At 34.2% G+C, this 143,793-nt stretch overlaps 14 protein-coding genes, 2 long non-coding RNA genes and 2 pseudogenes across 22 annotated transcripts in view; 8 read left to right on the top strand and 10 right to left on the bottom strand.

The window, feature by feature from the left end:
• LOC109010652 (transcription repressor KAN1-like) overlaps window positions 1-6,041 on the bottom strand; it is a 7,478-nt gene extending 1,437 nt beyond the window's left edge. Inside the window, exons 1-5 of one of the 2 annotated variants that reach the window (XM_018991549.2) lie at window positions 4,421-6,041; window positions 4,197-4,273; window positions 3,635-3,680; window positions 3,150-3,312; window positions 198-294 (exon numbers count right to left, since the gene is read on the bottom strand). In XM_018991549.2, coding sequence (XP_018847094.1) covers window positions 198-294; window positions 3,150-3,312; window positions 3,635-3,680; window positions 4,197-4,273; window positions 4,421-5,276 — 1,239 coding nt within the window. In that variant the 5' untranslated portion in view covers window positions 5,277-6,041. Of the gene's footprint in view, window positions 1-197; window positions 298-3,149; window positions 3,313-3,634; window positions 3,681-4,196; window positions 4,274-4,420 lie in introns of both variants that reach the window. The other variant, XM_018991548.2, reaches the window with a different exon arrangement.
• A 23,614-nt stretch (window positions 6,042-29,655) lies between these two features.
• LOC109010655 (zinc finger protein 4-like) lies at window positions 29,656-33,353 on the bottom strand. The gene is made up of 2 exons (XM_018991551.2): window positions 33,037-33,353; window positions 29,656-30,771 (listed from the first exon to the last, which is right to left on the bottom strand). Exon 2 carries the CDS (start codon window positions 30,675-30,677, stop codon window positions 29,907-29,909), a length of 771 nt encoding a protein of 256 aa, XP_018847096.2. The 5' UTR covers window positions 30,678-30,771; window positions 33,037-33,353; the 3' UTR covers window positions 29,656-29,906.
• A 5,696-nt stretch (window positions 33,354-39,049) lies between these two features.
• LOC109010654 (U-box domain-containing protein 21-like) lies at window positions 39,050-40,691 on the top strand. The gene has a single exon (XM_018991550.2). It carries the CDS (start codon window positions 39,177-39,179, stop codon window positions 40,512-40,514), a length of 1,338 nt encoding a protein of 445 aa, XP_018847095.2. The 5' UTR covers window positions 39,050-39,176; the 3' UTR covers window positions 40,515-40,691.
• A 452-nt stretch (window positions 40,692-41,143) lies between these two features.
• Window positions 41,144-42,957, top strand: LOC109010659 (annotated as a pseudogene).
• A 926-nt stretch (window positions 42,958-43,883) lies between these two features.
• On the bottom strand, window positions 43,884-46,370 carry LOC109010660 (annotated as a pseudogene).
• Window positions 46,371-47,198: 828 nt separating this feature from the next.
• LOC109021471 lies at window positions 47,199-49,878 on the top strand. Its single transcript, XR_004802562.1, has 2 exons — window positions 47,199-47,947; window positions 48,730-49,878. It is a non-coding gene; the product is annotated as an uncharacterized LOC109021471 (long non-coding RNA).
• LOC109021470 (glutamine synthetase cytosolic isozyme 1) lies at window positions 49,683-53,432 on the bottom strand. Of its 2 annotated transcripts, XM_035694746.1 has the most exons (12): window positions 53,211-53,432; window positions 52,368-52,407; window positions 52,170-52,273; window positions 52,020-52,068; window positions 51,794-51,900; window positions 51,614-51,701; window positions 51,291-51,419; window positions 51,127-51,201; window positions 50,986-51,039; window positions 50,816-50,853; window positions 50,537-50,696; window positions 49,683-50,122 (listed from the first exon to the last, which is right to left on the bottom strand). In XM_035694746.1, exons 1-12 carry the CDS (start codon window positions 53,282-53,284, stop codon window positions 49,970-49,972), a joined length of 1,071 nt encoding a protein of 356 aa, XP_035550639.1. In that variant the 5' UTR covers window positions 53,285-53,432; the 3' UTR covers window positions 49,683-49,969. The 2 variants fall into 2 exon arrangements, with proteins under 2 accessions (XP_035550639.1, XP_035550638.1); XM_035694745.1 differs by having other exon boundaries at window positions 50,986-51,201; window positions 53,211-53,388.
• Window positions 53,433-65,709: 12,277 nt separating this feature from the next.
• On the bottom strand, window positions 65,710-67,593 carry LOC109018801. The gene is made up of 2 exons (XM_019000985.2): window positions 66,453-67,593; window positions 65,710-65,966 (listed from the first exon to the last, which is right to left on the bottom strand). Exons 1-2 carry the CDS (start codon window positions 67,591-67,593, stop codon window positions 65,710-65,712), a joined length of 1,398 nt encoding a protein of 465 aa, XP_018856530.2.
• A 5,885-nt stretch (window positions 67,594-73,478) lies between these two features.
• Window positions 73,479-76,103, top strand: LOC109018802 (nudix hydrolase 18, mitochondrial-like). The gene is made up of 5 exons (XM_019000986.2): window positions 73,479-73,792; window positions 74,767-74,878; window positions 75,012-75,095; window positions 75,420-75,548; window positions 75,674-76,103. Exons 1-5 carry the CDS (start codon window positions 73,695-73,697, stop codon window positions 75,803-75,805), a joined length of 555 nt encoding a protein of 184 aa, XP_018856531.2. The 5' UTR covers window positions 73,479-73,694; the 3' UTR covers window positions 75,806-76,103.
• Window positions 76,104-76,447: 344 nt separating this feature from the next.
• On the bottom strand, window positions 76,448-78,001 carry LOC109018803. The gene is made up of 2 exons (XR_002000661.2): window positions 77,613-78,001; window positions 76,448-76,979 (listed from the first exon to the last, which is right to left on the bottom strand). It is a non-coding gene; the product is annotated as an uncharacterized LOC109018803 (long non-coding RNA).
• A 573-nt stretch (window positions 78,002-78,574) lies between these two features.
• Window positions 78,575-80,218, top strand: LOC109018804 (15.7 kDa heat shock protein, peroxisomal-like). The gene is made up of 3 exons (XM_019000989.2): window positions 78,575-78,906; window positions 79,199-79,504; window positions 80,025-80,218. Exons 1-2 carry the CDS (start codon window positions 78,768-78,770, stop codon window positions 79,483-79,485), a joined length of 426 nt encoding a protein of 141 aa, XP_018856534.1. The 5' UTR covers window positions 78,575-78,767; the 3' UTR covers window positions 79,486-79,504; window positions 80,025-80,218.
• A 288-nt stretch (window positions 80,219-80,506) lies between these two features.
• On the bottom strand, window positions 80,507-84,477 carry LOC109019554 (ADP-ribosylation factor-like protein 8c). Of its 4 annotated transcripts, none has more exons than XM_019001857.2 (6): window positions 84,258-84,477; window positions 82,635-82,716; window positions 82,523-82,555; window positions 82,311-82,432; window positions 81,183-81,344; window positions 80,507-81,076 (listed from the first exon to the last, which is right to left on the bottom strand). In XM_019001857.2, exons 1-6 carry the CDS (start codon window positions 84,293-84,295, stop codon window positions 80,959-80,961), a joined length of 555 nt encoding a protein of 184 aa, XP_018857402.1. In that variant the 5' UTR covers window positions 84,296-84,477; the 3' UTR covers window positions 80,507-80,958. The 4 variants fall into 4 exon arrangements, with proteins under 4 accessions (XP_018857402.1, XP_018857405.1, XP_018857404.1 ...); XM_019001860.2 differs by lacking the exon at window positions 84,258-84,477 and adding an exon at window positions 84,006-84,178; XM_019001859.2 differs by lacking the exon at window positions 84,258-84,477 and adding an exon at window positions 83,915-83,953.
• A 6,804-nt stretch (window positions 84,478-91,281) lies between these two features.
• Window positions 91,282-93,606, top strand: LOC108983958 (transcription factor MYB20-like). Its single transcript, XM_018955757.2, has 3 exons — window positions 91,282-91,557; window positions 92,129-92,258; window positions 92,881-93,606. The coding sequence occupies exons 1-3, from the start codon at window positions 91,425-91,427 to the stop codon at window positions 93,524-93,526; spliced, it is 909 nt and encodes a 302-aa protein (XP_018811302.1). The 5' UTR covers window positions 91,282-91,424; the 3' UTR covers window positions 93,527-93,606.
• An 18,677-nt stretch (window positions 93,607-112,283) lies between these two features.
• Window positions 112,284-112,767, top strand: LOC108983959 (MLP-like protein 34). Its single transcript, XM_018955758.1, has 2 exons — window positions 112,284-112,470; window positions 112,646-112,767. Exons 1-2 carry the CDS (start codon window positions 112,284-112,286, stop codon window positions 112,765-112,767), a joined length of 309 nt encoding a protein of 102 aa, XP_018811303.1.
• A 3,509-nt stretch (window positions 112,768-116,276) lies between these two features.
• LOC109007801 (glucan endo-1,3-beta-glucosidase 2-like) lies at window positions 116,277-120,133 on the top strand. 2 transcript variants are annotated; one of them, XM_035694742.1, is made up of 5 exons: window positions 116,277-116,358; window positions 116,625-116,737; window positions 118,211-119,464; window positions 119,605-119,632; window positions 119,761-120,133. In XM_035694742.1, the coding sequence occupies exons 2-5, from the start codon at window positions 116,677-116,679 to the stop codon at window positions 119,909-119,911; spliced, it is 1,494 nt and encodes a 497-aa protein (XP_035550635.1). In that variant the 5' UTR covers window positions 116,277-116,358; window positions 116,625-116,676; the 3' UTR covers window positions 119,912-120,133. The 2 variants fall into 2 exon arrangements, with proteins under 2 accessions (XP_035550635.1, XP_035550636.1); XM_035694743.1 differs by lacking the exon at window positions 116,277-116,358 and having other exon boundaries at window positions 116,505-116,737.
• A 1,505-nt stretch (window positions 120,134-121,638) lies between these two features.
• On the bottom strand, window positions 121,639-128,491 carry LOC108983961 (THO complex subunit 4D-like). Its single transcript, XM_018955759.2, has 7 exons — window positions 128,223-128,491; window positions 126,055-126,294; window positions 125,038-125,181; window positions 124,882-124,950; window positions 123,415-123,602; window positions 122,820-122,870; window positions 121,639-122,174 (listed from the first exon to the last, which is right to left on the bottom strand). The coding sequence occupies exons 2-7, from the start codon at window positions 126,247-126,249 to the stop codon at window positions 121,940-121,942; spliced, it is 882 nt and encodes a 293-aa protein (XP_018811304.1). The 5' UTR covers window positions 126,250-126,294; window positions 128,223-128,491; the 3' UTR covers window positions 121,639-121,939.
• Window positions 128,492-130,767: 2,276 nt separating this feature from the next.
• On the bottom strand, window positions 130,768-132,754 carry LOC109007803 (HMG-Y-related protein A-like). The gene is made up of 2 exons (XM_018987650.2): window positions 132,546-132,754; window positions 130,768-131,466 (listed from the first exon to the last, which is right to left on the bottom strand). Exons 1-2 carry the CDS (start codon window positions 132,594-132,596, stop codon window positions 130,969-130,971), a joined length of 549 nt encoding a protein of 182 aa, XP_018843195.1. The 5' UTR covers window positions 132,597-132,754; the 3' UTR covers window positions 130,768-130,968.
• A 5,512-nt stretch (window positions 132,755-138,266) lies between these two features.
• LOC109007804 (myosin-binding protein 3-like) lies at window positions 138,267-142,149 on the bottom strand. The gene is made up of 4 exons (XM_018987652.2): window positions 140,701-142,149; window positions 140,371-140,589; window positions 138,860-140,272; window positions 138,267-138,731 (listed from the first exon to the last, which is right to left on the bottom strand). The coding sequence occupies exons 1-4, from the start codon at window positions 141,974-141,976 to the stop codon at window positions 138,715-138,717; spliced, it is 2,925 nt and encodes a 974-aa protein (XP_018843197.1). The 5' UTR covers window positions 141,977-142,149; the 3' UTR covers window positions 138,267-138,714.
• Window positions 142,150-143,793: the final 1,644 nt, after the last annotated feature.

Below are 143,793 nucleotides of genomic sequence, written 5' to 3'. Positions count from 1 at the left end.
TGCGCGTCGCGTGCTTGATCTAGCAAACTCAGAGTGGGATCAGAACGATCTTGTGTCTCCGTAGCAAATTATCACAATCTAACGTACTATATCAAGCCACGTCAATATGTATGTTTACTTTTGTGGAATTTCATTGTGATTAAAACGTACATTTCTCTTTTATGATAGGGTTCCATGCTTAAATAATCCATACGTACCTGCAAATGGTGTGGTCTTGGTCTAATTTGTTGTGACTCGAAGGATGCAGCTTTGAGCCGCTCGATGTCATTGCTGTTAGCTTGTGACCATTCCTCCCTGCTAGCAAAATTTTAAAACTTCGAGTACTCAGCCAGAATTTATACCATTTTGGTAGTGTATTATCTTATCATACACTACACACATATGTATATACTATATATATTGCATGGGAAGATCTAAAGATCATCATCAGATGAGCTAGCAATTATTTCCAAATATAATTCGATCCTCATGAACAAAAAAGAATTAATCAATACATAGAAATTAAACTTGTTGGCATCACCAATTCATTCACTTGTAAAATTTATAAGTTTCTCTAACATACTTAACTAATATTGTAGACTTATAAGATAGTTAGCTGCAGCCATTGGAACGTCATTATATTCTAGGGTACAATAATCCCCCCTTTAATGTAAGACTTAAAACCCATGTGTGACACTCACAATATATATTCAATAATCCAGAATGAGATCACCTAATGACATTAATCAAAGGTAGAGAGAGAGACCATTAATGGTTCATCGATCTATTTATCACAAATCAAATTTCCAGGCAGTACTGCTTAAAAAAAATATAATCAAGAAAAATGTTTTGAAGTATTTGAACTATACTATATATCTACGCGGTACTATATATGGTCATTCTCACAAGTGACATATAATGTTGGTAGTAGAATGATTCATTAATAGTACATAGGAAAAACTTCAGGGACGCAATAGCATCTCAAAACTGCATATATATATATATATATATATAGCTGTACGTTCATATTAACTAATGGTATTACTTTCTACAAAGCAAAATATCTTCTGATCGAGTTTGGCTATATATATGTATGTATGTATGTATATAAGCTCCTTATGATTTTGTTTTAAAGAATGTACATTTAACCATTTCTTTTTTACTAAACCCTAACTGATCATATGATCATCCTGACATGGTACTGCAACTAAGTACTATGAGATGTTTATGTTGTTCTCGATCTCTTAATTTCCACCAATGGTACTACACCGGCTAGTATCTATAATATATATATATATATATATATATGTATATGTATATATATGTGGGATATATATATCAATGCTGCGTTTGGCCGGTTTGACTGAAGCTCAACATGCATGCATACTTAATTAAGTACTAAATTTCTAGTTAACAATCTGGTGCAGTACTATATTGAACTTATTTGATCCCCTTGCCACATTTGGAGGTATTATTATAAATTAAACTGTAAAAAATCTTTTATCTCATCAAGTTTCATGTAACAAAATATATATATATATATATATTAATTTAGTGTTGAAAATTATGATCTATCATAAGCTAGGTAGGTAATTTACTTGGTAAAAAACCTAAACAAGTAATGCAAAATGCATGAGCTCAGCATTAAAAGAGTTTCAATATAGAAAAAAGTTAATTGTATTTTGATATTATTTTTCAGACCCCTATAAATAGATATCTATGCTTTGTATTTGTACATACTCAAGAATAGTAAAGATATAGCCATCAAACTCTCTATCTCCGCCAGCTTCTCTCTTGATCACCTTGATCCCCATCTCTTTTTCTCATAATTTATTTCATTTTATTTTTATTTTTATCACAGGTAATTAAATGGCGGTGGATATAATGGATGATCAAGAGCATGATGCTGGTAATTAGCAATTAATAAGATGTTCTTCCCAAAGGGCTTAAATAAGTACTAATTAATGTGCATAATAACACGGAAATCCAACGTCGTCATTAGGCCGTACATACGAATCTCTACTATATATATAGCATTTCCTGTCCCGGCCTTTGCATTGGGAATCATTGACAAAATGAAATGCAGCGAATAAGCATCCATCTCTATCATCCAATTTTGAAGTAATTACTTAATTAGTATAGCTGTTATAGAATATATATATATATATATATATATTTATATCACGCATAAAAAAAAGAAACTTATACAGATTGATCTTCTAAAGACCAAGCTACAGTACTTGATCGAATCACCCTTCTGACGGCCATTCTATTTCCAGCTAGCCGACAGGTTCCACTCTAACTACCTAGTACTACTTGTGCTAGCTACTTTTAGATTGTAATATCAAACAAAATGGAAGCTGGTACCTCGACCATGATCATGATCATATAATCTCTTAATTTGAAAGGAGGGGGAGCACTTGGGAGTCATGATGTGAATGGTCTTTTTGGCCGTCACATATATCATGCAATCTCCTCGTGGAAATCAGAATAAGAACCAGATTGATTTTAATAAAGAACAGTCATCATTATTAAACAATAACAACAATTAGAATATATAAGAGTGTGTATATATATATATATCAAGATGCGCAGTTCTAAAGAAAAAGCAAAAGCGTAGGCGCTGTCCTCAATATCGTTTGATTATATATGTCTGTCTTTTGTTTCCGATATCTATCGATCAAAGCTACAAATATGATCTTAGCAAAAATATAAAACTTATGAGATCAATGAGAGAGAGAGAGAGAGAGAAATATAGAAAGCAAAAACCAAACAGAAATAAAGCAAAAGCTGCCACAAGAACCCTTTTATTCTTCAAAAATGGTGGACGTGGGCTTGCGTTTCTAAGCTAAGATACCATGCAAAAGTAAAAGGAACGCAGTTCGCGTCAGTCCATCCCCACCTAAGATACTTGAAGTGTTAAAAATAGTATTTGTGATGGATTATTTGGGATGAACATAACTATTTACGACCACAACAGAGTAATTTTAATAAAAAATTTGACCACAAATAAATAATTTTCTTATCGTGTATATACCTTTTGGCGTAACATATGACCATAATATACTACTACAAAACTTTCTTCTTTATAAAAAAAAAAAAATTCTATGTTGCAATATTATATATGCGTCAATTAGAGAGATCAGAAAGAGATTGGTGAAGCTAGCTACCTCGAAGAGTTACTCCACAGACTGGAAGAAGGATAGTCCACATCTTGTTGTATGGGCCGTTGATCAGCCTGTCCTCTTTGATCGGCAAACGGACGTAGACCATGATCACAAGCACTTCCCATAGGGGAGATTAATTCGTCTTCCCCAGATCCATCTGATTGACCTTCAAATTGAGAACCAATACTTTCATGTGAATGTTTAATTAGGTCATGCATGCATATAGAAAATGTGTGCAAGTATATTATAGATTATGTGCATGTATGGATGCATGCATGCATGCATCAATATTATGTATATGCATATGTCATTCGCGACATGAGTAGGATTAATAGTAGAAAGGAACAGAAATGTCAAAGGGAGAATTAACCAAATATTGGAAGTCGGTGCAGTAAAATATTATGGGAAAAGAACATAACGCAGGGGGTAAGTTAAAGATAAGGCTGCAGAAAATAAAGAAAAAGTTGAAGCTAAGCAATACGAATTACCTGAGGAAGCTGCAGGCTTGTCAGTGGTCTTAACAGTCCGATACATCTGCAAAGCCATTGGGAATTCGCATTTAGAAATTAGACATTTGAACACTTATATATAATTGAATTAAGTATATATACAGCCCAAAAAAAGAATAATACGATAAAAAAGAAAAAAACAGAGATCTCTCTATCTCTCTCTTTCTTTTGTCTGTGGCCAGTGGGCTTCTTCGTTTCATCGTTAATCGGGAAGTTGATGTTTGTTAATTAGTTTGTAAAGATGGTTGTTATTGAGAAATGATGACCACTTTTGTCTGTCGTCATTCTACTTTGTTCTCTCTCTATTTGTGAAAGCAGAAGCTGTCTGTCCTGTCGCAGAAGCTATATACTCGTGCATAGCTAACTCCTCTTTAATTCACTCATTGTCTCATTCATTCAGTCATTCGCTGCGTTCATCGGCTACTGCGCCGGCGAGACAGATCAACACCGCCGCAGATGAACGAGCCACATAGATAGATAGATAGAGAGAGAGAGAGAGAGACAGAGAGAGAGAGAGAGAGTCTTATTATGTGATATTTACCTGTAAATGGCTCTTGACATGAGCTAATGTGAGATCCTTGACATCCATGAGCTCAAGAACTGATTTCGGTGTAGCTCCTGAAACTCATCATCCCCAAAAAGATTAGACTAGAAAGTCTAAAGAAAATACATGCACAAAATCTAAAACTCAATGGAAATCACAAAAATGGAAAAGGAAAAGAAAAGGGCAAGATCAGACTAGCTAGCAAAAGAAGAGCTCTTTACTTTCATGGCCACCAAGAAGCTCGACAGCGTGGACGAATCGGGCATGGAGCGTGGTCGTCCAGCGCATCCTTGGTGCTCTCATACTCCGTTTTGTTGGGAGCTTAGGCAAAAACCTCGATCTCATCATCCCATGAGACGCCTCCGACGGTCCTATCCCATACTGATTGTGGTGATCATGATGATGGTGCAATTGCTGGGATTTGAAAGCATCTGCCGAGAACCCATTAAACCTTGTTGTAGCCCCCAATCTAAAAGCCGCCGAAGAGGCATTGGGAACCGAGTTTAAGATTGACATGGGATCCAAGCCCCCTCCATAGTAAGACGAAGGTGAATGAGATACAGATGGTGTGCACAAAGAGGAGCAAGAGGAAGACAAAGAGGGATAAGAAGGATTTTGGTAGAAGCACATCTTAGGATCCTTATCTCTCGTAGGGTCCATGGGCAAGAAGGGAAATGAACGGCTATGATAGATCGGAATCCCTTTGATCGGCGTCAAACCGTCTGAGGAGACATCGAGCAGTGAAACGCCATGATTTATGTGATTTAAGTGATTGTTAGACTGGTAAAGAAGATGCCTTTGTTGTTGATAAGGCTTATGTGGTGCTTCTTCAGCTCCACATCTGGAATTCCTCCCAAGGGAGAGTTCGGTATGAGCTTGGGATTCAGTCCTCTCAGAGATATTGCTGTTGGAATTGTGGGCTTCTCGTTGGCTCAAAAGATCGAACCTGGTGTCTAGTTCATTGCTAATAGTGCAAATGGAAGAAGACGAACTGTTGGGAGGACTAATGTGCAGGGAGAGATCGGGGAGAGGGGTTGAAGAGGGTTCAATGAAAATCCCTTCCAAGGGCATTTTCATGAACCGTTTTTACCAAATAGAAGCTTGTCTTAGCACAATTCAACTTTATACCATACAGAAACAAAAGAAAGTGAAGCTATTGACAAGTGGGTCTTTAATCTTTCGATCTTGATCTTGAAGATATATGAACGATATATATTTTCTCCCTTCCAGAAACACAAGGAAAAGCTATTAAAGAACAGTTTGGTAGGCTTTTTAAGACAAAAGAGGGAAAATATGAAGTGAGTTGAACCAAAGAAAAAAAAATCCGCTATCTTCTAAAACAAATACACATGAGAGAGAGAGAGAGAGAGAGAGAGAGAGAGAGAGAGAGAGAGAGAGAGAGAGACTGTTGTTAAGCAAAAGAAGGAAGATATAAAATAAAGAAATTAACCCAGAAAGGCACGGAAAGGAAAAGGAGGAGTACTGGGGGATTTAGGTCCGGTGTGTCCTCGAGAGTATATTTAGGAAAATGACACTTGAAGAAGAAGAAGAGCACAGGCTCTTTCTTCTCTCTCTTTATCTCCCTCTCTGTGGTCAAAACCCACAAGAGATGCACCAAAAAATATAATCACTTTGGATTTCCCTTCCCCGGAGACGACGGGATAAAAAAGAAAAAGAAAGAGAGCTAGACAGAGAAAGACACCCTCATGTGTGATTCCTTTTCCCCCACCCTCCTCGCTCTCTTTGATCTCTCTCGTTAACATTACTTTTTCTCAAAATATTTTAATGGGTTCTCATTTCCTTACATAAAAGCTGGCCGGTAGGCAAGCCAAGAGATCAGCTGTAAACGCAAATAACGTCTTTTCTTTTTCTTTGTTCACAAAATCTTGGAGAAGATATTGAATAATGTTCCATATATATATATATATATAATATAGATAGATAGAAAGATAGAAAGACCCGGCCATTGACCTTAGTGAAATTAGTAAGAGACCGATGGACGAGGCCGCCATAAAGGGGCTTTTGTTTGCTTTCTTGTACATGTACGCGTCCTGAACCCTAATTCTACATTAGTTAATAGCTTCCAAATTATAATACCCCTTTCATCCTCCCAAAATACTTGCTTACCAATTATGTCCTCCTCCACATGCAGCATGAACGTCCAAAATCTTCTCGTTGACATCAGTACCCTCTGATCTGTGTGTGTCAGGCTTTTCAAAACCCTAGGTTAAATAGAAGTTATATGGTCTTTAATAAGTTGTAATATTAACCCCTTTCTTTAAACGCTGTTCCCGGAGATAACAAACTAATCTCTGGGGCACCCAATGCAACCTTTTTGTTCTTAATTAATGGAGACTTTATCTACTGTATATGCTACCCTGTCCAATTTTGCCAACGAGAGAGTAATTCAAAGGTGGTTGTTCGGACTTTAGATGGTGCATTAAATGCATATTTGGGTAAAGTAAATGCTGTTTGGTTACTTTCTAGGATGGGTTCTGTACGTATATTAGAGAAGTAGTGGAAAATTCAAAACAAAGTTAAGAGAACATCTGAAGTCATGTACATCGATCATGCGTTGCACACGTTTTTCTTTTCGACGCGCGCGTCATTGTAAGAAAATGGTCTTTGTCCAATGTACAGAATCGTAGTTAAATAATCAAGCTGATATGCCCATATTAATTAATTACATCATCCGCTATATATATACATCACTATATATATATATGTATCTTAATTATTATTATTAATCTTTTTTTTGAGAAACAATCTTCTTTTATCATACGTAATTTAGACATTTCTTTATATATATATATATAGGTGTTGCTATTCAGTTCCATGAGTTTGTTTCTTCAAAGTTATCATTAGTGCCTTTTTTTTTTTTCTTTAAAACATTTTTAAACATTAAAAAAAACACTATTTCACTAATAGTGATCACTTCCTAATTATCCATTAAAGAAAAAAATTAAAATACCGGACATTAATTTTAAGGGGCAAAATCATGGGGGCCAAGTATCATTTTCTTATATATATATATATATATATATATATATATCTCACTTATCATAGACTGAGGTGAGGTGCATTCAGAAGTCCTATGACACCATTAAATAGGAGTTCTTGGTGCTGTGTTAAACTTATAGAGTTTCCTGATTTGATCAGAAACAATGCATATCCACCACCAAGCCGTGCTGATCATCTGTTAATTTGAGTGTTGAGCTTTGTCGAGGGACCGGAGGAGATTGAGACTAGGTGATCCTATGTTACCTAGCGCCTGATCACCTTTTCTTCTGGGTGATCGAAGCCTTTTTGGGGACGATGAAAGGTATTACTTTTGACAAACTGTTTAATTAATTATTAGAGCACTAGAGATGTAGTAGTAAAGAGGAAATGTTGCACATTTGCTTTGCAGATTATCTCTTCTCTCCTCTTTTTTCCTTTTGTAAAGGAGATGAACCCTTTGCTGTACGTGTACCTTGTTAAAGATTGCCTTGATAAATTCTCAGCTATATAGCATCAATGTTTCCAAATGTCCTAGAAAAATTCATATATAGCTTTTGTGTGTGGAGTTGCCAAGCCAATCAAAAGGCTGCTCTTAACAGATTATTAAGTAAGATATTACAGTAAGGGTAAACTCGTGATGAGGCACGGCCTTGGCATGCCTCTGATACTCTCAAGGCTCCAGAAATAGGAATATATAGTACTCTGTTCATGGAAGTGTAATTAAAAGACCCACGACTTGATCAAAGCAATGAGATTCAAGGATCGGAGGGGTTTGAGTAGAAGTGGCGGGCGGCCTAAAAATTCTGAGATGTAGCGCGCGTGTGGCAAGTGATTTCAAGCCTAACACCATTCATGTAGAAGAGATAGCGTGAAGTGGCTCTCGGTGGCCAATAGAAAATTCTTCATCAAGCGTGCACTTAATACATTTTTTAGGATAGAAAAAATTTGGAGAGAAGTCACTGTAGTGGGAGCAGCCGCTGCACACCCTACGTGGCATAAGTAAAATGACAAAAAACACCTTACAATATACATTTCCCAAATTCGACTGATAGAGAGTGGATGAGAGAGAGAGAGACCGACAATGAGAGAGAGAGTGGCGATGAGAGAGATCAACGATGAGAGAGAGCGGAGATGAGAGAGAGAGACCGAGATGAGAGAGAGAGCATGAGAGATGAGAGAGAGAGTCAAGGAGAGAGAGATGATGAGGGATGAGAGAGAGAGAGAGCCGACGAGAGATCTAATGAGAGAGAGAGAGTAGAGGAGAGATAAGAGTCGGCGAGAGAGAGTCGTTGATGAGAGAGAGGGGTAGTCTGTGTGTTTTGCAAAAAAAAAAAAAAAACAAATGGACCAGAAGTAATTACGTAGTGTGTGTAATATATGTACAGCTACCGTGGCTGCTATATAACAATACTCTTTTCCACGTAGGATCGGCTAATTAAGAATGATGAGAATTATACAGCATGTTCAATGCATATTTTGTCAGGCGAGCGAAAGCCAATGATCATGTGAATCATTCATTTTTATCATGCCGCCTATGAGCAGCGAATCATCTACTTTGTTTGTGATTAGTGTAGTATACCACGAATGCACGATGGGTGTTCGAATTATCCAGCTTCCTAGGTTTTGGTTCTTATCGATGTTCTCCAAAATGTCAAATCAGAAAACTACTCTGCTTTAGAGATTTCCAGCAACGCAAGACCAGAACAATACAGTAACAAAGATCAGAGATGGAAGGGCTAAGTGTTCTGGGTTTACTTGAGCTAGCTTTTTAATGCTTCTGCACATGTTATCTTTAATTTCTGGATGGACATGTTTACTTGGCAAAGTGTAGTCTTATGATTTGCTGTGTGTGCTGTCTTGACTCGTGCTCTGCTCTGCCATATGTGTGCTGTTTGTATTCAGTAGATCGTTCCTGCGACGTTTGGAATGTGTTATTGATGCTGCATTGTGCTGTCGTTTTTGGTGTGTGGTCTGTGGTTAGAAAGTATTTGTGGGTAACTGTTAGGGTGTAATCCTAAGCAGCCCAATATGGTATATATAAGCAGATGCTACATACTATATATGTTGTGTGGGATATTGCTTGGTTATTAATTTGTATGGATTTTATCCTATTTATTGTATAGTTTCTTTGAGGAATACACCATCTTATTGAAAAATAATTTAACTACAAAATAATTTAACGAAAATAAATTTATAAACTGACGTGGTTTAATATGATATGTTATATGTATAGTTACTTTTATTGTAAACTAGATATAATAGATCACATGAATAGAATGTTTGTAAATTTATTTTTATAAAATCATTTTATAGTTATAACACTTTTCTAATCTTATTATCCAAAAATAGAACTGGGCAATAAAAACTATACATTTCATTGCAAGAGAAATTATATTTACAGTCATAGAATGCGCAAACATCGTGCACTCTTTTTGAAAAAAGTAAATAAATCTAAGATCTACATAAAAAAAATTATTCTTTTAATAATAGATTTTATTTTTTATCAAAAAAAAATGTGCAGCATTTATACAATATATAACTGTATTTAATATTATTTTTTAGTGCAATTGCTTAAATTACTTTATATATATATACATACAAATATTTATATAGAGTTGTCAGAATTTGGGCCAATATGGACCAGTTTAATTTTTTACCGAGCATGTGGAATTTAGGGCAAAACACGATCGGAGTTGGGCCACAAAACCTGAGATGGATGAGTAGAAGTTGACAACATAGAAAAAGAAATTCGGATTCATCATATGGTTATAATTACCCACACAGAAAATAGATATCACATGTGTTTCTCATTTATTGGTTCTGAGTTTGACAAGAATGTATGGCAGAGAATATGGAATAGCCTGTACCTTATATTATATTTTATTAAAAAATATTAAATACAATTGTAGAGTTCAAGCGTTTTGCTTTTATTTAAAAAGAAAAAATGAATTAATACGGAATTTATATAAAAAAAATTATTTTTTAATAGTAAATATTATTATTTTTAAAATAAAATATGCTACATTTACATATTTTATGACTATATCTAACCTTACTAATACTTACGCTAGAATTAGATATAAAAATCATTTCATCTTTTCTCATTTAATTATTATAATTTTTTTAAATTTTCATATAAATATAAGAAATAAATAAATAAATATTTTTAAATTTTAAAATAATAATAATATTAAAAATAAATATTATAATAATATATTATTTAATTTTTAATTTTCATCATAACTCACCTCAACTCATTGTCCAAATATATCCCAAATTATTGGTAGATCTATACCATAAGGGGGATGCTCATTCCGATCAGTCAGAACCATTTTTTTGATGGCCTGGCCCCACATTCCGAATTTTCATATAAATAAATGAAAAAAAATTGGAAAATTTAAATGCATATGGTCCCGTTTGTTTTATCTCATCTCATATTATTATTATAATTTTTTAAATTTTTATATAATATATAATGAACAATTCAACTCTTTCAAATATCAAAATAATAATAATATTAAAAAATAATATTCTATCAATATTTTATTCAACTTTTAACTTTCATTTAAAACTATTTAGATGCGGTTTGAATAGTAAATTGAGACGAAATAAAAATAAATTATTGAATAAAATATTATTAAAATATTATTTTTTAATATTATTATTATTTAAAAATTTTAAAAAAATTAAATTATTTATTATATTTTATATAAAAATTAAAAAAAATTATAATAATATAATAAAATAAAATAAAATGAAATATTTTTTACATCCAAACCACCTTAATCTTATCTTTTTTTTTTTTTTTTTTAATTCCAACTACCAAAAGAACTGTACTAGCAGCATTTTATATATAAAAAAATGGTTAAGCTTTTTGGGGCTAGATTTTCCATTTCCATTTGTATTTAATTTACTGGGGTCCACTGGTTTGACGGTTGGTGACAAATATATGCATATATACCAATTAATTTCTCTATGAGAAATTATAAATCGGATAATCTTTACCGGTATATCTAACTCGACATGCAATGAATCGGAGAATGGTGGAAAAATGGTGGAGATCAAGGGTGGGAAGTCGTGCTTGTATTATGTCAAATCATAAACATTCAATTATATAGATTAATTTTAATCTAATTTGTTAAGTTAAACATGTTAAATTTTTAAATCTTAATCCGACCCATTTAGTTTACAGAGTGTCGTGTCGCCTGTTTGGATCATTTTAATAATTAATTATAAATAAATCAACACAACACTACTCATTTAAATCCATTTTATATAAATAGGTTGAACTGATATGCATAATCTATTTGACCTGATTATCATTATAAAATTTTAAATCTATATTTATTAGTAACCACAATATCTTTAAATAAATAAGACTACATACTAACAAAAAATATTAATATTTCTCAAATTTTAACATAGAATAAAATAAATATCACAAATCATACAATAACAAATATGAGCATACTTCCATAATTACAATCCCAATAATAAAAACATAAACATACTGTGAAATGCCCATTTACAACTCAACAATAATAAAATTATGATTTTGAAATAAAATCTAAACGGATAAAAATAAGTTGATTTTCAGTTAAACGAGTTGACTCGTTTATAAATCGTGTCTTAACGGGTCAACTCATTAACCCGAACATGTTAACATCAAACCCAAACTCTTTAATTTTGTGATGTATTCATGCTAGATTCACAGGCTGTATCACATATTGTCACCTCTATAATCAAGTGGCCGGATTTGTGTCATGACCAAAACTCAATAATTACTTAACATTGTATTATCAAGTAGGTGTGTAGATCACACAATTCATATAACTTAAATGGATAGATTTAATTTGTAATATTCAAATATTCAAATTTATCTTTTAAATTAAATTATTTCATGTAAGCATTTTATTAAGTGTGTTACACACCAACTTATAAATAGATTTTTTTTTTTTAGTTTGAATAAATTACGGGTATAAATCAAATGGACATGCATGTCCATTCATTTATTTAACTTTTTTCGGGAACGTGGAATTATGAGTATTTCATCAAAAATAAGTAAATAGTGAATGATTAGAAACAGATGAAACTTAAAATCAAAATGGATTAATAGCTATTTGTATTCATCAGTTTGGTTATAACACTAGAAAATTAGAAGTTCTAATTTAGAACCTAGCTAAATATGGATTACATGACCCCATGCCTGCTTATATATTGCCAATAGGCCCAATAACTTTTGATACGTGTCATTTTTCATGTCATCATCTTGTGCATGCTACGTCAATTTAAAAAATAAAAACTAGAAATTATTTGAAAAAAGTATAAACAAAAATTTAATCATGTCTACCTACTTTCCAACTCGATCGACACCACCACTTATATATCATCGTGGAGGACGTGGTTATTTTGAGTCGGGCCATATATCTATACTAATATAATAAGTGTGGATAGTCATAAACATAGTCTTTCGTGTAGTTTCCTTTTTTTTTTTTTTTTTTTTTTGTGTGTGTGTGTGTTTTTTCCATTTTATTCCTATGTTGTAGTGTTTTTGTCTGTTTAACGGGAAGTATTTTGGTCTTTTGAGATATTTTAATATTGTAATATTTTCCTTTTTCGAGATATATATTTCAATTTTAACTTAAAACCTTCTCTCTCTACCTTTATTGTTTCATTTTAATTATCTATCTGCCTTTTCCCTTCCCACTTAAAACCCTCTCTCTCTCTCTGCCTTTATTGTTCCACTTTAACTCTCTCTCTCTTTTCCCCTCCCGAAAACTCTATTTTCTCTCTTCTCCTAAAGCGACGCTTTCTTTATGAATTCTCTCTCTGGTTTGTTTTTATTTTATTTTTATTTTCCTTTTAGGTGCTGTTGGTTTGAGAATTTTACAACAGTTTGCTGGGTTTTTTTTTTGGGTGCCGTTCGTTTAGGGATTTTACATGGTTTGCATGTTGGGTGTTGTTTATTTGCGATGAAATAAAATTTTCTCTTCGCATTTGCATGTTATGGGTTTAGATGTTTTGGGTTTTTTGTATTTTTTTATGAAAAGATTAACTTTTTTCTTCATATTTGCATGTTGCGGGCTTACATGTTGTGGGTTTTTGTATTTTTTTGTGAAAAAATATATTTTTTCGTGGGTTTGTTATGTTTTTTTTTTGTTGTTTGCTGTTTATTTTTTCGTATTTTTGGTTTCGTTGATTTTTTTTTTTTGTGATTTCGTTATTTACAGATTTTTTAAGAGATGGGGTTTTTTCGGTTGTTTGATTATGTTTTTCTTTTGGATTTTCATGTCGTGAGTTGTCCTGTGGGTTTGCATGTTGTTTGAGCTCGGTTTGTTTACTTCTCATTTCATTTTTTTAAAAGATATAATTTTTTTGGTTGTTTGATAGATTTTTTTTTTCTTTTTTTTGGTTATTTGCATGTTGTGAGTTCTCTGTTTTGGATTTTCTCTGTTCGGGTTTGTTATTTGTAGCATTAGGTTTGTCTTCGTTGATTTTTTTTTCTGTGGATGTGCATATTGTGAGTTATTTTTTTCTCTTTGTTAATGGTTTGTCTTCGATTTTTTTGGTTGTTTGATGCATTTTTTTTGGATTTACATGTTGTGAGTCATCTGAGTTTGGGTTTTCTCTCTTCGCATTTGTTATTTGCAGCATTTGGTTTATCTTTGTTGATTTGTTTCCCTGTAGATTTGCATGTTGTGAGTTATTCTCTATTCTTTGTTTTTGTTATTCAAATGTTTTTGAAAATATATATATATTTTTTTAATGTTTGATGGGGCTTTTTTTCCCGTAGATTTGCATGTTGGGCGTCGGAGGTTTTTTTTGGTTGTATAGTTAGATGGAAATCAGTTTATGTTTGGTTATTTGATTTCTTTTTGTATGTTATTTGCTTGCATGTTGTGATTTTTGTGACTTTTTCTGCACTGCATGTATGTTATTAATTTTCTGCACTACATGTAAATTTTTTGGGCTATTTAGTTTGAGGATTGTGTTTGTAAATTTTTTTCATTTCTGTATAAATCTTTAGTGATTTTTTGTTATAATTTTGTAACTACATTTTTAAAATTAATATATAGTATGTAATTGATTTTAATAAATGGATTTTCTGTATATAACTGTTTTATATTATTTTTGTTATATTAAATTGTTATCTTTTTCATTTGATGTTATGATGAATAACTTGTTTTGGCCTTTTAACTAACTGGTTTTAGCCTTTATTTCAGGTTGGTATCCCTTTTTTTTACAACTTTTTATAATTTGTTTGTATTATCTTATTATTTTTTATTGTGAATATATTCATTTTTTCCTGTAGATTTGCATGTTGTGCGTCGGAGTTTTTTTTGGTTGTATAGTTAAATGGAAGTCAGTTTATGTTTAGTTATTTGCTTTCCTTTTGTATGTTATTTGTTTGCATGTTGTAGTTTTTGTGACTTTTTTCTAAACTGCATGTGTGTTATTAAATTTTTATTTGCTTTCTTGTTGTATGTTATTTGCTTGCATGTTGTGGTTTTTTTGACTTTTTTAGCACTGCATGTGCATTATTAATTTTCTGCACTGCATATAAATTTCTTGGGCTATTTAGTTTGAGGATTGTGATTGTAAATTTTTCTCATTTCTATATAAATCTTTAGTGATTTTTTATTTTAATTTTACAACGGCATTTATAAAATTAATAAATAGTATGGAACTGATTTTAATAAATGGATTTCCTGTATATAAATGTTTTATATTATTTTTGTTTTATTGAATTATTGTCTTTTTCATTTGATGTTATGATGACTAACTGGTTTTGGTTTTTATTTGAGGTTGGTATCCCATTTTTTACAACTTTTTGTTATTTGTTTGCATTATTTTATTATTTTTTATTTTGAATATATTCATTGTGTGACATTAACTTTTTGTTTATTTTTTTGTAGAGAGTTTCTAACAATAGTATTCACATTGGAGTTTTACTTTAAGGTTTACTTTTCTCAATTGTTTCGTTATAACATGTGATTATTAATTTATCTATACTATATATAATAAGTGTGGATAGCCATGAACAATAATTTTTGTCGTCTGTGTAGCTGCCCATTTTTGTGTGTGTTTTCCCCTTTTTATCCTTCTGTTTTAGCATTTTTGTCTGTTTAATTGGGGGTATTTTAGTCTTTCGGGGTATTTTGGTCTTTTTTCCTTTTCATTTCCCGAGATACATGCCTTGGTTTTAACTTAAAACTGTCTCTCTCTCTGCCTTTATTCTTCGGTTTTAACTTTCTCTTTTTGCCTTTTTCCTTTCATGCATTTTTTACTTTCTGCTTCATTTATTTTTTTATTCAATTGTTCATATTTTTTTTTCCCATTTTTGAATTTATGCACTTGATTATTTAGTTCTTTGAAAGAATTTGGGTTGTGTGTGTTGTAGATTTGGATATTATGGGTTTATGTGTTTTATTTTTTATTTCATGCATTTTTTAACTTCTTCATTTTTGGAAGATTTACAAAGGATGAGAATAACGCAACAGAAAAAGTCATTGTTGGATGCTAATATGTACTATAAATATATTTTTATGTAGTAACTATAGAAAATATAATTGTTAACTATGGACCAGACAAGACATATTCTATATTTTTATTTGTTAATAAAAATACTTTTTATAAATTGTGATTCTATTGTTGGTTTTTGTTTCTCTTTGAATTTATGTATTTGATTGGTTTAATTCTTTGATGGAATTTCTTTTCAACTTTGATTCATTTTGATTCATTTTGTTTTGTGGAGTTTGAGTTCTGTGAAGTTATTTTTTTCAGGTACAATACAGTGTTGTATTTTTCTGTTTATATAGGGATAGTTTGGTCTTTTTAGAGGGGCTGTAGGTTTTTTTTTAATGGGACCCCATCGATATGACATGATAATCCTCACTTGGATGCCCATATTGCAGTTTATGGTACTTTCCGCATAAGGCAATTGGGATTTGGGTAGGGCTTTGCAGCCATTCGACACGAATGGTTCCTTGTAACTACAACATACTTTTATTTAGCATTATTGTGATTTGGATTCTATTTGCCATATTTGAAGATTTGATTTGATTTGTTTTTTGTGGTGGTTTTTTTTGGATGGCATTTTATGTTGCTTTAAGACTTGCAATTTTTTTTTTTTTGGTTAGTTTTCCGTTGTCGATGATGCACTTCGTTCTTCTTAAAAGAGGTAAATGGATTTTTGTCCGGCCGTCCCATCTTTGTGGTGTTATTTTTTTTTATAGAAGTTCTGATGAAAGATATGATTTTTTATTTTTACATAAAAGACTGTGATTTTTTATCATTTAATTGATAGTATTTGTTTGTTTGTGGAAGAAATATATGGATTATTTTTGTGTGCTATACCATGAAAGATAATTCCACTTTGTTTTTTTGAGATTTAAAGCTGTTTTTTTTCAAGGTCGGTTTAAGTGAGTGTTTTGATGCACTTCATTCGTTGCAATCAGCTGTGATGATAGCGTCATGTTTGAGACAAGGGAATTTTTTTTGTATTTCATTACTCATTATTATTATATTGGTTATTTGATGTCTTTTTTTTTCCTGTTTGTATGTTTTTTTCATTTGTGTATTTTTTGTTGCAATGTTAGGTTTTTTTTCCATGTGATTTTTTGCTATCTTTCTTTCTGAAGTTTTTTTTTGTTGTGTCATTTGTAATTGTTCTATTTTTTCATCTCTTATGTTGCAGTATTTTTTGAGTTATATTTATAAATTTGTAAGAAAATATAATATTTTTTTTATAAAGCAATTATGCTATTTTTATTTCTATCTCTCTATATATATTATCTATATATATATATAATGACCATATATATTTTGTCTCCAGTGGGCAAACGTCCCTTGGACGTTTCATCACCACTAGTATATATATATATAAAATTCTATCTATCTATACATGAATATATAATTTTTTATTTTTATTATTCTATTTAAATACACACATATTAATGTGTATATATATATATATATATTCAAATAAAAGGATAAAAATAATAGATCACATATTGATGTTTAATGGGATATCCCATGCTGGGGCGAGGGGCGGATTGACCCCTGCGGGGACCTGCCAGCCCCTCGCTCCGCACTCTTCCTATTTTTAGTGTAAACTTTTTTAATTTATAATATTTATATAAGTAATTTATATAAATATATTGTATATAAATATATACAATTTGTTAAAAACTTGAATTAATGAGATTACCTTGACCTCCTAGGCCAACCATTATATAGGAGGTCAGGCAATACAATAGTGATAGTTAAGCAAAGTGAGACTTAACAGTAAGTCTCACATTGCTTAACTATCACTATTGTATTGCATTGGTCTCTTATATAATGGTTGGCTTAAGAGGCTAAGACAATCTAAAATATAACTCTAATGAGTTTGTATTTTTTTAATGTATAAATTTCAATTTATACTTTAAATTATATTATAATTTGAGTTTAAAAATATTTTTAGACTACAAAATTTATTTTTAAAGAATAGGTTGAACGGGAGGCGAGGCAGGGTGTGGTTTCTACCCCATCCCCTGGTAGCGGGGCAGGGGGACCGGCCCCTGCCTCTCGAGAGCAGAGGGTGGGGTATGAAACTTCTCCACCCGCATGGTGCGGGGTGGGAGGCGGGGAGGGAGTGCCCCACCCCACACCATACGAGTAGCATCCCTATAGATAGGTGAGCACAGATCCACTTGAAGACCACAACAATATGTAAATCCAAAAGCCTTACAAAGAGAGTCGACGCACCTTGCAAGCTAGATAGAAGCTATCTCAAAAACCAGATCACCAAACTAAAGCGGGATGTTATATTTTTTGTTTTAGTATATTTTTTTTAATAATAAATAAAAACTGACGTCATATTATTATATCTGCCGTTTACGCCAATGGGGCGACTGTACGTAGAAGTTCTGTTGTGTTTATCAGGCTCTAGAACTCATCTTCCGTAATCATGTGAATATCCTTTTCCGATTGTCGCACGGTCAAACGAATTAATTGTTCTTCTGACACGGTATAAAAGACTTTAATTAGATGGAATTAATTAAAAGCATTCCCAAGCTGGAGGAAGACTTTTTATGGGCTGATGGATGGATCCAGGGCGTGCGATTGATGATAAGATAATTAACCAATGATTCGTGTTTCAAAAAATTAATACATCTTGATGAACGAAATTAATCTTGCTCTCAGAGATCTCTAGATCTCTCTCTCTCTCTCTCTCCTACACGTATTCCAATTTTAATAACATTAAAGCCACAAGAAAATAATTTAAATAATAACGACATTAATAATAACAATATTGGAAGATAATACAGGAAACCAAAACTTCCCATCATATAAGATTTTATTTTATTTTTGTCTTTAGTAAAATGCTAGAATGAGAAAGTCAATGTATAATTGTATATAGGTAGATCAAAACGTTAGAAACGTTACGACAGCGAAAGAACATTCTTTTACAACGAAGTATTACAAAGAAGATGCTAAAGATTGCAAGCTGTGTACGTCTATTTGATAAAAAGGTGAGTTTGTAAAGAGAGTCCAATGTGCATGAGCTACCTGCAGGCCGGTCCCCCATTGTGGGTATTTGAAATTGGAAACAATTATTGAAGCGATGATGCTCGTGAGAGTCAAGAGAAGGACAAGAAGTCTTCTAGTGTATCATTTGTATCCACTATCCGCAGAGAGAGAGAGAGAGAGATGAAATGGAATAAAGGAATGAGAGATGAAAATAGCTGAAAAGAACACTTTTTTCCTTCTAATATTGGAATTAAGGAAGAACTTGATGGCAAGATTGAGAGGCTAGATTCCCGGAGATCATGTGAGAAATATGTTAATTATCACATGACATGTTATTCTCATATCCTTATCAAGTACCTCAACAAGGATTAACAACATAATTCTCTAAAAAAATTGCACGGGGAAAATTGATATATATATATATATAATTATTCTAGAGTGTGTAGTTCTCAAAGAATATTTTGGACAACGAAAGTCTCCGACGATTCTGGATGCCCCACCCTTTTGACCCTTCTCTCCCTCGGTTCAACATTCTCGTGGGTCTAAACCAACAATTTCGGTCTCCAACAGCTGTTCAGCTCTATCTCGACGTGAATATATTAGCTTTTGGCTTTGGCCCCACTTGCATGCTACTCACAGTTAACAACTACGGAAAATGTAGAGCAGAGATCAGCCTCTCTCTCTCTCTCTCTCTCCCTCTCCTAGAGGAAGAGAGGAACCGAGCAAATCAGCTTTCGTGATTCCCAAAACAAAAGAGCGCATTATGGGAAGGTCCTTGTTCTGGTTCTGCCTGGTTTGGTGACATGTAAAATGCTTTCATTTTCATCAAAGGTCACCCGCGCGAGTGCATGAAAAAGCAAAGCTAACTCCTTTCCGAAAAGCCATTCACATCTATCTCTCCGTCCTTTTTTATTTTTCTCCCTGTCTAATCCCATGGAGCTAGCTAGAGGTATATATATTTTCAATCTGTCTTTTCTCGTGTGGTAAAGTATGTCTATCGATCTGAGATGCGTAAAACTCAACCTAATATTTGTATTTTGGGTACCCTTTGGCCCACTTCATTTAGCTGCAGTAACGTGACAAAATCTGCTAAACTGCTTCAAGGATATATAGAATTAGGTTATCTCTCACACATGCAGCTTGGAAGGATTTTCTTAGAATTGTGGCTATGTAATACGTATATCATACGAGAGAGCTAGGGTTGTTACGTACAAGTCTGACCTACATAATTTATACACGCCGAAGCTAATATTGCGCCCAACGTCGTCTCTGCTGTACCTTCACTTACTGTAGTTTGCAAATAAAGAAAACTCACACAAGCATATATATATATATATATATATAAAGATGTGACAAATGGACGAGGGCGTGATGGCGATACTTCTGCGTAAAAAGTATGCTAATAATTTGTGATCGAAACAAAGAAATTCATGTAATAATAAATTCGATCACATGCATGTTGGACTTAAAAATAATTCTCTAATGCAGAATAATGCTTTAGAAATGAGAATTGAAAGATTTAATGCCAAGAAATATTACATCCAGCCATTGATACAATTCACTGTATAAGCTGCATTTTTCCCTGTGTTTAGCTCTTCCAAACTCTTCTCTACTCTATTTAGATGGTGTAATGTCGAATGAAATTAAGTGAGTGAGTTTGGGGACCAAACACATGTATTTATAGCTGAAACCTCCATCAAATTTCAGTGTTTACGTGTTCCACGTGATCCTATTTTCATGGGATCAGTTTAAACTTATGGAAGAATGTTGGACCACTTAAAGGACTCTTAAGTGATAGACTCCCACTCACAAACATCTCCGTGAGTGAGAATCGGTCAATTTATCCAAGCATAAGAATCGGCCAACAATGCATGGATCTTACATAGTACCTGTGTTGATTTTGTATTTAAGGAATAAGGACGAGGTGGTTCGGTAAAGTACTACAATTTACATATATATAATTTGTATATTATATATATGATCGAGGTAGTTTGTACTATATTATCCTGCAGTGTGGCTTGACCTAGCTCTTATATATATATTTAGTGATCAGATAATTAATAATATAATAGTATTTTTGCTCAAGTATTTATATATTCTTTCGATGGGGGCTATAAGCTCTACTAGTTGGCGTATATGTACGTAATCATTGTCTTGCAAGCATTTTCCATTGGCCTATGGAGGAATAATTTGTTCAAAAATGGAAGCATGCGCATCAGAAATTAAATCAAGTTAATAGCGACAGGCCGGATGACATCTCTGAAACCCGTGACATGTGTGTGTGTATATAAAAGCGATTGTTTTCACGTGGCATTTTTTCGTACGGTAATTATAAATAGCCAGTACGTAATATTTCTTACACATCCTTAATATTAAATCGACCCGACCAAGGTAGCTGCACAATTGTCGACGCCCGAGCGATTGCAAGAATCAAGAACATATTAACACGTTATATTAATATATATGTTGTCGTCATTGTACATGCCATGGCCGTAGTACACAGTCCTGCAAGGGAGACAAATTTACAGAGGTAATTATCACTGTCACGCAAAATGTGATTTGCAACGTCCTTGGTAGTTGGAAATTTAATTTCCTGAGAGATTGATCTAGTTATAAATTATACGCCCTTCATTGATTCGGATCTGTAATCCGATCGATGGAGGCCTTGTAGGCGTAGTACTTGTGCATTAATTTGTATGCTAAATCTGTGGAGCAAAGGAAGGAACAATCAAGAGTAAATTAAGCCCGTGGGAGTCTGCAAAAATTAGATAGGATATATCAGCATATAATTATAAGCATATAAGCATTAGAGTTTGGAATGTAATCTTTTTCTTGTAGATGTAAAAGTTTGGCTAGGAGTAGGTGACTAAGTTGATAAGTTTGTATAGGATTAGGTGACTAAAATGATTAATTTTATCCTATCATTAAGTTGGTAATTTTGGATAAATGTAAATTATTTAATGACTTTATCTATAACAATATTAATTTTATTTGAGAGGTATTAAAGGTTGTTTAGATAAGTCATAAGGTGAAAAATCGAGTCTCAATGAATCTACACTTACCCATAGAAGAGGTTGATCTGAAATCTATTACTGCAGTGAAGAGTTATTACGAAATGTCAGCGTTCCATTAGGAGACGATTTCGCGACCGTCAACAGAGTTCTATTGCAGATCAAATTTTTACCAGACTCCTTCCGTCAGCAGAGTCCTACTACAGATCAAACTCCTATCAGATTTGTTTCGTCAGCAGAATCCTACTACAATTGGAATTGATTTTCAGATTGTTTATTTAATGGATCATATTGGTTAGGACCAATAGAGATTTAGATCTGCATATTTTTTAGAACACTTTCTAGTGCATATTTTGGTGAGAAAATTCATTGGAGAACTTTCATACTGTTTCTCTCAGAGAGTCGTACTTGAGTGTGAGAAAATTCTCTTGAAAATTTTCTAGTGTTTTATCTCTCTTTTTGAGTGTGTGCATACTCTATATTGGAGAATTGATTGGTTGAGTTTCAGCCACTGGAGTTTCATGATAAAAGTCATTGTTTGAAGATCGTTAGAAGTTCTAGCTGCTACAATAGTAGAAGACAAATGGGTCATTTGTCTGGTCAAGCAAGAGTGTCAATTGACAAAGGTTTTGTAATTGAACTTTACTTGTAATTGATTTTCAAATAATAAAATTGACTTTTCTGGGTTTGACTGCCCCGTAGGGTTTTATTTTTAAAGAGTTCTTTAAAGGGTTTCCCTTTGATACTAATCTTGGTATTACGCACTTTGTTTATTTTATGTATTTGACTGTTTATCAAATTAATTGCATGCTTGACGATTAACCAATTTGTTGAGTGAATTGGTAGATATTCCCGCTGCGTTATAGGGGTACTTAGGTAATTTCACTTCTGTCATTAATGAATTTGTGGGGTATTTTCAATGGCTTGAAGAATCCACACACTTTCTATATATGCATACTTTAATTCTAGAAAAATTATATTCATAAGCCTCACACACCACATACCAACTTTTTTTTATTATTTTTTTAATTTTTTTTCTCTTACCAAATGTGTGGTATATGGATGATGAGTAGAATAATAAAATTATTTTAAGAAGAATAAAAAAAACTTAAAAAAAAAAATTAATAGAAATTATGGTGTGTGATGTGTGAGGCTTATGAATAGCAAAGCTCAATAGTTTTAGGCCTATATATATGTATATATATATATATATATATATATTATATGAGTTACTCATGTGAAATCACTACTTATCCCAAAAACTTATGGTTATGGAAAAATGTAGATTTAATTATTTGGATTATATTCTTAACACTTCCCTTTATGTTTGGGTCAGACTTCTGCTCAATGAATAAGCTCAACACATGAAATATTTAATTAAGTGTAGAGTTACGATTTTTTACTTTGATACCATGTGAAATCATCATTTGTCCCAAAAAATTAAATTGATGGAAATATGCAGATTTAATTATTTATATTATATTCTTAATAATTATGAACATTAATATATATAATATATTTGCGCGCACCTGCATATAAATAGCGCCCGTGTTTACTAAAAGAAGAATTCTACTTATTATCATCACATCACATATGACCGCACTTAATAATTTTATTTTTTATTTTTTTTATTAAATATGTAGTGTATAGATGGTGAGTAGAAAAAATTAATAAATTAGGAAGAATAAAACAAAAAATAAAAATAAAAATAAGTATGATGTGTGTGATGTGTAAAAATGATGAGTAACAAAGAGTATCTCATGTGTATCATGCCGTACTGATCAGAGCTGGTTACAACTTGAACTTTTTTGCAAGTGAATGCTTGATCAAGATTACCCTAATGCGTTTAAAAAGGGATTTTCCTTCCTATCAAAAAAAAAAAAAAAAAAAAGGCGTCACACTATGGACCGGCCCATATTGCAGCTAGCATTAATATAGGTAGCTTTAAATATAGAATAAAATTATTTTGTCTTTGATCGCTTCATTTGACAGTTGGTCAAATTTTTTTATTTTATTTTATTTATTGATTAAGTAAGTGATTTTAAATTTATTAATTTATTTTTTTATTTAAAAAAAAAAACAGCAGCAGTAAGAGTGGGGCCGCATAATAGCCCCACTCTTAAATATATATAATAGAGTACTGTCTATATCCTTTTTAGGAGTACTGATCATTATTTGGCGTTTTCTCAGCAATAATAGGGGTAATGATTAAAACGTAAGTTAACGAGACTTTTATAACAAATTGGCCCGATTAATTCTCTTGTACGTGCTGATCTTAATTATTATTATTTTTACGTAAATTTTATATTTTATTTATTTAGTTTTAAAATAATTAGATGATAATTATACAATTTATAATTATAAATATCTTTTCTCAATTCAATTGATCATGACTTTCAACTGCAATATATATTCGCATAATTGTACTCTTTAAATATTGCAATTTGCATGATGCTCACAGCTAGCCCGTAATATTAAATAATGTAATCTCAAAATATTAAATAAAAAAAATATTAATAATCGTAAATTATACAACCATCGCGTAATCGCTTTAAAAAAAAAAATAAAACATGAAGTTTACATAAAAAAAAAATTAATTGTTTAATAATAAACTCTATTTTTTTTTAAAATAATTACACAATATTTATACATTTTATAGTTGTATGTAGAATTACTCATTAAATAATGTATGTAATTAAGCAGCAGCAGTAGTACTGCATGCACGTGGAGTCCAACAATAAACACAGTAAAATGATCTACATAATGTTTTTATATTATATTACCGAAATGTACGTATAAAATGTTGGGGTCAAAAAATTGTAAGAAATCATAATCTTTTTTTGTTGGGTTCATATTAATATCTAATGTGGAATAATGGAAGGGAAAAACAGGTTTCCATAATTAAATATTCATTCCCTGATCTGGCGATCGAGCGAATAAATTATGTGTTGAGAGAGCTAGCAATTAATACACCATCAATGTACTTGAAAACATACAGATACTGATCGAAGCTATAGTACTCGCAATATTTACCACCATCCAAATAAAAACATCTCACCCACTTACTACCGTATTTCATGGTTTATTTATACGTACGTACGTAATTTTAGGTTTTGAATGTTTAATGTTGGTGCAGCAGTAGTAGTAGTACCCGGTCCAGCCCTAATACAATTAACCGATCGACCTCCCTCTCAAACTTAATTAATTACCCTAGCTAGTAGCTATTTATACAATCCGGTACGGTCCTTCTTCCCGACCTAGCTAGTCTACTCAATGGCCATATTCGACCCCAGCTCCTTCCTAGTCTAGACAAGTACTTTTGTCTTTTTCTTAGTAGTGTGTCTTGACATGAATGCTCAATTCTCAAAAATTTGAGTGATGTTTTTTCCTCTGTTCCAAGCACAATTTCCAGATGAAACATAATGGTTTTTCTCTTTAAAACCTAGTTCACTTATTGTAAATGTGGTAATTATATATATATATAGGAGTGAGAGCTAGCTATTGATCATACGGTTGAGCTATATGTGTTTTGAGTTGAATAATGTTCCATTCATTCACTTATTTTTGTGGCTAATTATGTACCATAAGATTTATAACCACCAACATATATATATATATATGTACTATAAGATTTAATCAGAATAATATTCTACAACTAGCAACTCATTATGACTTCAACTGCCCTATATAGTATATAGTACATATTACAATCTCCACAAAGATAAACCTTCATTGACACATGGAACAAAGTTGTAAGCTTTGAAATTGACATATGAATACGAGAGAGAGAGAGAGAAAGAAGGGTGGGCCGTTGATGGGTGTGGTAACCCTAGATGGCCCATTCCTCGAAAAGAGAGTAATAAATGGGAAGGATACAGGACTTCTTAGGCAGAACATGAAAGAAGTATGACGTGAGAGGTGAAGAAATGATTTTGTAATCGATTGCTTTATGATTAATGGGGTTGAAAAAGAAAGAAAAAAGAAAAAGAAAAGTTGCAGAGCAGAAAGAGAGACTCTGTGTGTGTATATATCAAATATGTGAACGAGGGAGAAGGTGGAAGAAAAAGGAAAATTTCCCAAAAGCTTCCTACTTTTTCCTTTCATTGATTTTCGCGACACAAAAAAGTGACAAGATATGGAGCTATGATGAGCATATGATATAATGCATGCATGCACTTATTGCAGGAGACTGGAAGAGAGAGAGAGAGAGAGAGAGAGAGGCGGGTTTCTTTACTTTGTTTAGGGTTTTTTGAATCTTTATTTGTTTCTCACTACCTAGTTGGGTTGCTGGTAGCTAGGTTTGTGACAGCTTAAAGGGGAGGTAGCGAGAATAGTGGGGTTAATTTTTGTGTGGGAGGCTGTGCGGATGTGAGACTGAGCTTTCACATCCTGCCTTGTTAAGGGGCCTGAAGAGTGAGGCTGACATTGTCCTTCACGAAAGTCGCTGACCATATTGTCTGCCCCGCATTTAAAGCGCGCTGTGTGCCCCTTTATATGTATACTGTCTCGTAAAATTCTTTTTTATTTGTATGGCCCCCTCATTTCATATTCAATTTGGGATGCCTGTACTAATAATAATAATAATAATAATAATAATAATAATAATAATAATGTGTTCTACTACTATTTCTGTCCTCACATCAACCACATTTTCTAGGGTTATTTTTGGCAGGTAGGATTTGGGCAACTCAATGTCCTGTATATTTTTACTTATAAAACGAGATAAATAATAATCATATAATATATGAATACCGGTAAAATTATTTGAATTAATACGCTTTGTAAAGAAGTAATATTAAGTATAAGTTTTAAATATATGATTTTTTTGTAAAAAATTGAGTCTTACTAATAACAAATAGTTTTTTTTTTTTATACTTTCTTAAAGTGAGATTCACTTTTTTATAAGGACTTGTATGTAATTTATCTATTTGAAACTTGTATAAATCATTTCTCTTTATAAAATTTTAAGAAATGAGAAAATTGAAGTTTGAATAAAAAATTATAAAGTTAAAATATCTTTAGAATGTAATTTTTTAATATAATTTTTATTTTAAAAATTAAAAATTTGTATTATTTTTTATGTTTCGTTTGACTATTGAAAAAGTTTTAATAATTAAGTAATGATTAAATGAAAAATTTGAAAAATTTAAAATTGAAAAGTGTATCTTTGAGTGATATTTGGGTGTTGAGATGAGTTGAAACCATTTCAATATTCCAACAGGGCCGCAGTGATTTTTTGGTAAGTAAGATGAGATGAGAGAATTATTTCTCATATTAAAATTTTTCATAATTTCATTATCAAATATTATTTAAACATAAAACATTTTTCAATTTAAAATTTTCAAAATATTAATTTAATCATTATCTAATCATTACAATTTTTCCAAACAGTAAAACAAAACACAAAAAATAATACAACTTTTTCAAATTAAATATAAATAATATTCAAAAAAAATTTTAACTTTATAATATTTGTATTCAAAATTTTCCCTCTCATATCCTAAAACCCCAAAAAAAAATCTTAATTCAAACCATTTCATTATTATTTACAGAATTATCATCTCATCTCATTACTCAAACATGCCCTTAATTAGATGAAAGTAACTTAATAAAAACCATGCTAAAAACTAGGGTTCTAACCAATTAATTATGTTTGTGTTGCTGATCATCATGTCTTGATGGCTTTTAGCGTCAAACTTGTGTTTGTCATTTATAACATAGGCCAAAGGCAATCATATTTGTTAGATTTAGTTTAGGGATTACATGTATGGGTAGAGTAGGGGCTAGATGATTTATATGAAGAGGGTCCATTTTTGCAATCTCCCAATGGAGGAGGTCTAAGCTACACCTAGACCTAAGCCTAAATCACATATATATGTGCTAGCTTATACTCCAAAATGGTTAATCAATGGAGTAATTGGAGTATCGCTAGAATCATTATTATAAGAAACAAGAACTTATCATTCCCAAATAATGTGATCCTACTCAATACGAGGTATTTCTCCAAATGAGTTGGATAATTAGAGTAATATACAAGATGACAAATTAAACATTTTCCTGTCAAATTAATCTTTCAGTTGCAATCGTTTTAGAATATTCTTCAGACGGGAAAACAGTAACGTCTGATGATCAAGAAGGAAATTATTGTCAAGCTAGCATGCAGTGGCTTTTCGTGGCTTTTCTATTTGTCAAATAACATTAATATAAGGCCTAATTACAAGGAAGTACTGAATACTCGTACGCGGTGTCCTTTGATATATATATATCTAATTGAACTTCTAGATTACACAACATCATGACTAGTAAACATCATGTAACAATCAGGTTAATCATGGCTTTTTATTTCGTACATGCAGGCATGCGTCGACCCTTCAACTGAAATTCTGGTTAATGCATGGGATCAGATATATCTCTCATTGATTGAAAAAGATCGAAACGAAAGAAAGGAAAGGAATAAAATAGTACTGCTAGACTTTTGTAGAAGATATTTCTACGTGATGACCTTTCAATATTAAAGATAATATTGGGGACCAATCTAGAGAACAGATAGGGATAGTCCATTGAAACAACAGATCATCAGGCCGCAGAGCCAGACCCAGTAATAAGTGGACCAAAAACACATATATAAGAAGGCCGGTCTATACTGATCACAGAGAGAGAGATCTACCCCCTACGAAATCCTGACTAGATAGATAGGCTAAGTGTATTTCAATTTCTTTTCTTCCTGGGACGTTAATTGGAGTGCTCTAGCTATGATCTATGTGCAATATTTGATGGTACCTCTCTAGTTCAAAAGTCGCCACCGGTAATGGTCTTCATGATCATGATGTACGTTGCTAGGTCGAGGACGACATTAAAGAGCATTACATGGGGGCTTTTGACCAGCCAACATGATCGATCTTTTTCATGATAGTGTGGAGAAAGAATCTTCTCTTCGTTTACGAAGAAGAGGTTTTCAAATGAGCGAATTAAATGATATTTGTAGTAGAGTGAGCAAGTGTCGTCTATTATTTTGAAAAAAGAATTAAATATAATATTCAGATAAAAAAATTAATTTTTAAACGATGGATCCACCTTTTTTTAAAAAAAATGCACAGCTCATGGATCTAACACCAATCATGTTTATGGGAGATTTTTACTCGTTGATTTTGTTTTGATATCCAACGTATATACGACTTCAAAATATCTGGGCTTTGAGCCCGTTTAGCTCGTATGTGATTTTACATTTATTCTTGGGCCACTTGTAGAAGTCAGAATAAGAATATGAGACTTCCCCAAGCAGCCCATGCAGTCAATAAACTTTCTAATTAGACGTTGTCCAGAGTCCAAAACACAGAACAGGGCAGATTTTTAAGCGCAAAAAGGTTCTTCACGGAGAGGAGTTTGCAAATTGAAATGAGTTCGAGAGATATAGATACAATATTAAAATGTGTAGGGTCTAAAAACTCTATATAAATAATATTAAACGAACGTACATGATGTATTTATCTCTTTAGAATCTGACCATCCACTTGGATAAAACAATTGAAGATCAGGATCTGTATTAAAAGGCTTGTGTATTTTGTAGTACTAAGCTGAATAATACATGAAGAGTGAGTTTACTTGTATTAGAGATGTACAAATATAATGAGCTGTATAAGATATTTATCCTGAATACACTTCTCCAAAGTACTCCCATGATATGAATGCATGGGAGATGACAGTTGAATTTCTCTGCCCATGATCTAAAGTGAGTGCAAACAACTGGTTTGACTTGAAAGAAAAACACAAGTTTCAATCGTGAGTATGCAAACGTTGTGTAATCATTTTGAAAAAAATGAATAAATATGGACCCATATGAAGTGATACCATTAACCTATCATAAGATGTCGTTACTATTAAATTGTACACGTAAACACGAGTTTTTAATGATGTGGAATGTTATGATAGAATGAGAGTACAAAAGATGATACGTGTCATAACAAGCATATATAGGAGCAACAAATTATCCATGAGAAGCTCTTATACAATGACAAACATTCCAAGTAGAATATCAAAGCGAAGACTTGGGTAGCCAAAGGAGAAAGAAAATATCTATCACAAAAAAAGCTTGGCGGTCATTTGGCCAGGCACACCTCACTGTACAGAAAGATAACACAAGTGGAGATACTAAAGCAAGATTTGAAAGCAACCAAACCACCTCTCAAAGTTTCAATGTGAGATCGGGTATGGAGTTATCTATGTTCACTTGTGGAGTCACCTTTACGAAATTAGTGTCTGAGCTTTCAGTCAGTACAAAACTCTGATGTGGGTTACCTGCCTCAGCGGCCTGATGGAAACTTCCAGGCCACAACAGCTCTGCTTCATCATCCTCCAAGAAAATGGGCATGCCCAAATAGCCATGTTGAAACTTTGCGGTGTTTCTGATCTCAGGGGACCTCACTGATGGCACAAACCCATAATGTGCAGAACCGTGTGCCTTGATTCCAAGTGACCTGAATGGAGATCCATGCAGAGGCAGAGATGCTAGGCTGGCATATCTCTCAGAGAAAACACCCATTCTCATAGCCCGCTTTGCCAGTGTTCTTTCCCTCTTGTGTGCATTCTGGTGGCCGCCAAGAGCCTGCGAGCTGAAGAACTTGCGTTGACAGTAATTGCAAGAAAAGACTCGAGGGATGGCTGCAGTTGTTGTATGGGATGCCGGCTCGTTGCTGCTCTCGCTTGTGCTTGACAGTGAGAGTCCTGTGGAATCCCTTCCCACTAAATCATCAGTGTATAAGCTGAGAGTTAAGTCAAGTGTGACTGGCTCTAACTCTGATTGAGTCACCAGAATATTTGTGAGTTGGGAAGAGTTAACGAGGCTGCTTCTCCAGAGATCAGCAGAGGAGATGGATTTGTTGGAAGCTACCTGGCTACTAACTTCAGAATCATTTTCCGAAGAGGCCATTACTTCAAGGTCAAAGGTAGGTTTCATTGTTGAGCTGCGTGGTAGGCTGAGAAGCTATTTTACATTCTGAATTTACAACAACCAGGTTGAGCCACTCTACATTTCAAGATATCTAGAGGACCTGAGAGATAGAGAGAGAGAACAGAATCCCTTAATTAAAAAAAAAGGTACAATCAAATTCTAGTGACAAGTACAATCCAACATTAATGTAATGGGAATCTTCAAAATTATATATTTATATTAAAAGCAGCATTGTTTAGAATTGAACTAGTCTTCTCTGCACACTGTTTTCTATTCTCTATTGTATGCTTTGAAGGAAATTTCAACTCTGTCAAACCGTTTGGCCATACAATATCTCAAAAAGCATTTGCAGAAGTATCAAAAATTTAGTTACAATTTCCACCAAGAAGAAAAGGAGGAAAAGGATGCATTAATGCTACTGGATCTTCCTCTTCTCCATTGCTGTCTAGGGCAGCCTGTGAAATAAAAACCAAACAGTGGTTTTGTCTGAAACCTAAGAAGAAGCCTCAAGGCATGCAACCTGTGTTTTGCAAGCCTTTCATGTTAAGCTTCAAAAGACAGACTTAACATTTTACTTCAAGGAGATCTTCAATCTCAATTAAAAGTCTCTTAAAGGAAGCAACCTTGCCCTTCTTAAAATCTGAAAGACCAGGAATGATAATAAAAAAAAAAAAAATGAAAGCTCAAACAAAGTATTCCATCACATTTTGTTGGAGATTGGGCATAAAAGTTGAAACTAACTCTCTCTCTCCCAGGATACCAAGAATGGATAAAGTAGGACATGTTCACATTATGTAAACCATAGATAAGCAAGAACATCTTTGATTGTTTATGTGCCATTGTTTGAATTTTCCATCTGATTTGATTTATATATGACATCACACATTATGTAAACCAACAAGATTTTGTTCCCTTGGTTTATCATTTCCAAGAGTTGTGGCTGTGCCCTCAAGTTTGAAGGAATCTTATATGTTATTTTATTTTTTCTGTCCCATAACATATATAGTCCTTTAAGTATATGTGAAGAGATCTATGTATCCACAAAATAATCGATGGACAAAATATACGTATTGATATGATAAGGCCTTAGATTTAAGAAAAGATTGAAGTGTACATATTTAGTCAGCATAACTATCATATGACCGATAAAACAAAAAAGATGTTATTTAATAGGAAATTGAGTTAGCAATGGACAACTTGCATAAACATCCTTTTAAGAATATGAATGGGTGTCTCAGCAAGTGTGTGCAGCAGATACAGAGAACATTGTTGTCCCAAAACAACAAAGTCAACAAACACTTTCTCACAGGAATATGGTGTGACAACCAAGAGAATTAACCTCTATGACTAAGATGGTGATCGTAGTTACATAACTACTGAACGAGAGATATCACTGGAAACTAAGGACAGAAATGAAATGCACCCTATGATAAGAGAAGAAGGGATATGGACAATTTAGATTCAAAATTGATTCCATGAGGATAAGTAGAGAATATATACAAACCAGTTCAGGTATATCCTAATCCAAGTTGAGGGAAGAAATTATCACAAAGCATATCTCATAGATCAATCGTGTAAAATTATGATTCCCAGAAGGAGTTGGTACAAGGTATCGGGAAGAACGAGAAGGACAAGAAACAAAGAGGCACATCAAAACACACGAGCCACGTGAAATTCGATGTTCTGCCTGACCAATCTCAAATTAACCTAAGTTTACATATTTGGGTCCTCTTTGAGTTAAAAGATCAACCGGTATGGAAGATCTAATAGAATAAAGGAGACTCGGAATTCAATTCATGGACGATGACAAGTTTTTACAAGCCAGCCTAAACACTACTTTTTTCTTTTTTTAATCTAAGCAAAAGAAACAGAGGGCAAAAAGGCACAAGGAAAGGCCTGAGACACAAAGAAAACACTCGTTGAAAATACAAAACTCCAAGACCTGAACTTAGCGAACTGCATGCAGTAACGTCTTATTTCATCTTCATCCTGCAAATTTTCTGGAAATGGATCTCACTTTTCCACAGTATATGAACATATCCAACTTTATGAATGGTAAACATTTAAGCTAATTAGCCCGTATATAAAATTACAAACGCTTGTCGAAAGCTCGCGCAGAGACAGAGAAAGAGAGAGCACAGATTGCAGGTTTAGACAAATATACATATGTACACACCCACATATGTATAAATATGGGTAAGCACAGATTACAGTAGTTGTCCTTTGCAGGAGCCTACGCTCACACTAGAACCCCAATACCAGAGAAAACCAAAAGCCAGAAAACCAATCCACTTACTGCTAGTGCTAGTTGTATTTTTCACAAGATAAACAAGAGGAACTTATAAAAAGGACATAAGCACCGTACCGTCATGGAGATCAAGAAGCGGAATTGCAAAGTTCATGGATTTATTGTACTGTTTTGAAAGTTTAGACATCTGGTTCAGTTGTGCTTTCTGTATGGCTGAATATATCCCATGACCATTACACAATTAATGGAGGTTGAATGAGAGGACACAGCTAAAGAAAAAAAAAAGAATAAGTGGAAAAAGCCACACACAGAGAGAGAGAGAGAGAGAGAGAGAGATGGTGGGTACTGATGTTTAATTATGGGAAAGCAAAGGAGTAAGGAGAGTGGTGGGGGGGGACAGTGGTGGGACGTCAGGGAAGTCAGAAGGAAAGGTGGTGTTGGGTGTTGGATAAAATTTAACTAAGAAAAAAGGCAGCAGCATGGCATAATAATACTTCTCTCCACTCTCCAGTCTGAGCCAGTGTAATGTAGTAATAGTACCTACGACTGCCTTGTTGATTCTTTTTTTTTTTTTTTGGGCTCTTTCCCTAAACACAAAAACAACTGCTTGCTCACACGACTACAATCTACATTGTTCATTGAAAGCGATGGAAACACAAGCAACAACAATCCAACAGCATTGGTTATATTTCCGTCCCACCAAAGATTCTCTCTCTCTCTCTCTCCCCTTTAAAGTGCTTTACATAACTCCACAGAGCATAGGGTCGGCTTCAGATTCACCATCACCTTTCCTGTACCCGTCCTTGCACGTAACTAATCCTTTCACCTTCTTCCATGGAATACGAGGCATGCAGCATGCATATAACCCCACTCCACATATTCTAATAATTTCTTAATTCTTATTGTGAGGGTATTTTTTACGGCCCATGTAATTTTCTAGGTCCTGGAAAACTCACTAAAAGATAAAATATGAGAGAAAATAAGAGGGAATAAGAAAAGACTTAAGATATGGAAGTGTCAAAGGTATGAAAAAATAATGTCCATAAAAATGAAAGATTTGATAGAAAACAAGAAAAAATAAGATATCAGGAGAGAAAAAATATAGAAGTAACTTAAATCAAGTGAGTGATAGGAGATAAAAGGTAAGAAGAACCTACGGATGGCAAACTCTCTTTTCGAGACGACTTCGACTTCTTACCACTCAGGGACTTCTTCAACCTAAGAGCAAAACAGAGAACTTCTTCTCTAGTGAATAAATTTACATTTTTCTATATACAGTAAGAAATGAAAGACTATGAGAGGCTGTAAATAAACTTATTATAATGGAATCTCTCATTTCCAAACCACGTAGATGTAGGTTTAGTATCGAAACACGTCAATTTATGTGTTTAACTCACTTTATTTTATGTATTTAAATACTATTCATCACCATAGATATATGAACTAATACCTTACAATTGCATCGGATCATTGTCGGAGGCTTCAAACAACACCAATCGAGACTCAATTTAAAAGACCCAAAGTTATCAAGACTTAACTTAAAAATATGCGAAATACGACATTATCACTTATATTTCGAACTACGTACGCACCCGTCACCCACCAAAATCTCACGTAAATCTTACAACATGTTTTTAAAAGAAGCTAACAAGACTACTCTAGTTTTATTAGTCCAGTCAAGCTTACAGTTCAAAAGTACCGTAACATTCTTTTATTTTAAGGTACCGTAACAGTTTTGGAAGTTATTCTTACAATTCGTTTGTTTTCATAAATAAGATGAATTGGAATTAAAATTAAAAAATTAAATAAATATTATTAAAATATATTTTTTAATATTATTTTTTATTTTAAAATTTTAAATAAATATATTATTTATTTTATTTTATGTAAAAATTTAAAAAAATTATAATAATAAGATAAAATTAGATGAAAAGTTTTTAAAATTTTAGATTTTATCCAGAAAGCAAACGAGCCTTTCCAAATCCTCCCGGTAACTTCAGAGAGATCCATGTAGTAGTAGTGGAACTAGGATAGAGATAAAATTAAACAAACCTAGTACCTACGGACGGAGTAGGTTAATTAGTAGAAGGCTAGTACTCAATGCACATGCTAAAAAAGTAAAATAGTTTTTCTTTTCTTTTAAACTTAGAATAAAGAAAAGAAAAAGTATTGGGAATGAATAAAAAGTGAATGAAGCGTATCAAACGATGAAATCCCAGTTAGATTTTTTCACATAAAGAGCTACCCCTACCTATCCTCCTATAGACATATCAGAAGTAGCTATAGCTAGCTTGGGCTCTTTTTTCAGTCAATCCAAAAAATAAAAGGGACGTGCAATATCCGACCAATGTAAACTCGACCTATCATAAAATTCACTGGAGCTTTGGTCTATTTGTCGGATCAAGTTTTGCAATTAAAGAATGTGAATTATTATAAAAGGTGACATCTGTATCTTTATACCACTATATTATATATTAAAATAAATATTAAATATACATACAAATTTCATAAAATCGAAAGTGGCTTGACGGACGTGGGATAGATGATACATCTACTTTCAATCAAAAATAACTTTTACAACTTTGGCATCTCGCGTTTTCGATGCACTAAAACTGACACAATTCCTACGTACTGGTCACCAGCTGAAGATTCATGCAGAGACAAAAAAAAAAAAAGAAAAAAAGTTGCAGGTGAGGCATGCAGTGACACACTTTGTTCCAGTCTGTGCAGAGGCCGACAGTGCCACGTACGTTTGCGCCGCTCGGTGTGTTTCACCAGGCGCCGGTGGGCCGTAATCCCAACTTCCTCCATGACCGACTTTAACGTGGTCCCCCACCACACGCTTGACGCTTGGCCTTTCCATATTTTCGAGAAAAAAAATCTTCAAAACCTTCAAACACTCCACATACGGCATTATTTTTAATTTTTATAATTTTTTTCTTTTATCAAATATTTATTATATAAATAAAAAATAAAAAATTTGAAATAATTTAAAAAGAATTAATTCAAAAGAAAAAATTTAAAAAATTTAAAAAAATATAAAATATAAAATATGGTGGAAGTTACGTAGAAAAGCTCTTATTTATTCAATTCGCATGCTTAATTGCTTTATCATGTTTAACTAACTATAAACGTTATTGAATGCGAAAGATTAGTACGTAAGGCCCACTAAGGAGTGGTATATGCCCAACTTCATTAGCATATCCATGCTTTACAGTACTGTTCATTAATAATTATTGCCCGTAACATCCTAATCCCTATAGAATTAATTACACTTATTGTAATAAAACCTTAATATGATTGCAATTTTTTTTGTTAATTTTTGACGAATCAATATTGCTACCTCAAAATAAAGAAAAATTTTATTTACAGTCCCCATTCAGAAATTGTATATGCATGCCCTTTACTAAATGAGAAAATACATCAATTTAGGAGGAATATTTTTATAATTTTAAAAATTTTTAAAGATAAAATTACTTAAACTTACATTACAGTCCTCAAATAAAGATTGTATGTAGCATTCCTCCATAATAAAACCATATTAAGAAAAGGGTCAAGGGTGTCTGCTGTGCCTTAGGCTTAATAAGGTTACGTGAATCATCATACGGAGTAATTCAGATTGTGGTAGCGTAACAAGAATTAATTCAATTTACAATACTTTGTAATATGTAGAAAAAGTTGCTAGAAGAATTTAGATTTAAGTATTTTTGTTTTGGGTCCATAGGCGGCCCAAAACCACCCATAATGCTCTTTCATATGATACCTTGAACATGCCCGTTGCTAAGACACACTAGACAGCTTTCTCGATGTTGGAACTTGGGACTCCCTCCTTCTCCAAACAGGTAAAAGCTAGCCACAAGTGAGTGATTCAACTCAAACCCTGGCAAACCAATTGCATGGGTCCAAACCTATTGGGTCCTGCTAACCCACGCCACACACGTCCTTGATATTTTTTTTTTAGAAATAATATTTGTAGTTTTAAAAATGAGACCCACTTGAAAATGTAATTTTATAAGCGTAAACTTTACCTTTTTTTTTAAAAAAAAAGAAAGATGAGAATGAAGGGCTTGTACACTTTAAATTATAACTAACATTATTATTTTTTTAAATCAAAAGATCTTAGATAAAAAAAATATATATATATTTATTATAAAAATTATTCTTATCAATTACTATTTACTATCTCACACTTAACATTTTATGTAAAATATTTTTATATTTTGTAAAAAATATTTACACACTTTATGAAAAAATTACGATATAATATATGAGAGTGAATAGTAAATTCTTATTTATTAATATAAGAATAACTTACTTTACACATTTACTTCTCTCACTTGAAGGACCTTAATCCAAATATTTTATCAAATTCTGGTTGGTTTGGGAGTATCTATCCATCATCGACGCGGAACTAGTGTTCTTAACATTGATTTGTCAGGATATTTTTATTGCGTACACACACGACGCGTACAACTTCGTAGTGCAGTACAAGTACAACCCATAACCTTCAAATTACACGTCTATTAGCTTTTTTTCTAAAACATATGATTGAGAAAATTCCTTCAAAGTGAGAAAAAAAGAAAATATATATATAAATTTATGGTCTGTGTTGTTGGAAGCGTGTTGATCTACCACCGAAGGAAATTTTGTGAATTTTACATTACATAGGTTATAACTTAAATAGGTTTTAATTGCAACCTTTTTTTTCTTTGGTAGTCTCCAATGGTATGTTGTTGCATATTATATTAATGAAATAATTTATGAATAATAATAAAATAGTTTGAATTAAAATATTTTATAGTTTATGAAAAAGATAGAGAAAAAATTGAATAAAAATATTATAAAATTAAAATATTGTTATAATATAATTTTTTGAGTAATTATACATACAATTGTGAAGTGTGTAAACGTTATATAATCGTTTTGAAAAAAAGTAAGGTATATAATTAAAAATTAAATTTTTTTATATAGGTCTCATGTTTTATTCAGTTTTTTCCAAACGATTACAAGATAGTTGCACAATTCACTGTTGTAAATATATTTTCTATAATTTTTCATATTATTTTATTTTAAAATTTAAAAAATTTGAATTATTTTTTATATTTTGTTTGAAAGTTTAGAAAAGTTGTAATGAATAGATAAAATAATTGAAATTTTGAAATTTTAAAGTGTTTATATTTATGATATTTGAATGTTGAGATAAGATAAGATGAGATGAGATGAGATGAGATAATATTAAATGAGATGAGATTATGTTGTACTCCAAACGGGCCTAAAACTATGACTGGCACGTGGAAGTCCTTATCTTGGCCGATGCATATAGTCATTGAGAAAACGGTAGATAATTATTTTAAAAATAATATTCGAAATTGGTATGTACACGTAAACAGAACTTAACATTTGTTTGATTGATAAGAGAAATTATTTTGGAATTTTGTTTATAAATTAAATCTTATAATATCGAGTTTATAAATTTTTATTCTTCGAACTTATAAGTAGAAAAAAATTGCTATATAATTAAAATTATTTATATAAACTCTAATTTTTTAATTGATATATCTTCACATAATTTCCTAAATAAAAATCAAATACATATTTATACTCTGAGAGTGAGAGCTCCTAGTAATTACTCCTCAGTAGACTTCGCCGTGTACGTTTGATCATAATAACTGCACACGTTTAAAGATTCTAAAATAAATAAATGAACGGAGACTTGAAGGGCGACGCACCGACCAATTTTGAAAGGGTCAGTTCACGGAGACCAAGACAGCTGGTGAAGAAAAATGATTTATAAATAATATTTTTTGTAATTATATTTTAAATGAAGGACGTTTTAATAAAATTATGTGAAAATAAATAAGTGTATCATGACTCGCCGGGTCAGGTCAAACCTCAGCCGACTTCATTCTATATTGCCAGTAACTCTATCTCTATGTGCTGTGCGCAACCAAGGACGGCCTTGAACATTCGTTCAACGGTCAACATTCAAATACTACAACAACGTTCCTATCTCCTTAATTTCTTTCATAATGAACGTGTCTTTCTTCTACTTTTTTTGTTTTTTTTTCTACCTTACCTTACCTAGCTTTGACACGCGTAGGAAGAATATATATATATGAGATATAAGGATCCTATCTAGCTTCATACACGCTTATCTTAGATATAAATAGTCTCGAAATTCTCTGGCACTCAGCATAAGCAAAAGACATAATATCTATCATTTGTTGGAGAAGACGAATTCAAAACTGTTAAGCACTATGATTTTATCTTGGAGAAGACTGAGAGCCAGCCGTGGCGGCAACAAGATCAGCGAGCTTTTGGATGGCAATTTACAAACGGAGATCACGATTCCGACCTACTTTCGCTGTCCGATCTCACTTGATTTGATGAGAGATCCCGTCACGTTGTCTACGGGTATCACGTATGATCGAGAGAACATCGAGAAGTGGATCGAAGCCGGCAACCAAACCTGTCCGGTCAGTAACCAGGTGTTGATGAGCTTTGACCAGATCCCAAATCATGCGATACGCAAGATGATTCAAGATTGGTGTGTCCAGAATCGTTCTAATGGGATCGAAAGGATCCCTACGCCTCGAATTCCCGTGACCCAGTACGAGGTTTCCCAGATTTGTTCAAGAATTGCGGTCTCAACTAAACGTGGGGATCACAAGAGTTGCCGGGAATTGGTGGGGAAGATCAAGGCATGGGGAAAGGAGAGCGACCGTAACAAGCGGTGCATTGTGAACAACGGCACGGGCTGTGTGTTGTCGGATACATTCTATTCTTTCGCGAGTAGTAATATCTCGATCGAGAAACATGCCGACCTCTTGAAGGAGATCTTATCTGTATTGACATGGATGTTCCCCCTGGGCGAGGAAGGCCGATTGAAACTAGGGTCGGCGACATCTTTAGGTGGCATGGTATGGCTTTTGAAGAGTGGGGATCTTTCCGCGCGGCAAAACGTGGTTGTAGTACTCAAAGAGCTTCTATCTTTGAATCAAAGACATATTGATTCCTTGGCAGAGATCGAAGGAGTTGCTGAAGCTTTGGTTAAAATGATAAGGGAGCCCATTTGTCCTAAGGCTACCAAGGCTTCTTTAGCAGCTATTTTCTACATGATTTCTCCATCTGCAACCAGTGTGAGATCATCCACATCAAGATTTGTGGAACTGGGTCTTGTCCCCCTAATACTAGAAATCCTTGTTGATGCGGAAAAAGGAATATGCGAGAGAGCTTTGGGTGTTTTGACTGGCATTTGCGACTCCAAAGAAGGAAGAGAAGAGGCTTACAAGAATGCTCTAACCGTGCCTATTCTGGTCAAGAAAATGTTAAGGGTATCGGAGTTGGGGACTGAGTTTGCAGTCTGCATTCTTTGGAAGCTCTGCAGGAATGATAAGAAGGACGAGAATGGTGTTTTACTTGAGGCACTTCAAGCGGGTGCTTTTCAGAAGTTCTTGGTTGTCTTGCAGGTAGGTTGTGGTGAGAGCTTAAAGGATAAGGCGACCGAATTGTTGAAATTGCTGAATATTCGCAGGATTGGGTTGGACTGTGTTGATTCATCCATGGATTTCAAGTACCTCAAGAGACCATTTTGAGTCATTACATGAGCTAGCGCTTCTCTTTTTACTTCATGTTCAGCTCATCAGAGAAGAAAATTGCGTACAAATCTACATAGAATTATAGGATTCAATTTTAAGAAGAAAATGTATAAAGAAATAGGAAAATTTTGTCAATATCATTCATTGTGGTGAATTTACGTCCATTAAAGTACAGTTTTTGAGCTCAATGTTTGTATTTCTACGCGGCTTGTGTCGACGCTTCTTCCATGGAAGCAATTCTTGGAGCAGGACACTTTGATTTAATTAGAAGGGGACCAAAATAACTTGCCCTACTTTAATTCTAATGTCGACACCATGTAAAGATTGACGCCCACTAAATTTCTTAAGTAGAGATCATCAACATCTATATATAAATAATAAAAAATTAAAATGAAGAGTTTATACATCACTTATCTATTTGATATATATATAATTAATAATACAAGAAGATTATATTTGTAAATATGTTTATTGTCACACTAAATGCTGACGTGACAAGTCGTCACATAAGTTAATATAAAAAAAGTAGACGTGTTTTAATTTTTTTTATGACCAATTTGATTTTACAATAATAAGTGGAGAAATTCAAAACATTAAAAAGTAAAGGAAATTAAGAAAAAGCAATCATGGACCATCATCACAGTCAAAACATCCCGTGCGCGTTGTGGCTTGCTGGATACCAGCAGCACCACATACAATTAATATTCTTGGCTTAAAAAATATATGAATAAATATAGATAGAAGTTATTATTAAGAATATTTATTTTGTATATATGATATGATATTATTTAAATCATATATCTCCTTAAATAAATATTAAGAATAATTAATTAAAAATAACCATACAGTAAATATAAAATATGTATTGCTATAATAATTTCTCTCTAACATTACTCTAAATATATATACATTAATGGAAATATAATTGCTTAATATAGCAGTGTTGACTTCCACGATGAGTCCCATAATTACCTACCATCCTAGTTTATTAAAGATAAGTGACTAGTGATTTTAATCCAAAAATCTTTAATTTCTCAAAAAATTTTTATAAAATAAGTTTGTTTGAAAGAAAAACCATTCTTTCTTTAAGGTATACGTAGGAATAATATACCCATTCCTAGAGTTCCAACTGATTAATTTCCCTTTCTATCTTCAACTCCAACCCAAAGCTGATTCCCCTTATCATAAACAGTCTCTCCACACCAATCTATTCTTCCTTTTCATCCTCTTGTCAATGGATATTTGAGTCTTCTAAAGTTAAAAAAACATCCGTTCTCTCGGATATACTGCTTTGGACCTCCCACCTGAATTCATTGCCTTTGCGTCCGGACATACACTTCCGTTTGGATTCAATGCCAACTTTGATTCCGACACCATATACCCCCCAGTTGGCAGAGCATGCACCCTATTTCCTGAAGAACTCAGCCACTTCATGTCTTACAAAGTTAATGGATCCTGCCCCGACGACGAGCTCCTGGCCCAAAAGCTTCTCCTCAAGGGCTGTGAGCCCTCCCTCGACGCCGTTGCCGCCCCTCCTATGTATGCCGAACCATACCCTCTTCCAACCAGCTTATGGACCACGCCGTCCGATAACTCCGCAAGAACTACGAGTGTCTCATTAACCGAAAGCATAGGGAAAGGGATTCAGTGATTGTAAAGATTGTTTCGATCTGCAAAGAGTTGAGAAAACTCGTTGGGCCGTATCTGGATCAGGTAATTATGGAGGACTTGACTTCAGCATCGACGAAGTATTGGCAACGAAGAATCCCGGCACGATACGTATCGGGCTCGACATTCGTGGAGTGGCTACTTTTGCTGTGAGAATGATGGCAAGGAACATAATCATTGTTACAACATCCATGAATTTGAATGGTCCATTCAACAATTTCATCGCCTCGAGAGGGGTTGTGCCTCTGTACATTAGCATTTTTCAAAGGCTACCGTTCTTCGACAACACGTTGGACATCGTGCACTCCATGCACGTATTGAGTAACTGGATTCCGACGACGTTGCTGCACTTCTTGATGTTTGATATCTACAGGATACTCAGGCCCAGGGGGTTGTTTTGGCTCGACCATTTCTTCTGTGTGGAAGAGCAGTTCGACGAGGTTTACTAGCCGCTGATAGAGAGCATTGGATACAAGAAGTTGAAGTGGGTTGGGGAAGAAGCTCGATCGCGGTCCCGAGCGCAGAGAGATGTACCTTTCGGCTTTGTTGGAGAAGCCATTGAACAACTCCTGGTGATCATCTTCCTTTCTTGATTCGATCAAACCGAGATTTGACTTTTTGATTTCTGCTTTTCTTGTTTTCAACGAATGGTTGCAATCCATATGGAGCAAATTCATGAGCAGAGATGAAAAACTCACTGGCATAGTATTCTTTATCTATCCCCCACGGCCCCGTTCCCCTTCTGTCGTCGTCTCTTCGGGTTGACATTAGATTTGCTAGTTCTCTCGTCTCTGGCAAACTGTACTCTCTATTTGAGATGAAGAGGAAAATACCATTCTCTAATTAACATTAAACAACCAAAGATCGATGGTTTCATTGCAATATTAGGGTGTGAATGGTACGCATAAACAGAATCAAACGTAATAAATTGAGAAATACTTTAGCTATAAAGGGTGTACACAAGAATAATCTTATAAATTGTCGTGACTTGATGTAATTCATCAAATTTGTAAAATTACTTTTACTGTAAAATAAATCTAACGAATCACATGAAATCACGTCAATTTGTAAGATTGCTTTTGTAGAATTAAGCAAAACAAAAGGAAATAAATGAACACGCAACAAAGAACTTGCGAGACTCTTCAAAGATTACATGCATTTAAGTAAGTTGGAAACGTAGACAAAATTTTACAATCCTCACTTCGTGTCAAGTGATTTCATTTATCTCAATCTAAATGAGCAAGAAAAGAGCAAGGTATTCCTTAATAAGGTGGGAAAAAGGGTATTCAGGACCTTCAAGATGGGAAACAACGAGTAAGGGCAATTCTCTGTGCTCTTTTACTAGCTCCAATCATATGACAAGAAGGATAAAGCAGGCAGTGAACGTTTCATTTCACAACAAATCTTAATTTCCTAGCTCGAGTCCACAAGTCTCTGTAGTAGGCATGAGAAGAGTGCCAGAACACTCAAATGCACAGGAAGATTCATTTTTCGACGACGGAACAAGTGAGCCGCAGCATCCTGAGCACACAAATAGCGGTGGAACAGTTTCAGGAGTTGTTTGGATTCAGAGATGAGTTGAAATGAGTTAAGATGGTTTGTAAATAGTAAAATAAAAGTTGAATTGTTTAGTATATTTTGTGTGAAAATTTGAAAAAATTGCAATGATGAGATAATATGAAATGAGTTGAGATGAGTTTTGAATGCAAACGAATTAGTGTCCTCAAATGCCAGAGCAGCGACTAGCGAGTGTGCTGCCACACCTCACAAATGTCGCATTCCACCATCCTCTCCCCGTCATCATCTTGTGCCCCACATTCGCATCTCACCATCCAATTGTCAAGCCCACTTTGGTACCTCAAGCGATTCTCCAAATCTATCCCTCTCCCTCTCACACATAGTTCCACACCAGACTCGACCGCTCCAAACAGCACCTCCTCATCCTCCAATTCCTTCAGCTCTTCAATCTCTATAACCAAAAAACCTTCAGTGATACAGTAAGTGTCCCTCAATGCACTCTACTGCTTGCTTCAACTCTCCAACTGTTGCATGGAGTGGAACTACAACAATTTCTCCAGTTGGTAAGTCCCTCTTTAATTCAGTGTCTATATCGCACAAACTCGGTATCAATCGGCAAATAAATCTTAGATAGTGATCTGCTTCGTTGGTAAATGGCCACTCCTTCACAAAATGCCTGCTGTCCAGAACTACCTGAATTGCCAAATCCACCATATGTAATACACAGCGGCCAAATCACTGTAGACATCAACACCTGGAACTAGAGGCGATGCTGGAAGGGGGTTTGGAAGTACTTCTATCCCTGGTTTAGACACTGTAGCCCCATTAACAAGCTCATTGATTGAGTATTCCAAAATTCAAGACGTGGGGTTCACTGTTCGACAAACAATGTGACTTCCTACAATTATATTGTTCATTGATTTTAGCACATAATCTAGCAGACCAGTGTCACCAATGTGAAGCCGAGCTGCATCTCGCAGAGCTTGGTGGGTCATCCCACCATGGCAGAGTTTGCTCGCTTCCTTCTCTTTCAAGGCCTTTACAATCACTTCGGCTGCATATTCTAGTCTTCTTGCAGGCCATCTGCTATCCATATTGGCAATTGCAGAGGTGAACCTTCTATCCTTTAATGATTTTTCCTTCACCAAAGTCTCGTCTCTGATTGAAGATTTTGAGGTGGAAGATGCTGCAGCGACAGTAGCCTTGTTCATATGCAAAGGTGCACGAGACTTGACTGTAAGCATAAACCTCAGAAGATCTTTCATTGTCGCCAGCTGAGTTTTACTCAAATATCTGTATTGACGAATTAATTTCCTGATTTCTCCGTGTTTGTCCGTGTTACTGAGATCTTGGATTATCTTTTCGAGTCCCAATGAACTAAGAACTTCAATGGCTCTATCGTAATTACGCTCTGCCATTTTAGGCTTCGTTTGGTTTCTTAAATCCTCTCAACTCATCTCAACTCATCATTACAACTTTTTCAAATCCCAATACAAAATATAATAAACAATTCAATTTTTTCAAATCTCAAAATAATAATAATATTAAAAAATAATATTCTAATAATATTTTATCATCTCAACTCAACTCACTTCAACATCCAAACACAACCTAAAGCTCCCTATGCAGAATCTGTACCCCCATCTACCAAACCAAGAATTTCCGTAAGCAACACCATAAAGCAACCTAAGATCCATTAACCTCTTCTTTGACACATCCTCAACTGTGATTTTCCTGCAGGAGAAGGTGCAAAAATCCAAATTCAGAATCTTAAATGTTTATAAATCTAAAACAAACAAAGAAATTTGGTGCTTCTGATTATGGGATTCGAAGATTTGTGAAAATCCGGTCCCAGAAATCCATGATTTCTCTGCCACATAGATACTTAGAACCCCCTTCAATTCCATTGATGCCGAGCAAATGACCAAACCCCATTGCAGTGTATCGGACCATGCAACAGATGGGTCTGAAGATCAGTGAGGTCCTCATCCAAAGGCTTATTCCACTCATCATCCGACGGAATTATGAAGTGATACTTTCGTTTCGATACAAAATGATCACTCCAGCCTAAAGAACAAAATATCCAAGAAAGAAATTCATACACTCTAGCCTAAAGAACCCAATTCATATTTTAAGGTAATACCGAAAGACTCGTCCAATTAAGGAACATATAAGCAGAACGGTGACTCATGAACCGAAAATTCTTATATAAAAACACCAAATTATGCGGTAGTAACACAATCGGATTTCTTCAACGAAATTAATACAATAAAACCCCAGGAAAGATGCAAAGGAACTGCTAGTGAGAAAACCCCAATTCCATACAGCAGACCAAAATCCCATACGTAAAATACCGAAACCAATTTAAGGAAGGGAAAAAAAGGAACAATATTGGTACAGAAAATGAGAGCCTAACCTGCGCATCGGCAGTGATCGCAGTAGGGCTCCGGAGAGAACATGACGTTCTCTTCAATGGTGTAGAGGGGGGACAAGGAATTTCCTGGTGTCGTGCACAAGGAGGGTACACCAAGCGGGCATGACTTTGACAACGACGTCATGAAGCTGTCCGCATTCTTGAAGAAAAATCCGGATATCGTCGCGGAACGCGCCATTGGCATGTTTGTTACGGAGGCTCTCTTTCCTTGACGATCTCTGGTGCAGTTCGAAATGGAGAGTTCAAGGCGGGAATCCGCTCTTTCTTCCGATCTCTGGAGATTTATTAAGCATGAAGGGATCGAACGTTTGTATCTCACGTGAATTGGAAGAGTACTTCAAGTGGCCACTTCCTTATCCATGTCCCTTAATTGCTTCCAACCCCCGTAATCCCCTATTCTCTCCCGTCCCATTTTGAAATTAATTAATTTTAAATATTATATATTTATTTTAATATAGTATGGATGAGTTTATTACACCTTTCAGTATTAACACAAGTATTATACTTATCCAAAGATTCTATAAAAATAAATTTATATATTAATATGACTTTATATAATATAATATGTTATGTTTACTTTATAATAAAAAAAATTTATAATTTAACATATCACTTTAATTATGTCAATTTATAGATTTATTTATTATTATTATTTTTTATTGAGATGTGTAAAGAAGATAATTTGAACTATCTCTTAGGAGATGTTGGATTCGAATATGACTTGAGATGAGTTGATATGAGTTGAGATGAATTGTGAATAGTAATGAAATGAGTTGTGAATAGTAATAAAATTTGTGAGTTAAAGTTGTTGAATAGTAATAAATAATAGTGAGATGAGTTGAGATGATTTACGAATCTAAAATGTGAAATAGGTTTGCGATGGTTGTAGTTATGTGATAATTAATGATGCTATTTTGTACTATTGTAGTGAGGTGTTGGTGCTGACCATTCAAGTTTCAACACAACGCGCCTCTCTGTCCAAAACTAAAATCCCACATTGATGAAAAACAACAAATTTCCATACTTTATATACCCATACAGAGGCTGTTGGAATTGCCGGGCTTGGTAACGCGAGCTTGTGACCCGAGTGGGGGCACCAAAGCGATGGGACGTTGGCATATTATACTGGTTCGGGCTCTAGTGGCTTCTTACTGGCCTGCCCGTTCCAAGCCAAGAGTTGAGCCGGGTGGCTTGGGCGAAGGCCTTCGGGTTACGTGGTTCCTAGAGGTGGAGGGCACAGCGTGAGGCTGGTTTCACAGAGCAGCGACTACCTCCCGCTCCTGGCAGTGGAAGGATAACGGGCTAGTGCCGCTCGAACCCAACAAGATCCGGTGGATTTGATCCAGCTGGACCATCACTTTTTTATATCAATCATTCGGTTTCTCTAATGCTTAATCCAATTCTTTTGTTTGGATGGATGATGTTCTGATGTGTTCGATTTTTAGGGATGAAAAGTAATTGATACCCCCCAGTGGCAAAGAACTCTCTAGGAGTGGAGAGATAGAATTTTTACTAATGAACCATCCATTGGATTTTGTCCGATCTGTGACCAGGGTGGTGGAGAATTTTTGAGAATTTTTACTATGGCATTTGGATCTGATCGTGGTCGGTTCTCTGAGATGAAGAGATCGGTGGTGGATAAGAATCTTGGTCCTCTGGTGAAGACTGCGATGACTCGGTGCATAGGGTCAGAATCAGGGATTTTTTATATTTTAACTATAGAGCTGATCATTTGACTGCCCGCAAAAAACTTTTCTCTTCATAGAATGCCATATGGCGCTTCCAATCCCCAGAAGAATGGGAAAGTAAGGTATGATTCAACTTGCCCTGGGATTGCGAGTTATATTTTCAATTGACAATTAGAGCTTGATTTCCACCAAGAATTCTGCCCCATGATACATCACTAAGTTTATGTAAATTCTGTTAATTTCAATGCTAGTTCTCCAATCTTTTTTAATATCTGTTCAAGATAATCATGCCCTATTCTTTTAAAAGAAATTGCTATTTTTGGCCTTGTATTAGTGATTCCGGAATTCAGTTTTTTTTGGGTGTGCTTAGAGCTTCTTCCAAGGGCTGTTAGCAATCCTTTTGGGTTTCTCTTGAGGTGCATTTTGTTTTCTGGGATTTACCTTAGTTCTCATGCTTTAATGTAATGAAAGAGCCCTAGAGAAATGCAGATCAATTACAGGACACATGGTACTGCGTGATCACTGTTTTGGTTGTTGCTTTGGTGGAAATATTGATTGGGTTTTGACACATGGTACTGGAGCATATTAACATATAATATATTTCAAATTCAACATAACCTTGAGAACTTATCCTTTTAACTTTTGTTTTTTAAAACAATGTGAAATTGTGAATGCATTTTATTTATAGACTTGTAGCTCTGTGAGCCTTGACAAACTTCTGATGCAAGCCATTTTTTTGTCCAATAGAGATTGCTGGGTTTCAGGATCTTGGCATGTTAGGGAAATTGGAACCTATGTTGAAAAACTCATGACAAGCGAGCTTTATGGAAATGTGATAGATGAAATATTATTTATATAATTTTAGAGTGTGTAAGTTTCATGCAGTTTTTTTTTTTTTTTAAAGGCACAACTAAAAGTGGATCCCAGTTGTGAATAGTAATCAGCTGATGCAAATCTGCAATCAAAGACATCTGATGAGAAGTAGCATTGCTGGTTTTGAACAAGCAGATGTGTTCCTCTCGGTCGGTACCCAGGTAAATTTCTGATGTAGTCAATTCTTCGAGTAGGGGACACATGGTCCTAACTAATGCTTCCTTAACTAAAACTTCTTCTAAATTAATCCATCACATTGTCCAATGTATCAAGGTCCATTTGTTTGCTATTCATGTGAGGTTCCAAAGGTGTTCTTTGTTAGGGAATTACATCTGTGCACCCTTCACCCTTCTTGTTCTCTTTCTCCTTTACTCCATTATTCAGCATCTCCATCACAAAACCCTTGCTAGTTTCCTATTACTTCGATTGTGTGGTAACCTGCGACCTCTGTATCTTTTTATTTTTATTTTTTATGTATTGAGATTGTGAATCAGTGGATAAGTAGTGCGTTTTTGTTGCAGAGGCTAGTAAATCTTGTTTTTATATGTAGGTCTGGATTTAGTTATATAATTTTTCTCATAGTAATATTGCCAGCCAAGGGTCGAAGCTGCCATGGTAAATGCTAGAATCCGAAAGACAGTCTGTGCAACCCAAGCTAAGGTTGAGGTTACATTGGCCCTGCAGCTGATTTCAACCATGATCACCAGCATCTTGGCACAGACCCTCAAAACACTTGTTGAGGTCCGCTACCCGTTTTCCTCTGCCCTAGTTAATTAATGCCAAAAACCCTGTGATCATTGTCGGTGCAGGTCTTTTTGAGAGGAAGGACATGGATGCCATTTTCTCTGCTATTTCACCATTGCAAAACGTTCCAACGTTGTCAGACCTGATTGGAATGGTTTCAATGCATAATGCAAGCACTCATAAATTACATATAACCATGCATGATGCAAGCACTCAAAAAATTACAAGGAAAAGACAGTCTCGGGCAATAAAGATAACAATATAACTATTCCAATAATGGAGATCCGACCCTTTCGTTTTGTCATTGATACAAAACCCATTATTTAACACAAGAGGGAGATTCATGAAGGAAGCAAGCAATAAGCTCACCTTACAGCCCCGTATACAATGGCAAATGATGCAGAAAATAACAGGACAGTACTACTCTAATGGAAAGTACATGTTAAGAATCATACTGAAACGCATTTCATTCCGAATTTCACGGAAAGATGCCAACAATGGTAACAATGGCGTGTGTAGCCAGGTACTCAAGGCTTCCACAGGAGGGTGGTCTCTGCGATCATCGAAGTGACCACATATGGATCCATGTTAGACGCAGGCCTCCTGTCCTCGAAATAGCCTTTGCCTGCCTTTTCTGTGTCCCTGCCAACTCGGATGGAAGCCCCACGGTTGGCAACGCCCTGTACACCAGTCAAATGTAAGTAAATGGAATCGCGTGTTTTGTATCAATAGAACAAGTTTAATATTGTGAACCAAACGATGCTACTCTAATCATATCAATCTGAAGCAACTGTTGGAGCAGCATAGAAACCAAACCTAAGTTCACAAGTTATGATTTTCGTTTGAGCAAAAATACTCAAAATAAACTGAATGAATAGTTTTTGGTATTAAGATTTTGCTAATTCAGCCTAAATGTTCATTTTAACTTAAAAAGCTCATTGAACAGAGCCAATAATCACAACCAATTATCACTAGAATATATTTCCAAACAACAGGTAGTAAGTACTTAGTAACTATGTGGAACCTAGGCAGCCATGAGAAAAGTTTATGCAGCAATGAGTAACCATCCATCCTGGTCAGTCGTAATTTTTTACCCATAAGAAAGTGTTGATGTCAGCTGTTTCGTGTCGACCAGTGAGACGACGCTCATTGCCTTCCCCGTATGCAGCAATGTGCTCTTTGTGCCTCAGCCCAAGCTTTTCAATTGCTTTCTTTATGACCTCAAAGCCTCCATCATTTCTCATTGACTTGGTACTGAAAAAATACCAAAAACGTTTATGTGAAAGGAGAGATTCTTAGCTTCAAGTTCACTTACCCTAGAGAATTGTCCCCCATATTGTATAATAACATATGTTACAGACGACTTAAATTACCTGTAGTTTGTATGAGCTCCAGCTCCATTCCAATCACCCTAATGCGACCAGGGGATCCAATATGTCAATCAATAATCATAATAAATGCAAGGATTAAACAGAAAAATAAAAGTAATGGTGGTTACAGCAAACAAGATTAAAAGAAAAATGAGGTGAAGAATAATTCTGACCTGAATTGGCTTGGGATCAAAGGAGAGCACCACCCCAGCAATCTCAGTAATCCTCTGTCCGGACGAAGGGATCAAGAAAAAATTAAGATTTGCAGTAGACAATGGTAACATTATCTTCTCAATTTGAGTATGTAAAATTACCTCCAAAATGTAACGAGCAGCCCACAACTCATCCCCAGCAGAGATTCCAACAGAAGGACCAACTTGGAATTCCCACTATATATAATATGACCAAGTTAAAGATTGAAACATGATGAGAAGGAATAGAACACGAAAAAGAGACAGCATCGAATTTGTTATATTACCTGGCCTGGCATCACTTCTCCGTTGATGCCACTGATGTTGATGCCTGCATATAGACAAGCCTTGTAATGAGAATCAACTATATCACGGCCCCAGGCTTTGTCAGCACCAATACCACAGTAGTATGGTCCCTGTTGAGCAACAATAAAAATTTGCTATCACACAGCAGCTATAGGTGATTAATTCACGAAAACAATATTTAATAATGAAAATGGACCAAAATTTTTTGCAGTGAGGGGTCATATCATATTTTAAAATTCACAGGGAAACACAATAGACATGGGTAAAAAATGATGAAAGCTGTATAATTAAAAATTTCAATTACCTGAGGGCCAGGATAACCACCAACAGGCCATCCAAGAGGCCATTTGACATCTTTCTGCAACAGCGTGTACTCCTGCTCAATACCATACCTGATTTTCATTACAAGTACAGTCACATGGTTAAAAGACATTTTAAACATGGTACTCAAAACAATTTTAACATGAGATGAGATGGAAGTTACCAGGTTTCTTCAGCAGCAACATCAGGATGGCTAAATATCTTAGCAGCATGATGTCTCTTGTTTGTTGGAATTGGTTCTCCCGCTGGAGTGTAAGCATCACAGATGACCTAGGTCGATCAACACAGAAAATATACATAAAGTGTGATATGCAAATAAGGGTAACAATAAATGTTACCAGAAGATACACGCACACTTGCAGTGTATAGGGTACATAAGAAGAACTCACTAGAATATTGTTGCCTCTCCTGAATGGATCCCTGAAAACTGCCTGAGGACTGGAAATATAAACATACATAAGTGAAAAAAGGCCCAAACAATAAGAATGACCATGAGTAGCGTACGCTCTACAAATGGTGAATGAAAAAAAAAAACTTACTATAAGATCACTTCACTATCTTCACCAGGAGCTTGACCTGTACTGGAACCATCATAGTTCCACTTGGGAAGCTTTGAAGGATCACTAACAGGTCCTGGAAGGGTCTTTGTGTACCCAAAAGTACATTTGAACAAATTAGTACAAAGAAAGAAGAATAACAACAAGGTTTGATATTATTTTTAGGAGTAGAAACATTACCCTTGCTTTGCTTCTGAGGTCCATACCAGATCCACCAATCCTGTTCAAAAAATTAGAGAAATCCAAAGAAAATTAATCTAAAGCACAGAATCAAGAAGTACCAATAGGGCAAAGCAATAAAAGTCCAAGTAAATTTGAGTTAAAACACAAATTACAAGCAGAACAATGAATTAACAATGAAATTTTAATCGAAGACAACACAAACATCGTCTGAACACGAAGATAGCTTCCCAATTTTTGACAACTCCGTAACAACATATAACATGTAAGAATCCAACATAACATTTTCTCAGCAAACAACCAAAAAAAGGGTGTTAGAAAAAAGGGGGTAAACAGCAAAAAAGTAAATCTTACAAACCAGTGGCTAAACAGTAAAAAAAAAAAAAAACCTTACAATGAAATTTTTTTCAAAGAGACTTAAGCCTAAAGAACAAAGGAAGAGCCACTCCATACAATAGTAAAAGTTAAAAGAGAATATACGAAAACAGAGCATACTGATCAAGAGAAGAGTATCACAGGGACAGGGTGATTCAAAAAGCAAAAATACTAATACACCGCGAAGAAACTTGTGGTATCAGAGTATTCAGATATGATATTTCCTTTTCTTTTCCGCCATCCCCTCGGTAACTAGAAAGAAAATAAAAGATATAACCCAACAAAACAGAGATTTCATAGCCTCTGTGGCTGATCAGAAGGAAGAATACACAAAAACAAAGTAAGCCCTTGTCATTAGCATGCCCAGCAGCAAACATACTCAAACAAACAAACAAACAAATACTTACACGTAAACATACGTCCAGAAAACAAAAGAGGAAGAATAGGAGAAGTTAAAGAGCGGCTCACCATATGTACTCAGCTATCACCTTCTCAGTGGTGTCTGAGAGGTTAAGGTTGATGAGATCTGAGAGTAGCGACATATCCAGAAAACGCAAGAGCAAGAAATTCAGAGACTTCCAAATTGAATCTCAGTACTGAAAAAATGAATACGGAGTCATGAACAGAGCAGGGTTTGTTGGGTTTTATAGTGCGAGTCTGTGTTGGAAATATCAAACTTTGTTTGTATACAATATGGGGCTTTAACAAAATAATAATACTTATAAATGAATATCAAAATAAAAATAAAATACTCAGATTTTATGAGTATACTTCAAATCTTAATTTTTGAAATTGAATGTGATATTATTATTTTAGGATATGTTTGCAGTAGCCTTTCAAAAAAGGTTGCTTTGCTCTGTGGATGGACTCTTCTCCGTAGTTTCCGTCTCCACCTTACCGGCTGTTTTTTTATCTTTTTCCTTTTTCGTAAATTTAAATTTAAAAAATTTACTTTTACCAACCACAACCCCTTTTCCATAACATCAATGTAATACTTGAGAAAAACAGTGCTAATATATCTTTTTGTTTTTGTAATATTTATTAGCATTTTAGTATTACCCAAAAAAATAAAAAGCTAAATAAAATGGATATGGAAGGGTTACATATTTTATTTAATTTATAAAGTTTCATACCTAATAATGAATGATGAACGAGTAAAGAGTAAGGATCTGTAAATGCTTATACCGGAATTAATTGCTAATTAATTTTATTTTAAAGTACAATTGCAAGCTAAGTGACATATCATCTTTGCAATAATAAGAAAAATCATCGAAGCCTATTCATATTAAGAGTGGCGGGCAACAAAATATCAATCCAATCATGCTTGACATCACATTTACTCATAAAACTTTCAAAAATCAAACAAGCTAAAACAAAATTCTTTGGAACGGCCAACGGCTTATGTGTGCAATCTGATCAAAAATAGAGATCATGGGTTCAATCTGATCAAACTTCTGACATATCTTCTCTCATCTCTCCATTTGTAATTTCTGATCTTATGTCTAGTTGGTAATGTGTGCAATCTGATCACGGGTTTTATGACTTTTATTATTGATGAACGTGATTAGAAAAAAAAAATTAGGAAAAAGAAAAATTAAGAAAAAAAGAAAAGAGAAAAAAGCTGCTTTTAGAAGGAAAATAGTGGTTGGGAGACCTTGATCGTAGGTAGGTAAAGGATGGCCTTGTTCTTGTCGTTTGTGCCGAACGTGTCGTGTCGTGTGCCGTGGCGTGGAAAACTAAGTGGAAAACGACACAAGTTGAGTTCCGATAGTCATTAGGTTGGTTCCACCGTCATCTTGGAAATTCCCATTCCCAATCAGTTAGTTCATCGTGCGGGTGTTTAAATATTTATAATATGTTTTTTGTTTTCCTAATTTTATAAAAAATAAAATAAAAAATACCCTCTCCAAAAGTTATTATTTATATATTTTATTATTTCTATACATTCCATTTATAATATTTAGTTGGAAGATTCAACGTGCCCATTTATAACTCATTTTTTGAAAAATAATAATCTTCTTTATAAAATGAATGCTTGACAAACAAACAAAACTATTTATGTGGTTTTAATTAAACGATCCAATTATATGGGAGCTAACACATCCGTTATAAATATTTTTTCAAACTAATAATACAATAGCCCTTTTATCTTTCTTATTGAATCCACATCTTCTAGATTCTTAGAATTTTAGAACTCTTCATCGAAATTACTAACAGCTTTGATATTTATTTCAAAATCAATATAATTTCTTATATCTTGATAAGGGAAAAAAATAAAAATCATGACGAGGGAAACCCAAAATGGTTTCACCTGATTTTTTTTTTCTTGAATTAGAGAGTTTAGATTAAAAATAAAATGGTAAAATGTCTGTTTGGACTTTGGAGGTTCTTTTTTTTTTTCTTTTTTTTTTTTAATTTTTATTTTTTATGGTGTGAGTATGGGGACTGGGGGTGATAAAATGTTGACCTAATAATAGAGATTAATAGATTTACGGAGAAAACGATATATATATATCCACCCACTCTTATACGCAATCATCTTGTCTTCCATTATTGATTTGAATACTAATTTTTACATATTCCTTAGCTTTTCTATGTTGGGGATTTTTATGATATATTTTTTTTAAGTAAAAAATAATTAGATATTTATTTTTGTAAGATAAACTAGCTTTCTTAACAAATACATTAGATCTATTAGAATTATTGAAGTGGTTTATATAATAATTATGCATTATTTAATACTCACCTAAAGTACTTCAGATATAAATAAAAAAAAAAAAGAAATTCTATTTGCAGTCCCCACTTGGGGACTGCATGTGCAAGCCCCTTATTAAATGAGAAAAAATATCATTTCTGGAAGGATAGTTTTGTAATTTTAAAAAAAATTTAAATATAAAATTGCCTAGGCTTGCATTGCAGTCCCCATTTGGGGACTGTATCTAGCATTGCTAAAAAAAAAAACAACAATATATTGTAGTAGAAAGTTTAGTCATACTTTGTATTAAGAAATTATGAGACAATTGCATCCAACGAAGATTTCACTTCACTTTCCCAACAACAAAAAAGAACTGACTATGATTCACATTAACTTGCTTTTCTCTACCTATCTTTCTTCCTTTTTTTTTTTTTTTAATAATTTAATGCCATTTTTCCACATGTTATCGTAGAAGATCAGCTTGACCCAAAAAATAATGGAAGTCCATCCACTTTGGCAAAGAATGTCATACCATTTGTCCTTTGAAAAGGGGTAGGGATTGACTTTTTGGCCAAAAAAAGAGAAGGCTGAGCACATGACAGACTACTTTGCATCTATTCTAATTTATAATTCCACTGTCACCAAAATCGGACCACTAGTGGTTGTTAAAAATTAGCAAAAACTATAAAAAAAAATTTTTTAAATATTTTGGTCCAATCAAATTATTATTGTCTATTTGGTGAGCTTGCTTTTCATTTGCGTTGGGCATTTGGTCAAAGGTACCCGTCTAGATGGAGAAATTTGGGATTATGGGAGTAGGCAGGCCGGCATGAATCATCATTATGGGATATGGATTTTCATTTTTTTATCATTCCAGAATAACATTGAGCAGCAACCACATTTTACGATGTAATTTTTTAATATTATTTTATTTTAAGATTTGAAAAAATTAAATTATTTTTTATATTTTGTTTAAAATTTTAAATAAATTTTAATTATTAGATAAAAAAATTAAAAATTAAAAATTGACATATATTTGTATTTGTAATATTTGAATATTGAGATGTGATGTGATGTCATGAGAGGCTCTTACCATCCAAACCAGGCCACAAATTCTACAAGAAAGTCTTACATCTCATAAGTATATCTAATCAACATGTGATTTATCATTTTATTTAAATACTCATATATTTAAATATTAAAATAATGATAATCGCTTGTTAATTAGATGAAGATATATAGGGTAAAACACCCATTATGTAGAATTTATCTAATAGTAAGGCTATGATTTTTTGCGGTTTTTGAAATGTAATTGTCTCTGCTTCTTAGCCAATGGCATCAAACTTTATTATTGTTTTTGTTTTTATTTCTTTGTGATAAATTAGAACCACAAAGGGTCACAGGAAAGGCCAGCTGTAACGTTATCTTCAATGGATTTACAAAAAGACAATAAGAAGATAATATATGGGACAGTTGGAACTTGGGATTATATTCAAAGGATAAGGTATAAATTGACCATTATATCTTATTTGCATTGTGAGTCGTCTTCGTTAATTATATGTTTTATGTGTTTGAGTAATATTATATTATATATTATATATATATATATAAATAATCGATTCACTATAATATTCTATACAGATAGATCCATGTCAATTAGCTGATCATATTACTTATTATAAATAATCAAGTATTTGTTAAATGATATTTACAGTCATAAAATGTACAAGTATCACATATTTTAAAAATATATATATATATATAAAATTCATATAAAAAAAATTAAATTTTTAATAGTAGACTTTATTATCTTGAAACTGCTAGAGACACATTCTATTTTCCTTTGCAATTTTCTCAACAAACAAACAGATTAAGATTTTCCCTCTCAATAACCAAACACAGATCAAATTTTATTTTCCATTCATTTTCTCAACAACCCAACAAGAACAAGCTGCGATTTTCCCTCTCAATAACTAAATAGAGAACAAATATTATTTTCTTTTCATTTTCTCAACAACCAAACATAGAGAAGTATCCGGCGACAGAGGGATGGGCAGCAGGGGCAGAGAGTGGATTGTCGGCAACGGGGTTGTGGGCGACGGTGGTACTGGATTGATGCCAGAAAGATGTCAGCAGCGGCATTGGGTAGAGAATCTCGTCTGCAGTACTGTGAGGGTCATGATCGTCGACTAGCAGTGAGGAGAGTGGCTGAGGAGGGGCTTTCGTGCGTTGTTGGCTGGCAATGAGGAGAGTGGCGGAGGATGGGGCTTTTGTGTGTTGTTGGCAGAGGAAAGTCACGATCGTCGATGACATTGAGAAGAATGGCCTTCGTAAGGGTAAGGGAGGAGGAGGGGAGAGGCACGGGGAGAAGGGGAGAGGGAAGAAAAAATGTAGAAAAATAAAAGTGAGAATAAGAGAGACGTCGGGGAGAAGGGGAAAAAAAAAAGAATAGACACGTGATGCATCTGTTTGTAGGATTTCTTTATGGGATCACTTTGTATCTATAGTGTTTTTCTAATTATATACAACATTACTTTTTAATATTTAAGCTCTTGATGGCAGTTTTATTTTTTTTTATAATTGGTATTAGGGAGGCCGTATTCGATTCTAGACATCTTTTATGAATGAGAGGGAGACATAAAATCAAAATGTGTTTTTTAACGAGTTCTGTCTAAAAATGGTTTGTTTTTCTGTTTTTTATTTACTTTTTTTTTTTTTTTCAATTTTAGAAATGCAGAGTGTCTTCTACCTTGAGATGTTTCCGATCATGATTTCTATCAATGATGGCAATCATGACAGAACTCATGACTGGAGCAATCACATGAGAGCATAACATCACAAACACCAAAGATCATAAAAGCATCCGTTCTTTTTCATTAACTTGCAGAAACACCATCAACATGTAGAATGAGAAAAATTGAACACTGCCGAAATCAGTCCATAGTTCACTGGAATGATCACCAGAGATCACAGAGAATTACAAGAAACGCCAAAGATTGCGTAGAACAAGCAATCATGCTCACTTTGCTAATGAAATTGCCGAGAATTTCGATATTTGTTAAATGATAATTACAATACAGCAATACAAACTCACATGTACTGTAATTATCACCATGTGATTTATTAAAAAAAATATAAATATAAAAAAAGGTAGAGAAAAATTTAACATTCTTCATATTTTTAAGTACGATTTTATTTTGAATATATATTTTTTTAAAATTTTTTTAATAAGCCATAGTGTGCCACGTCGTGAAAATAAAATTAGTGATATTGCCGCAATATAGTAGTATTTTCCAATTTTCATTTATTTTTGCAATACTAGTTGTGTCTTTAATGGCCGATTGGATGGCATCTGGTGCGGAGTAGGCTGTCTTTGTGCATCTATGATGATATCTAACTGTAATCTACAAGGGTTAGCAGCTGGATGATAATTACAAGATGGTTTGATTGGGCGACTAATTACAGTCTGCTTTACCAAAGAGCGAACATATTCTAATTTCTACCGAAAAAGTTCCCGAGTACGTATCCACGACGTCCGAAACCAATGTTTTTCCCAAAAAAAAGCTCTTTCCATTTGAAGCAAATCAATCTTTGAATGAAACTGTTTAAAAATAATAATTAAAAAAAATTTGTTCCTTTAGCTTTTCATTACGTTCACGCAAGTCACAAGCAGAGTTTTGGATAAATTCCAAATTTTGCCTCCAAACTTGGGCTGCGTTTAGATATTAAGTTGTATTGAGTTTAGTTGAATTTTTTTTGAATAATAATGAATTGAGATAATTAAATGAATTTTATGAGATCTATTTAAAATAAATTTAAATGTATTAAAATATTAAAATGAGTCTAAATATATTTATAAAAAGTTGTAAAATAAATTAATGTCATCGTTATATTCAACTATTCATCTAATATATCAAAAATACTATATCGGCACCAAATGGTAAAAAAATTTCTTCAAGCTGCACTTGCAGCCATCCACGTCAAATTAACTAGGGGCAAAATAGACAATATTACTTTCTATTTTTCCCAGCCACCGGTTTGTAGGCATCATGTGCTCACTGCAGAATTTCTACCATTGGTCTAGACGGTTACATCAAACAGTGTAGACTGATACGTTTGGGTAGTGAGAAGTGTTGAGAAGTGTTAAAAATGTTTGTGAATAGTAGTAAAAAAGTAATGAAAAAATAATAATAAAATATTAAATAGTAACAAAAAGTAGGTAAAAAGTAATAATAAAATAAAGAATAGTAGTGATGTATTCTCACTTGCCAAACAAAGCCTCAATCAAGTTCTTTCCGGATGCTGTTTAAGTGGTTGTTTGGATGGTTTAAAAATGAATTATACTGAGTTGAGTTGGGGAGTCAAACGGAGCCAGTTGCAAGCATGGCATGAGCTAGCTAGCTAGTGATGTATACCATGCATATACAATGTGAGTGATATTTGCTCTAAATCTAGGATTTTTGCTCTAGTACATACAATATATATATATATATATATTTATATATAAAGATAGATAGATGGATAACACTAACACCGGTGCATTTGCTCTAAATCTAGGATTTGCAGCATTTGTATTTTTGCAAGCATCAAACTAGCTAGCAAAGCAAACGTCAGGCCTGGAAAAAAAAAAAAATTACTGGAAACTAAGCACATATTAATATGTTTGAATTTGATGGGATCATAGGCCTACAACTAGGAAAGGCCATGAAAGCAAAAAAGTGATCTTTTGCCGATGAAGATGCAAGTTCATGAGCCCAGGCCGAAAGAAGGGAAGGCCTGGTCCATGAGTAGTTACTCGGCCTCTTTTGAAGCCCTACTCGAATTCAGTACGAAAAAGGTTGGCATCTGCATCACAGATGATGTTGATTAATCCTTAGTGAGAAGTGGCATGAATTCCTATTGGAATGAATCTTTGAATTGTATTTTTGCAGGCCTTCAATTAATAAACTCTTAAAGGTTCTAATCTTTTTTATGTTTTGTTAAGGTGGCAATTCTTAGTGTAGGGATCAAATCAACAGTCTATAATTTAACCTCGAGATAAAGTCAAAAATCAAGTTAAGTGATAAGGCTAATAAGAGATAAGAAAATACAATCAAACTCTTAAAATGAAAGAGATTCAGACTTATAAAATGAAAAAACTTCACAAAGTAAGTTGAAATCAATCACTCAAAAGAAATAGATCTCTATATAAAGAGAAGATTTTCACAAATCTGATAGGCTCTCCAGAGAAGCTCCGTATGCACAATGACTCCAACAAGTCTTCTCTCAATGGAGGCATCGTCTTCAACCTCCTAAAATCTTGAATTCTTCTATTGTAATGTGAGATATGTGAGTTCAAGAGATATTGTAAAATCACCCATTACAATGGATATTGCTATCCAAACAACCCGTAGACGTAGATAGTATGCCTAATCACGTAAATCCATGTGTCTCCATTTATTTATTTCTAATTGTGTTTTTATTATTTATTTTTTGGATAAATGCAAATAACACTGTATTCGAATCACCAGGGGTGGAACTACCTTATGGCTTGGGGGGGCTTTGGCCCCCCCAAAATTTTTAAAATTTGATAAAAATTAAGTTTTAGAATGTGTTTTTTATAAAGTAGATTATATAAAAATTAGTATTTGACCCCCTCAAAATTATTATTTTTTAACTTAGCCCCCCCAAACTAGATTTTCTGGTTCCGCTCCTGCGAATCACCATCGTAAGTCGGGAATAATTCTTTCTTCCCTCCAGTCTGTTTTGCAAATTAAGGCATTCACACTTAGATTCCGTATCAAGCGCCTGAGAGGTCTTAGGTTTCGGGTCTAGCTATATATGTAGAATATTTGTCTTGCTCCATGTTGTTCTATTATCAGAACAAGAGGCAATGAAGTTAACGAGCTAGGAGGGCTCCTAGTTCATGTGGCTGGGCCTGTCTCAGAAGATTGAGAAGGATCTTGTGAAATGAACTGAAGCGGCTGGACAGCTGAAGATGAAGAAGGCGCCTCTGAGGTGATAGCATTGGCTGATTCTAACAGATAGACATAGGAGTAAATATCAGCAAGCTCGCTCTGAATTGTTGTCAGCAACAAAAAAACTCGTCGCTCTCCCACAACACACACACACACACACACACATATATGCAGTTTGCTTGTGTCTATAACCAAAACGAATAACAACACTACTCTTGAGCTCATTTCATCCATCCTGCTCTGTGCTACATGTGCTAGCTTCCAAGCTATCCGCCCCGGCCTAGTCCGATAAAAGAAACTCAGGCTGCCCTGACGAGTACTGATGCTGATCATCTACTTAAGAGCTAATGGAACAATTTCGAAATATAGAGGCTCTCAAAATAAAATGGATAAAAATAGATGGAGCTGGTTCAAAGTTCAAACACAATATGATTTCATTAGACTTTTTAGAAAATTAACGTCACGCAGTCGCACACAAAACGTACAAATTACAGTGCTCCGCCGACAAACGTCAAGAGTCTTTTTTTTTTTTTTTAAAGAGCCGGAAGCCACTCACATAGTAGCTCCGTCCCAAATTTTATTAATAAGCCCTCACTTATGACGGAGGAATACCGTGGTTACATCCCGAGGCCTGGGGGCTACAAATATAAAATAAACCAAAACCCAAGGCTCCAAAAAAACCATAAACTCAAACACAATACAGTTGGTATCCAAAAAACCAGAGAAAAAAAACTAAATAATACAAAACCAAAAACCTGCAAGAAAAAAACCTGCACCAACAAAGAGTAAGAAAAATAAACTGAGCGCAATGAAAAAAGAAACCATACCTGTAGATAAACCAGTGCCCAAAACCCACTAGCAACGTCTTCGAGCTTTCCGAATATAGGGAAGACCCCCTTTGTCCAGCCGTATATTACCTCTAATGGGAGCAGGCAGCGCAGATAAAGAAAACTAAGAGCCAGAATGACCCTTGGCACCCATTTTAGCAAACCCATCAGCAACCGAATTACATTCTCTATAGCAGTGAACAAGAGAAACATTAAGCCCAGCTATACGGCTCTAGATTTCATCCCAATAATCTTCCATGTACCACAGGCCACATCTCTGATTTCTCAACCATTTAAGCACTAACATGGAGTCTAGTTCAATCTCCATAGAAGAAATACCCAACAAACCAATGTGACGAAGCCCATGCAGTAAACCCATCAATTCTGCATAATTATTAGAATTATGCCCAGTGGCTTCAGCAAATCACCTTTATCATCCCGAATGATACCTCCGACACCCGAAGGACCCGGATTACCAAGAGAACAACCATCTACGTTTAGTTTAACCCAACCTTGCTTAGGTGGCTTCCATTTGACTGAGAAAATAAATTCCTTACGCATGACATTTAATGGCATATTGAAACAATGTAGGATACATTCATCACGCCGAGAGAGCAAATTGACATCCTTGAGTTTTAAAGCAATCCAAGAAACCCAATATTTAATGGAGCACCAAACCTGTTGGACTGATTCCATCAAGCCTTCCATCCTAGCCTTACAACGACGACCCCATAATCTCCAAGTAATGATAGCCGAAAGAAGACCCAGCAATTGACCAGGGCGATTAGAATTTTTTGCCCGCCTATACCAACACTCCACCATCTGTCTCCAAGAACCACCTTCCATCCAAGGAACACCAAGAACCACCGAACATAGACGCCAAATTTTTTTAGCAAATTCCCCTCTCGCAAGACAATGATTAGCATCTTCATAATTATGATTGGAACAACAATCGCATCTTGAGACGATAGAAATACCAATTCTGCAAATTCTGTCATCAACAGGAAGACAATCATGTATGGCCTTCCACATAGTTATAGACATTTTTTTGGGAAGAGCAGGATGCCATACCCATTTTGCCCAAGGGAACTCTGGACCCCTCATGCGAATACAATTCCATGCACTTTTAGTAGAGAAGTGTCCGTCGGCATTAGGGAGCCAAATCAACATATCTTTCCCACTTTTAACCCGACCCAGCTTCAAAATGAGCTCCTCAGCTTTATGATGTCCAACCAATTGAGAAAGAAACTCCATATTCCAATCCAACCCATTTTTACAATCTTCCAATTTTAGGTTTGGTTTATCAAAAATCGTAGTGTTAGCACAAAGAGGGCCATCATCCGCCCAATTATCATGCCAAAAAAATAGTTTACCCTCCCGAACTCTCCATTTAGAATTAGCTTGCACTAAGAGAATGTTGTTCAAAATCATCTTCCAAAAAATAGACCCTTTCTTAGGATCCACCATAGAAATATGTTTGTTACCAATATATTTAGCAAAGAAAAACTGGGACCAAAGAGAAGTACCTTGCAAAAGGTTCCAAGCTAACTTCATGTGGAGAGAAGACTGTACGTCTTGCAGGCTACGAATTCCCAGCCCACCTTCCGTGACAGGCTTACAAATATCTCCCCAAGAACGCCATTTTTTCTTAGCTTTACCATCTTTAAAGCCCCAAAAGAAGGTATTGATAATTCTCTGAAGTTTCTCAATCACGGCTTTTGGCGTCTTAAGAATAGAAAGGCTATGCACAGGAATACTTTGAAGCACATGTTTAATAAGGATCAATCGCGCACCACTGGAAAGCAATCTGGTTTACCATCCCTCCAATCTGGACTGAACTTTGGCAATCAAATCATCAAAATGAGAAATCTTAATACGTCCTGAAATAATAGGAACTTCCAAATATTTGAAAAGAAAACTTCCTTCCGTAAAACCAGTGAAGCAAAGAAGAGCCCGACGACTAGATACAGAAACCTGAGAAGAGAAAAAAATAGAGGATTTGTGTTTGCTCACTGCTTGCCCCGACCACAGTTCATAAGTCTTCAACACTTCAGTAATGGCTTTCAAAGATGCCTTGCCCCCATTGCAAAAAATCACCACATCATCTGCATAAAGCAAGTGAGAAATAATAGGGGAACCTCTCGGATGAACAAACGGAATGATCTTACCCATTTGAACCTGATTTTTTATCATCCTCGAAAAAATTTCCTCCACAAGAATGAATAAATAAGGAGAGATGGGGTCACCTTGACGCAACCCACGCCCACCTTTAAAAAAACCTTTGGGAACACCATTCATAACCACTGAGAACCAAGGATTAGTGATGCAATGACGAATCAACATACAAAAAAATTCAGAAAATCCAAAAGCTTTAAGAACATGCAAAATAAAAGACCAATCTACACTATCATAGGCCTTAGCCATGTCAATTTTCAAAACAACATTCCCACCATGAGCAGGTTTATTAATAGAGTGAATCATCTCTTGAGTGAGACTAATATTTTCAAAAATGCTACGACCCGGAAGGAAGGCTCATTGTTCAGGAGAAATAATTTTAGCAAGCAAAGGGGAGATACGGTTAACCATAATTTTAGTACAAATTTTATAGAACACACTACAAAGACTAATAGGCCTAAACTTATCAAAACTCGTCGGATTATCCACTTTAGGAATTAAAATAAAAAAAGTTGCATTAAAAAAAGGTGGAAGGGCCATACCTCGAAAAAATTCTGCCACAGCATCAATAACATCAGAACCCACTATATGCCAACAAGATCGATAGAAGCCCGACCCAAATCCATCAGGACCCGGGCTACTATCTTCCGGAATGGAGCATAGAGCATCATAGACTTCCCGAGATGAAGGAACATGAGAAATAAAATCATTGTCACGCTGCGAGATAATTGGTTGAACTAAATCTCCCAGGCACGGCTCTACACGGACAATGCCAGCCTCCAAGAATTGAGAAAAATAAGAGATAGCCCCTTCGTGGATCTGCTCTGGAGAGGAAAGAATATAACCATCTTCTAATTTCATCTCTTTCACCTCTTTATGATTACGACGACTGATAGCTCGAAAGAAATTAGAGCTAGCTTCGCCCTTCTGAATCCAATCTTGTTTAGCATGTTGGGCTAAACGTTTTTCTTCCATATCCATCCAAACTGATAGCTCTAACTGGGAGGCAACAAGGTCGTCCTCCACGTCTTCGGTATACTCAGATTGCAAACTGGCCTCCAAGCCCTTTATCCGATCCTCAAGAGCCGCAATGTGAGTATCTGTTCTCCCAAAAACTTTCTTGTTCCAAATTCTCAAAACAGTTCTTAGTCTTTTAAGTTTGTTAACAAGTATATACAAACGAGACCCCCCAATAGCATTATTATTCCAAGAGTGCAAAACACAATCAAAAAACTGAGCATGAGAAACCCACATTTGTTGAAATTTAAAGGAAGGATAACCATACCGAACAAACTGATTCTCCAACAAGACCGTCATCGGCGCATGATCCGAAGAGGTACGAGCCAAGTATTCCACAGTAGCATCAGGAAAAGTATCAAGAGCCGCAGTATTAAAAAAACAACGATCAAGACGCGCCCAATGGCTGGAGCTTCCAGAATGACCATTACACCAAGATAAAGAATTTCCACGGAAAGGCATATCAAGGAGCCCACAAGCGCCCACCCAACCATTAAACTCCTCCATCGCCAGTGCCAACCTAGGCCTACCACCTCTACGCTCAGAGTCATTTCTGATAATATTAAAATCACACATCACCATCCAAGGAAGTTGATGAAAATTAGCACCCATCAACGAATCCCACATTCTTCGACGCTCCAAATAGGAGCATTTTGCATAAACAAAAGTAATCCGGAAATCATGCAAATTAGAAATACGAACAGTCAATAATTGATCTCCCATACACTCGACAACTAAATTTAAATCCTTAGACCAAAACATCCATAATTTACCACCTTCATCAACATTAGAACAACAATAATCAAAATGCAATCTATCACACCACATAGCTAACCTAGATTTACTAGCCATAGGCTCAGCAATAACAAGGATTTTAGGATGGAACTTCAAAACCATATTTTTAAGACGCTTTCTTGACGTCCCCACACCCCGAGCATTCCAATACAAGAAAGAACTATTCATAAATTAAGGCGGGAGGGCTTGCTTACAACCCTAGAAGACACCCTTAATTTAATACCTTTCCCTTTACATTGTTTACCTGACTGAATATCCGAGTCTGAGACCACAAGATTTTCCTTAGATAGATGTTCAAAGACCCCGTCTGAATCAGAATCAGAGCAAACAAAGCCATCAATGCAATTTTTCTCACGTTCATCATCCGCACAAACTGGGTCACAGCCGTACTGGGCATGTATACACCCATCATGGGCCAATTCTTCATCAACTTCTTCATTAAGCTCCTCAACTATAATTCGTTCCAAAGGAAAGCTGGGCCCATATTCAACAAGCGCCACGGTGCTAGGCTGTTTACCTTCATAAAGGACCTCAAAACGAGACCCCATGCCAAAAGCGTCCTCACACAAACCAGACTTCGGCATACCCACAGTGCCTTGACCCGCATCATCTTCATCGGCAAAATTATCCAACGGAAATTCAACATCATTCACAGCTTTCTGGATAACCTCGTGAGTATTGGCAGCCATATTCTCATCAACCAAGTCAGGAACAACCATCATCAAATGCTCCTCCGAGACCTCTTGCATCTGCTCGACAAACCGTGGGTCTTCTTTACTAAGTTCTCCTTGATCAGATATCACCACGCCATCAACCGGAACTAAAGTTTTCTCTGCTGTAGAATTAGTCACAAAAACTGCATTCAGACAGGCACTATCAATGTTCTCCCCCTTAGCCTTTAATTGTTCAGATTTCTTCACCCAAATCTTTCCTCCTTTTTCCTTAGGTTTCGGGTCTCTTCCATATCGACAAGTCTTTTGATTATGGCCTTGGCAGCGACACTTCAAACAGTAAGCCGGCAAAGTCTCATATATGATCTCCTGCCTACGGCTTCTTGGCATCCCCGGAATACCAATCCAAAAATGAGAGATTTGCTCCTTTGAGGCATCAATCTCTAAGCAGACCCGAGCCCTATCTGTGCGAGTGGCACACGTCGTGGGATTATCGCGACGGATATATCTCCCTATCGGTGCCGTAAGCATCTCGAGTACAGAAGAGTGGTAAAAGTTGGGAGGAAGGCCCGGTAAAAACACCCAAGCAGGAACAAACGGCGGTTCCAGATCTTCATCAATCTCAGGAGACCAAGCAAAAGGACGGTATGGAACACCTTCTATATCGCACGACTCCCTTGACAAGGCCTTATGAAGGTCAGTTTCGTTAATCATGCGAATGAATATATTTCTAGGGCGTTGCATGGCCAAAACAACGGGCATCGATGACAGACCTCAGCGGCTTCGGATGAAGGCACGGATGCTATCGAGAGAGGGTCTATGTCGTAAGAATTTTACAACTATGGAGAATCTGAAAGGTTTCGAAGTTTTGAGAATTTCCTCAAAAGAGAAGGAGAAAAAAACTTCACCTTCCATGTATTTCGGTTGCCTGAACGGAACAATCACCTTTGGCAATGGTTGGGGAGCAGTTGAAAAAAGATCAGTATACGACCGAGGAGGACCAGCCATGGAAGGCTGGCCATCAACCGCCGCCATGCAGAGGACTTAGGTTTACGAAAGAAAAAGTTAAAACCCTAGCAGAGCAAAAAAGGAAACTTTTTTTCGCTAATGAAAAAGGCCATCAAGAGTCTCAAATCAATGGATAATGGATAATATCGTGTGTACGTACGTACACGTGAATGCATGGTATTGGTGGGCACGAAAGCCATTTGATTAAAATCCCAGAAAAAAAAAAATGAAAGAAAAGAGACCAATTAGGTCTGGCTAGCTTTTGGCTAGGTCTTTAATTAAAGGGACCTAACCTCGATCGATAATCCCACGCACGCAAAGACAAGATCAAAATTTGGTCCGCCGAAAGAGTGAATAGGAATATTTTCCTTTCCCTTTAGGAAAAATTTAATATAAGTCCCCGCACTAAATTGTATATTAATGTTGATATATAAGACATTTATTTAATAAAATGGTATAAATTGAAGATAAAAATAATTTTTACAAGATATATGATTTTTTTTTAAAATTTTTTTTATTTTTAATTCTTTTTAATAAAAAAATTATATTAATATCGATACGCGATTTAAATAACTTTTAACTAACAAGTGTCGTTTACTAAATTTATATTAAGAAGTGTAGTAATCCTCAAAGTCAACAAAATCAATCATTTTTGCCTGCTAATTACAAAAGTAGAAGATGAAGTGGATGTTGCGTGGAAGATCAGAAAGTGCATGCATTCGCCAATTAGTGAAATGTCATTTTCCCTACACTTGTTTGGAAATTTCCCAGGGATCACCACTACTACTCTGATGATGCACGTACGGCTGATCTCCATATTTTTCAGTTTCAAATATAATTATAAAATAATAGGCAAATTGTTCAAAGAAAGAAAGCAACATGGCCGCATGACTTATATATTGCGGTTTCTTTGTCTCATCCATGAACTTTTTATTCTTTTAATTTATAACAAACATGCCCATCACGACATGTTTGCCAATAATCTGAAGAGTTACTAATTAAGAGCTAGGGCATGTTTTTTGTGGCGTATGGCGTATTGTAAATTTCAATTTGCTACTTATGCAGCCAGATGTACGTTGGATTTGTAAGTATTGTAAAAATGCATGGGTGGTGTGAAGTTGATTAATTAGAAACTGAACACTACTTGACCAATACAAGCACACGAGATTCCTACAGCAACATGTCACTAGGATTAAGGAATGATTTTTTATTTTTAAAATATTTAAAAGAGTTTAAAAATTGATCAGAAAAAAAAAAATAATAATTTAGACCATTCGGTACCAAATTTTCTGTGGGAGTAGCAGTACCTAATAGGGTAATGATACCCTTACACCTTTATTACTACTGTTTTACTATCCAATTATCTTTTTCCTTTAATCTTTGAATCTAGATTAAAAATTTCAAAATATGACATTCTTGTATAATGTAGAATAAAATAAATTCAATTAACCAACGTAATAATGTAAATTAATTCAAAATATATAAATTCAATTTTATAAAATTGACTCAAAGAGCAATTACATGACTCAAAGAAGGTCAATTTTTATAAAATTAAATTTATTTTTAATTAAATTACATGATTATGTTAGTTGATTGGATTTATTTTCTTCTAAATTATTCAAAAAGGTTATATTTTGAAATTTTTAATCCAAATTAAAATAGCAATAGGAGAAAAAAATAGATGAATAGTAAAGTAGTAGTAAAGGTGGTGTAAAAAAGGTTAAGTTAGTGTCATCCGTTAATATTTAAATATATCATAACATTCATTAATCTTAATATATAATTGGCCGGGTCTCATGCAAATGTTTAATATTTAATTAAATATTGTGAAGTATACTGTTTCGTGATCTGATATATATCACGTTACAATATCATTATTTATCTTTAAAAAAAAAAATTTAATTGTTAGCATGATTGCTGTGGCAGAGATTCACATGAAAAGATGCTTGATTCTTGATGATAACATATAAGGGTGAGTTTGATACTGTGATCCGCTCGAAAGGGAGTCATGTCTATATATATATATATATATATATATATATATGCATGTAGTAGTACTACCACTACAAATAATAAATTAAAAGGTGTTTCACTCTCAGATTTCTCAATGTATTTATTTCTAGAAAGGGGCGGGGGCCATGCAGCATAATGCACACTGAGACGCAACTCATTAGCTAACAATTCACAATTTTCTGGATGCATGATCATATATACCACTTTTTTCTATATATACTTCCCTCACTTTCTAGATTAAAGACTTTGTATTATATGTACATAGAAAAATGATTGGTACAAGCAGACAAGTCCCGCATAGTTTCTTTATACAAAAATGAACCCCACTTAAAAAATATAGAAAAAAAAATTAATCTTTTTTAATTAGACTCATTTTGTTACAAAATATCTGCATAAGACTTGTTTATTTGGAATGTTACTCATGATTTTATGTTGATTTTAACAGTTAAATCTCTTAACAAGATGATAAATTATAATTATGTTAAGTATTTTAATGAACGATAATGATAAATTATAATTATGTTAAGTTAAATCCAACCGATCGATCGACCAATGTACGTATGATTGATGGATATATAAGCTTTATGTTTTAATTATTAAATAAAATATTTCTACCGATAATTAGATGCATGCAGCATGCAGGCCTGTACATTAAGGGCAGGTTTGGGCCCTCAAACTAAACACAAAATTTTCATCTTATCTCATCTCATCATTACACTTTTTTTAAATCTTCATACAAAATATAATAAATAATTCAATTTTTTAAAATCTCAATACACCTTTTTCAAATCCTAAAATAATAATAATATTAAAATTTAATATTTTAAATTTTAAAATAAAATACAAAATTCTCATCTCACTTCCCAAACCTAGCCTAATTGACATCTGGATTCTGCACTCTGCAGGAGTTGAAAATTATGCAAAATAAATATAAATAAAAGGCGTTGATCTTAATCTTATGGTTTTCTCCATGGGCGGGCGGGATGCACGAGGCTCATGCTTTTCCATGGCAGAGGTATCAACTTCGATACAAAGGACAAAAGAGTTGTTCTCCATTATCATCCAGTACTTCTTAGAAGATTACACGTGAGTTGACTACTGCATGCTTAATTTGATCATTCTCGGGATCATATGTTTCTAGCTGGTGTCTATTAGAGCCAAAGCATCTTCAAAATTTGAAAGGATATAGATAAAATTAACTGCATTAGAATAGTCAAGTAGTTCAAACTTCAAATATGAATTAGCTTTCTTTATATTTGTAGATGCATGTGTTGTTATCTTTAAAAATAATATTTTATTTCAAAACATCATATCCAACTACTCCATAACATTTCCCATACTTTTCATCTTCAAAAGTGATATTTATTCTGAAATATCATACCCGTGTTTCTCACAATAATTTAAATAAAAATTAAATTATTCATTAACATATTGTTAATGTAGTTACAAAATATGAAAAAAAAAAATCAAAAATATTATTATTTTGATTAATCTAATGTGAGGTTATGGCTTGAATGATTTTGAATTTATGAAAAACATGTACTTTTAGCTAAATTTTAGAGATGACTTTGATGAAATGATGTTCTTAGGATATGTATTTGACTCTTGTTTTTAACTTTTTATTTCATAAATAAAAAATATTTTTTTCAATATTTACATTCATAAAAATAACTTATTAATTTTAAATGTCTGGGATTAATTTTTTCATTAACATATACATTCATTTCTCCAAATTTACTTTATCTTAGTTAAATATTGCTTGATGAAATAATAAATAAATAAATTCTCTATGATTTCGAAAAAGAAAATGTTATATGTAAGGGGATTTTACCTCCTTTTCTCAACGAGTCTGAGAATGGCAACTAAGGAGACAAGAACCGAAAGCCCAGCTCAGAACAGGTAGAATCCTCGACTTGGCCCATGGGTAGGCTGCTTTGGGTACTACCTGCATAAAGGAACGTGCTATAGGAGATGAGACTCGACAACCTGGAGAGTCCTCGAACAGTGTCCAGTTCTTGAGTGCTTGTCCACGTAACGGGCGAAAAGCATAGGGGGCCCTCGATCCTCTAACAGAAGATGCATTAACGGACCACCAAGGACTCCAGCGAGGTGAGGCAAATCGAGAAATTACGCCTCATTAATAGCATTACTACTCGAGTTACACGCTACATTGATGACGTCGTCGTAGAGCCATGCAACATTAAAAAACTCTGACAAAATGAACAATGCGAATAACACTAACTCCATAGAGGTAGACACGATCTGTCCCCCAAAATCATGATATAAATAACAAGTTACAGGTATGATAAAGACTCTCTGGTCCCTAGAGCCTCTCACTTATTTATAAATTTCCACGATAATTTACTGATTTTGACATTAGAGACTTCCCGAACCCAAGACCGCCCTCTTCCAGTTGTATTTTTCTTTATGTTTGCAAGCTCAAGTTTTGAATATCTGAATTGTTAGAACCTGACTCAAAAGTATACAAAACACGATATTAACACCATCTATACTTATAATTTTACTTACATAACTCGATAACCATACGTGTTGATCATGTGTTAACTATTGGAGGTGGTGAGGATTTCAAAAATCAAAATTTGAAATTTAAATTAAACAAATAAATATGATTAAAATTAGATTGTCATTCAATATGTATAATATTATGCATAAAATTATACGCATGTGTCACTCCATCACTAGTCATACAAAATCAGCACTCAATGAGTGCCACTCATGATGGCAACAAAGTACCTATAAAAGATTCCAACGTCTAAGAACTGATCATGTAGGTATTTTATTCCCATGAGATCTGTTTTCTGATGCCATGCATATGCATACTCAACAACTTTAATTTGGTAAACGATGACCATGAGCAAATAATATTATTAAAATTATCATGATTTCAAGAGATTTTGTGTATACAAATAAGTCTCTCTTCATGACAACCGATTATAGGAACATTTTTCAGATTATTTATTTATTATTTTTTAACAGCTCTTAAATCTCGTGGAGAAGAAATTAAGAATAATTAGTTAAGGATCTCATATTTTCTCTATTCCGGCCTGTTATGTGAATTTAGGTATTAACAATACGTATGTTGTGACAAAATAAAAAGGAGATATGATCCGTTCAATGGGTCTAACTTTAACTGAAACTTTTAATTTTACTTAAAACTGATCAGCGCGCACATAGTTTTTACAGAGGAAATAAATGTCAAAACCAAGCATCTACAGGAGGATCAGCTCGAGCTCAAAGACCTGCATATTTCAACTTGCGCCCATATTTTCATGTGAATTCAGTAGAACGAATCATATCTCAAGTACCATATCCCAACAAATAGAAATGAGTTACTATTTATTTATGAATTTCTTTTTTTCCTAGCCTCATACGTACAAATCCACGCCGTTCGATGTTGACAACCACGTAAAAAAGTTACGAGACTAGTCAGCAACACGTGGGCTTGGGTACGTGCAAGCGGCATTTCCCTGAAGCTGGTCCCACGTGGACGTCTCTAGCACAACTTCTCACCATTATTGTAATAAAAGGGGTAGTCCAGCTGCACCTTTTCTCTCATCATATCCACTAGTAGCAGAGACGAACCGTAGGATCATTACCAGTCTTTCTTGTGATCATTATAGAGCTAAAGGAGCAATCCCGTCCTCTTCTTCCTTCTTCTTTTTAAGAGGGCTTTGGCTTTGCTACTCTGCAGCTAGGATTTCTCTGTTTTCTTTGTTTCAAGCTTGCCTTTTGTTTTCAACAATCGATATACGCAAAAAGAGAGGCATAGCAATATGGTGACCTTGGTGTCTCAAGAAAACATGGCTGCTTTGGTTTCTCGCACCGGAAGGCATTTGCAACGGTACAGCAAGGGTCGTCGCCAAGTTGTGGGGTTCGTCTCTCTCTCTTACTCACTCACATTACTCTGCTTTATTATGAAATGGGGAAATATTAAGCTGTGTGCATTGTAATGTGTTCTTCTATTAAATTGTGTTAATGGGTTAATTCTATACCTGAAATTGAAATGATTAGAGTTAATCGGCGTTGATTGCAAGGACTACGCTCTCAAATTGCAACCTAATATACGGATTCCAAATTTCACACGAACGACAAATTCGGTGTTTTTCTCCGAGCGGCGTGTAAAACATAATGTAGAGCAGCTAGAGCCATTTCTTTTTGTTTGTCTTGACTCAATTTTAAGACCTAAAGTTAGAAATATAGGCAGTGGGGTTTATAGCAAATTTGACATTTTTAAGTAGTTAAAATGGTCAAACAAACACGGATAGAAACTTAAAAAGGCCGTGATGGATGGTAGCTACTTCTTGTTGGTTTTAGAGATTTGTGTGTTCCTCACATTTTTCACGTGTATTTTTATTAGTTTTCATTAGCTTGTTAGTTAGTTAGTTTTCCAACTGTTAATTGTTGGATTGTCTTTTGTATTTTGCCATGTGCTCTTTTTCATCTTGTATATAAGTAGAGCACTTGATGTAAATCAATCACGGATTCACGGTTACTTAACAAAGTTTTTCTTTCTTTGTTTCCCTTTGTTTCTTGTCAAGAGGCCACGAGCCGACATTTATGTCTCTTGGCTTGTGGTTTTCTGTTAAAAGCCTTCAGATTTGTGTTCTATAACCTTATCTAGAATTCTTTAAAATATTAGTTACTGTTCTTCAGTTAAAAATTGCAGTTTTTTTGCTTAATATTTATGTTAAATGGAAAAATACAACAACATAATATCAACATTTTTCTGAGCAAGTGGAATGTTAAAAAAGGATCATATGGTCAATCCAGTTTGTCGATTCGACTAATTTATGGTTTTAGTAATTGAAATTAATGTACCATACTCTTATGTATTCTATTTTGCAGATGTATACCTTACAGATACAAGATTGCAAAGCAGACTTCCTTGGTAGAAGCAGAAGAATTAGAAGTTCTTGTCATCAGTTCACAGAAAGGCAAAGGGATGTTGTTTCCAAAGGTACCTGGATTATTGTCTTGTCTTTGATTGAGCAAATTATTCAATATAATTTCTGATTTGTGTTTATATCAATTAAATTTTAATAACATGTTGTTTCAGATATTTTAACACGATTCCTGTATGTAATTACCAGGGAGGTTGGGAAAAAGATGAATCCATAAAGGAGGCGGCTTTACGAGAGACCCTAGAGGAAGCAGGGGTACGAGGCGTTATTCAGGTCAGTGCTCCTCTTGTAGTTCCAATTCCGGCGGAAAGCTTTTGCTTCAACTGAACATTAGCATTAGCATATGATTGTTTCACTTCATGCCCCAGACAATTTTGAAGAACTTTTTTATCTAAATAGCATGAAAGAAAACATATCCAAGAAATGAAGGGAAATGGTCCTCTTGGGTATTAGGCAGCGTAGCAGGATGGAGGAGAGTGAAAATTTCTGATAAATTTGCTTGTATGATGAACATTAGAAGTGATGCGTGACTGTTTTTGCATTGTGAGCATTTGAATCTATAATGTTTTTGACAAATAAAAGGTCTCCTTGCTGCAGCGTGAATTGGGTAACTGGAATTTCAAGAGCAAAACCCATGATACTTATTACGAAGGATACATGTTCCCATTGCTTGTGGAAGAGCAGTTAGATTTCTGGCCAGAGAAGGACGTGCGTCAAAGAAAATGGGTATGGCACAAAATTCAAATAGCACTCTCGAATGAGATTACTTTGCCGAAACGTTGCATCATTAAAACTGACTTTTAAACAATTGCTGATGTTTATATGGTATATATGTTTGTTATCTGGTATAGATGAATGTGCAAGAAGCAAGAGAAGTTTGTCAATATTTGTGGATGAAGGAAGCTCTAGATAAACTTGTAAATCGGCTGACGACTCAACAGCATGTTGATGAGGAACAAGTAGGACCATGTTTGGTAAGCTAGGAGGAGGGCATATCTGACTTGTACATAGGGAATTGTTGCAGCGCACACTGCAATGCTGCTTTAAGACCAGATGAGGTGAACCCGAGGAAAAGTTGGATCTAAACAGACAAGAAAGATCGACGACACTTTGGAAAAGTGATAATAGAAGTTGGCATTCTGGTTCTTCTTGTTTTGGTTTGTTGGAATTCTATGATCCAGAAATCATAGGAAACAGTCCGACATTAGATGAGGATTAGAAACATGTTCTTTAGAATTTCAAACATGGTTTCTAATTATATAAAAATGTTTTGTTTCAGAATTCATCGACCTTAAAGCTTCCTTGTAATTTGATTCGCATCTGTATATACATTTTAAAATGCTATATGATCGCCTGCCCCGAAGACTTTAGCAATAGGAAGCTTGTTAAATAATTTATGCAACAGGAAGGGGGTTGGAGCGCTAGCTGAAAGATTCCATTGTATTTTAGCTTTTTTCCATCCTCGCCGGCTTGGCAATCTGCATTCTGCACAAGGGACAAATTGGTGTTTGGAAAGACAAGCATTTTATATTAGAAGATTAGGATCCAGCCAACATCAGCAATCCTTTACTAACAATCCTTAAAAAATACATTATAATTAATGACGGTCAAGTTAACAATCCACGTGATCAGAAGTTTGAAATTTAAATATTAAATTATAACCTCCAATAATGTCTGCCAAATCAATGTTATTATGCAAAGTATTATTAGAGAACTTGGTTAGGAGATTCCTCAATCTATACCCTCTCTTCCCTCAAGCTAACTTTGCAAGTGTGTGAGCCACTGAATTTTTCAGCCTCTCTATGGACGAAGTTCACCCTCCATTGTTCCCTATCAAGCAACATCCTCCTAGCATGTTCTATCAACACACCATATTCAGTGCATATCTCTTCCTTACTTGTAACAGCTATGATAATAACCTGGGCAGCATCTCCCTCCAGACACACTTGTGTCATCATTCCCAACTCAATGCAAAATATCAAGGCTCTCTCCTCAATGCAATAGCTTCTGCAATGGCTGGCTTCGAACAATAATTGACAATATCACATAGAGAAGCCAAAACATCACCATCTGCGTTTCTTATAATAATTCCAATACTTGCATTTATTTCCTTAATATTTACAGTTGCATCCCAATTGGCCTTCACATACCTTCCCGCTGGTTATTGATAGTTAAAAGAGAGATCAGTATTAAAAGAAGCATTGGAAAAGAAGCATTTGGTCTCTAAAAATTATTTGTATCCAAGGATTTATTATTTGAAAAGTATTCCAATCACAAAGAAATTCCACAAAAGTAAACTTACTGACTGATACGATTTCATATGATACGTTAGTTTTATAATCTAATGTACCACATCAAACCATATCAATTTGAAAAAATTTTTTGTGGCTAAAATATTTCTCTTAAATCTTATATTTGTGAGAGCATGTCCTCACCAAGACCCTTACCGCTTCAACCAATTCCTAGGAGTTGGTTGATAATTGAAACATATGTATTGTTGGTATTCCATATCTCCCATCCAATGAACGTAAATTCTACAACGAGCTGATATGATTTTGAAATCTTATACATGCTCTAATTTATGAAGTAGGGTATCTAATTTGCCTAATTGATAAAGTTTCTTGAGGTAGAGATTTCATTATTCAATTCCCTCTCAAAATAGTTGGGGATGAGATTGTTTTGGAGGGGAGGATCGTGATTCATCCCCAATTGTGTAGCCACCCCTATTCATAAAACAAGAAAGTGGAGAAAAGAAGAAGAAAAGACAACAATTGTTTTCACCAACCGTACCTTTTCTCTCTCCTTCGAGCTTGAATTCCACAAAGATGGCCGAGTTGTTGAGACGAGAGCATGCGTGCCCGAGTTCTTTCTGGATTCGGCTGAGGTGCTACCAGGCCTTAATTACTATGTGATGAAGTCCAACGTTAATTCGTTGTACTTTTACTTGATTCCAACCCTATCCATTTATCTCACCTTATTTTGCTCCGCACCATTGATTATCCACTAATGCTAAAATCACGTAAGGCTTTACTCGATTCACAAGTACCCTCGCATGAATACTACTTACTACTTGCCAACTCATTGGCACCTCAAATAACCTATAGCGGTTCTCTTGTTTATCCATAGATTATGAGGACAGTTAATTACGGGGTTGCTAATTAAGAAATGATTATGCCTACTAATTTATATATTTTATTTTATTTTTTTTATATATGGTACCACGTGATTTATTAAAAAATTAAAAAATACAAACATAAAAAATAAAAAAAAAATCTAAATTTTTAATCTTCATCTTTTATGTTTTTGGACATCATTTTATTTTAAATATATATTTTTAATTTTTAATAAACCACACCACATCAAATAAAAAAATAAATATTATAAATTAGTGACATAGAAGCATTACTCTTAATAATTTGTGTTAACGTAAACTGTATGGACTGCAAGAAGTTAGATAAATTGTGTGGCATTTTAATTAGTTACTTTAGATACTTCTTTTGTGACCTCGATTCTAGGATTGGATTAATCAACTTTGTTTGTGACGATTATGCGACAATTTACAGTTATAAATATTTTTTTTTTTATAAATATATTTTTATAAATATATGCAATTCCAATTGTAAAAAAAATAAAAATAAAAATAAAAAATCGTCAAATTAGATCAACCTGGGCAAAAGCAAAACGAAAGAGAGATCATGGAATCAGGATAAGCCCCACAGAACCTTCTGGGGTTCTCTCCGATCTCTCTCTGTTTCCGGTTTCGTCACGTTTGTTTATTTGTTTATTTATACGTTCTTTCCTGAGCTTCTGGTTTCTTTCCGAGAACTCTAGAACCTTAGTAAGAAAACACCACCATATCACCCACTTCATATAAGGTGATACCAAGCGGCAAATAGTGCGAAGGAGCAAGAGAAAAGAACAGAACAAGCTTACTTCATAATCGATATGGCTGACGGTATATTTGGGCACCCTTTTAGACGCTTCTTCTGGAGCCCTCCCATCTTCCGGGAATGGTCCGGATCGACGGCCCTTATTGACTGGCTCGAATCCCCTACTGCTCATATCCTCAAGATCAATGTCCCAGGTACCACACCTCTCTCTCTATCTCTCTCTCAAGTGGGATTGAGCAATTTTGTTGAGCTGTGTTTAACTTCATATGTCACGAAGTGGAATCGTTGTATGCTCTAGACGAAGCAATTTTACGTGTTGGCTTTTCTTTTCTTCTTCTTTTGGAGGGGAGTTTTTCGTGGGTTTTCAAATTTTAGTAATTTTTGTCTTGGGTTACGCTAACTGGGGATATTCTAGCACAGTTTACAATCGAATTTTGGAGTCTGTTCTTTGTGGGTTTTCTCAACGGAGCAAGTTTCTGTGAATAGGTTTCAGCAAAGATGACATAAAGGTACAGATAGAGGAGGGGAACATCTTACAGATCAAAGGAGAGGGTGGGAATGAGGAGCCCCATGAAAAAGATGCCGTTTGGCTTGTGGCTGAGAGAGGCACAGGGAAAAGGGGATTTTCTCGGGAAATAGAATTGCCGGAAAATGTGAAGGTGGATCAGATCAAGGGTCAGGTGGAGAATGGTGTTCTCACTATCGTTGTCCCAAAAGATACAACCCCAAAGTCATCCAAAGCTAGAAACATCAACATCACTAGCAAGCTCTGAACTCCAAGCTTCTACTTAGATTGTTAGGGTACTGATGAAGAGTGCCATGGGAGAAGAAGGAGAAAGGTGCGATCTTGATTTGGGAAGAGGGCAATCGGGAGGCTAGGGTAAATGAAGAAGCTGAAAGCAAATGGGGGCATTTTGTGTTTTGATTAAACGGTGCGCAGGAGGAGAAGCATGCGGTGTCGTTTCAGCAAGCTTCAACTGTCATCTAGAATAATACTAAACGATGTAGTTTTATTAATGCTCTTAAACGCTGTGTTTTATCAGCTAAGGTCTTTATGTCTTTTACTAGTTATTCTGTTAAACGCTGTGTTTTATCAGCTAAGGTCTGTTATGTCTTTTCATGAGTATTCTGTTAGACTCAAGCCAATAAGGTGGGAAAGAGGATTCGGAAAGAGGCATGTAAAATCTGAACGATTGTAAGTCTGTTTTGGGAGGTTTTGGGTTCCTCGAAAATCCAAGTTTCATCAATGGAATTTCTGTAGCTTCCATCTTCATCATCTTACGTATTCTATTCTAGCAAATCCTTTACATAGAATGACCACCAGATGGTTCGAGAATAACAGTGGATAATGTAGGAGGAGATCCTGTGCGTAATAAAATGAACTCTTTCAGCTTAATTTTGCGCTCTCTCTCTCTCTCTCTCTCTCTCTGTATAATGGGATCTTGTGTGTAATATCATATCACATGTCACTGAATCACTGATCAATTGCGATTATATTTTTATGAACTGGGCTTCCTTTTAATCTTACTTATTATTCATCTAAGAAAATGGTAAAGATAAATGATATTTATAATTGTGGAATGTATAAATTTTGTATAATATTTTTAAAAAGCAAAATTTACATAAAAAATAAATTTTTAATAATAAATATCACTATTGCAACACAATCTTTAAGAAATATGTACACGTTTCAAAGGACTGCGCAAAATTCAGCTTTTAATGCAATTCAATACCCAATGGACTTCCAAGGTAAGAGCATCAATGATCTTATCTGCCAGTAAACAATTCATGTGCAGAAATAGTAGTGAAATCACATCTGAATGCAGTGACGAAAGTGTCCCTCATGTAGTGATCTCGATCATCATAATCGAGCTCAATATCAGAAGACAATGTTCTAATTGTAGCTGGGGGTAATGTATTTGTTGAAGGACAATTATACAAGGAAAAAAAAAAAAGCAATCAATAAATAAACAATTAAAACACCGGCTAATCAGGCTAGTAGCACTACCTATCCCCCGAAAAATTCAGAAACACCAGGAAAGAAACAGTATAAATATATAAGGAAAGGTGACAGAGCATGAAAGACTGGCTACAATTGCCAAAGTACTATACAATGCACTTATTTTGGGGCACAACTAAAGCCAGATTGGGGAAAAGCTTCAACCCGGCAGGATTTTTATCACCGAATTTGCTTCTCAGGCTTTGCTCATTCTTCATCCAAACACCGAAGAAAATAGACCCATGAATCATTTTGCTGTTTTTGAGTGCTTGATTAGCCAATCAATGACAACATCTATGTTTATGGAATCCTTGCACGAGATCATATAGCAGCACACCTCTCTATCTTCAAGTGATTCAAGGCCCCTGAAACCACTCAACAAAGATTTAGAAATAATATAGAGAATGAGAACTAGAAACAAATATTTGTTTGCAATATAAATCCACTTTTTGTAAGGTTCTTTGCACTTACAGCTGATCCATCAATGCTTGCTTGGAAAGTGCTTCCGACTTGTCAATTTTGTTGCCGAGCACAAGTAAAGGAATTCCACTTAAAGATGGTTTCATCAAAAGATCATGTAGCTCACTTCGAGATATGGGAACACTGTCTCTATCAGCAGCATCAACTACATACCTGTTTTTGCATCCATCATGAACAAGAACAAAGAAGTGAATATAATTGAATATAACTTCGCCATTGACTTAAATGAAACATATAGAGGCTATCACGCCCATCTGAACAAAGAAACTACCATCCATCATGTGCTAATATGGTTAGTGAAATGGACAACTTGCAATAGGAAAAAATCGATGACTTGCATCTATTTGGATGGAATAGATCATTAAGATTCCAGCTTTGTCTACCCCTTCCACTTCTTAAATTTCGAATTGATCTTTCAAGTTTCCTTTGTTTTGAGGAGTTTGGAAAATGGCGTAGAGGAAATATACAGCAGTCATTTTGGTAATCCTCATATTGCCGTCTTGTTGAAAATGGCCACATGATACCATAATTTTATGCAATTTATAAAAGATAAAACCGGCATGCATAGTAATCACACCCTGGCGCTCAAAGAAAAAAAAGGTGCACAAAAGGGAAAAGAAACTAGGAAGTGAAACGCCTTGAAGACGAACATAAAGTGATGGCACCTCATTTTGCTATTTATTTCTTTTCTTGCGATAAATTCAATTTTCAAGCAAATCATCAATTTTCTTGAGTTCCAAGATGGGGTTCTATGCCCGTATAAACTCTATGCTTTTCTGCAGAACTGCAAACTTGGATGCCTAATTTCAATTTTAACTCAGGTCTGCTGGACCAGGAGTAAAAATAGTTTCTGCAGTCAACCTTAATAAAACACAGCTGTAATGGGCCAGCAGGGAAAATAGATATTAATAAATGACTTTTATCATGGCACATGATCAGAGGTTTATCTCAAAGAGTCAAAATTTTCCTGTAGATGATGCTTCAGTGTGCCTCTAGAGGGAGTAAAAATTCGATTTATACAGATTATGACATGCCCAGTGGCATGTGTAGAGTATTTAAAAATAACAGAGAGATTTTTTATATAACAAGGAGGAGAAGATCAAAGATTAGAGGCATTACACAATTGCTGAGACACCACGGCAATAGCGCTCCCACATTGTACGAAACCTCCTTTGCCCTCCTAGGTCCCAAATCTTGATTGTCACATTTCCCTTCGTAACTTTTCGCATATTGAACCCAACCTGGTTTTACAGTATTAATAACCCATAGTAAGATATATTCCAGGTATCAGAAAAGACTTACGTAATTTATTCGAGGAAAAAGATACCCACAGTTGGAATCATGTCTTCACTGTATCCCCCTGTCTGGAAAACATAAAACGACTAAATGTCAAGAGAAAGCCACTCACAACCAGAATGAATAGAAGAGATTGCGTTCACTCACAGCAATGGTATTAACAAGAGATGTCTTTCCAGCATTCTGAAGGCCAACGAGAGAAAGTTCCATTTCCTGTTTAAAGAATAGGCTGATATACAGAGCCAGTAAGAAGGAAACAACTTTAGTTTCCAGTATCCAATCATGGTAAACACACCAATATTGAATTCGCAACAACATAATAATATAACAGTGTCTCCAGTATGAGTAAACTTTCTAACCTATGTAAAGCCTAGACGGGTTCCTTGTAACCATCGTAGAATATTAATGACATATACTATTTATAACATATACTATTTATAAAACTTACATATAGCACAGCAAATTTATTGAAAAATATCTGGAGCAGATTAAGGAATAAGGAGCTCAACAGTCAGTCCCCATGATCATAGCAGTTTAAAATTTCTGTATCTAAAGAAATGCATAACACTATCTATGCTCTCATATTTCACAAATTGTTTCAAAATTCTGTATATATGACATCCTGCAAAGTCACAACAGATCATGGGGGACATTCAACAATCAATTAATACCACAAATTGATAAAGCTGTTCATAAAGGATACGTTTCTAGTATGACATGAAAACATACTGGATTTCAAATATTTGAAGATGAAAGCAGGGAAACCAAAGAAAGGGCAAGTTCAGCTTGAATTAAGCACAAGTTCATCTTGAATGGCTATTTTCAAAGTACTCTTTCTTTTTGGTTCCAAGTATATTGGGGAAAAATGAAAAATGTTAAGCTTTTATTATTTATTGCTTTGCAAGCCACAGAGATGAAGAAAAGAAACTAAAACCATTGACATGGATTTGGGTGTCCATGTAAGCTTGATTACACCTTCCGATGCCATTCAACTACCTGAAGTGAGTGGGACAGAAAAATGATTAATGGTTGCCGACTAATACTTGTCAACAACAATATTCTCTTGTCCCACACTTTCTAAGTAACCAAGCATCTATATAATCCATTATGCCATTATTGTAACGAGTTCCTTGTTTAGGGTGACAAATTACAAAATGCAATGCTAGTTTTCATTTTAAATTTGTCATCCTCAGTGACACAGTTGATGCTGCACATTTTAAGTAGTTTTATATATCAATCAATTAATTAAAAAGCTACTTAAATGCGACATATTAACGGGTGTGATTAAGTAACAAATCTAAGATGAAGAAGGCACATTTCTCATCAATTACCAATACAGCTCGAACATGAAACTATGACAACATCTGAAACTACATTGAAAGAGATTAACAAAAAAGAATAAGGTTCACGTTGTCAAGAAATTATACTATTTGAATTAAGAGTTTCCCCCATATATGCTCCTCCTACAACCAGAATCCCAAGTTGGAAACAGAGAGCTGAGAGATAACAAAGACGCACAAATAGAAGCACAAATCCACTTAAAGAAGCCTCTTGCACTTATTATATTGCGTTCTGCGTTTTCTGAGGAAGCACCACACAAACGTCACGAAACTTCACTATTTTTTCTGTGTTTTCTCGGCAAACCGAACAGGAGCAGAATTTCCAAAAAACGTAAACAATCAAAACAAAACCCCCAAATCAAAAGCACAAAACAAGAAGAAGGAACACAGAGAAGGGAAAAAAAGGAAAAGAAAAGCTCAAAGAGGTCACCTCTGGAGCCAATTAAGAAAGGAATCCCAGAGACCCATCTCGAAAGAACTGAGCTTTGGCGCAATGGAGCAGTAGAATCCGGGGTTTTTCTAGGACAAGAAAACGAAGGAAGGAAAGAAGCAAAGGGAAAGAAGGAAGCTTCTTGTGCGGATGAAGGAATCACCTTTCAAGGAAAATACTGTCTGTTTTCAGGTAATTTGTTCGGATATGTATAATGACTACTTGTTCACCAAAATGATCCAAAAGTGGGGTTGGAGGGGTAAAAACAAGAAGCCAAACAGTACAGGCTACAGGATACAGAATCACAGACGGTAAGCTGAGGCTAATGCTTTCTTCCTTGTCGTTTGAGCTGTTCCTTCTATTTAAAGCCCTGAATTTTGAAGTGGCCTTTAAAAACTCTCCTTCCGTTTAAAGTCAGTCGCGTTGCTTTGGATTTTTGAATAGAATGCATTATAGCTCTATACATCTCTGCAATTTGGAGAATGCTTACCATTCAGTTACATTTTTTTTTTTTAACATTTAGCAACCAAAATACTTATTTACTCACGCCCAACACATCTCTCATGTGAAATTTTTTTTAAATCTGTAATGTTAAAAAATAACAAATATTTTTATTAAAATACACGTAATTTGTACATTCTAAAATTGTATCTAACATTATTCTTTGCTAAACAAATAGAGAATCGGGTAGGCTGTGACATAGATTTATATAAGCTGTTAATTTAATTTAATTATATAATTAAGAAACATGCTTTGGATTTGTCCAACCTACACGATAGCAATAGGGTCATACCAAGTATAATTTCTTATCGTATTAATTAAAGTCACTTTTCTTATATAAAAAAATAAATTTATTAACTTCTGTTATTCCTCCTTGTAGGTTAATTACAAACAAATCAAGAGTACCTAATAATTTTTTTTTTCTCAATTATCCAATTAAAAAATCATCTGGATTTATGTGAATTATGGATCCAATAGGTCAATGCATGTATCCTTGTTTATTTTGTATTATTTATTTTTGTGGTGACGATACCAACACAATCCCTTTCCTGGGCTTATTTATTGTGGAAGATGATACATGATTGGGCACTGATCGATCACCTATTAAATTTGGACCTTGAATCTTAACGGACATTCTGGGCCCAAGAATATACATTATGTACAGATTGGGCCAATCAACTTCTCTTTGAAAGGAACAAGCCCATGAAATTCTAACCTTTCCGCTCAGGCAAGAACTCAAAAACCATAGTCGAAGATCCCAATTAGTAAATGTGAAATTCCCCAATTTGGATTAGTAAAAGATGCAGGGATGATATTCAAGCCATTGCCATGTCTTCTTTAATTAACACATAACAAGAAACATGACACAAATGCTACTTAACGGACACATGATACGTAAACGAAGTTCGATAATATTTAGAATATGATGTAATTAATTAAGACCTTGACACAAGAAAAATGACATGCGAAGCAACGCCGGCCCACTGTAGGGCATATTAGTGTCAGTTCTTGTACAATATTTCACAAGAGAATGACAGGTAGGCAGGCTGCTAAATTTCAAAACATCTAGAAGGGTGTAAGATGCAAATTGGAGACGACAATATATATATTATATATATATATATATATATATATGTATATACTCCACAACTTCCTACGTATGGTACTGACAAGTTCATCTCTTAGCTTGCTCGCCCCTACTTTAATTTTTGTTCAAACCGACTTTTTGTCTTGCTTGACTTGTCCGTATGAAAACAAATTACTTTGTCCGAGAAATTATTCCATAAAAGAGATTCCAAAAACAAGAAAACAAAACATTCCCAATATTAATGACTTGCATGCATGATGATGATCAAGACCGTTGAAACTGTACGTGCGTACAAGCATTGTGCATGATACTTATGAGCATGAGCTTAAGTACAATATATGAAATTAATGTTTGTGTTTAATTAGCAGTTAACCCAAGGATCGTAAAAAATGGTTAAACTAGTAGGAGATCAAGTACTGCAGAAATACTCATCCAAAGATCAAAAGCCGAAACTTTGAGGAAGATCGATCTCATATAAAATATATATGCCCATGGCCCCTTATATATATATATATATATATATATATAATCCATAGTACAGTATTCAAACTCAATAATTATTGGTTGATGAAGACTGACCCCAATATCACTCGTACATGGCCAATTTGGCTAACGACTTTGTGACACACCGCGTGCATTAATACACACTTCATAACTTGTTGAAGGGGTCCAAGTTGCGGCCCTTACATTTCACACAAGTACAAGAATCCGTGCAATTGTTCCACGAATTTTTATCATTATCATTGTTCATCTAAAATCCTCCTTATCGATGGTGGAGTGTGCTACATGGTAGAAAGCCAGAACAACATTCACACATTCCACAGCATAAAAGCAGAGATTAGAGAGAACCATTTGAAAGAGATTTTCTATATATGCCACCAATTCATCATTCAAAGGGGGGAGGGGAGAAACTATGTAAATAGCCCGTCTAATTCTAACTCTCAGCTGACCATTAAGGACCAACTATCAAGACTTATGAAATGGTTATTAAATCACTTCATAAATTTCAAGAGAAGGGAATGAGTGTCCACTATGAGTGTCCCTTTATTACAATATATACTTAGCAACATATCCTTGGTGAAATGACAATCAACTTTGACATACTTTGTTCTTTCATGAAACATTAGATTACTTGATAAAATGTAGATAGCTCTTGATTCGTATATTGTTAATTTATAATAAAATGAATGTCATATATACTGATCATTCAAAGTGAAAAGAACGAAATTAAAGCCTTTTAAGCTTAAAGGTGATCAAACCATGCATGAAAGGGAAGAAGTTTTTTTTATCAATCATTAATGTGAGTTTGTCTGTTGACAATTAAGAGCAATGTACCATCTATATATACACACACGTACATGACCTGTATTAATTGATTTTATGAAAGATTTTTCTCCCAAAATGATTTCGCAGCCAACTGTTCTTTTAAGGTTTCAAACCACAGACTAAAGTCGTGTGAATATGCATGCAATTTGTAGGATTATCTTTCCTGCACGTAATTAATGATATAATTGTAAGAGGATTGAGTAGTCAAACGTGCTGAAGCTCACTCTGTTTAGGCTGTACCGGACAGAGTATAGATGGCTTTAATAAGCCCTATTGGTTCACTAACTGACGAGTAACTTGAGTATAGTTCTAGAATAACGCGTTTAATTTGTTACTATATATCTCTCTGATAAATGATTATTCAACAATAAATTTATTTTTTAGGTTCAATAAATTAAATAAGCCAAGTTTGAACCGAGCAAAACCCATCTTGATCTTTCTATTTTTTTCCAGAGGAAATACCTCTTACAAATAAGAATTTGGAATAATAAACGAGTAATGCTATATACAATCGACATAGAGAGTACAAGCACATCATAATCGTTTTGAAAAATAGTGTGATCTATTATTAAATTTTTTTTTTTCATGTGAATCAAGTATTTAATAATTTTTTTCAAAACATTTGCATGGCACTTGCGCGCGGATTGTAAATATTATTTCTCATAACCAAAATGATATCAAAACTAAGGTCATGTAAAAGAACTAGAACCTAACTATTCCAAGTACAACTTTAGTGTCCAAAATTAGGCAACCCTGATTTTGAAGAGAATATGAATAATATGCTCACAACCAAAACTTACCGGGTAAAATTGCGAGAAACTATATACTATATATTTATATGAATCATGCTATATATAATAGTCTTAAGGCATGGAAATCTCATGTACTAAGGTCTATCAAGAAAAAGTTGATTTTTTTTATAGAGATTTAAAATTTTTTCTATTTTATTCACAGGAATTAATGTTCGAAATTTGTATACTTTAAAACTATATAAATCTTTTTCCATATTTATTTAGGCTTGAAAACATACCTTTTGTTACTAAATTTTATATACGTATTACAATGCGGCCGGTTCACATTGGTGTGAACATAAAATTTACAGCCGTGAATATTGTACGTGGCCGACCCGCGATTTTGGATTTGCACTAAATTTCCTTGGAGACAACCTATGTTTGAACCTAGAAACCAAGCAATCATATGCTTTCTTTACTCATTATAAGTCACTGATTTCGAGCTAATCAAATTTTCCAAAACTCAATCATAGGCCACTATATCCACCAGTACTAGAAAGTTAGAACCTAGAATCCGCCTGTCGACATGCACACGTTGGAATGACCTCATAAATGCGTAATTAATTCAGAAAAAAAAATTCAATTATTCCAAAGCAGTTGTTCAAAGAAAAACAAAAATAAAGGAAACACTATCAGGAATCAAGGTGGGTCTTCGTTTACTATAAGAAGCATATATATATACAGATCATGAGTATACGCGTTAGCTAGTTCTTGTCCAGTAGTAGTAGTACTGGACATATATATGTCGAAAGAAAATCAAATTCAAAGAAAAACCAGAAGAAGAAGACAGATCTCTTCATTGACAAAGACCAAAGACCATGCATATTCAATTAATTACGCGTTATAAGCTTGAAAATGAATTAAATTCAAAGAAAATCCAAAAATAGATGATCGATCATGAAGACTCATGCATGCATGAGTTTTTTTTTTTTTTTCCTTCTTTGTGCGTGACTCGTGATAATACATAAACATATATATATATATGTATATATATATATATATATATAGAAGGTGGTCAAATCTTTATTTTGCCTCAAAAGAAAGCTAGCTAGCTGGCTAGGGAAAGTTCTTTCTCCGCGTCGCATGCAACAAGTTGCAGTGACACCAAAAATCACGTCGATCTGAGCCACACTTTTACATCCTAGCTGCATGTCTTCGCGATGAATAATTATTATTATTATTATCATTATTTTTTGGGGGTAAGTGGATGTGAAGTACTAATAAGAAGCTTCTAATTTGCCTAATTTTGTTTTGTTTTTGTTTTTAATTTTATGTTATCTACTAATTACTCCTTGGCTCTAGACCTGTTCGTAAACATTTACCGTGAGTTCTAATTACCAATCGAGGGTCTGTAAGATTATTTGGAAAGAAAAAAAGCGACACAAGAATAGTGTATTTTTTTAATAGGGTCTGTCAAGTGGCCCTCGATTTAAGGCTGAATCGAGTTTCTATATCAAACCCCAAATTCTTAAAGCTGACGAGATGATCACAATTCTTTTGGCTGCTTTGTTTGTTTTTGTATGACATTTTTGTAAAGCTGACTTTCAGTAATTGTCTCGAAGCTTCAGCCATTACAAAGGTTACGTTAGAATTCTATATATGGATGTTTAGAAATTAGATATATTAATGCCAGAGATGATTTGTTTAAATTAAATACTATTCATTCATATATGGGTTATATATGTATATATGCATCTTCGAGAAGATCTAAGGCTACAAACTAGTCAAGTCAACTCATTACATGAGCTAGCTAGCCTTTTAAGTTCATGATCAATAATTTTGGTGAACTTGAACAAGCATATATTGTCGATCGAGCTTTGCCATGTTCGTGATGACTTATTACTAGAATTAAAGTAGCTTTCTTGTTTACATTTTTATGACTCATTTTGTACTTCGTTTTGTCGAAGATCAGTGATTTGAAATTAGCAGTCTAGTTCTTAATCGTGCTGGAGGATTATGCAGTCCCAGTTCTTCCACGTCCACTTGACTTTTCACGTAGAAACCAAACCATTTAATACAACTAATTGGAAATCATACCATATATTTATTACGCTTTTTATTAATGATGCCGTAACTGATCTTCTTATGAGTTATCGAGAAGAAACAGCAGAATGATATTACATCTGTAGACTGCATTTCTACTGATCTCAACAACAATAGTCTGCTGTAGAAAAATTTCCACCCTGGAAAAAGATATTATACTTTTCTCCCCCTTCTTCCTTCATGGGGAGGTAAGAAAGTATGTGTGTTTTCGTTTAAACGCAAAGAGGAGTAAAAACTGGACAATTTTGCTTGGAAATAAAGAGTGCCGGACAGTAATTAGGCGTAAAATACTAAAATAATAAGCACAGACGTCGTCTATTGATGCTTTTACGGGTACCCCCTGTTTTTTTTGGTATGTCATAAGATGGATGTTCCCATAGATTGAGTGCTGGCAAATCAAAAGCATCGATTTGGATATTGAATTGGAAGATTACAGTTGTCTTGTTCTTTATTATCATGATGTCCAGCGGGATCATATGTTAATGCAGTACTACTATAATATTGTTGACTAACCTTTGTTGATTCCATCCATTACTACGTTTGAATATTAATCCCCCAAACTTGATTACAATTTCACCTCGTTTTTCCCTTTTCTTATCTCGTGTATATCTATCTATAGCAGCAAAACAATTGATCAAGGCCAGATCAGTTGTAATTGCTTGCTTTTCTTTGTTAATTTTCCATTAATTGTAATGGATACATACATACATACATACATACATAAATACATGATAATGAAGAACAAGACAACTGTAATCTTGAAGTATTAGGGTATTCTTGAAGTGTATTCATCAAATTTAAGTTGCAATTAGTATGACCTGACAACCATTTTTCTCCTTTCTTAAAGTATTCCGAATACATGATATAGACTGAAACATACTTTGTTATTCGGCAAAAAAAAAAAAAAAAGAAAAAAAGACATTACTTTGTTCGTAGTCTTTTTGATGTGGTTTTACTCGTAGTTTCCCTTAGCTAGCTAGCTAGCTAGCTAGCTGCTGTATGTGACCTGAGAAGATGGGATCATCTCAGGCTTCAAACTCAAGCAAAGGTGGGTGGATGAGGTGGCGCTTTCAGATGAAGACGTCGCACGTGTGGCACGCGTTGCGTCCCTCCTCAACACGTGGACACAGTCGGAGAAGAGTAGTACTAAAACATTAGATAGATATTACATTTACTGATACAGATAACAAATTAATAATAATTATAATAAAACTATGGCCAAGTCCATGGAGGTGCTTCCTATATATATATATATATGTAGGTAGATGTGCAATACACTACCCCCTGTTATCTGTATTTCTTTTAACTCCGTCTCCTCTTTCCCTCCCTCTCTCTCTCTCTCTCTCTCTCTGATCTCAGCCTATCTTAGAGAAAAAGCATATCTGGATTTGTGGGTTTCTGAAGTTTGGTTGGGTGAGGATGGGGAGGCAACCATGCTGTGACAAAATTGGGTTAAAGAAGGGTCCTTGGACAGCTGAGGAGGACAAGAAGCTTATTAACTTTATTCTCACCAATGGCCAATGTTGTTGGAGAGCTGTTCCTAAGCTTGCAGGTCTCCCTCCATTTGCCTTACCTAATCTACGTTCTCATACAGAGAGGAACAGAGATCTTTAGCAGAATTTTTACTATTGGTGTTTTATTTTGAATTTGGAGGGAAGGGTGGTCGTCTCCTCTCGTTTTGCGAATTTTAAAGGCTTTGAAAATTTTAGTCTTGGGTCTTTCAGATCAATATATGTGTCATGTGTGAGGATGCTCGTCATCTTAAAAATGGACTCTGATTTTGCCTTACAGAAATGAAAGGAAAACACGCTTTGATGAATTTGAATTTATTTTTCATTCCTTTCTCTTTTAGTTATTGATCATTCTAAACTTCGTGTTCAAATGTTTTTCCGCACTTTCTGATGGTGTCTTATCCTACAGAATGTAAGGAAAGCAAGCTGGTTTTAAGTTTGTTTTGCTCTCTATGTTCTGCTGTGGGTTGTCTTTACAACTTAGAGAGGAATGAACCAGAAAAGCTGACTACCAAAATGTTTCTGATTTTTCATAAGTAAACATTTGAATGCAGAAAAGAATACAGAAAAAATTCACTTTCTTGATTATGATTATGGTGGGTCTGACTGCAGGATTGTTAAGGTGTGGCAAAAGTTGCAGACTGAGATGGACAAACTATCTTAGGCCAGATTTGAAGAGAGGTCTTTTATCGGAATATGAAGAGCAAATGGTCATTGAGCTCCATGCTCAACTTGGCAACAGGTTCGTTCTTTAATCCTTTTCCAGTAGCTCCAAAACCACCTCTTCTTCATTTCCTGTGTCTTGGCTCATGGATTATTCTGAAGTCAAGTTGCTTTTAGTGCTTAACTTGTGAAGTAGCCTTCTGCATTAATAATTGCTTCATCTCTGCAAATGCTAGCTTGAAAGAAACACTAAAGTTTATAATGGCTTTCAATCACTATCTTGTGGGAGTGACAGAGTTAACTTTGTGCAATCTCTATTAATTTTTGTACCTATCAAATGTTAATGGTATTTTTTTATTTATCAATAATGGAAGACCAAATCCCGTTGCATGATCCCTCGGGAAGAAGACTTGAGAAGGGTTTTTCAGACCGAGTCCCACATACATGATTTAAATTTCTTTGTTTCTAAATGTAAGTAATTGATTTTTTTTTTTCCCTAGTATTCAATGAAGTATATTGATTTGACTAGCTATTAGTAGTGAATAGATAAACGAAGGGGCAATCTTGTCATCTTACATGCACCTTTCTAGTGGCCATGGCCCATACATAATGTCGGTCCTCCTTTTGAGTAATTCCAAAAGACAGCAGTTTTTTAGTAGTTACTGTCATAATGAAGTTTAAGAAGCTTTCACATTTTGCAGATGGTCTAAGATTGCTTCTCATCTCCCTGGAAGAACTGATAATGAGATCAAGAATCACTGGAACACCCACATCAAGAAAAAACTAAAAAAGATGGGTATTGATCCAATCACCCACAGACCAATCTCTACAGCAAATGATAAATCCCAGCAAGAACAAGAGCAAAAACAGAAACAAATTCCTTCTCTAACTGATAGTGATACTACACCAGACTTTGATCAAAACAAGGAACCCGAGACATCATTGGAGTACTCATCCTCCATTACTGAAGCCAGGGAGGAAGGCGGCAAAAGCATGACAAGCACATGTGACCCAATGGAGCTCATGAATAATAGCTTCTGCACTGATGAAGTTCCATTAATGGAACCTCATGAGATACTAGTCGCATGTGCAGATTCTTCATTAAGTTCTTCCTCCTCATCATCCTCTTCTTCTAGTTCAAATTCCTCCAACTTCTTGCAAGACTTGCAGTTCCCGGATTTTGAGTGGCCTTGTGACTACATGAGCAACAGCATGGGATTGTGGGATTATGACCTCAGTCGTTGGGATTTGTTGATTAATGATAATGGTGACAAAAAGCAGATTGTTGATCCTTCTCTTCACTGCCCGATAATGGTTTTGGATCAAGAATCTTGGGCATACATATAGCCTATTGTGAGTAGTACTTGAGAATCTTCTTGTGCGCTTTATTTGTAACTTGATTATTAGCAATGAATTATATTATATCATGATCCTGAAAAAACCCATCTTCTGAATTAGCAATTTAATTAATTTCATAATTTCGAAGGGAATTACGTAAAATAAACATTTATTTTCCTTTGGGTCGAGTAGTCATGACAAGTTAAAACTACTAATTTGCCAATTCCAGGCCATTCATGTTTAAAATTGCTCTAATAATTTCCCTTTGATTCCGATAATGCATGTGTTTCGTCTATCCAAACAACATTTACGTAAAGTTCAATATTCTCGCCCACAGATAATTTACTAGACCCAGTCTGCAGGGATCAAGAAATTAAATTGACGTCAGTTGGATTTTTTTTTTTCTTATTTTCTAGAATTATTCTTCTTATTATATAAACCGGGTTAATTGGGATATAAGTATAATTAAAAATTATATCCCCAGACAACCCTCACGAGTTGAATTTAATTGCCATGCATGCAATATTACACCTAAAGGTCATGACCGACAATAAAGTCAATAATTAAATAGTTTTTTGGATGAAGGCTAGCTAGCAAGCATTTCGATCTCCTGTATATTTTGTGAGATGAACGATCTAAAGTTAAAAGACTTATTTTTAGGAAAAGTCGAAAGCTTATTTATGGTTGACATCTTTTTTTTTTTCTTTATTATTATTATTTTTTTGCAATACGTATACCAAAACATATAATTCTAGTTAGCAAATTTCCAAAATCATTGTCTAGCATTCCAGTTTTCCCACGTCCATTGCTGGCTAGCTGGCTAGCTGATGCATACATGTGCATAAAAAATTCTCAAGTTCTTCGTAGAAATTTGCGAGTGAATGCGATATTTTATTCTTTACAATAAAATTATTTATTCATGACAAGTTATTTTTAATAAAAATAATTATTTCTTATCAAAATAAATATATTTTTATCGTAAATAATTTGTCATAAATATTTATTTTTTTTATAGTGATTCTAACTAATAATAATCAAAATAAATGATGTACAAGATCTCATTCATATTGCATGTTTGGAAATGAGAAATTTACTTTTAATTTATAATAATTTTAATGTGACTTTAATTATATTATTGAGTAGTCAATATAGGCTACTAAGGTCTTGTTTGTTTTCCAAAAACATCTCATCTCATCTCACTTCATCATTATAATTTTTTCAAATCCCCACACAAAATAAAATAAACAATTCAACTTTTTCAAATTTCAAAATAACAATAATATTAAAAAATATATTCTAATAATATTTTATTCAACTTTTTAACTTTAATCTCAACTCATCTCTGAAACAAACGAGCCCTAAGTCTCCCTCAAGACGTGACAGTGAGAGTACTACTGATCAGTTTGTTTATTCATGTTTTCGGAGATGACTTTTTGTGAACACACTGTAATCTTCAAACAAAATACACAAAGATATGTTTATTTAATCTTTTGCCGCTTTTATTGAATTGCGACTCTTTCAACTTATAAATAGGTCGTAACTTGTAGCCTTTTTTTTTTTTTTTTAATTCAGGTAACTTGTAGCTTATATATACGAATGCTGCATGTTTGAACATAAAATTAAGTACTTCACATGACCTATACATTACAAAAAAAAAATTGATATTTATGATTTTTTTTGCAACAAAAATAATTATTTACGATAAAAATAAATTCATTTTAATTAAAAATAATCATTTTGTTGAAAATAACTAATCGCAAATAAATAATTTTTTTATAATAATATATATGTGCTATATATAATCTAGCTAGCTAGCTAGCGGTAACCTATATAATCTATCTTATCAATAATCTATATTTTTAGACCAAGATTTGTGAGTTTAAATATTAATACTGCATGCAAGCTGAATTAATCAAGTTTTTTGTCAATAACTTGATCAAGATACTTTTTTTAATCATTATTATTTTTTAATTAGGTGATAATGATATAGACAAATTGGTTCGGATTCTTGTTAAACAAGCTTGGGGTCAACTTTTATAAAATATAGATAGATTGGACTATTGGATAAATATATATATATATATATATTTATATATATGTATATAAGGTAGGGTTCTGATCTGGCTATATTCCCCGAGCCGCGGAAAAACAAAAAAACAAAATGCATGACCATTAATACGAAATCAGCAATGGGGTTAGATCTCAAAAATGAAAGCACCGAGGGGTCTGACCAAAAATCTAAATTAATTAATATTAATTAACTGCTAATTAAATAAAAACATCGGCCCGTCCGTAACTTATATATATGACTTGTTCTCTTGACAATTTCTTTTTAAAGTCTTGATCTTCTGATGAAAACAGATCAATATTACAATATTAAACACGTGCATAACATTACAATTAACTCAAATAATATTCCTTTTGTATAAAAAAATCATAAAGCTTAATTAATTAATTAAGGTCATAATAACTAATTAATTATGAACTTTTGTCTTTTTTTTATACGTATATATGCAATTAATTTAATGGTTTAGTTGTCAGGCAAGAATCACAAATTAAGCTTGCTTAATTTTTCCTTCGCTTTCAGAAAATATAAAAAAATAATATATATATATATATATATTTATATATATAGCATCATCATGTTTGTATTAACTTTTATCTTGTTCTCTGCCAACTTTTTTCAATCTTGTTGATCTGAAAACAGATCCGTACATACAATAAAAACGTGAATTACATTCAAATTCATGAAATATTCCTTGTCTAAGAAATCATAAAGCTTATTAATTAACTTTATTATCATCGTATATATCATCATGTCCATAGTACTTTTTATTACGTAAATATGCATTAATTACTTTAATGGTTTAATTAGCAAGAATCACAAATTAATTAGCTAGCTTGATCTTTCCTTTGCTAGCTTTCGGAGAATTAATATAAGAATAATTTTTTGGTACCGATTTTTCATTAAAGTAAAACGAAACTATTAATGAAATAAAACAATATCGTGTTTGTAACTTTTATCTTGTTCTCTGACAATTTTTTGGTTTTAAATCATCTTGATCACAAAACCAGATCATCCATTATATATATACACACACACACAATAAACACGTGAATAACATTCCAATTCAAGTACTGATCCTTGTAGATCTAAGAAATCATAATGCTTAATTAGTTAATGCCATATTTATTATCATTAATTGCATGCAGTCTGCATGCATATATATATATATATATATATATATATATACTAAATTGAAGAAAAAAATAAAGTGTGAATTTAAATATTAAAATTGTCTAATGTATAAGAGTGAAATTATTATTTATTTATGTTCATCATTTATTATGAAATTTAAATTATATTACAAATTTAAATTAATTAGATAGTTTTTCTTTCTTAAAAAATGTTCAATAAAACTTCATCATTTATTTAATAATGAAAAATTAGTATTTTATAAATTAAAGTTAATTTTAAGTGTATGATATAATATTATTCTCTTAAAAATGTTTAGTAAAACTTTATCTTTTATTTAATGATGAAAAATTAATATTTTATAAATTAAAGTTAATTTTAAGTGTATGATATAATATTGATATTTTAATTATCTATTTTATGTAAGTTTAAATCAATATTTAAACTTCTGCCGTTATATTAAATCTGAAGATTCAAGATGAATGGTTAGAATTTAAAATCCAAAAACCAACATTTTCCCACACTTTTCTTTTCTCCCTCTCTCTCATTCCCCACGCACGTTTGCCTAATTTAGTTAATTAATAATATTATCATATTTAAATTATGTTAAAACTATAATTATTTATATCGTTTTAATTTCTTAAAAGTATTTAGTAAAATTTTATCATTTATTTAATGATGGAAGATTAGTATTTTATAAATTAAATTTGATAGTTTATGTATGATATACTATTTATTTAGTTAATTAAGGATATTATCATACTTAAATTATGTTAAAACTCTAATTATTTATATGGTTTTAATTTTTCAAAAATATTTAATAAAATTTCATCATTTATTTAATGATGAAATATTAGTATTTTATAAATTAAATTTGATAGTTTATGTATGATATTCTATTTATATATTAATTATTTAAACTTTAAATTAGTTTAAATCAGTGTTTAAATTTCTATTGTTAGATCAAATCTAAGGACTTAAAAGGAAGGGTTGAGATTAATTTCTTAAAAATATTTAATAAAATTTCGTCATTTATTTAATGATGAAATATTAGTATTTTATAAGTTAAATTTGATAGTTTATGTATGATATGTTATATATATTTTAATTATTTAAATTTTAAATTTGTTTAAATCAATGTTTTAATAAGAGAAATTATTTATATATAAATTTTAATAAGAGAAATTATTTATATAGTTTTAGAGTGTGTAAAATCTGCACAATATCTTTAAAAACATTTGGTATATTTGATATCCATTTTAAATAATCTACTTTTTACATAATAGTGATAAATATTTTAATGATTTTATTTCATTTTTATATATAATAGTGATAAATATTATAATGATTTTATTTTTTATTTATATATAATAGTAATAAATATTATAGTGATTTTATTTATTTTCCTCACTTTCTTTCTCTCTCCTCTGGCCCGATTCTTCCCCCACGCCCCATCCTCTTTCAGCCCAGCCCAGCGCCGTCGTGCGCTGGCAAGCCCACCACCACCATCAGAGAGTCCCCCTCACGCCGGCGACCAACTCAGCCACTACCGATCTCTCCCACGCGCAGCCCTCTCTCTCCCCTGTGGTAACCCAACCGAAATGAGTTTTTCTCATTTCTCTCTAGTTGCGCTGCCGTACGCGGCCACCCAGCCTCATCGCCACAACTGGGGAGTCCCCTTCACGCCAACGACCAACCCAGCTACTACCGATCTCTCACACGCGCAGACCTCTCTCTCCCATGCGGTAACCCAACTTAAAATGGGTTTCACCCATTTCTGTCTAGTTGCGCCGCCGTACGCAGCCATCCAAACCACCGCACCTCCACCACCTCACACCGGCGACCACCTCTCACAGACCCAGCCACCACGAACCTCCCTTCCCTCTCTGTCGCACACTGGCATTCACAATTTCATACGCACGAACTCATTCTCAGCTCATAGAGAAATACAGTAGCATTCACATGCACGAAAACTATTCATTACTGTTTACTATTACTATTCATTACTGTTCATATTATAAGTACTTTTAAGTATAAGAAAGATATATATATATATATATATAATCATGTATATTTGTATATATGAATGTATGTATGTATGCATGCAACTAAGTCAATGGTTTGCTTGGCATGCAGGGCTCACACATTAAGCTAGCTTGTTATATATATACCAAGCAAATACGCACGCACACACACGTGTATGCATGTGTGTGTATTTATATATAAGCCAGGGCGGACCTACGCATTGATACTAATAGCCCGCAAAAAATTTTAAAAACTTGTTTTAGTATATGGTTTTTTAAAGTTATACTAATATAAAGATAATTTATTTCCCCCAAAACATTTTCAAAAATCTTATTTAGTACTTAGTTGTCTAGGTTTCTTTAATTTTTTAACAATTTTTCATACTCACATTATTTTTTGTCATTAATAAAATCTCACATTCTCGTTTTTTTACATATCTCATAAGAGGTAAGAAAATATCTTGATCTCTTTTTATAAGCTATTTGGTAAATCTACATTCTCATTTTTCCTATTTATTTACACTTTTATTTTTAAGTCTTCCACTAGCTAATTTATTAATTTAGATTAGTTTTATTAGTAAGTACATATGCACTACCACCGAATTAACAATTAGGAGTGAAGGCAAAGATAAAACCACATAACTAATTTTTATCGTTCGTTTCAACAAGTCTCACATAATTATTTTTATCTTAATTTTTATCGTTCAATTAAGTATGATAAAATTCAAGTGAGAGGTTCAGATTGACGGCTTGAATAATTTAGTTGTCCCTAGATAACTACCTTATATAGTTAATATTAAAGGTTGGTGACACATTTTGTTGCTTTAAATGTTGGTTACTATTCAACTCTACATACGATATATTTTGCTGATCGCTCTCCCACCCACCAAATCTTAGTTCCGCTCCTATTTATACATATATGATGAATGTGCTTGTAATTCGGTGATTTGAGCTTAATGGGTTGTTCTCGCGCGCGCGCGCACATATATATATATATATACACAAATTAAGGAACTAAATTACTGGTCCACCTTCTTGGAATTAGCCTATCATTTCGCAGGTACACTGATCTTGATTAAATTTTCTACGTACGAACCATTCAATTCATGATCTAGGCTTGTGCTTGAATTATTTCGTTGGGATATATAGTCATAATTTATAAAGACGTGATGAGATCATGAATGCAATTAACCAATTAGCTAGCGCGCATGCATGCATGCAATTTCCCTGAATCTTGAAATTAAGTATAAATTCCAAAAAAGGTCATGAGAAGTTGTACATTCATTATATATAATTAAATCGGTTAAAAAAATATGTATTTGAGTATACTCAAATTAAGATATATCCGATGATCAGTGTATTATATATATATATATATATATATATATATATCAATGCTGAAATTTGATCTTATATTTATAATCCTGGGAAGCTGTAATTAATAATTATACTTGCTTCCGGTCCATGCACGCACGAAGATCATGTCAAGTACAACTCGAGATCATCCATCAATATTATTATTTTTTGGAAGAATATTAATTATAATTATAAGAAGCTCAACTCATGTTTCGATGAAAGTTTGAAAGTTACAACTGATGATTCGCCAACCTACCAAATAATACGTACGTACTCTAATTTCACGCTTCGAAAAGATAAATACATGAATTTCAAGGGCAGACTTTCATGTTCCAATGGATCGGAAAATACAAAGCAAGTTCCGCCAGCGTACGTACACCAAGTTTGGTCAAAATGAAGTACGTACCCTAGCTTGTAGTTTAAGGTCGTACATATATACAATGCGTGGCTTCGTTAAAATAATGTTGACTGTGAAAAATTCAATGAGATTAATTGGAAAAAATTAATATTGAATTTTGATATGGCGTCATGTGTTGGTTTGACCAACCAGCCTACTAAACTAAATTCATGACAAGATCAGACGCGCGAGATATATGCCCGTTTAACCCGAGAGCCATTAGCTAGAAGCCATTAATGCCGATAACTAAAATTAATACTTAAAATTAATTAGGCAATGACAGTACATGGAGAGTTATTAATTATATATATATATATATATTTATATATATATATGAGATCGAGGAGTACTACTGCATGATGCTACCATTTCTACATAAGGTTTTTTTTTTTTTTTTTAAAAAAAGATAAACTACATGTTGACTTGATAATAATAATTAATACTGTACGTCAATCTTGACTCGGTAAAAACTTAACTTAAAATTTCGATCGCATGTAAAATATTCACTTTTACAATACCCGGCCACGTGATCATCATCATGTAAACAAAGTAATTCTGTAAATTAGGAATATGGATGACCCTTACTAAAATTAAACAGGTTGAATGACTTGATGATTAATGTTGATTAACGCTTTGTAAAAGAGAAAAAATAAATAATTAGATCTCTCTCTAAACTCATGCTCTTATGTGAAAATTTTCATCAATAAAAATTAGTAATTTTATTGTATTGATCATATATTCAAAGGAAAAAAAAAAAAGAAGGCGAACGGTAGAGTACATGATAGGCATGATTCTTCTCTAAATCACGTGAAATCATTGTGTTTATTTTAGATCACATGCATCTATATACTTTTCTTGTCCACTGATCAGGTCACCTAGCTAGTTAGTATTTCTAGATCCAACTTGAGGTGTCTAATCATAATTGGTAGCTTGCCCAGGTTATTACCAACATCATTAGATTTATAAATTGATCTCATCTTGCAATTAAATGAGAGTGTATTTTTACACTAACTCCTTTTTTCTTTTAAAAAATGAATAATCTTTTATTTATTATTCAACCACGCACGCACGTGTATATATAATAATAATAATAATAATAATAATTTAACATAGTAGATTAAAACTTCTAATATTAAAATCCACGGAAGAAGAGATTTCGAACCCACTAATTTTAAAGAGCATTAAAACAATATATAGTTGAACGAATAGACAAATATTCTTAATTTAGACTTAAGAGAAATATAACAATTTTAAAAACCAAGTCAGCTATATATATATATATATATATCTATATATTATATATATATGTATGTATATTGTAAGGAGATTGATTTCTCCCCACTTCACAAGCCCACTAGGCTTCGACTCGATACCCAGCTCCAGGGTCTAAGCCTGCCTTTAAAGTAAGTTATCTACAAAGAAAATTAAACAGTTATGGTTGATGGGATGGATAGGTCTGACGTCACTCGGCCACACTCCGCTCATGGAGATTTGTACATGGCAGAATATGAAAGATAGAAAACCTTTTTGGCAGAATATGAAAGATAGATAACCTTTTGATCTTCTAACATGGAAACATCAATGGACTACCAAATACACCAGCAAAGTAAAGCAAATCAGGAAAACGCGCCGCATGAATGACATCACTACTCGAGCTACATGCCACATTAATGACATCGTCACAAAGGCATACCGCATTAAAGAACTCTAACAAAAAGAGTATTAGAAAGTATACGGACTCCATGGGGGCATACACAATATGTCCCCTCTCAGACTCCCGGTATAAATAGCAACTTTCATATACAAGAAAACCTCCAAACTTCCAAAACACTTTAATAACTTTAGCATCGGAGACTCCCCAACTCCAAAGCCGTTCTCTCCTAACTGTTTTCTACTTCATTTTTGTAGCCCCATATTTGAATACTTGAGTTATTGAAACTTGGTCCAAAGACATATGAAACACAATGTTAACATATAATATAGTATAAGCAAGAGTAAGTCAAAGGTCAATTATGTGAAAGATTGCATGATAAAAGATCGTATCACATGATTGCATCTTAGATAAACTCACTATAAACTTTAACAATTGAGTTTAAGATATTTACAAGAAAATGACTATTTGAATTTTGTTGTTCAACAGAATCAAGAAATTTGTGCAATATATACACATGTATTCCCAAGGAGTCTGATACGTACCTAAGGAATCGGAATCCCTAAAATAATGGTTGAAAACTTGTGGTGTACGTCTCACTTCATTTGCATGACTCCGCGGAATTATTCATGTGAATACATCATTATTTTGAGGAAAGAGGTGTGTAAGAATTCAGAATATAGACGGGCAGCACTGAGTTTGAATTCATTTTTTGTGCCACCCATTATCTCGTGGTGAATCTTTCTGACTTATAGTACCATTGCGTTCACATGACTCCTCGATCGTACGTGGCTCTTCGGAATTAGCAATTTTTAGCAAAAACAATCATCTTATTATATATATATATATATATCCTTTAATTGATCACTTTACTTCCAATATAATAGCATGTGGATCTTTTTAACCATTTCGTACCCCAATCAATCAACAAGAGAAAACTAACGATTATCCTTGTTGATACCCATTTTTAATTATTTCATATATCATGAACTATTTATTAATTAATTATGACAAATTTTGAAATGAAAAATAAAACTTTTCAAAACTTATTTATATATGTATTTCATAGTGTAAAAGATGATTATACATTTATTGAATTAGCCACGATTATCTTAATGCATATAAACTCATCTTTATTCTTTCTTATTTTAATTATTTTTAAATTTATGGAAGAGTCATTCATACCTCATCAGTTCCAAATCCAAAATGGGTGGAGTTTGAACAACCTCTTGAAAAGAGATATAGAAATATTACCATATTAGACTATAATTAATATGATTGATAAGTATATATATATATATATATATATATATCTACTCTATTATAATAAGTGACTATCTAATTGTGAATAGGAATTTTTTTTATTTTTTTCGTTAACTTTTCTTATTTTTCCATTAAGTATTGTTTTACTAAAAAGTTTTTAAAACTCTTGAATATTTGACGTGTAACTCTATTGTAGAATTTAATGAAGGATCTTATTTTACCAAAAGGTCATTAAGACTCTTGACCATTTGACGTGTAACTCTCTTGTAAAATTTAATGAAGGATCATGTTTTACCAAAAACCCTTAATAGCCCCGCGGTGCATATGAATTGACGTTTCTTTTTTATATCATTTTTGTTCTGACAGTGTACTCATTTTCCTTTCTTTTTATTTTAATTTTTTTAAAATAAAAATTAATAATATTTTATTATTATATAAAGAGTAAATAGATAATCCAGCATGGATGCAGACCAATGCTCATACTTTGTTGAAATTTAGATTTTTTTTTAATCTTGATTTTTTGACTTTATTTAACCTTGTATTTTCTTTTTCCAGGCAAATAAGCTATTGACTTTTTCACTTTTTTTTATTTTTATTTAAATCATTATGTCAGGTGTACCACGAGACTAACGCACTCGGGACTGTTTCCTAGTGTATGTGTATATAAATATATATATATATATATATAATTCTAAGAGCATCCTCATTGGCTTGACCAAATTATCTTCAAAATTTAGCCAATATCACATATTTTTATATTTGCCTAATTCATTTAAATGCAATCCCCACATTGGATTATCTATTCACTCTCTATATAATAATAAAATATTATTAATTTAATAAATTTTTTTATTTAATTTATTTTTATCACATTTTGTAGCTCTACCAATTAAATGTTAATAATAATTATATTCTAATTAAATTAATATTAAAAAATCATATTTTCAAAAGTCATTTAATGCTAATAACAAAAAATATTTAATTAAACTTATCTAAATTTCTATCTAAATTTCTTAATTACAAATCAAATAATATTTTTGCTTGTAGTGAGAAATTAATATTTGAATGTTTGCTTTGAGTGAAAAACTAATATTTTAAAGTTTGCTTGGAGTGAAAAATTAGTATTTTAATGTTAGGTAAATCAATTGTAGTTCTCCATCTTTGATCAATCACTGTAACACAAATCTAAATTATTTTAGATTTGCCCAATTCAATGTAGATGTTTTTTATATTAATTATGTAAATTTTAACCAACCTTCTCATTTGACTAAACTAATGAGGATGCTCATGCTCCGAAGGAATGATCGATAAATCAAACCCATATTCCACTATGATATTATGGATATGAATGAATATCCATCCTATTATATCATATTTAATTTCTCTTAAAATAAGTTTGCATATATATATATATATATATATATCAACATCATCATTATTTGGTGGGTCCTTTACTCCTATAATCAGCTGAATGACAAAGTAATGAAAATGGCAAAAGAAACCACTCGTGATATCATTGCAATGACTTGGAGCATCTTTTTAATCAAGCCCCACTAACACCACCCCTCCCCCCATACACAGTCCCATTAATTTCCCTTCCACGAACATCTGTATATATTATGAATATTAACAACCTTAATTTCTAAATTTTCAGTCAGTGAAATGTCTGTCGAAAAATTGTTCTGTCTTTGGTTGGATTTGGAAACTCAGAGAGAGAGAGAGTTTATTATTGACATTTCCGGCCGGCATTATTGTGGTCGGAGGGCGCACAGTTTTTGTAAGAGCAAAGTCCAGAACCGGTTCATCACTTTTGTTGCCTCGGTACTGTAACTTTCACAGCAACATTCGTATTCGAAAAAATCAAACGCAGATTCGATTATAGATCATACGACTTGACCGCAAAATCCTCGTGAGATTCAGCATGATCTCAAAACTATATATATTGTTTGAGAGTAATTACATACTCAGTTACAATGCTTTTTATTATTAAAATTATAATCTATGGAAGTCATGGTCCAACATATTAATCATATGGTCTTTTCATTTTTATTGTTTAAACCTTAGAAAAATATAAATATATAAAGTGAATTTTATTTAATACTATTTTTTCAAGATAAATTATATTTACAGCTGTAGACTATATAAACATTGTGTAATTCATTTTAAAAAATAATAATAATAAATATAAAATTTAGATGAAAAAAAAATTAATTTTTTAATAATATATTTTATTTTTTTAAAAAACAAATTACATAACATTTGCGCACTACTGTTATACGTGTCATAAGACTACTGTTATACGTGTCATAAGACTACTGTTATACGTGTCATAAGGCTTTTGAGACTCTGAATTTGAATAAGAAATTGAAATGATTTTATTATTTTCCAAATAGACAGTGGGCGTGACGCATCATGCAGATGTAACATAGCGCGTGGGGTTACCGATGACTTTGAATTCATAAAGAGCAAAACGCGGGTCCCCACGTAACAAACGCAAAGTAGGAGCCTTTTGAGTCCACTCGCCGACAAAGGTGTAGAAACAGAACGCGGGGGGAAGAAAAATGCTGAAACCATTCGAGAGAAGGCCCCACATGGCCATATGAGTTGGTACAGGTGCAGAGCGGCATGGGCACAAAGGCAATATCTGAAACAAAGAAAAGTCCAACAAAAGTCAAAACACTGGGTGATGCAGTATGAGGTCACAGTGAAGTAATCTCTTCTCCCACTTTTTCACCAAACTAAATTGCAGTCATTTGAATCATTTGTATTAATATATTTTCGCCATTTTATGTTGGCATTTCCTTTCTTTGTGGGACCTATTATGTGGACTCTGTTTGGACCAATGTGAACAAAGTCTGTTATTATAATTTTAATTAGAAATTTGAAATATTTTATTTTCATGTCGGCATCTAGAGTATATTTAATAAATTATTTATATGATATAATTTGATTTAATAAATAAATTTTAAAATTTAAATTTTATAAATTAATTCTTATCATTTAAATGTCGTGAATGTTGTACTCTATACATCAACTTTACAATAAAATAAATCTAGAAATTTATGCCACATTATTACTTATCCAATACAAGGTACTGTAACAGGAAAAAAGAAAGGGAAAAGATTGAAGTGGTGGAAGTGAAAATGGACATGAGGGAGCAAGGGATGAGAGGAGAAGAGAAAGCCAGAGGTCGGCAGAATATGTACCGTTATCCTCTTTTTTTTTTTTTTTTTTTTTTTTAAGAAGGCAGATCAGGCCGATAATATTGTCAGACACTTTTATCGACCCTATTTTTCTTTAAAGGGATAAGGCAGTGTGGCCAAGGACCATGCAGTCTATATGATATGAGCATGCTTGGATCAATGGCTACTTGATTGGGGCGGTCGCCGAATCATAGGCCCCTTCGTCGCCCCCACTAACGTCGGTTTCTAACTTAGTGGGATTTTGGGGCCCCTCTACTTAAATTTCCTGTCATTCATTTCTACATGACAGTTAATCGTGAATACAATAAACAGAATCAATGTGCCAATGAGTGCATGGTTAGTACTGGATCGTGTTCGATCTACCTAATATCTATGGTATTCCTTCCTGCAATAATTTTGAATTAGAATTAGCGACCAATGATAACACGAGACATGGCCATTTGCAATGGCTTTTATTATCTCATGATAGCGGGAAAACGTTTACGTTTACTATGTTACACTTACACTTTGATGACGCAGTTGATCGATCAGTCGATGCATATGTCAAACTGAGGGCACGGAATTAATTAGAAGTAGCAATGGAATATCGAATTGGGATTTACAGGGAGAGAGAAGTGACCACAAGTAGGGTTTAGAGGGAAAAATATTCCATTCCAACGCTGAATCAAGGACCTCTCAAGTTCTAGTTCGAGTTTGAAGACTTCAAGTGGGAGAAACTCATGTGACATATAAAGTGGGTTGTATATTATTATTATTTTTCGTATAAATATTTAATGCAGTATTAAATAAAATAATAAATTAAACAAGACACATGTCACACTCTTTTCCACTTCATAAATTCCTTAAATTTATACAAGAATTTTTATTTTTATTTTTGTGGTGTATTTGGGAGATGGGTGAGGGAAAAGGCACTAGATGGGCCATTAATGGAACATGACACTAACATGACTTGAGCCACCACTTGCTCTTCGGATGGCTACCTTATAAGTTGCTACATCGATCATTGCTTGCTTTTGGGTTTGTGGTAAACAATGTTTTCCTTTTTTGGCTTATTAATTCTTGACCACTTGGTTTACCGCTCTCATGGGGTCCAACAGGCGGAATTAAGTCAATTGAAGTACATAATTTTAAGCATGTGTATCGCTCGCTGCTCGCCACAACAACAAGTATGAGAAATTTTTTTATACACCCAAGACGACTTTCCCATCTCATGATGAAGATTTTTTATATGATGATGATGGTGGATATTCAAAAAGCTTTTTGTATATTTCATGGTAATGCACGCCCCTTTCATTTTAAACAAACCTTATCTTCTGCAACCACGTTAGCTAGGCTTCTACATAGTTCCAGATCAGAGACGTGCCAATTAGTTGTAGAATATTGGAAGGAGGGAGACAATTGGTTTTGGACGGCACCCATTGATCATCATTAACAAGTTCTTTGGGGAATAGCGTCGAGACACTTCGCACCCCAAACATTTTTGGTTTTGGATTTCCATAGTCCTTGAGAATATCGATTGGATTTGTGTCGGTGTATCACTCACATTTTAACACGTCGGCGAACACATGTTCTGTTAGTAGAGTACCTGTCTGTCTGTCTGTTGGGACAAAGCTATAAAAAAATGGGTTCCTTTTGGGGTCTGCAGCATGGCTTACCTGGCTCCCACTCTTTTCGATGTCAGAAACACACCAAAACAAAACTAAAACTAAAAACTAAAATGTGTTAAAAATGGTTTATCAATTTAATGATGATTCAAGGTTCCTCAAAAGCTTTTTTCGGAATGATTAATTCGACTAATATTTTTTAAAATCATAAATTACATCATTGCCGAATCAAATAAACGTTGCTTTGCTAAAGGCCACACGATTGTCGTAATCCTCCAAAAGAAGAAGTTCTGGAGTTCGAAACCTCTCTCCCTAAATCAAAATAAATAAATAAACGTTGTTTTTTCCCCTGAAAAATGTAATTATCGAGTTGTTTGCGGAAGGAAAGAAACGGACCCAAGAAAAGAACTCAGATTGGGTGATTTTTAGGGGCTTTTCTTTTTTGATCCAATTAAAGGTCTACTGGATCATTGGGTTGATTGACATCCATAGAGCTTGAGCTTAGGCTAAAGCTAAGCCCATGCTTAGTCGAGATTGGGTCCTGCCTTAGCCCATGTGCTTTCAAGCCTTAGCCCATGCGCTTTCAAACCTTATCCTGCTCCGGGTACCTTCAGCTCAAAGTTATCTTCTGCCGAACCTCTCTCTCTGTGTCTCTCTTTTCCCGAGAATATACTTGTATCTGATGCATTAGATTAGAGGCAATTGATGGGTGGTTCACAAGATTATACGATTACTCTATGTCAGCGGCTTAAACCTCCCAAAACTACTCACTGGGTTGTTCTTGTTAAGCGTAATTCTTCGTTGCTTGAAATATTTAGCCGTACTTGAGTACAAACATCTGCAGGGGTAAAAGGAATTAAAACCCACCAAGAAGCCATCCAAAAAAAGGCCAAGCTGCTTCCCGAATAGCTATCTATGCAGCCAATGATAATGCCAGTATCCGAAACGAGCTGGCTACATACAGGCCAGGTGGGTTCATCTCTTTCAAAAATATATAATCCAGCGCATGCATGCATCAAGCAATGCTGAATTACCTATGACGATCGATTTACATTGCCCATGTTCTTCTTTCCCAACGACACCAACATGGGCCTTCATGTTATTCAAAAGCGAAATTAGTTTGTGTCACTAACCCCACAAGTAATACGTCGATCACTTGCCAATCATGCTAAGTTCTAAAAATTACAAATAAAAGAAAATAAATGTCGTCATAGTTCACATGGATCTTCTTTTCAGTGCAACCTCTAATCCCATGCCTCTATACAATTTTTTTTCTCTTTTGTTTCCTCCCTTTTTTGTATCTTACACTAATCCACTTTATATGGATTGTCATTAATTTTTTCAAGAATTTGGAACGGTCAATCTTCTCGAGGATGCAACTTAGTCTGTCTATGTGTTGAGAATCTTTCTTTACACATGTGAAACCGAACCCAATCTCCTGGTTCAAAGATGATACGACTTCATCCTTTATTAGTTTGAGAAGCAAACCTCTAATTCTTTTAGTCAATTTGAAGTCATACCCTCTCATGAAGTGACTTCACTAACTCCGCATTCTTTTGTCCATCTAAGCTACTCCTGCCATCAACAGATAATAGCATCAAATCTAAAGGAGTAAGCGGATTAAAACTATAAACAATTTCAAAAGAAGAATATGAAGTAGTTGTATGCATGGTTCTATTATGTGCAAACTTTATAAATGACAAACAATCCTCTCAAATTTTTAAATTCTTTTGAACAACAGTGCGTAAAAGCTAAGTTAAAGTCAACCTTGAATTTCGCCCAAAAGTATTTTGGGAACAAGGGGGCCTTATTTTGGCCTAGGGTTTATTTTGTTTAGGGGAAGTAATATATATAAGTTTCTGTAGCTGTGACACTGTTCATTAGTTTTATAAAATTTGATGAATTTATTCATTATAAGTTGAATTTATCTCCTCTTGTTTTTTAATGAACTTTTAAACTTATCAAAGGCAAATTACAACATTTGTGCCGTTCTTCCTTATAATTTAGGTTATTGAGATAGATTTTTCAACGGTTATAGATTTACATATAATCTAGATTCTTGAAACAAGTTCTTCAACGGGTTTAAATTTTCCATTGGCTTCATTTTAGCTTTTTTATGTGAGTTTTCAAATTGATTGTGGATTCAAATGATTCCATTCTCATGGGTTCATATCAAAGATGATGCCACGTCATTGAAACGATGACTGATGGAGACTGACCGCCTTTTGTGGTTGAGTTTGGGATTTGTGCACTTTGTGCTTTTGAGACGAAGAGGAATTTCCTGGAATTGTGAGCTTGCGCGAAACGAATAGCACGTGAAAAATGAAATTTTTTATGTTAAAATAATATTTGGCCGGTAACTTAGACTCAACAAATTTGGCTAGTGAAAATTATCAAAGTTAAAAGTACTGTACCTTTATTGAGTCAATTATAGTGAGTTTTTATGCAATCTAATTAAAATTTAACCAAAATATAAGTTTGTTGAGTCCACTACTAATACTCTAAGGGTGTGTTTGGATATTGAAATGAGTTAAGTTGAGTTAAGTTGAGATGATAAAATATTGTTAGAATATTATTTTTTTGAGATTTAGAAAAGTTGAATTGTTTATTATATTTTGTATTGAGATTTGAAAAAATTGTAATGATGAATTGAGATGAGTTTGTGATCCAAACTCACCCTAAATAGGCATGGATCAGTGGCAACTGACAAAAACAAGACACATCAGTGGACAGAGAAGAATCAAGGACTAATTACGTGGTAGTGAACTCCATAGTCCTGTTGTGTTCAGATCTTAGAGATCTCAGTTTAAAAGACCGACCTTGAGGATAACCTAGTACTAAAATTTCTATGTAATGGCAGTTGAATCAGATTCCACTGCATTTTCTGTAAACTCCTTGTCCCAAGCAATTGAAAAGGCACCAAAGTACTGAGAGTTAGAGATGCCGAGGCGGACTCCACTATAGCTTTTTCCAAAACCTTTTTGTCCCAAGCAATTGGAAGCTAATATCTTATCTTATAGCCCAATGACAAGGTTCTTTCTTGCCACATCCACCCGACTGTAAAAGATAAGCCTACCCACTCTACTCTGTTCTCGACTATTTCCCCCTCAAGACCTTTTCCAGCTTGTCCGGGGGGGTTTTCTTCGGAAATCGGAACTTAACACCCCTCGCATTATCTTTTCAGGTCGAATAAAATTAAAATTATTATGGCCGCTAGTTAATTAACAAAAATTATAATATTGAAATTGAAAAGAAGCATAAAAACATAGATATAATCATATAACTCTGAAAGAGGTTCGATTCATAAAATTCAAAATAAGGTTTTGAAACCCACAAAATAGACTCAAGTGGCTCGCCTTGAAAATCTGAAATTATGAGAATTTTGTCCCCAAAAAAAAAAAAAAAAAAAAATCCTAATTATTCCCTTAAAGGTAAATCCATAACAAAATAAGAATCATCTCGCCATAATTGGAGTCAAGATCATCTATAAAAGTTAACCGTTTACTTTCTTAAAATCAATCGTTTTTTTTCTTGAAATCACCAATTTACCGTCTCAAAACATTCCAGTGCTTTCAACATAAAATCTGGCAATTCAGTATCATAAAATCCAAATCCCCTGCATCACATTTTCTGTGTACTTTTTTTTTTTTTCAATGTTTAATGGTTTGGGATATTTGTTAACCGGTCCCACTCCACTAGTTAGTTCAGAGTCTGAGAGCACCATATATTGTACGAACATCATATCTTTGTTAAAACTCAATTTATGAAGTTCTCTGAAGAAACCAGAAGAACCCCACCACTCCATTGGGGAATAAGATATTGAATATTCTTCTCATTTTTCACTTGTGATAGAATGAATCAAAGCCTAGATGTGTATCTTAGAGAACGTGACACACTCCAGATCCGATACAAAAATTAAAGACAATAAATTAAGGTCCCCAAGTATCTCATGTCACAAACCATGACACCCACTTGAAAATATTCTGCAAACTTTGAAGCAAATCGTTCTCTATATAAGCCATTACAGACTCGGTTTAAGTACCACAAGCAATATTGCATGCAAGTCGTCGTAATGGCTGAGATTGCCAGGCTCGAGGCACAGGTGGAGATAAAGTCACCTGTCATGGAGTTTTATGGCTTCTTCAGGAACAATATGCACCATTTGGTTGAAATGTTCCCCGAACAACTTAAGAGCTTTCAGTTACTAGATGCAGATGAGATCAGGGCTGACTCTCTGACACATTGGAAATATGACCTCGGTGAGCTAAATATTCTTTCTATTATTTTTAAATCACTACTGCATCTTTCAGGGCTCTACAAAGAATCATAACTTTGCATTGTACTCGAGAGTGGCATCTCTCTCTCGTCCAACTTTCTATGTCCAGAGCAGTGTTAATGGTAATGCTTTTGTTTTGGTGAACTTGGGATATATAGGGAGTCCCATGACAGCGAAAGTGAAAATCGAAGACATAGATGATGAAGATATGTCGACCACTTTCAATGTGGTTGAAGGTGATGCTTTCAGGTTTTACAAGAGCTTTAAGGTCGAAACTTGAGGCTATCAAAGTGCGTGATGGTGTTGGCTCTGCGGAATGGACTTTAGAATTTGACAAGGCAACTGAAATGCCCCCCATCCTGAACATTATTGTTGGAATATACAAAGTCACATAGAGAGATTGGAACGTCTAAAATCTCGAGAAGCCAAGCAAAGGGATTCATCTACAGCTAGTTGACAGTTAATTCAGTTATGAAGAGTCTGATTTGTATAGTCAGTTAAGTTAGTTACAAGCACGTGGCAGCCATTGTACAAATATTCATTAGTCTTTATGTGTATAAATACAGTCATTGTATAGCCTTTTTAATACATGAAGTCTTTCTGATAATAATGAGAAGTATACAGTTTCTTTTTAGTTTTCTTTTCCAATTCCTCTGTTTCTAGTTCGAAGTCCTAAAGTTTTACATGGTATCATTGTGTATAAGCATTCCGTTGTCTTCTTGATATTTTTTTTTTTTTGAAAACTTTTGTTTTCTTTCTTCTGCTTCTATGGCAGAATCCTCTAATGGTTCTTCTCCTCCTCCTCTAGTGAATCCTTCTGATGATTCCTCAAGTTCTTACTATCTACATCCATCTGATAATCCTGATACTCTTCTAGTTTCTGAAATTTTCATTTATGAGAATTATGTTGCATGGAGTAGATCTCTGTAGATTGCCCTTACTATGAAGAATAAGATTGCCTTTATTGATGGAAGCTTGACTCAACCCAGTCTTGATAATCCTAGACTTCGAGTTGCTTGGTTGAGAGCAAACAATTTGGTCTTATCTTGGTTGATGAATTCTATTGCACAACTGCACTTGATATTTGGCAAGAACTTAAAACCAGATATCTTCGAAGTGATGGTCCACGAGTTTTCTCCTTAGAGAAGTCCCTTAGCTCTATTTCTCAAGGATCTAAATTTGTCATTGAATACTTTAGTGATTTCAAAACTCTTTGGAATGAGTACATCAGTTATAGGCCTATTCCAAGCTGTCGATGTGGAACTCTTGATAGATGTTCATGTGACATCTTAAAGAATCTTGCAGAAAGACAACAATCTGACTATGTGATGAAATTTTTGATCGGTCTGCAGGATTCATATTCAATGATGCGAAGCTAGTAACTTCTTCAGTCTCCATTGCCCTCCATGAATAAAGTTTTATCTTTATTATTACAAGAAGAAAGTCAAAGATCCTTAACAAATGTTGTTAGCATTTCCCTTGATTCACATGCCATGATTGCTACACAATCACAGAGACAAACTCCAACAAATGGTGCTCGATTCACAAAATCAAAAGAATTATGTGGACTTTGCAGTTAAGATGTCCCAAAGCCTGGATGCTTACCTTTGTCCTGAGTATCTCTGTAGGCCTTGAAATTATAAGTTACTGGCTCCATAATAAGTGATTAAGGGCCCGTTTGTTTTCAGAGATGAGATGAGATTAAAGTTAAAAAGTTGAATAAAATATTGTTAAAATATATTTTTTAATATTATTTTTGTTTTGAAATTTGAAAAAAGTTGAATTGTTTATTTTATTTTGTATTAGAAGTTGAGAAAGTTGTAATGATTAGATGAGATAAGATGAGATATTTTCTGAAAATAAACGAAGCCTAAAAGCTAGCTTATACATGTGTCAATGTTGGAAAAAAAAACTAGTTATTGTGCTAATTAATGCTTTGAGTTCTGTTAGATTGATTTAGTGTTATTAACAGTCTTTTATGTATGCTTGATGCATGCACTCTATTAGATGTGATATCCACAATAGTTTATAAATAGAATTTTTTATTTTAATATCATTATAAATTATATACTTCTCGCGTACATGGTAATATTTAAAATTAGATTATTAAAAAATTTATACATCCTACGTGCTCAACGAATGTTCGCCAAAATTTTAGACTAAATTAGACTTTTAAAAAAAATTCAACCTAATTTACAAAAAAGTAATACTACTCATTATTTCAATTCTCATCATTTTATAATGTGACATTAGATGATTAGAGACTAATTATTATATTTTATTTATAAACCTATCATCTAATGCTACATTCATTAACACCTGGGCTCGTGGGCTTGCAAAAATACCTTCTCCATAAAATTATTTGAATTATTTTTTTTTTCCATATATGTCGCTACGTTCTTGCTAAGGGATGTGCAAGACCAAGGGGGAAAATGTTTTAGAAAATAATTTAATTATTATATATTTTAAATTCTAAAAAGCTGTTTAAAATTTTTCTATTTTTTTTTTATGCGTGACATGCCAAGCCCATCCACATGTCAAGGGATTTAATAACATTTATTTATTTATTTATGAAAGCATCAATTTGATCAAATTAAAAGCACAAGGAATAATAAAAAGTTAAACCGAAAAGCACGTTAAACAATTTGAGATAAGTTAAATCACAAGTACCAATTAGGTCCCGTTTAAATAGTGAAATGACATGTGATGATTTTAAATGAAAGTTAAAAGTTAAATAAAATATTATTTTTTAATATTATTATTATTTTAAAACTTAAAAAAATTAAATTATTTATTATATTTTATATAAAAATTTGATAAAATTGTAATAAAAAAATGATATGAAATAAGATGAGATGAGAAAAAATTATTTCTATATCTAAACATAAACTTGATTTCTCGGCCCTAAAAAAAATGTGTTTAAACTTCATGAAACGACGCCTGTTCTCTCATCCATCCAACCCTGCTTTCTCACCTGCTTCCCCTTCATATTTCTGTTGTTCATGGGAGAATGAATAGTTTGTCTCGGATCTCTGGCTCAAAATCATATATCAACACAGTTTTGGACAAATTGTATTTATGATTTTTGTATATCCACTCCACATTTTCCAATTAATTTCTTTTAAAATATATTGGCTCATGAATAGCAATGATCTTTGTCAATATTTAAAGAAAAAAAAAAGTACTCTCCACACTACCTTGGCATGGGACGATGTGCCATGACTCCGGGGTTAAATCCCCAAGAAACTCCTAGAAAATAATCTTGTGAAACACATATTTTTAAGGAAAACAAATAATGTTCTGAAACATTCTCACTGTTTATCTTAAAATAATGAAATATGACTAGTTTGTCTTAGCAATTTTGATGTCTAGGTTTTGGTTTTTTGCTTATTTATTTTCTCTAAATGTTTTATTGTAACTACAATTTTCTTTCATCGTAAATGAAAATAATCTATAAAATTAGACTACTACCTTATTTAAAAAAAGAAAAAAGAAAAAAAAACCGTGTAAAAATATTTATGATATTGCAATTATGAGTAATCTGATGTCAAACAAATCTTGAAAATTATTAAGTACTTATTTTACTTTATTTTAAGTACCAATGATAATAATAAGGACATAATCAAAGAAAGGACGGTAAATATGACCGTTGAAGCGATCTGGATCATTTCGTTGTCCCTACTGAAGCTGTTCTTTGTCTGTTTGCACGCTGCGCGGAGGAGCCTCACTTCCCCAGTTTTTATCCTCGTAAAAAACGTATCATATTTATGGGCAAACACAATGCTCCAAGGTAATCAATGTACCAACAAAACTGAAAAAAAGCTTGCAACGGCTATCCCTTCCAGCCACAGACTCATTCCTTGGGCATTGGGTACGTTTCTCTATAATCTATTCCTTTCAGAACTGCTCAATCTTGTTTACTATAAAAACTCTGCAGATGATTCATTAAGCCGTCAGATCAACCAGTGAGAAATAACTTTCCACGTGTTTTGTGGGCACCACTATTATTCTTTCTTTATTATATTTCCCACACCTTTGCCCCACTTTATTTTGTTCATTTATTAGGGTCCTTCTCTTCCACTCCCATGCTCTTACTGAATCTCTCTCTCTCTCGCCATCTCTCTTGGATTTCTTCAGATTCAACTCTTCACTCGTCTTCAGGAATTCCCAACTACCCACTGAGGAATCGATGGCTGTGCTTATCCTTCTTCTTCTTCTGTCAGCAGCTTCTGCAGTATCAGCTGATGAAGGTGACTTTTTTAATAGTTTTGATTTTAGACTTTGCTTATGGTCGTGGTACCCAACCAGTTGTTTCTTTTAGTCTGTGATATATTTTACATTGCCTGCATGTGTGTTCTCTTTGAGATCTTAGTAACCCCTCCTTTCGTTGAGCCTTTGAGGATTTCAATATTAAGGGCATATATATTTGTTTGTTAGAGATAATTATAAGGGCATATATACTAGATGGGCATTGGCGGATGTTTGAAAAAGAAAAAGAAAGAACAATGGCTTCTCTCTCTCTCTCTCTCTCTCCCTGTTACTGAGATGTGCGTGTTGGTGGTTTGGTAGGTATGACATTAAGAGTGAGTGAAATAAAGGATAGGGGATTTTTTTTTCTTTTTCCTTTTTTTTTTTAATATTATTATCTGGAAGTAGATTGTTTAATTGTTTTATACTTATTCTATGAAGTGCGAGGAGGCCGGTGGCCTTTGCTTTTCTCTTTTACGAGTAATAACAGTAATAAAATATGTTCCATAGATATCCGTATATATGTAGAACAGAGAGTCTGGTGAACATGAATGCCATGGCCCCCTATGGAGATAATGTCCCTTTCCTTCTTTTTATGCAGTAAAAGATTTATAAAAAACAGAGAGATCAGCATTGTTTTTTTCTCTAATTGCCTGCCAGCTAATGGGTCATTTTATCGCAGGACCCATCCTTGGGCTACACCTTCGGTGGGTGTAGCACTACTCATATATTTTCTTTATTAGTAGCCTGTCCCTTGGTAGTGCAAATGGTCAAAGGTTGCAGAATTTAGGCACTTACTTAGGACTTAGAACTTGGTTTTTCTGAGCTAGGACCTAGAAGTTATTGGAGGAATGGGTGCTGCATTTTGTGACCATATCATACTGCTTCCCGGAGTATGATGTCTATTTTTCCAGTCCAGGGGTGAATCTCGGGGGACCAATTCCCCACCAACTCAAATGGAAGAAAAAGAAGAAAGGAAAGGAAAACAAAAAGTTTATGGTTTTTTGCCAATTATAAATGGTCACAAACAATTAAATAAAATAAAATAATAGCAGTCCAACCTGATCCTTTGAACTAAATTTTACACAAATAATAAAAAAATATTTTTATGGATGCTTTCCTTGAAATTGTCTCTTTTCTACATGGGTTGGGGTTGTGGTCTTTAATACTGCCATGATTTTCTGCTTTAGGTTTTTATCCATAGCTTCAGAAGCTGCAAGTTCTGTTGAATTTTGTGCTTACATGTATTTTGCCGATACTTCCTTTTTTGAGAGCCTTGTTTATCTCATCATTTAGAAAAAGGAAAACCATTGATTTAACAGTATGATTTGGTCTAGTTGGGGTGGTTGGCTCTAATTTCCAGAACCTTTGCCCTCACAAATGTTGTTTGTATATGCATGATCAAATCACGACCTATGAGAGATTTATGTTTGAAATAAATGCAAGATTACAATGGTTTTTGTTTCATTTTGCAGATGCATTTATTGGTGTGAACATTGGAACAGACCTCTCCGACATGCCGCATCCAACTCAAGTTGTAGCCCTCCTCAAAGCCCAGCAAATCCGACATGTCCGCCTATACAATGCCGACCGTGCCATGCTCCTTGCACTTGCAAACACGGGCATCCAAGTCATGGTCTCTGTCCCTAATGAACAGCTCCTTGGAATTGGCCAATCAAATTCCACTGCAGCTAACTGGGTCTCCCACAATGTTGTAGCGCATTACCCAGCCACCAATATCACAATCATATCTGTTGGTTCTGAGGTGCTAACGGCCATTCCAAATGCAGCCACAGTTCTCGTCAATGCCCTCAAGTTCATTCATTCTGCACTTGTGGCGTCTAATCTTGACCGTCAAATTAAAGTTTCAACACCTCTTTCGTCATCTATTATCCTTGATTCATTCCCTCCTTCCCAAGCCTTCTTTAATCACACATGGAATCCGGTTTTGGTTCCTATGTTCAATTTCTTGCAGTCCACTGGCTCCTTTTTCATGCTCAACGTATACCCTTATTATGAATATATGCAATCAAATGGAGTAATTCCCTTAGATTATGCACTCTTCAAGCCTCTCCCTCCAAATAAAGAAGCTGTTGATGCTAATACTCTTCTCCATTACTCCAATGTCTTTGATGCAATGGTGGATGCAGCATACTTTGCAATGGCTTTTCTAAATTTTACCAACATTCCTGTGATGGTGACAGAATCCGGCTGGCCCTCAAAAGGCGATTCTAATGAACCCGATGCAACAGTAGAAAATGCCAATGCTTATAACAGCAATTTGATAAGGCATGTGCTTAACAAAACTGGAACTCCAAAACACCCTGGAATTGCTGTTAGTACCTATATTTACGAGCTCTATAATGAGGATATGAAACTTGGACCGGTCTCAGAGAAGAACTGGGGATTGTTCGATGCAAATGGATCACCCATTTACATTTTACACTTGACAGGATCAGGAATGGTATTAGCAAATGATACGTCGAACCAAACTTACTGTACTGCCAGGGATGGTGCTGACTCAAAGATGTTGCAGGCTGCATTAGATTGGGCTTGTGGACCAGGCAAGGTGGATTGCTCACCACTGTTGCAGGGAAAACCATGCTATGAACCAGACAATGTGCTTGCACATGCAACGTATGCTTTTGACACATACTATCATCAGATGGGGAAGGATTCCGGGTCATGTGACTTCAATGGGGTTGCTGCGATCACAACCACAGATCCAAGTAAGATCATACCTGTAAAGAAGGCAACATAACATGTCTCTTCTCATTTATTTCTTCAGTTGATTTCTATCTGGGTCTCAGGTCATGTGACTTAATAATGCTTTTTTAAGTTCTAACATTTGTTGTTCAAATGATTGTAGGTCATGGTTCTTGTATATTTCCAGGAAGGTAAATTTCTAATTACTTGATGACCAAACCTTAACATATTTTCAAGTTGTAAAGCAATTCATGTAGAACAAAGTCATAGATGAGAGGAATTGAAATGTTTTATTTGTTACATTGATATGTGCATGCAGTGTTGGCAAGAATGGCTCCCTGGTAAACATCACAGCCCCATCCATGAATTCCACAAGTTCGGATTCTTCAGGCCACAGCATTTACAGCAGCGGTTTAACAAGCGTCCTCATTACTGTCGTAGTTCTAATATGGAGTGCAGTATTCTTGTAGTTGGATGGTATATGCCAAATTTTGAGGTAGATGGTGCTTGGAGGAGCTTTTCATTGTTCGGTTAATGAGTAGGGTAGTTTAGAGAAAATGGTCCATTCAATTTTGTACAAAACAAGCTGAAGAAAGGGCATGAAAGTATTTTGGGCTTCATCTTACATCGATATATTCATTGCAATTGAATTAAGTAGCTCATAAATTCAGAAAAAATGAGGTTTTTTTTTCCTCGGTATGGGACCAACCAAAAAAAAAGATCACCTGTCCGCTGAATATGAAATAGAGTAATGTAGGTACAAGCTCTTAGTAAAAAAAAATAGGTCCCACTAAAATATAATAAAAAAAGCACGTTTCCTAATTTTCGTATCTCGAGCTCATCCGGCTCCTTAAAATTGGCTCCTTGTATAAATATTTGTAAAAGAAAAATATCAAAAGCATTCTTACACACGGCTTCTCAAGATTGGGAGAGAGAAACTCTTTGCCTTTGCTAAATGTTGTAGTAAATGCGAAAAGACACACCATATTTGCTCTCATTAAAAACCACAGCCGACTGAAGTTGTTTTATTTTATTCCAAGTGACACATGGGCTCTTGGAAAGAACACATTATTTTGCTCTAAGAGCATTGGTATTGGATTAGTCAAATGTCTTTTCATCTTTAAATTTAGCAAACATCATCTATATTTGCTCCATATTGAATTAGCTAAATTGTTTTTATCCAAACTATAAGCTATAGTAAATCCATTCTTCTTTCTAAATATGAAAAGAACTATAGCAAGTCTAAAAGTATTTTTTAAGATTATTATATTATAGATATGATATTTTTATTTATGAGATTTTACTATCTATATATATATGAGATTATTATATTATAGATTGTTAGATTGTAAAAATAAAAATGAATATAATTTGTTGGAAGTTATTAAAGATTATGAAAATAAAATAAAAATTAATAATAAAATATAAATAATAAAAAATAATAATATTTTATTATTATAGAGAATGTGATGACTAATCTAATGTAGACTTCAAGTTTTGAATGATTAGCTAAAGGTGAAAAAGTTACATATTAGTCAAAATTTGAAGAATAGAATAGCCAATTTGAAGAATAAAAGTTACATATTAGCTAATGCTCTAAGTTCCGATGGGGGCTGAGTTTTATGGAGATTCCATTTTATACTTTCAAAATGAACTACAAAAATGCTGTATGAGGAATAGAAATTGCAAACTATTTGATAGGTACCAATATAGAGAAAAAATTGAATAATTAATGAGACTATTCTTTTAGCTCTTTATTCGATATAAAATTTTAAAAAATAGTTCTCATATTGACGCTAAGCCCAGAACTGCAAACTTAATCCTGATTTTGCGTTTCTTATGATCCATGAAATTAAAAAAAAACAAAAAATTAAACGAAAGGTCAAAACTGTTATAAAAGAAAAATTGCTCATCACCCTTACACTACACTACATAATTTTTTTTATTTTTTATTTTTTTTTCTCTTAAATCACATAGATAATGAATAGAAAAACTCAATTAATTTAAAAAAAATAAAATCAACAAAAATTAAAATAAACATGATGCGTAAAGATGATGAATAGCAATGTTAAAAGACAAAAAAGCTCCTGTGTCATGCTCAGCACCATGGGCCATGTCATCATTGCTCGATTGAATGTTGGGAGTTGGAAGGCCCAAACTAGTCAGTCACAATAATATTCGACAGCCTACTCACGTCTGAATGGCATACAAAAATTCATTCATCTACAACAAATTGATAATATATAACTAAATAAGGTTTGCAGAAGCACAAAAATCTTTTAAAATATGTAAATTTTTAAGAAATCAATTTTTTTTAAAATCTTCAAACAGCTTGATTGACGCTTAAACACTCGGCAATCTACAGCTCCAAGCAACAAAAAGGATATAAGCCAACAAAGAAAGATACAATTTGTACATCTCCCATAGCTAGTCTTGGCTACTACTGATATGCTTAATTCCAGAGCAGTTTCCCCCCCGAGCTATCACGGCTTGAAAATTCAAGTATGTTTGCCTACAGCATGATAGTTATCCAGGTCCTCGTTAAGTTCATCAACAGACATCTCAACAGGTTGATTATTTTCGGAGCCACGCCCCCGTCCCCAGACTCGGCCTCGGCCACGGCCCCAGCCCCGGCCCCGGCCTCGGCTCCCACCCCGACCTCGACCCAGATCCTGTACCTGAGCATGGCCACTGCCACCGCCACGGCTACTTGTACCCCCAAGACGATTCCGACTGCAAGAAGATAAGAAACATGTAAGTAGTGTAGCAAATCTCTATACTAACTGTGCTGATATGGAATCAGTCAATAATTGCGATTTCAGCAAGAACAAAATAATTGGCATCAAAGTGAGACTATACTCCAGTTCTTCCATGAAAAGAAGCTAATGAAAATGATATAATCCAAAGCCTATATAATTGATATCATAGTGAGATTAAGCTTCTTCTCCCCCCATCTTAGTCGAAGTTCTCAAACACAAACAGCATAGCCTATGATATCTTCTTTCAAACGTGAATAAGGGCAGATGGACTGAATCGACAAACTCAAGTTTAGTCGCGACTAATCTAACTTCAACCAGCAAACACCCTGGTACTCAGCTCAGCTAGGCCTAGTTTCCACCCAGACAAGTTTGTAAGATATAAGTTCTTAGCTAATAAGTAACACAGCCTTCGATACTTCATTGCAATTTGAGCAAGGTATGAAATACGTAAAGCATAAGGTATCATAGAAAATAAAGTAAACATGCCTATCATATATGACGAAAGAATACCAAATAATTAAGAAAATGTGATCCCAATAATTTTTTATACAAATTGATATTAACAGGCAAAAACATGTCTGTATGGAAGAAAAAATGTATTAGCATGCTAAAGATTTACCCAGAGCCACGCTTAACAGCAGCAGAGCCTCCAATTGGACCAGCTCCAGGCCTGCATAACATCAAGCATCAGTAGAGTAGTAGCAAGTTGCAACTGTGTTAGAAGATTAAAGAAATGCTTTAGCCACAAAGAGATCCCACAAAAGTAAACCTACAAACTGACGTGGCTTGATGTGGTACGTTAGATTGTAAAACTACTTCTCAACAAGAATAGCACCTCACGTGCAAAAGATCCACAAATATAAGATAAAACCGCAATACAATATCCACAAGTTCAGACACAATAATCTTCAGGCAGCAGGCTCCAAAATTTCTCAACAGAAAAATATCATTGAAAAATTATTGTCTTTGATAGGAAAAAAAATCGACCATTAGACAACTAAAGGAAAAATAACATCTGATGACTCTAGCTCCAAGCATTAAAGAGACATGGTCGAAACAAAGCCTCCATCAATAACTCTTCACAAGATCATTTAAACAAATTAAAAACTGATAGACATCATATGTAATTACGATCAAAAATATGAAATCATCAAGACATTCTGTCATTGGGCTTCAAGTGTTGAGAGGGAGGGGGGGCAAAATAAATAACTTACGTCATAACAACAGTCCTTCTCCTCCGTCCATTTACTCCAGTGACATTCACACGAGCTGAAACAGGCATTTCTGCATTGGCACCTACAATTTCAATTCTCATGGGTTTACCATCCAAGAGGACATTATTATACCGCTTAAGAGCTGCAACTGCATCACTTCTTCTGGTATACACAACTTCAGCTGAGCCCTGTAACCAAGTAAAAAAAAATTACATCTTTCCCAGTGTATAACCACGCAATAAATTATAAACACCAAAGTACAATATAAATAACAAACTGGTTTCTAAAACCTGAGTCTCCAAATTACGATCTCTGGTTGTACCAGATTAAGAGACTTCAGGAGCCAATTAAAAGAAGTACACTATAAAAATTGTGGTTGAATAAGGTCTCATTTGGTTACATAGATGAGATGGGATGAGATAAGAAATTTGTGAATAATAATGAGATAGTTTGTGAATAGTAGTGAAATAGTTTGAGTTAAGATGTTTATTGGATTTTGGGAAATGAGAGAGAAAAAGTTGAATAAAAATATTATAAAGTTAAAATAAAGTTAGAATATTATTTTTTAATATTATTTTTATTTTAGAATTTGAAAAAGTTAAATTATTTTTTGTGTTTTGTTTGGAAGTTTGGAAAAGTTGTAATGATCAGATGAAAAATTTGAAAATTTGAAATTGAAAAGTGTTTGTGTTTGAATGGTGTTTGGATATTGAGATGAGATGAGATGAGATGGGTTGAGACTATCTGTGAAACCAAACGGGGCCTAAATGAAAATGAGAGTTCTAGTTCACAGGACCCATGGTTGCTTGGTTTGTTTCTCATTCCTTCTACCCAACAAAAATAGTTGAGTCTGGATTATGCAACAGTGAGATCAATGTTACTTTCATCAAGAATAGGCTCAGCGCCAATCTTTTAAATATTAATTCATATAGTACTCACTTCTCTGGGAGAGAGAGTGTGCTGAGCCAATGAGTGGAAATCAAAGAGAGGTTAAAGCAATTTGTAAGCAGAAGCACACTAAGGAATATAGGAAAGCAGCCCAGAGAGATGAAGGGATGAGCTCAGATATATAAAGGACATTGTCTGGACAATTAAAGAAACGTAAATCAGAAATGTTGATGACCATAAGCTTCTCACAGAAAAATTAACCATATTAAGCGTGTCTAGTCATTTTATAATCTTCCACACTAATCTAAAGAAAACAAATATTTCAAATGAGTTGCTCACATAATATGGGACCAACTTATGATTGAAGTCTAATGCAGTCTGCAAAAAAGCCAGGAAACCTAAATGCAAAGAGAACTTCCCTTTGCCATCCTATCTCTAAGATTCCAGTAGAAAGTAATATTAAAATTCTAGTTCCACCAAATATAAAAACATCTTCCACACTTGTACATAAAAGAAATCCACTACACGTTCCAAATTAGCTCATAAATGAAATCACAACTATTAAACATAAATACTTACATTTGGGCGACCATTTTTGTCATAATGAACTGCATATCGTTTCAGGTCTCCAATTTCGCAGAAAAGTTCCTGAGTTTGCACATCAAGTTTCAGTGAAGTTCAAGAAAATCCTCTACATATAGCACTTAAGATGAAAGTGTGTGACTTGATTTGTACCCTTATATCTTCATTAGTCACTCCATAATCCAAGTTAGAAATATATAATTTTGTGCCAATTCCTATCCCTGGTATCCCTGCAGCTCTAAGGCTCTCTTCAAACAAATCATGCTGCCATGGGAAAGTCCTGGGTCTGCGGATAGACTGATGAAAGCATACAAAAAGAATCCAGATGGGGTAAAGGACGCATCAGCTTATGACCAGAATATACAATTCACCATTCTTCAAGATCAACAGGAGATCAGAAAAATTCCCACAAATCATAAAAGAAACTGCTAGAGTAGAATCAAGTTATACTTAACATACTCAAATAACCCAAAATCAGAATTCAGTAAACTAAGCTAGTTGATGGCAGATGGGGAGTACAGGATTTGACCCACTGCATACAAACCAGTGCTAAGATAAGATTGAGAGCTCCCGTTCTGAAGTTAAGCAAAGGAAGTTCCTTTGAAAAAAGACCATGAACTACGATATGAATATGAACTGAGATCTTGCACCGAAGAAGGTCCCCACATATCAAGAGAATCCATCACAAACTTCCAGTGAAAAGAACCAGCCATCAAGTACAAAAGTGATTGGAACAATATAATACGAATCAGATGTTTCTAGAGGACTCAGCATCAACCCCAATAACCGTAAAGCAGTTTTATGCAACCAGTGTGAGCTCCATTTCAAAACAAGGCTCCTTTTCATACAACACTAGGAAGTAGCATTCTAACTCACGCACCATAATAGAGATTCCGCATGTAATCATCGTGATCTGTAGCAAAGCCCCCAAAGCATAACCCAACAAACCCCAAGTACATATTAATTGAAGAGATAATGGTACAAATGCGACATCACCGAAAGTACTTTGGTGGCTGAGTCATAATGAGCTTCTCCAAGAATAAATATAACATTCTAGATCCTCTTGTTTTTGAGTCCCTATTTTTGAATGAAAGAACCCCTTGTATTTGGGTTGTTTAAGCATGTCAGACTCTCAAGCATATGCATAGACATCCACAGTTTTGAGCTTGCCTTGGCAATTGTATAAGATGATGGCCGAGCATTCACTGCAAGGGGACCTCTTCGAACTGCCCCAGGCATTCTTCCACCATTAGATGCCCTGCCCAGTCCACGACCACGGCGGGCCCTACCTCGTCCTCTACCTCTCTCACGGGATCCTCTGTTCTTTATAAGATCATCGAGGGACAGATCCAAAGCAGTAGCCATAATATCAGCAGTATGAGTAATAATCTTGAAGAGAGAAAATTGAACCTGCAATTTACCAGGGAAAAACAGGAGAAAGAAAGAAATTAATATTTTTTTTTATATGTAAACAATTTGTATTACTCCAAGAATAGGCCTAGCCCAGTATATACAGAGACAACCCTAACTAGGGGTTCTCAAGAGATATAAGGAAGAAAGAAATTAATATTATTAATAGATAATGTCACCGTAAAACATTAGGCACATACATACCGGAGACTAATGTCCAATGTGTCTGTGTTTGTAAAGATCACTTAACCCACCCCCAACAAATTGCCAATTCATGTGCCTCTTAAAAAGTTACTTGGTTAAAACATAATGAACCACTTAGTATGGGGTCTGTGCTTGTGCAAATTTGATCTTATCTGACAACATGAACATAATAAAAATTTGACGAAACCCCAAGGGGTTGGCCCAAGTGGTGAAGGCCTTGGTCTTGGGGTATCACTCCCTTCAAGGTCCAAGGTTCAACACCTCATGGGTGCAAACAATCATTTGGGGCCACACTCCTTGGTGGAAAGCCAACGATTAAACCAATTCTGTGTAGGGAAACTTCCGAGGGTGCGGTGCACGGGACCGGGGTTTACTCTACAGGGATGGGCCCGAAGGGCCCCTGCCTTGGAGAGGTTTCCCGACATCAAAAAATTAAAAAAAAAATTTAATGAAAAAAAACTGCGAGCAGTTAATGATGAGTAAGGAATCTAGACAATAGGGATGAATTGGTCAAGAGGTCAAATCCCTTGGGTCCATCCAATGTTCAGCATGAACAATCCAGAACATACTTCCTAATTTATAGGGATCGTTGAAAAATGTGGATTCAAATCCCTTTCACCTTTTTTAACAAGATAAGATGAGATAAGATAAGGTTTTATTAATAGCTAAAGAGAATGAATCCCTAGTGGTTGGCTCAAATGGTAAAGGCCTTGGACTTGGGGGTATGCTCCCCCTGGGTCTAAGGTTCAAATCCCCTTAGATGCAAATAATCTCTAAAGGCTGGGGGATTTTTCCCTTGAATTAACCAAAGTGCACTTACAGAAAACTCATTGCTGAGGGCCTGTGCACACCTGGGATTAGTTGGGACACTGCTCTAAGACACCTAGTGCCAATACAAAAAATAGCTAAAAAGAATGAAACTACAATACACAAGTAGTATACAAGAGATCCACCTACCTAGCAAAGGGAAAGGTGATAAAAAATTCATGAAAAGTAGAAATAGAAGACTCTAAACTATTGTGGACCACTATCCAATAATAAAGAGTATTGAGAAAGGACTTGAAGTCCAACGCCATTTTCTTGCAGTCTTCAAAATATCGCTCCTAAACTGAAAAAGAGATCCCATCCTTTCCAGAGTACTATTCTAGCTTCTTAGAAATTCCACCTGCACACGCTAACACACACTCGGACATGAATCTAAATAATGGGGTTCCAACCCTGCACTCATTTCCGCACAACCCAAACAAAGCCGGGAACTATCACCACCCATGATCCCTTTCCAACCAAACCAAACGAAGAAATCATCCTAGAACCAAGCCATAATCAATTGCCCAAACAATTTTGATACGACCCATGCCCTGCTCGCTTTCAAACATAAAGTGGAAAGAAAAAACAGATATGACGTTGCCTAAGCAGACCCCAATCTTACAAAGTTTAAAAAATCAAAGCAACATAGAGCATATAAGCCGTTAAAAGATCACAATGGGTATTTCATTAATGTATGGGCATGCAGTAAACATAACCCGAAGAAAGCATACACACACACGTATGAACACGTGGGTGTGAGTGTGGGTGTGAGCCCGTGTATGGAGATGAGTATACACGGGCTCACGCATATGTTTACGAAAGAGAATCAGACCAAAGCCAAAATACAAATTTAACAGCCCAAGAAAATCACAATAACAAATCAATATAGAGAGACAGAGAGAGAGAGTAATTAATACCTAGAGATTATCACGAAAAGCAGGTGGACAAGCAAAAGAAGGAAACGATCGCGAAATAATTAGGGCTTCAGAGATGGAGGCGGTGAAGAGGGAGGCAAAAAGCAAAAAGACCAGTGAGATTTGTAGGGTTATGAAGGGGGCGAGGATGAAACATCCATGAAGAGAATAAATCATAGAAGAGAAGAGTTGAGAGTTATGAGGGAGAAGGGTTAGGGTTTATATCGGAAAAAGCATGCGGACGACTTTTCCATTGCGTGATCGGGTTTGGGTTTGGGTTTGGATTCGGGGTTAAGAAAGGGAAAGGGCCGTATCCCAGTGTTGTCCCCTCGCAGTCGACCAATCAGCACACGTTAAGCCCTTCTTTTTTCTTTTTTCTTTTTTTAACAATTCTTCTCATCTTAAATTTTTTTATAAATCAAAACTTATCATATTAATATAATGATAGATATACTTTGCACCGACTTCTCGTAGAACTATTTTTTAAAAATGAATTTGTCAAGTTGATTATTATTATTATTATTATTATTATTATTATTATTATTATTATGTATATAATCAAATAATAGTATTATTCATAATATTATAAGCCTCATCTTATTGGTATTTTTTTTTTTTTACTTTGAATTTTAAATTGTGAGTTTTGGCCTCGTTTGTTTTCGGATATGAGATGAGATTAAAGTTAAAAAGTTGAATAAAATATTGTTAGAGTATATTTTTTAATATTATTTTTGTTTTAAAATTTGAAAAAGTTGAATTGTTTATTTTATTTTATATTAGAAGTTGAGAAAGTTGTAATTATGAGATGAGATGTTTTTTCAAAATAAATGAGACCTAAAGTTTTCATCATTTTCAATATCGAATACATCTATATAGTTATGTGAATAAAATTATAAATATAAATAATATTTTTCCTAACTTGTTATTGATTAAACATTAACAGAACCGTTAAAGAAGGTAAAATGGGTTCTACATGGTTCGTAGTGTACAATCCCCAACCTTAGAATATTTTTGTGATGTGTGGTAGACTCCAAATTCCAAAAGCGTACACGGTTTAAGACAAATGGTCAGGCATTTTTGGCTCCGAATAGTATTTAAAACTTTAAGGAAAATTATAGGAATCTAGCGGAATCCCGCTCATGCTCCCACTCACATTTTTTATTTATTTATTTATTTTTCACTTAATGATTAAGAAAACTTTGTTTATTAATATTGTAAATTTTTTTCTTTTTTAAAAATATTTAAAAGTGGTTAAAATTTATGTGAAAAAAAAAATTTTAATATTTTTTGTTTTTTTTTTCACATCATTTTTTTAAAACTTTTAAATATTTTTTTAAAAAAATTTACAATAGTATTAAACAATATTTTCTTAATTATTAAGTAAAAAAAACTAAAAAAAAGGGAGCGAGAGCATGAGCGGGATCCCTAGCATTACCCAAATTTTAATGATTTGAAAAACAACCTCACAAGTAATTCTGCATATAATCGTAAAGTGCGTAAACGTCGTGTAATTGTTTTAAAAAATAGTGAAGTTTACTATTAAAAAATTAATTATTTTCATATGGATCATATATTTTATTCAATTTATTTAAAACGATTATGCGACGGTTATATAATTTACGATTGTAAATATATTTTCTCTGAACCCAAATGGATGATGAAAAATACCTTTTGTATGACTGATATTAGGATTAGATAATACATGATTCACATATTAGGAAAAAAAAAAAAAAAGGTGATGAATCTAACCTGTGATGAATCTAAGCATTTAAATTACGTTTTCGGACATTCATTTAGAAGAGATATGCCCCTAAATAGTGAGCCTCAGATCCGTTAATGCAACCCAACTTAGCACAAAAAATTACACTCTAATCAGTAATGGCAGAAATACCCCAACTACACAGACAAGTCAAGATTATTGTCCCAAGCAAATAAATGATGGCATCAGCTTTCAGACGATGGCCCATCTGCCGAAGAGCAACGAAGTCATGTAGACGGGACAGCCGATCAGAGTTCATTCATGGCTGAAATCCAGGCTCGTTCTTGCCCTAAAACGACCTTTTGATAGCTTCGTAGAAGTTAATACAAGCTAACTAACTGAGCCAATTGAAAAAAAAAAAAAAAATCCTCAAAAAATGCTCAAATACAGTAAGGGAGGATAAATTTCGGTTTCATGCATTGATTTGTTAAATCCATAAGCCCCCCACGCACCCATTTGTCGATTAGTAGAGCCACCTCCACAAAAGCCATTGTCAACCAGCTCATTGCCTCATTCATCAATTCACGAGTGGGCCAAAGTGCCTATTACAAACACACAGACACACCTATGGCTATCGATAAGACCCTATCATAGAGGCAATTTTATCGTACAACATGTGGTCTTACCGAAGAAAAACGGTTCCCTCCGAGTCATCAACCCACTAAATCACATGACTATGTTGACTGCCCCAAATTTACCTTCCAAAACCAGCTCCATGCAACAAGAAGTAAAAACCACCATTCACATTCCCAAGTTCTAGCCCCAAAAACGATGAAGAAATAAATGCAATGGAATCAGGAATAAACAACTCCTAAGAGCATCATTAGAATAGCCATATCCTCTATTACAATTAGAATCCAACAAAGCCTCAATAACGGCTACATTACCTTGTACATGCAGTTACATGGAACACAAATTAGAGCTAACACGACCCAATTCTACAAAGGAGAGACATGAAGACGTAGAACACCACCGCCACCATCAAAGAGTTTAATGTTGAACATTCACTTCAGTCACTGGAGCCTTCGCCTTTGGTGGCCGACCCCTTGGCTTGCCAGTAGTTGTTGATGCCGTTGGTGGCGGTCCTCCCAATCCTCCACTAGGCCTCGCCATCTTCCTTGGCCGCCCTCTTGGCTTCCCACTACCTGTTGAGACCTTCACCTTAGATGGCTTTGGAGACGCATTTGGGTCCTTAGGTGGGCGGCCCCTAGGCCTTGTCGGAGTCAAATCCATGGCCTGTGGCAATGCGACCTTTGGCTTTGGTGGCCTGCCACGGCCCCGCCTAGGAGGCGCACTTGGGTCCCGCTTCATGTAGTTGTTTTTCCAGAAGACCAGCTCTCCACTCTCTTTCATTCTGTTGAGGTGGTGCGTGAGTAGTGCTGAGTGCCCAGCAGGCAAGTCTCCGTACGTGGATTCAATGTGCTTTGCTATTGAGGATTTGTTGGAGCCATTCTTGTCGTTCAATGCTTCGATTGCTTTCAAAATCATCTGGAATTCCAAAGCCCAATCATTATCAGAAGTGGTTATTATTCATCTATCTCTTTCATTTCTCTGTCTTAGGTGATGGAAAATACATACCACCTATTTTTTCAACTTACGCCAGATTATCAAAACCGTTAATCATCCGTAAAATTTACAGAAGGTGATAGCAATTTGGGAGTGCAAAGGGGCAATTTTGATGGTGAATAACGTTATAATTCGATGTACTTTCCCAAAAAAAGTGGTGTTTATTAGATCATCAAAGCTTTGTATCAAAAATCAAGAATGCTTCGGTATTGACGATTTTTTCGAGCCATTCGTGTCATTCAATGTTTCAATTGCTTTAAAAGATATCTGGAATCGGAATTCCACAGAATTGCTACTTAAGCATTACCAGAAATGAGTACTCCCTCCTTCTGTTATTTCTCTCTTGTCCGAGTGTTGAAAATAAAACGTCAGTGTTATTAGCTGAAGGGTTAGTATTAAGAACTAAGCATGACTAAAAATTTAGTTCACTGCTTTAAGTACTTTCAAAATAATCAAGAATCCCACGACTCGAAGATCATAAGGAAAATGCTTATTCGAAGGATGCTACCCACAATAACTTTACATATTTTTAATTTTTTTTTTCTTTTTTTTTCCTTTTTATTATTTTTTATTCTTATTAAACTTGTTATATTTATCATCTATATACCGTATATTTATTATAAAAAAATTAAAATAAGTGAATTATTCTACTGAAAAACTGAACCGAAGTACTTGCATGTAATTTAGATCCATGTAATTGCATGTACAAGGAGAAAAACCTAAACAAACAAATTTAGATCCATTAGAACTTGTCAGAAGCAGAACAATGAGGATCGAAAGGAAAGGTCTTTTGTATTTAAAAAGTCTTCAAAAACACCTTTTTTTTTTATATTATATAAGAAGCACTGGGAGGGGAGAAAATTAGCAACAACCAAATCACTGGAGACCCAAAAGAAAAAGATCAAGCAGGGCTCAACCATGATGAAGGAACAAAGAAACAAGTGCTAGAAGAGAAGGCTTTTTGTTCTTTCCCAGCGATTTGTAGGGATAGAGTGATGTACCTCTGGGTAAGGAGGGAGTGATTTATGTTTATTAGTCTCTCCAGCCGCCATGAAAGTTGAGTTCCAGAAAGGGGAAGAGAGAAGCTTTCGCTTTCGCTTTCGCTTTTGCAGGATAAGCAGGAAGCTATATACAGCTCAACAACAACAACAACGCTGCTTTCAACACAACTGTTTGATTTGGGAAGCCAGCGAGCGATTGCAAAGAGTTTATTAAGTTTCGATTTAATAAATATATATTTCTTTTTTTTTAAGAAAAAAAAAAGTTTTTCTTTTTCTTTTCTTAATTGGACGGCCGGGAATCCTGATGTGGATAATGATCGAACGGATAAAGATAGATCAGGGTGGTACGCACGGATCTATGACGTGGGGTACCTTTTTCTCATTAATTTGAATTTCGTTAAATTACGAAGTTACTGAAATGTCCCTCTTCCGTTTGGGATGATGTTTTTGAGTAGCTAATGATATATTTTTTTTTAGAAATGATATTTGCTGTGAAGGTGTATAATTATTTTTAAAAAAATAAATAAATATGAGATTCATATGAAAATAAATTAATTTTTTAATAATAAATCATATTTTTTTTCAAAATGACTGCATGACGTTTACGATTTTACGACTATATGTAATATTTCTTTTTTTTTATTATTGCTATACTATTTAACTATTTATTTTATTTTATTATTTTAATTTGTATTAAAAATTTTAAAACACGATTTTTTTATATAATTTTAAAAAAATAAATTTAATCAATTAATATAATTTATTAAAAATAAATTTAATTTTATAAAATTCATTTAATAAATTATATGATTGATCGATTGATTGAATTTTTTAAAAATTATGTAAAAAGGTAATGTTTTAAAACTTTTAATACAAATTCAAATAATAAAAGAAAAAAATTAACAAAATAATAAAACAGAATAAAGGATGGTAAATATATTATTACTATTTTGGATATATGGACTGTGTTGCGTGGTCCCCTACCCACCAACAAATCAAGATATTATATGATATGGACAAAAAAAAAAAAGAAAAAAAAAAGAGGACATTTTGTGGGTCCGATCGGGTAAAACAGACTTGAAACTGGGGCTTCGTATGTCGGCCTGAACATGAACTTCCGTGCGGATTGTCTGGCTTGGGATCTACTTTACGAGTACGTTCCGTAGACCGTAGATTTCTCTATCATCTACCAAAAAGTTTGGGTGGTATTTGAATGGACGGATAAGAGCATTGGTATTGGTCTATGCATATCTATATCTAAAGTCATATTTAGATAATATGACTCTAAAATCATCCACATTAGCTTATGCATATCTATAAATTTGGCTACTTATAAACCGTTGTTATCTAAATTATTCACCCTACATATTATATTTTAATAATTAATTCTCTCTCCCCCCACTCTCTCACACAATCCTTTCATTTTCTCACACCTTCAATAACAAAAAAAATATTCACTTGCACATTCATTTTATTATTATAATATATTATATATATTTTTTTCATTTTATTATATTTTTAATATATTATTATTAAAAAATTATATTTTTTATTATTATATTTGTATTATTAATGTCAAATGTATGTAGTGGATGTTAATTGTAAAATATATATAAAAAAATAGATTTTAGCAAAAAAGTAATAATAATAAAATAATAATATTTTATTATTATTTTGTTTCAAATATACATAAGTCAATGTGAGAATTTTGCTTGAATGACAAAATGAATATGCAAAAGAGATAATTTTACATATATATATGCATAAACCAATGCTAATGCTCTAAAAAGAATGGATATGGATCTTGTTCGGTTGGGTTCAGTTTTTTTTTTTTTTTTTTTTAAGTGAAGATTTAAGACTTGATTTATTTTTAAGATTAAAATTTTAAATTTTAAAAATTTTAAAAACCCCTCATTATAATTTTTTTAAATTTTTATATAAATTAAAATAAATAATTCAATTTTTTAAGATTTTAAAATAAAAATAATATTAAAAAATATATTCTAATAATATTTTATTTAAATTTTTAATTTTAATCTCAACTCATCTCTAAAAATAAATGAAGTCTAAATTCATCAAAATGGATTCATTATGTACGGATCAATTTCTCACAGAATTTATGTCAATGACTATTAACATATAACTTATATTCATATGGATTGATAAAATCATTGTACCGACACATTTGTAGTCAAGGTGGAACTTGATATAAAAAAAAAAAATACAACTTGGCCGCATCGAATTAAACATCGTGATCACCAGCTACGTCTGGTAGTCTCCGTTTCGATCTTGAAATCAGCTGCCTTCTCCTCCAAATCGTCTATTTAAATTTTTTTCCTTTTATGATACTATTTCACTGTCATTTTAAAAAATGATCATTCTTTTGATTTGAACAGATTTCTTGCTAGAATCTTATTTTATTTTTATATTTTATTTTTAAATAATAATTGAGATTTTGCTTTTTCGATCAAAATTCTCAATATCTTGATTTTTCTTAGGTATTTTGAGTCCGGCTTGTGGGTTTTAAAATCCATGTTCAACTTTGATGAACTAACTCTATTCTTATAATTTTCTTTCTGTATTGTATTTTTTCTCAATCTCAATTTTTAATTTTTGTTAATTAACTAGTCGTTATAGTAATCCTTATTCTGCTTGGCGTTAGAACATCATTAAACCCTCTCGCATTTCAAGTCAATACAAGTTTAACCTATGCTGATTAGTTAGGTTACGTTTGGATAATCAGGTAATTTTAAATGATTTGTGAATAGTAATAAAAAATTAATAATAAAATGTTGAACAATCATGAATAGTAATAAAAATATATGAAAAATAATGACAAAATATTGAATAATAGTTGAGTGCTACCCAAACACAACTTTAGAGGATACACTAATGACCAAAAAAAAAAAAAAACACATATTTCACGGCCTATATCAACCTAGTATATACTCAACATGGTACTTAACATGTTTGCCCATAAATGCAAGCTCCTTAACACAATCTAATTACTTTCAAATCTCTAACACACTTATCAAGATTGTTCCGCATTGTGACGCTTCAAAAGTACGTGACATTTGAAAAGGAAAATGCTACTTAAACCTATAAAAATAATTGATTGATTTTTTTTTTAATTTTTTTTGTTACTTAATAGTTAAGAAAGTAAATATTAATGAATTTATTTTTTTCTACTTTTTAAAAAATATTTAAAGATATATAAAAAAAATTATTAAAAAAAATTAAAAAAATACATTTGTACTTATCGATTGAATTCTTCAATTAAATTATCAGTTCCTGTAGCACTATCCTTTAAAAAATATCTTAGCAAGAAATTAAGATGAATTATTGGTTTCTGTAGCATTATCTTTTAAAAAATATCTTAGTAAAAAAATTAAGATTCTATAAAATTTTCTCGATCGAATCGAAGAAGTCATATTGAGATAGATATACCATTAAATACTATAGGTAAAGAGTACGAACCATAATAAAATATATATATATATATATTGTACCTACTTCGGTCATGTTTAATAGTTTATATATATTTTCTCATCAAAGTGTATTGCTTTGATGACGCCAAATTATTGTTAACTTCTTCGTGCCAAGTAGATAGGACGTGTTTTGAAATATCAATTCCCAACAAAAAAAGAAAAAAGAAAAAAATTGGGCTCGTCACTGTCGAAGCAGCACCTCGAACCTTAAAAGTATAACAACTTTATCAAGTGGCTGATTGCAGTAATGGAAGATTCCATGCAGGTTTATCCATTTTATAAAATGTCTGATGAAATGTATTCCATGATCTAATTAATTAGGGATATTCATATCTTCCATCTCCTTTACTATTATTTTATTATTGTTATTTTTTTTCTTTTACTATTTAAAATTTAAATTAATAATTTCAGAATATGACTTTTTTATATAATCTATAAAAACTAAATTCAATCAACTAATGTAATCATGTAAATTAATTTAAAATAAATTTAATTTATAAAAATTAATTCAAAGAGTAAAAGAATGTCAAGTTTTATAAAATTAAATTTATCTTTAATTAAATTACATGATTACGTTAATTGATTGAATTTATTTTCTTTTAAATTATGTAAGAAAGCCATGTTCTAAGATTTTTAATTTAAATTTAAATAGCAAAAAAAAAAATTATAAAATAATAATAAATGAGACGTAAGGGTATCATTACCCGTTAATTAGTCCCTAAATGGCAATAACATACATATATTTCTCATGTGTTTGGATGTAGATGATGATAATAACATCTCAAGGACACCTAATTTATTAGTAGAGAAAAAATCTATTTATCATTATTTTATTATCATTCTCTCAACATTTTTTGACGTGGCATTAAATAAAATGATAGCCTTATAAATAAAACATAATAAATAATCTCTAATTATTTAACCGCATTATAAGATGGAAAGATATAAACAGCTAAACAACAGAACAGTGACAACCCTCAATTTTTTTTTTGAATGGAGCATACTCATCTCATTAAGAAAACGAAGTTACAAATGTGACTTATCGATACAAGGAATTCCAATACACAGAATATCCAGTAATAAGCCAACTAACTCAACAGATCTGTGGCTTCCCTACACACAAATACATTTGCGGTAGACATTGTCTTAACTTCTAATCAAACTTTCTCGAACTCGAGAAAGCGCTCTGTAAAAACAGAACTTAAGGGTCCTCTCTATCCTCCCAGGGAAGAAGAGTACGGGACACTGCTATGGACATCAAATCCAAAGCCTATTCCTATTTTATTATAACTAACGCTAACAAACTACTATAAAAAACTACAATAACAACTACAAGACCACAAGCTCTGATGAGACCTCAGACGACACACCCACCGCAAGCATCGTCATTTCGAGCTCTGGTGGAGCGAGCACCCAGCGTACATACAGACCACAACAGCCCGGCCGTATAACCACCGGCCGTAGCATCGCCCAACACTCTCGAAAGTCTTGCCCCGGATTACGTCCGATCTAAAGGTCCAAACCTCACTCGGGTCAACAAAAACAACACCACCATAAGAAAACAAGACAAGCTACAAAAAACTGAAACGGACAACAACATAGAAACGAAACAAAAGACAGTACAAAAAAACAAAACGGATGAACAGTACACATTTGGTCGGCAATATTTCGTGCAGGACTGTTCACGCTGGGAGGAAAGCCGATGGTCAGACTTGGAAGACCTGGAGCCAGCAGTTCCACAGCAACCGAGCGTGGTGTCGGTAGAGGGTTCGTCGGTGGCGCGTGAGGGCCACGCGCCAACGCTGTCCGGATTTTCGTCCCGCGCGTGCTGTCTACGCGCCACTCCGATGGACACCGGATTTGGAGGTTTTGAAGATCGGCGGCTGGGCTTCACACCGATGGGGCGCGTGTAGAGAACTGGTGGCCGGAAAGGCTCGAACGGCGATCCTCCCTTATTCGGCCTAAAAACACAAAGAAAAATAAAAACACTACACAGAAGTTAAAAACTAGACAGAGAAGAGGGAGAGGGCAAGGGGAGGGGGCGAGGAGCCGAAGCTCCCACCCCCTTTCAGCAGGTCTTGAGGTTTTGGACGAAAAACGGGTTTTTCGTTCGGAGCTAGAGAGAAAGAAGACTTCGACCTAGCTAGGCCTTGAATTCGTGACAACCCTCACTTGTACATATAGACAAAGCTGATACATGTGTATAGTATACAAGTAGCTTTTGGCTCGTAGATACTGAAAACCCATATCAATTGAACAGTCCAAAAGATCAGAAAGAAAAATGTCGACACTCGTTGAGGATCTGATCCCCTCCCACATTTCTGTAAGTAAGAAAAAAAAAAGAAACGAAGCAGCCTGACCTACACACTGAGGTCAGGCAGAGAAGACACACTCCTCTACATGTTTCCCAGTCCCTTAGGCAATCAAGATCGTAGTGAGGACATCCCACAATATCTTACGCTTTGCATTCTTGTAGTAGGTCAAATTCCGAACGAGAAATAAGAAAATGGAGGAAGACTTCAAATCTACAGTGAACCAATCCAAACGAACCATCCCGGGAAACTCTATCTCCATCAAGAGATTTCGTGGCACTAGAAAAGCATAGACTTCGGTGAGCATTTTTCTCGTGCTCGGTATGAAGTTAAGCAATTTACATCTGCAGACTCAGACCGCTGATCACCTCAGAGAAAGCAATTATCTGCATTTGTCAATTGAATTTATCACCCACAAATTCATGTCTGGTCTTTATGGAGTAATATTTTATTGCAGCTCAGAATTGATCAGGTAGAATAGAATTAATGGATGCAAGCAGAAATAATATTTTACCAATCTTCTTTTCATTTGTGGGTTGTGGCAGTCTACTGGAATTACACCCTAGACGATCGTCACTAATGTTGTTCACACGAACTTCAACAGCCCTCAGATCGCGAAGATGTTGTAAAACTTCTTCAACAATATCGACTCCCTTGTCTCCCTTCTTTATGGAGCTCATGCAATGCTTTAGAAACTCCCTATCTGCTTTGAGAGCTCGCAGCTTCTCATTAACATGATCCACCTCATCTTCAATGGGTAGTTTTTTTACTTCAAGTTCAAAATTGGATTCCAAGGATTTTTGCATTTCGACATATTCGGATTCGCCTTTTTCTTCGATTAACAACTCTTCTCCACTTTTGTTATTGGTGGCATTGAAGAGAGGAAGGAGCCTCTTTGCCATTGAATTCATTGTTTTTCTCTCTAGATGAAGTTTATCCTTTGAAATTCCATTATCTTCTGGACTAGTAAACTCCTGATTGTCAAGCTCTTTTACACCATACATTGAGGAACGATTCACTGAAATCCCATTTACTTCCGGACTAGTAAAGTCATGATCGTCAAACTCTTTGGCACCATACATCGAGGAATGCTCAATGGATTTCCCGTCTTCAAGAAATCCTCCATCTTCAGCCAATGTAATGAGCTTCTCCTCCAGTGCTTTGAGCTGATCTAGAATGGACAGCCTCTCTTCCTCGAACTCTGCCAATGATCCGTCAAGGGCACTCATATGCCTCACACAGTCCAGTGCCATTTCCTCCAAATTCAAATCTGCATTGCCAGCACTAGTGTTTTGAGTGGTATCTTGATGGCCGGAATAGCTACCGTCATCTCTAGCTTCACGATTCAGATCAATTGATAATTTATCACTTTCATCTGCATTGCTGCAAGAAGCTGAAGAGTTTCCTCTTGAAGCTGAAGAGTTTCCGCTTCTTAAACTTCCATGTTTAATTCTTCTTGTCATTCTCAGCTTCTCTTTTGCCTCATAATCTAAGACCTTCTCGCGATACATGTCCAAGTCTTTCTCTAGTTCTTGCTTCTCCTTCTCTTTCTTGGTCATGAGCTCATTCAAAAGTTGCAAGGCTTCCTGGTCATATTCAGCTTGTTCTTCCATCATCCTCTGATATTGTAACGCTTCCATCTGCATTGTTGCTTTCTCTTCTTGAAGCCTGGTTATCATAGCCATAGTCTGGTTAGCAGCTATTGCAGATGCACTCCTCTCTTCTTCTAGTTCTGCATAAACAGCATTTAAAACTTTTCGTTCGGCTTTTAGTGCTGCTTCCAGAGGTTCAGTGGTAGTAGCTGCATCACCACCTTCCATCGTCCCAACAGTTCTTACATCGAAAGATTCTTCAGCTCCTGACTCTCGAGTATTTTCAATCAAAAATGTTTTTTCGTGCTGGATAACTTTCTTCATGGTCTTTGAACCTAGTAAAGCCAATTTCACTTTAGAACCTATCTTGAACTAACTTGTATGTTTCTTACAATCGAGTAACTGATGATTGGAAATAAGATGTGAGGCTTACCAAGGTCATCCTGAGGCATGAATGAATCAGGGGCGATACAAAATTCTGCACCATTATCATTAGTGGAAGACTGATCTTCTTTTAGGCATCCCGATGAATAAATTGGTTCTTCAGCTTGAGGCCGATCGGCTGCATGGTCTGACTCCTCTGTGCCTATCAGGGTATTGGCTGAGCATTCATCAGACAACAGATTTATGCTGTCTATTACTGCTCCACATGCTGATTTTTGTATCAAAAAATTGAAACGCCTGACATGAATATAGGGTCCATGTTGGGGGAAAAATAGATTATAATAGAAGATTTTGTTAAATACCAGGAATTACTGTGTACCTGGCAGATCATCTAGTTGTTTTTGTTTCGTTGATACTTCTTCTAAGAGGAATAAAGTTAGAGGTCGTTGAGCATTAGCAACTTGGCTACATGCCTCACTGACTACATCTTGTTTCCTTTTTACCACCTGTGAAGTCTGAGTATCACCTTCATTGATCTTCAAGCTTTTACGTTGTCCTTCAGCTGCCCTCTCTGCACTCTCCTTTCTCATGAGTAATATTGCCTCTGTTGAGCCATTGAGCTGTGTTTCAATCCATACCTCTGGATCAGAAGCTCTATCCTGCTGATCCTGCTCTCTCAGATCTTCATCTTTCAATTTGCTTGATCCTTGGTTTGTTGTAGTTGAAGAATCAATTAACTCGACTGGGATTAGACGATTGAACTCACAAGCAATATAATTCGTTAAATGCATATTGATGGTTTCAAGTGAGTGATCTTGTCCAGGGAAACACTGACAAGTGTCAAAAGATTGATGAACATAATTGGTATAATCGGATTCCTGCTTGGTCGAGTCAATCAGGAACGTTGAACAATCCTCTTGTGCCACGTCTTTGAAGCCAAAACCTCCAACATCAGAAAGTATCTGATACTCGTCTGCAATCCCTTTGTCACTATGATTTTCTTCCATCTTGTTTTTTTGGATCTCATTGTCCTTTTCCCAGTGTTTTGATGGAGAATTAGGTTTGCTTGGTTCTTTGTACTTACCTTCGTTGTCATCATCATCCACTGCTTCTATGATCAAATCGGCTTTCCGGGTATGACTCAAAGCATCCCAAGAAGGCTTTGGAGCATGCGGTTTGCAGCTCAAGCTCTCGTTGCAGCATGAACACCTGAAACTCTTTTCACCATTAGTTTCAGTACTTTGGTTCTCACTCATCCACGAAACAAAAGCAATTCTCTTTGTGCTTCTAATGGAGCTGTCACTGTAACTTGGCCGAGAGGCCAAGCAGTCTTCACATATATTATGTGATTCAGCCAAGTTTTGATGAGTTAAACAGTAGCTCAATTTGGAAATTTCAGTGGCATGAGTGTCACATATAAGATCCCTGTAAACGTTTGTGTTCTTGCCAGGCTCCAAGATGTGATCGACTCTAGAACACCATAGGCACGGTGGTTTAAGGCCAACGTAATTAGAAAATTTCGTGATCAAATAACTGAAAAAAGAGTTGAGGAGGAGGAGGATTATCAAGACCCATTCAAGGATTACATAGACTAGAATGACGATGACTTTGTGGGTGTTTCTATGCAACATGGTTGCAAACTTGTTGGCAGCCATGGATTTGCTATGTTTCCTTGTTATTTCCACACTCTTACGCACTCATGAAAGGAGAGAGAGAGAGAGAGAGGGAGAGAGAGGTGTCAATGGAAGAATGTTATTGTAGTTTTGACAGAACAAAAGGTGAGAGAGAGGATGCAAGAGAAATAGAGATGATGCTTATCTGGATGTGGTACTAGTTACTCTTACCAGAATTTAGCTTATGTTAATCTATTTATAAAATACTCCCATTAATATAGACATCTTCATTCATGCTCGATGATGATAATTATGATAATTGTACTCAGAAACAGGAAGATCAATAGACCACACAGTGTAACAATGCTCGTTTGTTACTTTTAACTACTTTATCATTCTACACCCACAAATCTAATAGAATGAGGTTATTGTTCCTTAACAAAAGGAGGATGAGGTTAATGTTGCAGAAAGCATACTCTATTGCCCCGGATTGGGGGACATCTCGCACCAAAAGTGGCCCACCACCATCCACATAAACGAGTCTCTGTGCAATTGCAGAATTTAGAAAGACGCTCTTAAAAACTGAACCCTGTAATTAATTTTCTACTCTGCATTGCTGCCTTCAAACATCTCATACTTGTTTCTCTCCAAAATATTTCATTTGTTTTGAATTTAATGAATGCATAGTTATATCAATAAAAAATTAAAGTGGCTGGGACGAAATGATGAAACAAGGTTGTCAAACAGGAGCAGGAATGATGGATAGTCTAAGAAGAAAGAAAAAGTGAGCAGAAAAAGGAGAGTAGATGGATCAAATTGGGGCATTGTGAGAGTGATTTGAGACCCTGTCTATGAATAAAGATGATGATAATGTTTGTGGTCTCCCTCCTTGCTTTTGCTTTTTTTTTAAGACTCAGCTTTGGCTTTTGGTAATAACATTCCTGGAATTTTAGAAACACGGAATTTTAATCAAAGAATATATCTAATGCTTACCAAACTAAACCTTGAATAAAGAAAAAAAAGACAAAAAAGAGAGTTGGTGACAACAATCACGGAAGGTTAACCTAGACACAGTAGAGATTCTTGAGAAAGAGATTGGGTTGGTTCGGCGTGTTCCCTTCCCTATCCAGGTTGATCCCTCATCCTTTCATGAATTTTAGGTGCAGCACTTTAAGGGGTAGAGCACTCTTATTGGATTAACTAAAGTTAAAAGGATATTTTTTATAAATGTAAGAAAAATTTAACATTTAACTATTTTATTCACATAAATCTCCATATTAGAATAACTATTTTTTCATTATATAATAATAAAATAATATAATATGAATTTGATTTTAATTATTCACATCAAATCTCCACATTAGATTATATATTTATTTATTATATAGCAATGAATAACTAATAATTTCAAAAATATTTAATTTTTTTAATTATTAATTTCTTTTATTTTATCATATTTTACTATTCTACCTATTATATATTAATTAATAATCATATTCTTATTAAATTAATATATCACTAACTCAAATTAATATATCGATTTCAAAAATATTTTAATTTTTTTAATTATGAAATTATTTTATTTTATCATATTTTACTATTCATAATATTATATATTAATTAGTAATTATATTCTAATTAAATTATAGATTAAAAATAGAAACTAGAAAGACATTAATGAAGATCTTATGAGAGAGAAACAAATGATATAAAATAGATTTGATGAATAAACAGTGTCTTTCAAATTTGAAAATAACTTTAGAAGTTACTTTAGTTATATTATAAATATTTGGAATATAGCTATTCCAATGTGATATATTTTATAGTTCAATAGTTAAATTCTCATTAGATTTAGCTCT

This window comes from Juglans regia, chromosome 10 (assembly GCF_001411555.2).
Source record: "Juglans regia cultivar Chandler chromosome 10, Walnut 2.0, whole genome shotgun sequence".
In the NCBI taxonomy this organism is placed as follows: domain Eukaryota; kingdom Viridiplantae; phylum Streptophyta; class Magnoliopsida; order Fagales; family Juglandaceae; genus Juglans; species Juglans regia.
The sequence above is the reverse complement of the archived record's forward strand: the minus strand, read 5'-3'. Positions and strand labels throughout refer to the sequence as shown.

Bases quoted from the DNA above. Each gene is read 5' to 3' on its own strand.
- LOC109010655 (XM_018991551.2), bottom strand. From the start codon at position 30,677: ATGAAACCTACCTTTGACCTTGAAGTAATGGCCTCTTCGGAAAATGAT.
- LOC109010654 (XM_018991550.2), top strand. From the start codon at position 39,177: ATGATTTTATCTTGGAGAAGACTGAGAGCCAGCCGTGGCGGCAACAAG.
- LOC109021470 (XM_035694745.1), bottom strand. From the start codon at position 53,284: ATGTCGCTACTCTCAGATCTCATCAACCTTAACCTCTCAGACACCACT. The intron at 52,069-52,169 runs GTAAGTTTTTTT...TTATATTTCCAG, and splicing joins GATAGTGAAGTGATCTTATA to TCCTCAGGCAGTTTTCAGGG. The intron at 51,901-52,019 runs GTGAGTTCTTCT...TGATCGACCTAG, and splicing joins GGAGAGGCAACAATATTCTA to GTCATCTGTGATGCTTACAC.
- LOC109018801 (XM_019000985.2), bottom strand. From the start codon at position 67,593: ATGATTAACGAAACTGACCTTCATAAGGCCTTGTCAAGGGAGTCGTGC. The intron at 65,967-66,452 runs GTAAACAATGTA...TAATATTATCAG, and splicing joins AGACTCGGATATTCAGTCAG to AAATGACTCTGAGCGTAGAG.
- LOC109018802 (XM_019000986.2), top strand. From the start codon at position 73,695: ATGGTGACCTTGGTGTCTCAAGAAAACATGGCTGCTTTGGTTTCTCGC. The intron at 73,793-74,766 runs GTTCGTCTCTCT...TCTATTTTGCAG, and splicing joins GGTCGTCGCCAAGTTGTGGG to ATGTATACCTTACAGATACA. The intron at 74,879-75,011 runs GTACCTGGATTA...TGTAATTACCAG, and splicing joins AAGGGATGTTGTTTCCAAAG to GGAGGTTGGGAAAAAGATGA.
- LOC109018804 (XM_019000989.2), top strand. From the start codon at position 78,768: ATGGCTGACGGTATATTTGGGCACCCTTTTAGACGCTTCTTCTGGAGC. The intron at 78,907-79,198 runs GTACCACACCTC...TTCTGTGAATAG, and splicing joins CCTCAAGATCAATGTCCCAG to GTTTCAGCAAAGATGACATA.
- LOC109019554 (XM_019001857.2), bottom strand. From the start codon at position 84,295: ATGGGTCTCTGGGATTCCTTTCTTAATTGGCTCCAGAG. The intron at 82,717-84,257 runs GTGACCTCTTTG...TCTGTATATCAG, and splicing joins TTTCTTAATTGGCTCCAGAG to CCTATTCTTTAAACAGGAAA. The intron at 82,433-82,522 runs GTGGGTATCTTT...CTGTAAAACCAG, and splicing joins GTGAAGACATGATTCCAACT to GTTGGGTTCAATATGCGAAA.
- LOC108983958 (XM_018955757.2), top strand. From the start codon at position 91,425: ATGGGGAGGCAACCATGCTGTGACAAAATTGGGTTAAAGAAGGGTCCT. The intron at 91,558-92,128 runs GTCTCCCTCCAT...GTCTGACTGCAG, and splicing joins AGCTGTTCCTAAGCTTGCAG to GATTGTTAAGGTGTGGCAAA. The intron at 92,259-92,880 runs GTTCGTTCTTTA...CACATTTTGCAG, and splicing joins CATGCTCAACTTGGCAACAG to ATGGTCTAAGATTGCTTCTC.
- LOC108983959 (XM_018955758.1), top strand. From the start codon at position 112,284: ATGGCTGAGATTGCCAGGCTCGAGGCACAGGTGGAGATAAAGTCACCT. The intron at 112,471-112,645 runs GTGAGCTAAATA...TGGGATATATAG, and splicing joins ACATTGGAAATATGACCTCG to GGAGTCCCATGACAGCGAAA.
- LOC109007801 (XM_035694742.1), top strand. From the start codon at position 116,677: ATGGCTGTGCTTATCCTTCTTCTTCTTCTGTCAGCAGCTTCTGCAGTA. The intron at 116,738-118,210 runs GTGACTTTTTTA...TTCATTTTGCAG, and splicing joins TGCAGTATCAGCTGATGAAG to ATGCATTTATTGGTGTGAAC. The intron at 119,465-119,604 runs GTAAGATCATAC...AAATGATTGTAG, and splicing joins GATCACAACCACAGATCCAA to GTCATGGTTCTTGTATATTT.
- LOC108983961 (XM_018955759.2), bottom strand. From the start codon at position 126,249: ATGGCTACTGCTTTGGATCTGTCCCTCGATGATCTTATAAAGAACAGA. The intron at 124,951-125,037 runs GTACAAATCAAG...GTGCAAACTCAG, and splicing joins TGACTAATGAAGATATAAGG to GAACTTTTCTGCGAAATTGG. The intron at 122,871-123,414 runs GTAAGTTATTTA...GATGTTATGCAG, and splicing joins AGAAGGACTGTTGTTATGAC to GCCTGGAGCTGGTCCAATTG.
- LOC109007803 (XM_018987650.2), bottom strand. From the start codon at position 132,596: ATGGCGGCTGGAGAGACTAATAAACATAAATCACTCCCTCCTTACCCA. The intron at 131,467-132,545 runs GTACATCACTCT...TTGGAATTCCAG, and splicing joins CACTCCCTCCTTACCCAGAG to ATGATTTTGAAAGCAATCGA.
- LOC109007804 (XM_018987652.2), bottom strand. From the start codon at position 141,976: ATGGCTGCCAACAAGTTTGCAACCATGTTGCATAGAAACACCCACAAA. The intron at 140,590-140,700 runs GTACACAGTAAT...TACAAAAATCAG, and splicing joins ACAACTAGATGATCTGCCAG to CATGTGGAGCAGTAATAGAC. The intron at 140,273-140,370 runs GTAAGCCTCACA...TGGCTTTACTAG, and splicing joins CATGCCTCAGGATGACCTTG to GTTCAAAGACCATGAAGAAA.